A 144,179-nucleotide genomic window follows, 5' to 3' on the forward strand; every position below is an offset into this window, starting at 1 on the left:
CTCCAAACATAACAATGTACATTATGGCCAAACAATTCTATTTTTGTTTCATCAGACCAGAGGACATTTCACCAAAAAGTACGATCTTTGTCCCCATGTGCAGTTGCAAACCATTGTCTGGCTATTTTTATGGTGGTTTTGGAGCAGTGGCTTCTTCCTTGCTGAGCGGCCTTTCAGGTTGTCGATATAGGACTCGTTTTACTGTGGATGTAGATACCTTTGTACCCGTTTCCTCCAGCATCTACACAAGGTCCTTTGCTGTTGTTCTGGGATTGATTTGCACTTTTCGCACCAAAGTACGTTCATCACTAGGAGACAGAACACGTCTCCTTCCTGAGCTGTATGCCGGCTGCGTGGTCCCATGGTGTTTATACTTGCGTACTATTGTTTGTACAGATGAACGTGGTACCTTCAGGCGTTTGGAAATTGCTCCCAAGGATGAACCAGACTTGTGGAAGTCTACAATTTTTTTTCAGAGGTCTTGGCTGATTTCTTTTGATGTTCCCATGATGTCAAGCAAAGACGCACTGAGTTTGAAGGTAGACCTTGAAATACATCCACAGGTACATCTCCAATTTACTCAAATTATGTAAATGTACTTATGTAAATTAGCCTATCATAAGCTTCTAAAGCCATGATACAATGAATTATAAGTGAAATAATCTGTCTGTAAACAATTATTGGAAAAATTACTTGTGTCATGCATAAAGTAGATGTCCTAACCGACTTGCCAAAACTATAGTTTGTTAACAAGAAATTTGTGGAGTGGTTGAAAAACAAGTTTTAATGACTCCAACATATGTGTATGTAAACTTCAGACTTCAACTGTACATTCAGTATGAAGTGTGTAAAACATATAAACATTAAAGTGACCAGTGTTCAATGAATACATAATGGCCCCGGAGAAGAAGGCAGACATTTTACGTGTCCCGATTGTATTTTTTGTTTGTTTATTTGCAACTTATTTTTTAACTTGTTTTGTACATAATGTTGCTGCTACCACCTCTTATGACCAAAAATAACTTCTGGACATCAGGACTGTGATTACTCACCATGGACTGTGATTACTCACCATGGACTGTGATTACTCACCATGGACTGGCAGAATCCTTTTTTCCCCTTTAACGAGTCTGACACAAAGAATATACTGCTTTCTCAGGAACATGCCCAGGTCCCCGTGAGGAGGCGGAGAAAATGGGTCCAGGGGGCGAGCTGCCTTGTGAGAATTCATAGGCGATCGAATAAACCCCAACTTCCTTCCATTCTGCTAGCAAATGTGCAATCTTTGGACAATAAAATGTATGACCTATGCGCAAGATTAAACTACCAACAGGACATTCAAAAGTGTAATATCTTATGCTTCACAGAGACGTGGCTGAACGAGGACACTATCAACATACAGCTGGCTGGTTATACACTGTACCAGCAGGATAGAACAGCGGCGTCTGGTAAGACAAGGTAAGACAGGATAGAACAGCGGCGTCTGGTAGGACGAGGTAAGACAGGATAGAACAGCGGCGTCTGGTAAGACAAGGTAAGACAGGATAGAACAGCGGCGTCTGGTAGGACGAGGTAAGACAGGATAGAACAGCGGCGTTTGGTAAGACGAGGTAAGACTGGATAGAACAGCGGCGTTTGGTAAGACGAGGTAAGACAGGATAGAACAGCGGCATCTGGTAAGACGAGGTAGGACAGGATAGAACAGCGGCGTCTGGTAAGACGAGGTAAGACTGGATAGAACAGCGGCGTTTGGTAAGACGAGGTAAGACAGGATAGAACAGCGGCATCTGGTAAGACAAGGTAAGACGAGGTAAGACAGGATAGAACAGCGGCGTCTGGTAAGACGAGGTAAGACAGGATAGAACAGCTGCATCTGGTAAGACGAGGTAAGACAGGATAGAACAGCGGCGCCTGGTAAGACGAGGTAAAACAGGATAGAACAGTGGCGTCTGGTAAGAGGAGGTAAGACAGGATAGAACAGCGGCGTCTGGTAAGTCGAGGTAAGACAGGATAGAACAGCGGCATCTGGTAACACGAGGTAAGACAGGATAGAACATCGGTGTCTGGTAAGACGAGGTAAGACAGGATAGAACAGCGGCGTCTGGTAAGACGAGGTAAGACAGGATAGAACAGCGGCGTCTGGTAAGACGAGGTAAGACAGGATAGAACAGCGGCGTCTGGTAAGACAAGGTACAGTGGGGCAAAAAAGTATTTAGTCAGCCACCAATTGTGCAAGTTCTCCCACTTAAAAAGATGAGAGGCCTGTAATTTTCATCATAGGTACACTTCAACTATGACAGACAAAATGAGGAAAAAAATCCAGAAAATAACATTGTAGGATTTTTTATGAATTTATTTGCAAATTATGATGGAAAATAAGTATTTGGTCACCTACAAACAAGCAAGATTTCTGGCTCTCACAGACCTCTGTCCTCCACTCGTTACCTGTATTAATAGCACCTGTTTGAACTTGTTATCAGTATAAAAGACACCTGTCCACAACCTCAAACAGTCACACTCCAAACTCCACTATGGCCAAGACCAAAGAGCTGTCAAAGGACACCAGAAACAAAATTGTAGGCCTGCACCAGGCTGGGAAGACTGAATCTGCAATAGGTAAGCAGCTTGGTTTGAAGAAATCAACTGTGGGAGCAATTATTAGGAAATGGAAGACATACAAGACCACTGATAATCTCCCTCGATCTGGGGCTCCACGCAAGATCTCACCCCGTGGGGTCAAAATGGGGGGAGCTAGTGAATGACATGCAGAGAGCTGGGACCAAAGTAACAAAGCCTACCATCAGTAACACACTACGCCGCCAGGGACTCAAATCCTGCAGTGCCAGACGTGTCCCCCTGCTTAAGCCAGTACATGTCCTGGCCCGTCTGAAGTTTGCTAGAGAGCATTTGGATGATCCAGAAGAAGATTGGGAGAATGTCATATGGTCAGATGAAACCAAAATAGAACTTTTTGGTAAAAACTCAACTCGTCGTGTTTGGAGGACAAAGAATGCTGAGTTGCATCCAAAGAACACCGTACCTACTGTGAAGCATAGGGGTGGAAACATCATGCTTTGGGGCTGTTTTTCTGCAAAGGGACCAGGACGACTGATCCGTGTAAAGGAAAGAATGAATGGGGCCATGTATCATGAGATTTTGAGTGAAAACCTCCTTCAATCAGCAAGGGCATTGAAGATGAAACGTGGCTGGTTCTTTCAGCATGACAATGATCCCAAACACACCGCCCGGGCAACGAAGGAGTGGTTTCGTAAGAATCATTTCAAGGTCCTGGAGTGGCCTAGCCAGTCTCCAGATCTCAACCCCATAGAAAATCTTTGGAGGGAGTTGAAAGTCCGTGTTGCCCAGCAACAGCCCCAAAACATCACTGCTCTAGAGGAGATCTGCATGGAGGAATGGGCCAAAATACCAGCAACAGTGTGTGAAAACCTTGTGAAGACTTACAGAAAACATTTGACCTCTGTCATTGCCAACAAAGGGTATGTAACAAATTATTGAGATAAACTTTTGCTATTGACCAAATACTTATTTTCCACCATAATTTGCAAATAAATTCATAAAAAATTCTACAATGTGATTTTCTGGAATTTTTTGTCTCATTTTGTCTGTCATAGTTGAAGTGTACCTATGATGAAAATTACAGGCCTCTCTCATCTTTTTAAGTGGGAGAACTTGCACAATTGGTGGCTGACTAAATACTTTCTTGCCCTACTGTAAGACAAGGTAAGACAAGGTAAGACAAGGTAAGACGAGGTAAGACAAGGTAAGACGAGGTAAGACAAGGTAAGACGAGGTAAGACGAGGTAAGACAAGGTAAGACGAGGTAAGACAAGGGGCGGCGGACCATAATTCCTCTTGATTCCTGCTTACAATCAAAAATTAAAACAGGAATCACCAGGGATCAATAAAAAAGTGGCCAGATGAAGCAGATGCTAAGCTACAGGACTGTTTTGCTAGCACAGACTGGAATATATTCTGGGACACCTCCGATGACATTGAGGAATACACCACCTCAGCCATTGCCTTCATCAATAAGTGCATCGATGACGTCGTCCCCACAGTAACCGTACGTACGTACCCCAACCAGAAGCCATGGATTACAAGCAACTTCCGCACTGAGCTAAAGGCTAGAGCTGCCGCTTTCAAGGAGCGGGACTCTAACCCGGAAGTTTATAAGAAATCCTGCTATGCCCTCCGACAAACCATCAAACAGGCAAAGCACCAACACAGGGCTAAGATCGAATCGTACTACACCGACACTGACACTCGTCAGATGTGGCAGGGCTTGCAAACCATTACAGACTACAAAGGGAAGCAGAGCCAAGAGCAGCCCAGTGACACGAGCCTACCAGACGAGCTAAATGACTTCTATGCTTGCTTTGTGGCAAATAACACTGAAACATGCATGACAGCACAAGCTGTCCCGGAAGACATTGTGATCAAGCTCTCCGCAGCCGATGTGAGTAAGACCTTTAAACAGGTCAACATTCACAAGTACACAGGGCCAGACAAATTACCAGGACGTGTACTGTGAGCATGTGCTGACCAACTACCAAGTGTCTTCACTGACATTTTCAACCTCTCCCTGTCCGAGTCTGTAATACCAACATGTTTAAAGCAAACCGGCATAGTGCCATGCCTGTGCCCAAGAACACTAAGGTAACCTGCCTAATTGACTACTGACCCGTATCATTCACATCTGTTGCCATGAAGTGCTTTGAAAGCATGGTCATGGCTCACATCAACACCATTATCCCAGAAACCCTAGGCCCACTCCAATTTGCATACCGCCCCAACAGATCCACAGATGATGGAATCTATTTTGCATTCCACACTGCCCTTTCACACCTGGACAAAAGGAACACCTATGTGAGAATATTATTAATTGACTACAGCTCAGCGTTCAACACCATAGTACCCTCAAAGCTCATCAATAAGCTGGGACTTAACACATCCCTCTGCAACTGGATCCTGGACTTCCTGACGGGTCACCCCCAGGTGGTAAGGGTAGGTGACAACACATCAACCACGCTGATCCTCAACACAGGGGCCCCTTAGGGGTGCATGCTCAGTCCCCTCCTGTACTCCCTGTTCACTCATGACTGCATGGCCAGGCACGACTCCAACACCATCATTAAGTTTGCCAATAACACAACAGTGGTAGGCCTGATCACCGACAACGACAAGACAGCCTATATGGAGGAGGTCAAAGACCTGGCTGTGTGGTGCCAGGACAACAACCTCTCCCTCAACGTAATCAAGACAAAGGATATGATTGTGGACTACAGGAAAAAGATGACCGAGCACGCCCCCATTCTCGACAGGCTGTAGTGGAGCGGGTTGAGATCTTCAAGTTCCTTGGTGTCCACATCACCAACAAACTAACATGGTCCAAGCACCACAAGACAGTCGTGAAGAGGGTACGACAAAACCTATTCCCCCTCAGGAGACTGAAAAGATTTGGCATGGGTCCTCAGATCCTCAAAAGGTTTTACATCTGCCCCATCGAGAGTTTCCTGACCGGTTGCATCACTGCCTGGTATGGCAACTGCTCGGCCTCCGAACGCAAGGCACTACAGAGGGTATTGCAAATGGGCCAGTATATCACTGGGGCCAAGCTTCCTGCTATCCAGGACCTCTATACCAGGCGGTGTCAGACAAAGACCCATAAAATTGTCAGACTCCAGCCACCCCAGTCATAGACTGTTCTCTCTGCTACCGCACGGCAAGCGGTACCGGCGCGCCCAAACTATTTGCATTGCACCTCCATCTCCCTCCCTTTTACGCCGCGGCTACTCTCTGTTGTTATCATCTATGCATAGTGTTGGGGAATAATCAGAATTGGTTGGTAACGTAGGTAAGATGTTTTATATTCATCATATGTTTGTAAGTTACTTCTCATCAGAATGTTATTTTTGTATAATACTGTGGCGGGGTTGCAGTATCTGTTCTATGTCAAGACTAAGTTGCTTGGGCCGGAGAGAGGGGAGAGGTCAAGTGTTTATCTCTTGGCTCCACAATGTCTGTGTGCCAGTCAGTGTGTCTCTGTGATCTTGTCAAGATAGGATGGATTTGATATATGCCTGTTGATATGGAGGATTGGTTTATGGTTCTGAGTTTGAGAAAAGAACATAGTTTAGGAGACAAAGCTGAACGATAAATTATGCCTATGCTGTCTGGATATGTGTGTCTTTGCTATAAAGAATCTCAGTAACAATGTGTGAGGGACTCTCAGAGAATTCATTGATAGACACTGAATTGATCTGAGAGTCACAGGGTTGTGATAGAGCTCATATAATTAAAGATGGACTTTGTGATAACCAACTCTGACTTGTGTGTGTGGTTTGCTCTCATGATTTGGTAAATAGAGGAAATTTCCATGACAATAGTCACTTTAATAACTCTACCTACATGTACATATTACCTCAACAGGTGCCCCCGCACATTGACTCTGTACCGGTACCTCCTGTATATAGTCTAGCTATTGTTACTTTACTGCTGCTCTTTAATCACTTGTTACTTTTATTTCTGATTGTTATGCATATTTTTTTAACCTGCATTGTTGGTTAGGGGCTCTTTAAGTAAGCATTTCACTGTAAGGTCTACTACACCTGTTGTATTCAGCACATGTGACTAATGCAATTTGATTTGATTATATACATAGGGCAAAGCATCCCGAGTCTCTGAGGTGCAGGGTTGAGTACCGGGTGGTAGCTGGCTGGTAGCAGGGTCCTGGGATGAGGCAGGCTAGTGGTGACTGTTGAGTCCAGAGAGGGTTTTCAGGCTCTTCCAGGCATCCCTCAGAATAGTGTGTCCTGGTTTATAACATACTTTTTGTAGGCCTACCCGAGGGGACAGGCTCTGAGTGGGGAATATGTAGGCCTACCTGAGGGGACAGGACAGGCTCTGAGTGGGGAAGACGTAGGCCTACCTGAGGGGACAGGCTCTGAGTGGGGAAGACGTAGGCCTACTTGAGGGGACAGGCCAGGCTCTGAGTGGAGAAGACGTAGGCGTACCTGAGGGGCCAGGCTCTGAGTGGGGAAGACGTAGGCCTACCTGAGGGGCCAGGCTCTGAGTGGGGAAGACGTAGGCCTACCTGAGGGGCCAGGCTCTGAGTGGGGAAGACGTAGGCCTACCTGAGGGGCCAGGCTCTGAGGGGGGAATATGTAGGCCTACCTGAGGGGACAGGCTCTGAGTGGGGAAGACGTAGGCCTACTTGAGGGGACAGGCCAGGCTCTGAGTGGAGAAGACGTAGGCGTACCTGAGGGGACAGGCCAGGCTCTGAGTGGGGAAGACGTAGGCCTACCTGAGGGGCCAGGCTCTGAGGGGGAATACGTAGGCCTACCTGAGGGGACAGGCTCTGAGTGGGGAATATGTAGGCCTACCTGAGGGGACAGGCTCTGAGGGGGGAATATGTAGACCTACCTGAGGGGCCAGGCTCTGAGTGGGGAAGACGTAGGCCTACCTGAGGGGACAGGCTCTGAGGGGGGAATATGTAGGCCTACCTGAGGGGACAGGCTCTGAGGGGGGAATATGTAGGCCTACCTGAGGGGCCAGGCTCTGAGTGGGGAAGACGTAGGCCTACCTGAGGGGACAGGCTCTGAGTGGGGAATATGTAGGCCTACCTGAGGGGCCAGGCTCTGAGTGGGGAATATGTAGGCCTACCTGAGGGGCCAGGCTCTGAGTGGGGAAGACGTAGGCCTACCTGAGGGGACAGGCTCTGAGGGGGGAATATGTAGGCCTACCTGAGGGGACAGGCTCTGAGTGGGGAAGACGTAGGCCTACCTGAGGGGACAGGCTCTGAGGGGGGAATATGTAGGCCTACCTGAGGGGACAGGCTCTGAGGGGGGAATATGTAGGCCTACCTGAGGGGACAGGCCAGGCTCTGAGTGGGGAAGACGTAGGCCTACCTGAGGGGACAGGCTCTGAGTGGGGAAGACGTAGGCCTACCTGAGGGGACAGGCCAGGCTCTGAGTGGGGAAGACGTAGGCGTACCTGAGGGGACAGGCTCTGAGTGGGGAATATGTAGGCCTACCTGAGGGGCCAGGCTCTGAGTGGGGAATATGTAGGCCTACCTGAGGGGACAGGCTCTGAGTGGGGAATATGTAGGCCTACCTGAGGGGACAGGCTCTGAGTGGGGAAGACGTAGGCCTACCTGAGGGGACAGGCTCTGAGGGGGGAGTATGTAGGCCTACCTGAGGGGACAGGCCAGGCTCTGAGTGGGGAATATGTAGGCCTACCTGAGGGGACAGGCTCTGAGGGGGGAATATGTAGGCCTACCTGAGGGGACAGGCTCTGAGGGGGGAATATGTAGGCCTACCTGAGGGGACAGGCTCTGAGGGGGGAATATGTAGGCCTACCTGAGGGGACAGGCTCTGAGTGGGGAAGACGTAGGCCTACCTGAGGGGACAGGCTCTGAGTGGGGAAGACGTAGGCCTACCCGAGGGGCCAGGCTCTGAGTGGGGAATATGTAGGCCTACCTGAGGGGACAGGCTCTGAGTGGGGAATATGTAGGCCTACCTGAGGGGACAGGCTCTGAGGGGGGAATACGTAGGCCTACCTGAGGGGACAGGCTCTGAGGGGGGAAGACGTAGGCCTACCTGAGGGGACAGGCTCTGAGTGGGGAATATGTAGGCCTACCTGAGGGGCCAGGCTCTGAGGGGGGAAGACGTAGGCCTACCTGAGGGGACAGGCTCTGAGTGGGGAATATGTAGGCCTACCTGAGGGGACAGGCCAGGCTCTGAGTGGGGAAGACGTAGGCCTACCTGAGGGGCCAGGCTCTGAGTGGGGAAGACGTAGGCCTACCTGAGGGGACAGGCTCTGAGTGGGGCATATGTAGGCCTACCTGAGGGAACAGGCCAGGCTCTGAGTGGGGAAGACGTAGGCCTACCTGAGGGGCCAGGCTCTGAGTGGGGAAGACGTAGGCCTACCTGAGGGGACAGGCTCTGAGGGGGGAATATGTAGGCCTACCTGAGGGGCCAGGCTCTGAGGGGGGAATATGTAGGCCTACCTGAGGGGCCAGGCTCTGAGGGGGGAATATGTAGGCCTACCTGAGGGGACAGGCCAGGCTCTGAGGGGGGAAGACGTAGGCCTACCTGAGGGGACAGGCTCTGAGTGGGGAAGACGTAGGCCTACCTGAGGGGACAGGCTCTGAGGGGGGAATATGTAGGCCTACCTGAGGGGACAGGCCAGGCTCTGAGTGGGGAATATGTAGGCCTACCTGAGGGGACAGGCTCTGAGGGGGGAATATGTAGGCCTACCTGAGGGGACAGGCTCTGAGGGGGGAATATGTAGGCCTACCTGAGGGGCCAGGCTCTGAGTGGGGAAGACGTAGGCCTACCTGAGGGGACAGGCTCTGAGTGGGGAAGACGTAGGCCTACCTGAGGGGACAGGCTCTGAGTGGGGAAGACGTAGGCCTACCTGAGGGGACAGGCTCTGAGTGGGGAATATGTAGGCCTACCTGAGGGGCCAGGCTCTGAGTGGAGAATATGTAGGCCTACCTGAGGGGCCAGGCTCTGAGTGGGGAAGACGTAGGCCTACCTGAGGGGACAGGCCAGGCTCTGAGTGGGGAAGACTAACTGTCATCGTTGCATGAAGAAGGTGATGACAAAAGCACAGCGTGGTACGTGGTCATGTTTGTTTATTGACACTATTTACAAAAACAAGCGCCGGACAGACTCTGGCAGTGCCGGACAGGCGGGGGAGACTCTGGCAGTGCCGGACAGGCGGGGGAGACTCTGGCAGTGCCGGACAGGCGGGGGAGACTCTGGCAGTGCCGGACAGGCGGGGGACACTCTGGCAGTGCCGGACAGGCGGGGGACACTCTGGCAGTGCCGGACAGGCGGGGGACACTCTGGCAGTGCCGGACAGGCGGGGGACACTCTGGCAGTGCCGGACAGGCGGGGGACACTCTGGCAGTGCCGGACAGGCGGGGGACACTCTGGCAGTGCCGGACAGGCGGGGGACACTCTGGCAGTGCCGGACAGGCGGGGGACACTCTGGCAGTGCCGGACAGGCGGGGGACACTCTGGCAGTGCCGGACAGGCGGGGGACACTCTGGCAGTGCCGGACACACTGGGCCGTGGAGGCGTACTGGCGGTCTCGAGCGCAGAGCTGGCCCCACCTGTTCTGGCTGGATGCCAGCTTCCACCCGGCAAATGCGGGACGCTGGCACCGAGCACACCAACCTATGAATGCTCGGCCGAGACAGTGCGCATCACCCCATAGCACGAGGCCTGACCAATCCCATGCTCGCCACGGTAAGCACGGGGATTGGGCTCAGGTCTCCAACCTGACTGCCACCCCCAAATCTTTTGGGGCTGCCTCTCGGGCTTCCTTCCCAGCCGTGTTCGTGTTGCAAATTCCAGTCGCCGGTATCCCTCCTCACACTGTTCCAGAGACTCCCAGGCGGGCTCCGGCACTCTCCCTGGGTCGACCAACCACCTTTCTACCTCCTCCCAGGTTGTCTCATAGTCCAAATAGCGCTGCTCACCTGTCCAGGAGTCCCTTTCACCACGCTGCTTGGTCCTTTGGTGGTGGCTAGTTCTGTACCGGCTGTTAGTGGAAGAAGGTGAGGACCAAAGCACAGCGTGTATGTGTTCATGTTTGTTTATTGACACTGACCACTAAAGACGAAAATAACAACGGTCATAACCAAAACAGTCCTGAAAGGTGAAAAACACTAAACCGAAATCAACTACCCACAAAACCCATGTGGGAAAAAGCTACCTAAGTATGGTTCTCAATCAGAGACAACGATAGACAGCTGCCTCTGATTGAGAACCACACCCGCCAAACAACAAAGAAATACAAAACATAGAAAATGAACATAGAATGCCCACCCTAGTCACACCCTGGCCTAACCAAAATAGAGAATAAAAGCTTCTCTATGGCCAGGGCGTGACAAAGACGTAGGCCTACCTGTCGGGTAGGCTCTGAGTGGGGAAGACGTAGGCCTACCCGAGGGGACAGGCCAGGCTCTGAGTGTGGAATAAGTTTGGCAGCACAATAGACTAGAGTCAACTTTAGAAAGCAATAGAGTTTAGAATCTAGCACAATATAGTTTAGAAAGCAATGGAGTTTAGAATCTAGTACAATCGAGTTTAGAATCTAGTACAATATAGTGTAGAAAGCAATGGTTTAGAATCTAGTACAATAGAGTTTAGAATCTAGTACAATATAGTGTAGAAAGCAATGGAGTTTAGAATCTAGTACAATAGAGTTTAGAAAGCAATGGAGTTTAGAATCTAGTACAATATAGTGTAGAAAGCAATAGAGTTTAGAATCTAGCACAATATAGTTTAGAAAGCAATGGAGTTTAGAATCAAGTACAATATAGAGTAGAAAGCAATATAGTTTAGAATCTAGTACAATAGTTTAGAATCTAGTACAATATAGTTTAGAAAGCAATATAGTTTAGAATCTAGTACACTATAGTTTAGAATCTAGTACAATATAGTTTAGAAAGCAATATAGTTTAGAATCTAGTACAAGAGAGTTTAGAATCTAGTACAATATAGTTTATAATTCAGTACTATATAGTTTAGAATCTAGTACATATAGTTTAGAATCTAGTACAATATAGTGTAGAATTCAAGACTGAGACCAGAATGCAGCCTGCATCTACGGGAGGCTCAGAATATCAGAGCAAAATAGTGTGTACCGGGTATGCATGTGGCATTTCCATTGTAGAATGTGTACAGTGTGGTGCCTGCCTCTGTGTGTATTATTCATGAATGAATAACAAATAAAACCAGATCAAAGAGGTGGGACACACACAAAAAATCGCCAGTAGATATTAAGAGATTTCTGTACGCACTATATTCTAAGCCTATGGGAACGCTCAAAAGGTTTTGGCCAATCGGAAAGCCAGAATTTCCTGACTCATCAACCAATAGGATAGCAGATACGATTTGCGCTTGATGCGCCATTTTAGCGCGTCTCCAGCCATCCGGTATGATGGCGACTTTGCTTTGTCTCCAGTGAACAGGGTTGCATCAATAGTCGATATATATTTTTCTTCTCTCTAAAATTAACAGTGTTTTTATCTCCGGGACGACGTGCCAAGAACTACACGTGTCTCAGTCGTTCAAGAAATGACTACAGAGTACAGAAGGTATGCGTAATATTCGGCTTTTTTTCCTAAAAAGCAGTTCCTGATGTTGGCGGCTTTGCATTGAAACACTGTGCTAGGCTAGTTAGCTGTCTAGCTATGTAACGGTGTTACGCAGCGGAGCCGGTACGTTTTCTCCAACGCAGCAATGTAGTTAGCTTACAGTATGAAAAACTCTGAGGTATTTTATAAGCTATATATCTATATATCGAACTATCCACTATTAGTGAGTATTTTCGAAATGGTAAATGTTGCATCACAAAACAATTGTGCGCGTACAATTCCACCTGTGTTGTCTTGAAATGCATCAGCTAGTCGCAGTTGACTTGCTAACTAGCATGCTAACTAATGTGAGATGTTACATTTCATTCTAGGGGGGAGGGGGATAAACGGATGCATGCATTTCGGTGCATGCCTCTGAATGCACTGGACCATGCCTGCACTGGGATTGCAGGGTTGCCCGGGGAACATATTCTCTGAAATCTTGACTTGCTGCAGTGATGTCTGTTTTGTTTGATCTCATAACTTTGTCTGGTTGACTTAGCTATTTAGCCATCTTGTATGTGCACTAACCCGTTTTCTAGTTAGTTAGCCTTTGATGGGATGAGGCCCGCGTTTTTGTAGACCGTTTCTCTCCCAGTTGGCCTTCATGTACATGCCAGAGAGCCTCCCTGGAAGCGCACACGGCAGACAGGAAACCGATACATTAGAGAGATGAGCAACAGAACCGCTTCACGCCTATAACGACGCAAAATGGCAATGAATTATCCGAGTTAGCTAAATGCTAACTAGAGCTAGCGCTCTGGTCTTTTTTTCTCTTTACAACGAGCTGTTGTAAATGAATTTTACTAAGTTAAGTAGCGATCTAGCAAGCTAACGTTTGTTAGGTTATATATATAATATGAATAGTAAAAAAACGGACCGTAATGTTTGGTTGCTAGCTAACCATGTAACTAGCCTCTTCCTTCCGCGGGAGGCTGAAATGATTTGGCATGGGCCCTCAGATCCTCAAGTTATACAGCTGCACCATCTTGACTGGCTGCATCACTGCTTGGTATGGAAACTGTTTGGGAAGACGCTACAGAGTGTGGTGCTTCACTGGGGCTGTGCTCCCTGCCATCTAAGACCTGTATACCAGGCAGTGTCAGAGGAAGGCCCTAAAAAGGGCCAGACTCCGGCCACCCTAGTAATAGACTGTCCTCTCTGCTACCGCACGGCAAACCGTTACCGATGCACCAAGTCTGGAACCAACAGGAACCTGAACAGCTTCAACCCCCAAAAGCCATAAAACTGCTAAATAGTTAAACAAATAGCTACCCAGACTATCTGCATTGACCCTTTTTGTACTAACGTTTTACTCATCACAAATGCTACTTTTACTGTTTGTCACTTTAATCCTAGTTATTTGTACATGCAGCGCTTTCCGAAAGCATTCAGACCCCTCCACTGTTTCCACATTGTTACGTTACAGCCTTATTCTAAAATGGATTCAATTGTTTTTTTCTTCATCAATCTACACACAATACCCCATAATGACATCACAATACCCAATGACATCACAATACCCTATGACATCACAATACCCCATAATGACATCACAATACCCTATGACATCACAATACCCCATAATGATAAAGGAAAAACAGGTTTTTAGAGATGTTAGCAAATGTATTAAAAAAAACAACTGACATTTACATAATTATTCAGACCCTTTACTCAGTACTTTGTAATAGCACCTTTGGCAGCGATTACAGCCTCAAGTCTTCTTGGGTATGACACTACAAGCTTGGCTCATCTGTATTTGCGGAGTTTCTCCCGTTCCTCTCAAGCTCTGTCAGGATGGATGGGGAGCGTCACTGCACAGCTATTTTCAGGTCTCCAGAGATGTTAGACCAGGTTCAAGCCCGGGCTCTGACTGGGTCACTCAAGGACATTCGGAGACTTGTCCCAAAGCCACTCCTGCGTTGTCTTGGCTGTGTGTTTAGGGTCATTGTCCTATTGGAAGGTGAACCTTCGCCCCAGTCTGAGGTCCTGAGTGCTCTGGAGCAGGTTTTCATCAAGGATCGCTCTTTACTTTGTTCTGTTCATAATTTCCTCGGTCCTGACTAGTCTCCCAGTCCCTGCTGCTGAAAAACATCCCCACGACATGATGCTGCTACCACCATGCTTCACCGTGGTGATGGTGCCAGGTTTCCTCCAGAAGTGACACTTGGCATTCAGGCCAAAGGGTTCAATCTTGGTTTCATCAGACCAGAGTGTCATGTTTCTCATGGTCTGAGAGTCCTTTAGGTGCCTTTTTGGCAAACTCGAAGAGGGCTGCCATGTGCCTTTGTCTGAGGAGTTGGTTCCTTCTGGCCATTCTACCATGAAGGCTTGATTGGTGGTGGTGCTGCAGAGATGGTTGTCCTTCGGGCAGATTCTCCCATCTCCACAGAGAATCTCTGGAGCTCTGTCAGTTACCATTGGGTTCTTGGTCGCCTCCCTGACCAAGGCACATCTCCTCCGATTGATCAGTTTGGCCGGGTGTCCAGCTCTAGGAAGAGTCTTGGTGATTCCATTTATTGACGGAGGCCACTGTGTTCTTGGGACCTTAAATGCTACAGAAATGTTTTGGTACCCTTCCCCAGATTTGTACCTCAACGCAATCCTGTCTCTGAGCTTCGACCTTTTGGCTTGGATTTAGACAGGTGTGTGTGTGCCTTTTCCAAATCATGTCCAATCAATGGAATTTATCACAGGTGGACTCCAATCAAGTTGTAGAAACATCTCAAGGATGATCAATGGAAACAGGATGCACCTGAGCTCAATTTCAAGTCTCATAGCAAAGGGACTGAATAATTAAGCAAAGGTATTTCAGTTTTTTTAATATCTGAACCTGTTTTTGCTTTGTCATTATGGGGTATTCTGTGTAGATGAGGGGGGGAAAGCATGCTTGTTCAATGAACCATAAACAATTAATGAACGTGCACACGTGGAACGGTCGTTACGGTAGGCAATTAAGGTCACAGTTATGAAAACTTAGGACACTGAAGAGGCCTTTCTACTGACTCTGAAAAACACCAAAAGAAAGATGCCCAGGGTCCCTGCTCATCTGTGTGAACCTGCCTTAGGCATGCTGCAAGGAGGCATGAAGACTGCAGATGGGGCCAGGGCAATAACTTGCAATGTCCGTACTGTGAGACGCCTAAGACAGTGCTAAAGGGAGACAGGATGGACAGCTGATTGTCCTCGCAGTGACAGACCACGTGTACCGCTCCTGTGCAGGTGTTGTCACATCAGAACATCAAACCTGTGGGACAGGTACAGAATGGCAACAACAACTGCCCGAGTTACACCAGGAACGCACAAATCCCTCCATCAGTGCTCAGACTGTCCTCAATATGCTGAGAGAGGCTGGACTAAGGGCTTGTAGGCCTGTTGTAAGGCAGGTCCTCACCAGACATCACCGGCAACAACGTCGCCTATGGGCACAAACCCACCGTTGCTGGAACAGACAGGACTGGCGAAAAGTGCTCTTCCTTGACGAGTCACTATTTTGTCTCACCAGGGGTGATGGTCGGATTCGCATTTATCGTCGAAGGAATGAGCGTTACACCGAGGCCTGTACTATGGAGCGGGATTGATTTGGAGGTGGAGGGTCTGTCATGGTCTGGGGCGGTGTGTCACGGCATCATCGGACTGAGCTTGTTGTCATTGCAGGTAATCTCAATACGGTGTGTTACAGGGAAGACATCCTCCTCCCTCATGTGGTACCCTTCCTGCAGGCTCATCCTGACATGACCCTCCACCAGCCATACTGCTCGTTCTGTGTGTGATTTCCTGCAAGACAGGAATGTCAGTGTTCTGCCATGGCCAGTGAAGAGCCTTGGTCTCAATCCCATTGAACACGTCTGGGACCTGTTGGATCGGAGGGTGAGGGCTAGGAACGGTGGGTTAACTGACTTGTTCAGGAGCAGAGCAACAGATTTTCACCGTGTCAGCTCGGGGAATCCAATCTTGCAACCTTACAGTTAACTAGTCCTTGTGCACTCCACAAGGAGACTGCCTGTTACGCGAATACAGCACTTTTACTTTCTTCTCCAACACTGTTTTTGCATTATTTAAATCAAACTGAACATTTTTCATTATTTATTTGAGGCTAAATTTATTTTATTGATGTATTATATTAAGTGTTCATTCATTATTGTTGTAATTGTCATTATTACAAATACATTTATTTTTAAATTGGCTTCTTTGGTCCTTCAATAATTGGTATCGGTGCTGAACAATCATAATCGGTCGACCTCTATTCTAGACACCCATTCCAAATGGGAACTACAAATGTGGCTCATGCGCACAGGGCAATAGCACTATTAAACAGCCTTCAGATGCCCACATACAGGTTGAAAAGTCCCTGTTAGATTACTACCTTGGTCTTCGTGATAACTCTATCTCATCACCTGTTCATGTGGAAAAGCCAACGTAGGACAAACGAAAAGACAACTAAAACAACGCATAGCGGAACACCGCAGCTCAATCAGGTGTAAGAACATTGACTATCCAATAGCAGCCCACTTCGTTGAATCTAACCATCCTATCACCTCCCTCAAACACACCGGCATGTTGCTCCACCAAGTAGAGGAGGTGACATCGAGATCCTACAACTACAAAGGGAGTCTTACTGGATATCCTGTCTAAAAAAACATTGACCCCTAGTGGTCTGAATATTGACTGATCTCAGGCCCTTCTTATGAACAAGTAAATAAATAAATATAAATGGATATTCTTTCTACAGTTGATCAGCGTACAGCAAATATGTTTCCCCTGTTGATGATGCTTCTTATGGTTTAACCAAAGGATGTAATGAAATGGGAAACAGTGAAAGTCAAAGAATGTATGTTGATGCTAATATTATGTACAATTATTAAATGATGTTTCCATATGACAACAATAGTCTAATATATTTAATATGCCATAAACTTATTTTTCAATCCATTCTAATTAACTTAATCATTATGACACACCCCTCGCTATTGTCATTGGTTTCACTAATTGGACTGTTTGTCGACATGTCATGAATACTTGAACCAGGTTATCACCCTGAAGAAGGCACAGTGATGCCGAAACGGTGGTGATTTACCCAATAAATGACTGGGAGCTAATATGTATAATTTCAGACCTGATAATGGCTTGTTGTTGGCAGGTAAAATGAGTAAGGCCTCAGCTGAATCTACAGACCAAGTGATGGAGGAGGAAGTAGGTCAGCTTCCGATTACAGACCAGATGGAGGAGGACGAGGAGGAGGAGGTAGGTCAACATCAGATGATCTTTCTATGTCCCCTGCTTACTTTTTCAAATGTATCCACCTGGGCACAAACATTGTTTTACCAAAAACAGTAGTGCACTAGATGGGGAATTGGGTGCCATTTGGTGAACAGCCAGACTGTAGCTTCTGTGGCAGACAACAGGACACTACGATCACTCTGGGGCTATTCTCATGCTTTTTCCTCTTGGATGTTTTTTAATAGACTGTCATGACTGTTTATTCCTCAGGCTGGGAGCTCAACAGAGACTGAGAGACCCTCCTCTTCTCACACCAAGAGGAAGCCTTCTGTTGCAGCCAAGCAAGTTGGAGGGAATGAGTCAGACACCTCGGACGAGAGTGGACAGGACGATGGCGCCTCAGATGGTAAGGTCTACCACTAGATCTGGGGCCAGCACGGGTTTTAGTGCTTCTTAATATCATTGTGGAGCCAAAAGGTGCATTTCCACACTTTGTGGATAATTATGTGTTTGTTGGTCTGTTCTGAGTTGATGTTCAAGGGTAAGTAGTTTAGTATAGGGAATAGGGCACCATAGGGCTCTGGCTCTGGTCTAAAGTAGTGCACTATATAGGTCTGTACCACCCAGCCACCTGTTGTTTCTGTTTGTTAGACTTTCATTTCTGTCTTCCTATAGAAAGGGGGGGGTGTTTCTCTGGTTGTGGGAGGAGCATAATGTCTACTTCCACCATTTATCTCATCTGACCCTCATTCAGTGCCCTTCCCTTTTTCCACATTTTTACGTTACAGCCTTATTCTAAAACGGATTAAATTGTTTTCCCCCTCATCAATCTACACACACTACCCCACAATGACATCACAATACCCCACAATGACATCACAATACCCCACAATGACATCACAATACCCCACAATGACATCACAATGACATCACACTACCCCAGTATGACATCACAATACCCCATAATGACAAAGCAAAAACGTTTATTTAGATCTGTTTTCAAATGTCTTATGTTTTTTATTTATCTTATCTCTGTATTCAGACCCTTTGCTATGAGACTCGAAATTGAGCTCAGGTGGATCCTGTTTCCATTGATCATCCTTGAGATGTTTCTACAACTTGATTGGAGTCCACCTTTTGGTAAATTCAATTGATTGGATATGATATGGAAAGGCAACACACCTGTCTATATGGTCCCACAGTTGACAGTGTATGTCAGAGCAAAAACGAAACCACGAGGTCAAAGGAATTGTCCGTATGGCTCCGAGTTCCAGAGTTCCTCTGTGGAGATGGGAGAACCTTCCAGAAGGACAACCATCTCTGCAGCACTCCACCAATCAGGCCTTTATGGTAGAGTGGCCAGACGGAAGCCACTCCTCAGTAAAGGTACATGACAGCCCGCTTGGAGTTTGCCAAAAGGCACCTAAAGGACTCAGACCATGAGAAATAAGAATCTCTTGTCTAATGAAACCAAGATTGGCATTCAGGTCAAAGAGTTCAATCTTCATGTCTGGAGGAAACCTGACCTCATTCCTATGGTGAAGCATGTTGGTGGCAGCATCATGCTCTGGGACTGGGAAACTAGTCAGGATCGAGGGAAAGATGAATAGAGCAAGGTACAGAGCGATCCTTAATAAAAATCTGCTCCAGAGCGCTCAGGACCCCCGAGTGGTGCGAAGGTTGACCTTTCAACAGGACAATGACCCTAAGCACACAGCCAAGACAACGCAGGAGTGGCTTCAGGACAAGTCTCTGAATGTCCTTGAGTGGCCCAGTCAGAGCCCGGGCTTGAACCTGATCTCTGGAGAGACCTGAAAATAGCTGTGCAGCAACACTCCCCATCCAACCTGACAGAGCTTGAGAGGATCTGCAGAGAAGAATGGGAGAAACTCCCCAAATACAGGTGTGATTAGCTTGTAGCGTCATACCCAAGAAGACTGGAGGCTGTAATCGCTGCCAAAGGTGCTTCAACATAGTGCTGCGTAACGAGTCTGAATACTTATGGAAATGTGACATTTCAGGTTTTAATCTTAAATACGTTTGCAATAATGTCTAATCTGCTTTGTAATTATGGGGTAGTGTGTGTAGATTGAGGAGGGAAAAACAATGTAATCCATTTTAGAATAAGGCTGTAACGTAACAATGTGGAAAAAGTCACGGGGTCTGAATACCTCCCGAAATGCACTGTATATTATGAGGACATTTAGTACGTTTTTTTTTTTTCTGGGAGTATGAAGCTCCCTCGTTAGGTTCCCCTAGACCAGATTACTGTTCTCCAGCCGAACTAAAGCATGCTGACACCCTACTTTCCTGTCCTCTCCTTCAGGGATGTTGGTTGTGCGGCCTCCTGCTGGGACTGACAAGGAGGACAAGAGCAGAGGAGCCATGAAGCTCCGAGTGGACCTCTCACGGAGAAAGACAGGTTAGTCTCCTCACTATATACCACACTGCTACCAACCAGGGGATAGTCGGAGAAGCCCCCAAGGTTTTGACCAGAGGGTGTTCCTACAGCCTAATAATCACAACTACTGCCAGTTTAATGAAATCAAACCTTTTGGGATTGATATTTGTGTCTATTAGGGATCCCCATTAACTGCTCTTCCTGGGGTCCAAACACATTAAGGCAGTTAGATCACCTAAAACAGCAGACTCGCGCGTCACCTAAAACAGCAGACTCGCGCGTCACCTAAAACAGCAGACTCGCGCGTCACCTAAAACAGCAGACTCGCGCGTCACCTAAAACAGCAGACTCGCGCGTCACCTAAAACAGCAGACTCGCGCGTCACCTAAAACAGCATATGTCACCTAAAGCGACAGAAATAACAGTACATGGTTGCATCACTGCCTGGTATGGCAACTGCTCGGCTTCCAACCACAGAGCACTACAGAGCTACACTAGCTCCCCAGACTACTTGCAGTGCCTTGTTGGTAAGGGCTCATTAGCATTTCATTGTTTGTCTAAACCTTTTTATGACGCATGTGACAAATACTATTTTATTTGAAGTTTCTAGCTAGTGTCCAGGGTTACTAGTTTCCCAAGTTAAATTTATTTTTAAAGTAAAAAAAAAAAAAAACAGTTGGAAGCCCCATTTTTGTTAAACCGTTGGCCTACCGGCTACCTAATCCGGCTAATTTTAGGTCCCTTGTCCAAATGTAATTTTTTAAGTTCCACTCAAACTGATGGGCTGTGTCATTGCTGAGTAACGTTGCCAGTCTCCTTATTGGGGAGTACACTACTGAATACAGTTAATTTATATTCTAGCCTGGCTGTTAGTGAGTTTCGTTTCTAACAGTGAGGGTTTTTATCTAGATTTCGATCCCAAATGGCACCATTTTCCCTTTACAGTGCACTACATTTGACTCCTTAATTAAAGGTTAAAAAATAATACATGCAGAATAGGGTGGCATTTGGTACAGATCTTCAGAATGAAACGGACTCCTCATGTTAATCTGTAATGTTCTTACATGATGTCATCCTGTACAACGTGAATGAAACACACGTATGTTAAAGGTAATTATGATGCAACTAGAGGTCGACCGATTCATCGAAATGGCCGAATTAATCAGGGCCGATTTCAAGTTCTCATAACAAATCGGAAATCGGTATTTTTGCACACCGATTTGGCCGAATAATTAAAAATATATATTTTATTTAACTAGGCAAGTCAGTTAAGAACACATTCTTATTTTCAATTACTTCCTAGGAACGGTGGGTTAACTGCCTTGTTCAGGGGCAGAACGACAGATTTTTTACCTTGTCAGCTCAGGGATTCCATCTTGCAACCTTACAGTTAACTCTAACCACCTGCCTCTTGTTGCACTCCACAAGGAGACTGCCTGTTACGCGAATGCAGTTAAAATGCCTAATTTGCCAGAATTTTACGTAATTATGACATAACATTGAAGGTTGTGCAACACAGGAATATTTAGACTGAAAGTATTTCACTGAAAGAATAAACGTCTTGTTTTCGAGATGATAGTTTCAGGATTCGACCATATTAATGACCTAAGGCTCGTATTTCTGTGTGTTATTATGTTATAATTAAGTCTATTATTTGATAGAGCAGTCTGACTGAGCGATGGTAGGCACCAGCAGGCCCATAAGCATTCATTCAAACACCACTTTGCTTCAAGCATTGCGCTGTTTAGGACTTCAAGCCTATCAACTCCCGAGATTAGGCTGGTGTAACGGCTAGCTAGTTAGCGGGGTGCGTGCTAATAGCCTTTCAAACGTCACTCGCTCTGAGCCTTGGGGTAGTTGTTCCCCTTGCTCTGCATGGGTAACGCTGCTTCGAGGGTGGCTGTTGTCGTTGTGTTCCTGGTTCGAGCCCAGGTAGGAGCGAGGAGAGGGACGGAAGCTACACTGTTACACTGGCAATACTGAAGTGCGTATAAGAACCATAGTCAAAGGTTAATGAAATACGAAGGAAACTCACTCTACATCCTTAGATGAAGTTGTTTACAGGAAACTCACTCTACAACCTTAGATGAAGCTGTTTACAGGAAACTCACTCTACATCCGTAGATGAAGTTGCGTGGAAAAAGGAATTGGGTGGTGAAATAATTTTCTGTCATGGACAAGGGAACTCAAAGGGTGTGATGATATTAATTAACAGAAATGTTGATCTGAATATGCAAATAGTCAGGAATTATATAATATAATAGTGTAGAATGATAGAATATAATAGTGTAGAATGATATAATATAATAGTGTAGAATGATAGAATATAATAGTGTAGAATGATATAATATAATAGTGTAGAATGATATAATATAATAGTGTAGAATGATATAATATAATAGTGTAGAATGATATAATATTATAGTGTAGAATGATATAATATAATAGTGTAAAATGATATGATATAATAGTGTAGAATGATATAATATTATAGTGTAGAATGATATAATATAATAGTGTAAAATGATATGATATAATAGTGTAGAATGATATAATATAATAGTGTAGAATGATATAATATAATAGTGTAGAATGATATAATATAATAGTGTAGAATGATATAGTATAATAGTGTAGAATGATATAATATAATAGTGTAGAATGATATAGTATAATAGTGTAGAATGATATAATATAATAGTGTAAAATGATATGATATAATAGTCTAGAATGATATAATATAATAGTGTAGAATGATATAATATAATAGTGTAGAATGATATAATATAATAGTGTAGAATGATATAATATAATAGTGTAGAATGATATAATATAATAGTCTAGAATGATATAATATAATAGTCTAGAATGATATAATATAATAGTGGAGAATGATATAATATAATAGTGTAGAATGATATAATATAATAGTGTAGAATGATATAATATTATAGTGTAGAATGATATAATGTAATAGTGTAGAATGATATAATATAATAGTGTAGAATGATATAATATTATAGTGTAGAATGATATAATATAATAGTGTAGAATGATATAATATAATAGTGTAGAATGATATAATATAATAGTTTAGAATGATATAATGTAATAGTGGAGAATGATATAATATAATAGTTTAGAATGATATAATATAATAGTGTAGAATGATATAATATTATAGTGTAGAATGATATAATATAATAGTGTAGAATGATATAATATAATAGTCTAGAATGATATAATATAATAGTGTAGAATGATATAATATTATAGTGTAGAATGATATAATATAATAGTGTAGAATGATATAATATAATAGTGTAGAATGATATAATATAATAGTGTAGAATGATATAATATTATAGTGTAGAATGATATAATATAATAGTGTAGAATGATATAATATAATAGTGTAGAATGATATAATATTATAGTGTAGAATGATATAATATAATAGTGTAGAATGATATAATATAATAGTGTAGAATGATATAATATAATAGTCTAGAATGATATGATATAATAGTCTAGAATGATATAATATTATAGTGGAGAATGATATAATATAATAGTCTAGAATGATATAATATAATAGTCTAGAATGATATAGTATAATAGTGTAGAATGATATAATATAATAGTGTAGAATGATATAATATAATAGTGTAGAATGATATAATATAATAGTGTAGAATGATATAATATAATAGTGTAGAATGATATAATATAATAGTGTAGAATGATATAATATAATAGTGTAGAATTATATAATAGTGTAGAATGATATAATATAATAGTCTAGAATGATATAATATAATAGTGTAGAATGATAGAATATAATAGTGTAGAATGATATAATATAATAGTGTAGAATGATATAATATAATAGTGTAGAATTATATAATAGTGTAGAATGATATAATATAATAGTCTAGAATGATATGATATAATAGTCTAGAATGATATAATATTATAGTGGAGAATGATAGAATATAATAGTCTAGAATGATATAATATAATAGTCTAGAATGATATAATATAATAGTGTAGAATGATATAATATTATAGTCTAGAATGATATAATATAATAGTGTAGAATGATATAATATAATAGTGTAGAATTATATAATAGTGTAGAATGATATAATATAATAGTCTAGAATGATATAATATAATAGTGTAGAATGATATAATATAATAGTGTAGAATGATATAATATAATAGTGTAGAATGATATAATATAATAGTGTAGAATGATATAATATAATAGTGTAGAATGATATAATATAATAGTGTAGAATGATTCACCAGGAAGGTGGATCCTTTTGAAGATGAAAGTGGATGAAAAAGAGATGTGGCTCATTAATCTATATGGTCCAAATCAGGATGATCCACACTTCTTCGAAAATATTTATACATTTAATCAAAGTTTGCTGGAGGACAACTTAGTTAAAAATAAGACAAAATAATTTATAACTGAATTCTTCCAGTATAATATAGGTTCAGCAAATCCCCTTATTGTTTGGTATACCTTTTAAATGTACCTTCAGGGGTCATTCAATTCAATATTCATCAGTTTCAGCAGTTTCTGGCTAAAGAGACAAGACTAACAAGGGAAATCCATGAACTAATAGTACAGGTAGATAGTAATAAAAACAATACTACAGAGATACAAAATAAGTTAGAGGAAAAACACAAAGAACTTGAGGAACTTATTCAAGAACGATCTAATGTAATCTCTTACAAAAATAAAGCAAACTGGATGGAATATGGAGAAAAATGCAAAATTCTTCCTGAATCTCCAATTCTACAATACAGGAACGCTAACAAAAATAATTTGCAGAAACTCGTTACTGAATAGGGAGTCATCTATGATTCTCTGATATTTTAAGAGGAAGCTAATTATTTTAGGCAGATGTTCTCTCTTCCGTCTCATCCTTTCCCACTGACTGAAGATTACGTTAAGAAATTCTTTCCAAATAATATAAAAATGGAATATGAACAAATGTACAGAAAGATCAGTGTGAAGGCCAAATTACAGAGGAATAACTTTTTGAGGGTCTTAAATCCTTTCAGTCTGGAAAAACCCCAGGGCTTGATGGCATACCTGTAGAGGTATATCAAGTCATTTTTGATATACTTAAAGCTCTATTGTTAGATTAGTCAAGATGGCGTAGCAGTCAGATATTCTAAAAGCTCCGGTTGATTACAAGATGGCGTAGCAGTCAGACCTCTGTCTTCGTCTTGTCGTGTCCCGTGTATATCTTCTTTCTTTGTATTTATTTAAACAATTTCATTTTTAACCTCTGTTTCAACATACTCTCCTGCAACCCGCCTCACCCAATGTGGTATGGATCTGGCATTTTCTATACTTTAGACCCGGAACCCCCAACAGAAACTAGCCCGCTAACTAGCTGCTAGCTAGTAACCAGTTAGACACTGCTAGCGGTCATCAGTGAATGCCCACCTGCTAGCCGTGGCCCGCTAGCTGTCTAGAACATATCGGACTGTTAGCTGAAGAGGCCCATCGGACAAATTCTTTAGACACTATACCTAGCTAGTAGTCAGCTAGAGGCCATCAGCTAACCTTTAGCCCAGACAACCCTTGCCTGTCTACACGATGCAAATCGGACTCATTTTTCTCCATATCCGGATTCCTACCCCAAGCTCTGAACCTTTTCACCTGGATCATCGTAGCTAGCTAGCTGCTATCTGAGTGGCCACTCCTGGCTAACGTACGTCTCTGTCCCGACGCAAGAACCAATTAGCATGGAACTAGCCTTTGCTAGGCCCATCTCCCGGCTAGCCGAAAAAGTCCATCAGCCACTCCTTGGGCTACAATACCTATTTTGCCAATTGGCCTGGACCCCTTTTACTGCCGACACGGAGCCTCGCAGGTCCATCACGACTGGACTACCGACGTAATCTGCCCGAGGGTTTTTTTCCCAACGGACTCCTCCGTCGCGGCGACCCCTGAATGCTCGCCATGGCCTGCTTGCTGTCTAGAGCATATCGGACTGTTAGCTGAAGAGGCCCATCGGACAAATTCTTTGGCAACTATACCTATTTTGCCAATTGGCCTGGACCCTTTTACCACACAGAGCTCTGCTGATCCACGATGACTGGTCTGCCGGCGTAACGGCACGAGGGGGCTACAACAGATTTCTTCCGTCGCGACATCCCTCTAAGGCCCTTCTGCTAGCATGCTAGCCCCGGCCCGCTAGCTGCCGGAATTGCCGTGTCTCCAGCCCGCCAAGCCACTCACTGGACCCCTATGATCACTCGGCTACCCATGTCTCTCCCTATTGTCAATATGCCTTATCCATTGCTGTTTTGGTTAGTGATTGTCTTATTTCACTGTAGAGCCTCCGTCCCTGCTCAACATGCATTAGCTAACCCTTTAGTTCCACCTCCCACACGTGCGGTGACCTCACTTGGTCTAAATGATGTTTCTAGAGACACAACCTCTCTCATCGTCACTCAATGCCTAGGTTTACCTCCACTGTATTCACATCCTACCATACCCTTGTCTGTACATTATGCCTCAAATCTATTCTACCGTGCCCAGAAACCTGCTCCTTTTACTCTCTGTTCCGAACGCACTAGACATCCAGTTCTTTTAGCCTTTAGCCGTACCCTTATCCTACTCCTCCTCCTGTTCCTCTGGCGCTGTAGAGGTTAATCCAGATCCTGCAGCCCCTAGCTCCACTTCTATTCCTCAGGTGCTCTTATTTGTTGACTTCTGTAACTGTAAAAGCCTTGGTTTCATGCATTTTAACATTAGAAGCCTCCTCCCTAAGTTTGATTTATTCTCTGCTCTAGCACACTCTGCCAACCCGGATGTCCTAGCTGTGTCTGAATCCTGGTTTAAGGAAGACCACCAAAAACCCTCAAATTTCCATCCCTAACTACAACATTTTCCAATAAGATAGCACTGCCAAAGGGGACAGAGTTAGCCTGCAGAGTTTTGTCTTACTCTCCAGGTCTGTGCCCAAACAATTTGAGCTTCTACTTGTAAAAACCCACCTTTCCAAAAACAAGTCTCTCACTGTTGCTGCTTGCTATAGACAACCTTCTGACCCCAGCTGTGCCCTGGACAACATATGTGAATTGATTGCCCCCGATCTGTCCTCAGAACTTGCGCTGTCAGGTGACCTAAACTGGGACATGCTTAAATCCCAGGCCATCCTGCAATCCTAGCTTGATGCCCTCAATCTCACACAAACTATCAATGAACCTACCAAGTACAACCCCAAATCTGTAAACACAGGCACCCTCATAGATATCATCCTGACCAACCTGCACTCTAAATACACCTCTGCTGACTTCAACCAGGATCTCAGCGATCACTGCCTCATTTCCTGTGTCCGTAATTGGTCTGCAATCAAATTACCACCCCTCACCACTGTCAAACGCTCCCTAAAACACTAAAGCGAGCAGGCCTTTCTAATCGACCTGGCCCGGGTATCCTGGAAGGATATTGACCTCATTCCGTCAGTAGAGGATGCCTGGTTATTCTTTTAAAAGTGCCTTCCTCTTTGGGATAGCCGTGCCACTAGCGCCTCGACAACATCCGGTGAAATTGCAAAGCACGATATTCAAATTACAGAAATTGAAATCTTAACATTGAACATTCATGAAAATACAAGTGTCATCATTTTAAAAGCGTAACTTCTTAAACGCTTTGTCAGGTTTCAAAGGCTTTCTGGCGAAGGCACATTATCCGAGGACAGCGCCTCGCACACACAAGCATTACATACATTTTCCAACCAAGCAGACTCAGTAATCCACCGGTTTCCCTCGTTCAAAATGCATACAAATGAATCCCGTAAATTACCAATAAACTTCTTCCAAACATATCAAACAACGTTCCTAATCAATCCTCAGGTACCCTATTATGTAAATGCACAATACAATTTAAGATGGAGAATACCGGAGACGCTTACCGGAGATAATTAACGAAGTACGCACTCTCACCGCAACAAACATTACAGCCAAAATGGGAGCCACTTGCTAAAACTACAAATTCTAAGTCATCTTTCAAAAGACAAGCCTGAAACTCTTTCTAATGACTGTTGACATCTAGTGGAAGCCCTATGAACTGCTATCTGGGAGGTATTCCTTTTATATTCCCATTGACAGCCATAGTAATCCAGGGTGAGCTGGAAAAAAATTCTGTCTGGATTGTCCTCCGGTTGATGATTTGACTGGGAGCTAATATGTATAATTTCAGACCTAATAATGGCTTGTTGTTGGCAGGTAAAATGAGTAAGGCCTCAGCTGAATCTACAGACCAAGTGATGGAGGAGGAAGTAGGTCAGCTTCCGATTACAGACCAGATGGAGGACGAGGAGGAGGAGGAGGAGGTAGGTCAACATCAGATGATCTTTCTATGTCCCCTGCTTACTTTTTCAAATGTATCCACCTGGGCACAAACATTGTTTTACCAAAAACAGTAGTGCACTAGATGGGGAATTGGGTGCCATTTGGTGAACAGCCAGACTGTAGCTTCTGTGGCAGACAACAGGACACTACGATCACTCTGGGGCTATTCTCATGCTTTTTCCTCTTGGATGTTTTTTAATAGACTGTCATGACTGTTTATTCCTCAGGCTGGGAGCTCAACAGAGACTGAGAGACCCTCCTCTTCTCACACCAAGAGGAAGCCTTCTGTTGCAGCCAAGCAAGTTGGAGGGAATGAGTCAGACACCTCGGACGAGAGTGGACAGGACGATGGCGCCTCAGATGGTAAGGTCTACCACTAGATCTGGGGCCAGCACGGGTTTTAGTGCTTCTTAAATCTTTTGGCTGGGATCCCGTTAACTTCTCTAGGGTAGGGGGCAGCATTTGGAATTTTGGATGAAAAGCATGCCCAAATTAAACGACCTGCTACTCGGGCCCAGAAGATATGATATGCATATAACTGGTAGATTTGGATAGAAAACACTCTAAAGTTTCCAAAACAGTTACAATTGTGTCTGAGTATAACAGAACGGATTTGGCAGGTGAAAACCTGAGAGAAATCCATTCAGGAAGTAGTTTTTTTTGTAGTTTTCTATTCAATGCCATTACAGTATCCATTGACTAAGGACTCAATTTGCAGTTCCTTCTTGTTTACCTTTTATATTGATGACGTTATTGTCCGGTTGAAATATTATAGATAATTTAGGCTAAAAACAACCTGAGGATTGAATATAAACATCGTTTGACATGTTTTTATTAACTTCTACGGATACAATTTGTCTGCCTGTTTCGACTGCATTTGAGCCTGTGGATTACTGAAGAAAACGTGCAAACAAAACGGAGGTTTTTGGATATAAAGAGGGACTTTATTGAACAAAAGGAACATTTATTGAGTAAATGAATATCTTCTGAGTGCCACCATATGACGATCATCAAAGGTAAGTGATTTAATTGTATCTCTATTTCTGAGTTCTGTAACTCTTCTACTTGGCTGGTTACTGTTTGTAATGATTTGTATGCTGGGCTGTGTTCTCAAATAATTGTAAGGTATGCTTTTGCCGTAAAGCATTTTTTAAATCTGACACCGTGGTTGGAGTCACAAGAAGTTAATCTTTAAACCTATGTAAAATGTTTTGTTTTCTGAATTTTTATGAGTATTTCTGTATTTGAATTTGGCGCTCTGCAATCTCACTGGATGTTGGCCAGGTGGGACGCTAACGCCCCACATACCCTAGAGGTTAAAACCTCTTGAGGATATGGAGACGCTAGCGTCTCAACTGGCCAATTGCCTAGGGAAATTCAGAGCGCCAGATTCAAATTAAATTCTATAAAATTCAAACTTTCATTAAATCACACATGTAAGATACTCAATTAAAGCTACACTCGTTGTGAATCCAGCCAACATGTCAGATTTTAAAAATGCTTTTTGGCGAAAGCATGAGAAGCTATTATCTGATAGCATGCACCCAGCTGAACCAGCTGTAAACAAAATAACTAGTGTAGCAGGCGCTACACAAAACGCTGAAATAAAATACAAAACATGCATTACCTTTGACGAGCTTCTTTGTTGGCACTCCAATATGTCCCATAAACATCACAATTGGTCCTTTTTTTCCGATTAATTCCGTCCATATATACCCAAAATGTCCATTTATAAAGCAGGTTTGATCTGGAAAAAAACAGCTTTCCAAAACACAACGTCACTACAAAACATTTCAAAAGTTGCCTATAAACTTTGCCAAAATATTTCAAACTACTTTTGTAATACAACTTTAGGTATTTTTAAACGTTAACAATCGATCAAATTGTAGACGGGGCAATCTATTCAACAGTGCAAGTAAACAAACCGTGCACCTTTTTTCATCTTGCGTAACTCTCAGTGTAACGTTGTTCCAGGATGTGCTTCTTCTTCGTTTGCCGTAAAGCATTTTTTAAAATCTGACACCGTGGTTGGAGTCACAAGAAGTTAATCTTTAAACCTATGTAGAATATATGTTTTGTTTTCTGAATTTTTATAATGAGTTTCTGTATTTGAGTTTGGCGCTCTGCAATCTCACTGCACCAATGATTAACTTCAACCCAATTCCAAAGACTGGTGACATCCTGTGGAAGTCGTAGGGAACTGTAAAATGGTCGCTATCAAATATCCCTTGGAAAAGACAACTGAGGGAACGGTCAGAGGCAAAATAAATAATCTGAACAGTTATTCCTCGGGGTTTTGCCTGCTACATAAGTTCTGTTATAGTCACAGAAATGATTGAAAAGGTTTTAGAAACTTCAGTGTGTTTTCTATCCACACCTACTAATCAAATGCAAATAATATATTCCTGGCATGAGTAGCAGGAAGTTGAAATTGTGCACGCTATTTATCCAAAAGTGAAAATGCTGCCCCCCATCCCTAAGAAGTTAACGGGATCGATATGACAACAGCCAGTGAAATTGCATTTTAAAGATAAACTTGTTAGTCCCACCACAGTGTCCAATTTTAAAAAGGCTTTACGACGAATGCACGACATATCATTGTTAGGTCAGCACCTATTCACAGAAAAAGACTGCCATTTTCCAGCCAAAGAGAGGAGTCACAAAAAGCAGAAATAGAGATCAAATTAATCACTAACCATTGATGGTCTTCATCAGATGGCACTCATTGGACTTCATGTTACACAATACATGTATGTTTTGTTCGATGAAGTTAATATTTATATCCAAAAATCTGTTTACATTGGCGTGTTATGTTTTGCCTCCTAAACATCCGGTGATTTTACCGAGAGCCACATCAATTTACAGAAATACTCATAATAAACATTGATAAGAGATACAAGTATTATACATGGAACTTTAGATAAACCTCCCCTTAATGCAACCGCTGTGTCAGATAAAAATAAAACTTTACAGCGAAAGCAAACCATGCAATCTGAGTACAGCGCTCAGAGCCCAAACAAGCCATAAAGATATCCGCCATGTTGTGGAATCAACAGATGTCAGAAATAGCATTATAAATATTCACTTACCTTTGATCTTCATCAGAATGCACTCCCAGGAATCCCAGTTACACAAATGTTTGATTTGTTCGATGAAGTCCATAATTTATGTCCAAATACCTCCTTTTTGTTCGCGTTTAGTACACAATCCAAACTCACGACGCGTGGGCGAGTCCATGCGAAAGTTCAGACAGTCATATTATAGTTCGTAGAAGCATGTCATACGAAGTATAGAATCAATCTTTAGGATGTTTTTATTATAAATCTTCAATAATGTTCCAACCGGAGAATTCCTTTGTCTGTAGAAATGCGATGGAACGCAAACTAACTCTCACGTGAACGCACGTGGTTAGCTCATGGCACTCTGCCAGACCCCTGACTCGAAGAGCCCTCATTCACAGTAGAAGCATCAAACACGGTTCTAAAGACGGTTGACATCTAGTGGAAGACTTAGGAAGTGCAATATGACCAATATCCCACTGGATATTCAATAGGCGATGAGTTGAAAACCTTCAAACCTCAGATTTCCCACTTCCTGGTTGGATTTTTTTCTCAGGTTTTTGCCTGCCATATGAGTTATTTTATACTCAGACATCATTCAAACTGTTTTAGAAACTTCAGGGTGTTTTCTATCCAAATCTACTACTACTAGTAATAATAATCAACTGGGCCTGAGCAGCAGGCAGTTTACTTTGGGCACCTTATTCATCCAAGCTACTCAATACTGCCCCAGCCATAACAAGTTAATTAATATCATTGTGGAGCCAACTGGTGCATTTCCACACTTTGTGGATATTTATGTGTTTGCTGGTCTGTTCTGAGTTGAAATTCAAGGTTCATGTGGTGTTGATGAAGCAGTTGTTGAGGGTTCTGGGCTCTGGTCTAAAGTAGTGCACTATATAGGGAATAGGGCTCTGGTCTAAAGTAGTGCACTATATAGGGATCTGGTCTAAAGTAGTGCACTATATAAGGATCTGGTCTAAAGTAGTGCACTATATAGGGATCTGGTCTAAAGTAGTGCACTATATAAGGATCTGGTCTAAAGTAGTGCACTATATAGGGATCTGGTCTAAAGTAGTGCAATATATATGGTGTCATTTGGGACACTGTTAAAGCTTCCATATGCTTCCAAGCCAAAACAGTTTGGTTGAGTTTGTGCATACAGAACATGTCAAATAAAGGTTGAATATTATTGTTTTTTCTTATGAAATCAAATCTACCTCACTCGTAACCATTTATCTAATCTGACCCTGCCATTATCTGCTTTTACCACTAGGGGGTAACCCTGCACCCTACTCTGTTGCAGTACCTGCTTTTACCACTAGGGGGTAACCCTGCACCGTACTGTGTTGCAGTACCTGCTTTTACCACTAGGGGGTAGCCCTGCACCGTGATATGTTGCAGTACCTGCTTTTACCACTAGGGGGTAGCCCTGCACTGTACTCTGTTGCAGTCCCTGCCTTTACCACTAGGGGGTAACCTTCCACAGTTCTCTGTTGCAGTGTGCCATGTTCTACTTCACCCTTTGTCTCTGTACAGTGCATTTGGAAAGTATTCAGACCCCTTGACTTATTCCACATTTTGTTACCTTACAGCCTTTTCAAAAAATGTATTATATTGTCTCCCCCCCTCATCAATCTACACCCAATACCCCATAATCTACACACACTACCCCATAATCTACACACACTAACCCATAATCTACACACACTACCCCATAATGACAATGCAAAAACAGGTTTTTAGATCTGTTTTCAATTGTATTAAAAATGAAAAACATATCTTATCTACCTCTGTATTCAAATCCTTTGCTATGTGACTCAAAATTGAGCTCCGGTGCATCCTGTTTCCATTGATCATCCTTGAGATGTTTCTACAACTTGATTGGAGTCCACCTTTTGGTAAATTCAATTGATTGGACATGATTTGGAAAGGCAACACACCTGTCTATATAAGATCCCACAGTTGACAGTGCATGTCAGAGCAAAAACCAAGCCATGAGGTCAAAGGAATTGTCCGTGGAGCTCCGAGACGGGATTTTGTCAAGGTACAGATCTGGGGAAGGGCACCAAAACATTTCTGCAGCATTGAAGGTCCCCAAGAACACAGTGACCTCCGTCATTCTTAAATGGAAGAAGTTTGGAACCACCAAGACTCTTCCTAAAGATGGCCGCCTGGCCAAACAGAGCAAACGGGGGAGAAGGGCCTTGCTCAGGGAGGTGACCAAGAACCCGATGGTCACTCTGACCGAGCTCCAGAGTTCCTCTGTGAACATGGGAGAACCTCCCAGAAGGACCACCATCTCTGCAGCACTCCACCAATCAGGACTTTATGGTAGAGTGGCCAGAAAGAAGCCACTCCTCAGTAAGAGACTTCAGAGTTTACCAAAAGACACCCGAAGACTCTGACCATGAGAAACAATATTATCTGGTGTGACGAAACCAAGATTGTACTCTTTGAACTGAATTTCAAGCATGGCGTCTGGAGGAAACCTGACACCATTCCTATGATGAAGCATGATGGTGGTGGCAGCATCATACTGTGGGGATGTTTTTCAGTAGCAGGGACTGGGAGACTAGTCAGGACCAAGGAAATGATGACCAGAGAGTAAAGAGCGATCCTTGATGAAAACCTGCTCCAGAGCACTCAGTACCTCAGACTGGGGTGAAGTTTCACCTTCCAACAGGACAATGACCACAGCCAAGACAACGTAGGAGTGGCTTTGGGACAAGTATCTGAATGTCCTTGAGTTGCCCAGCCGGAGCTTGAACCCGATCTCACGTCTCTGGAGTTACCTGAGAATAGCTGTGCAGCGATGCTCCCCATCCAACTTGACAGAGCTTGAGAGGATCTGCAGGGAAGAATGGGAGAAACTCCCCAAATACAGGTGTGCCAAGCTTGTAGAATCATTCCCAAGAAGACTTGAGGCTGTAATCGCTGCCGAAGGTGCTTCAACAAAGTACTGAGTAAAGAGTCTGAATACTTATGTAATGATTCAGTTTTAAATTTGCACAACTGTATAATCTTCTTTTGCGTTGTAATTATGGGGTATTGTGATGTCATAGGGTATTGTGATGTCATTATGGGGTAGTGTGTGTAGATTGAGGAGGAAAAAACAATGTAATCCATTTTAGAATAAGGCTGTAACGTAACAAAATGTGGAAAAAGTCACAGGGTCTGAATACTTTCTGAATGCACTGTATATTATGAGGACATTTAGTAAGGTTTAAGTCTATGCCCTTGATCTGTCAAGAGTAGGAATTCTTCAGTAAATTCTTTGTTGTCATTCAACAAGAGGCGACTCGTTTTCATGTACATTTTTTCTTCTGAAAATACTGCACCATATCTCAGATGGAAAAGTGTGTGTGGTCAAGATCTCTTTGGCAAAAACGTCAGTTACAGATTTCTTGTTGTCTTAGTCAGAATGAATCTATTTTGAGGAAGTGTATACTGGCTACGGCATCACAAAATGGACAAACGGTACCTTTGCAGTTTTTTCTGTTTTTCCAAGGAAGGTTTTTTCTGGGAGTATGAAGCTCCCTCGTTAGGTTCCCCTAGACCACATTACTGTTCTCCAGCCGAAAGCATGCTGACACCCTACTTTCCTGTCCTCTCCTTCAGGGATGTTGGTTGTGCGGCCTCCTGCTGGGACTGACAACAAGGAGGACAAGAGCAGAGGAGCCATGAAGCTCCGAGTGGACCTCTCACGGAGAAAGACAGGTTAGTCTCCTCACTATATACCACACTGCTACCAACCAGGGGATAGTCGGAGAAGCCCCCAAGGTTTTGACCAGAGGGTGTTCCTACAGCCTAATAATCACAACTACTGCCAGTTTAATGAAATCAAACCTTTTGGGATTGATATTTGTGTTTATTAAGGATCCCCATTAACTGCTCTTCCTGGGGTCCAAACACATTAAGGCAGTTAGATCACCTAAAACAGCGGGCTCACGCGTCACCTAAAACAGCGGGCTCACGCATCACCTAAAACAGCGGGCTCACGCATCACCTAAAACAGCGGGCTCACGCGTCACCTAAAACAGCGGGCTCACGCGTCACCTAAAACAGCGGGCTCACGCGTCACCTAAAACAGCGGGCTCACGCGTCACCTAAAACAGCGGGCTCACGCGTCACCTAAAACAGCGGGCTCACGCATCACCTAAAACAGCGGGCTCACGCATCACCTAAAACAGCGGGCTCACGCACCACCTAAAACAGCGGGCTCACGCACCACCTAAAACAGCGGGCTCACGCACCACCTAAAACAGCGGGCTCACGCACCACCTAAAACAGCGGGCTCACGCACCACCTAAAACAGCGGGCTCACGCACCACCTAAAACAGCGGGCTCACGCACCACCTAAAACAGCGGGCTCACGCACCACCTAAAACAGCGGGCTCACGCACCACCTAAAACAGCGGGCTCACGCACCACCTAAAACAGCGGGCTCACGCATCACCTAAAACAGCGGGCTCACGCATCACCTAAAGCAACTCTATATTCTGTTCATTAGCGTGCTTGACTCATTAATCCAATATTTTCCCTCGTTCAAAATGCATACAAATGAATCCCGTAAGTTACCAATAAACTTCTTCCAAACAAATCAAACAACATTCCTAATCAATCCTCAGGTACCCTAATATGTAAATAAACGAAATTTAAGACGGAGAATACCAGAGCGCAACAAACATTACAGCCAAAATGGGAGCCACTTGCTAAAACTACAAATTCTAAGTCATCTTTCAAAAGACAAGCCTGAAACTCTTTCTAATGACTGTTGACATCTAGTGGAAGCCCTATGAACTGCTATCTGGGAGGTATTCCTTTTATATTCCCATTGACAGCCATAGTAATCCAGGGTGAGCTGGGAAAAAAATTCTGTCTGGATTGTCCTCCGGTTGATGATTTGACTGGGAGCTAATATGTATAATTTCAGACCTAATAATGGGATTTCTTGTTGTTGGCAGGTAAAATGAGTAAGGCCTCAGCTGAATCTACAGACCAAGTGATGGAGGAGGAAGTAGGTCAGCTTCCGATTACAGACCAGATGGAGGAGGCGGAGGACGAGGAGGAGGAGGTAGGTCAACATCAGATGATCTTTCTATGTCCCCTGCTTACTTTTTCAAATGTATCCACCTGGGCACAAACATTGTTTTACCAAAAACAGTAGTACACTAGATGGGGAATTGGGTGCCATTTGGTGAACAGCCGGACTGTAGCTTCTGTGGCAGACAACAGGACACTACGATCACTCTGGGGCTATTCTCATGCTTTTTCCTCTTGGATGTTTTTTAATAGACTGTCATGACTGTTTATTCCTCAGGCTGGGAGCTCAACAGAGACTGTGAGACCCTCCTCTTCTCACACCAAGAGGAAGCCTTCTGTTGCAGCCAAGCAAGTTGGAGGGAATGAGTCAGACACCTCGGACGAGAGTGGACAGGACGATGGCGCCTCAGATGGTAAGGTCTACCACTAGATCTGGGGCCAGCACGGGTTTTAGTGCTTCTTAAATCTTTTGGCTGGGATCCCGTTAACTTCTCTAGGGTAGAGGGCAGCATTTGGAATTTTGGATGAAAAGCCCAAATTAAACCACCTGCTACTCGGGCCCAGAAGATATGATATGCATATACCTGGTAGATTTGGATAGAAAACACTAAAGTTTCCAAAACTGTTACAATAGTGTCTGAGTATAACAGAACTGATTTGGCAGGTGAAAACCTGAGAGAAATCCATTCAGGAAGTAGTTTATTTTTTGGTTTTGTAGTTTTCTATTCAATGCCATTACAGAATCCATTGACTTAGGACTCAAATTGCAGTTCCAATGCCTTCCACTAGATGTAGAAATTTTAGAAATTGTTTCAGGCTCGTATTCTGATAAATGAGGGAGTAAGACCAGTCTGAATGAGTGGACCCTTACGTGTCAGAGCTTTGTCATGCGCGCGACCGAGAGAGTGCCTTTCTTGTTTACCCTTTATATTGACGACGTTATTGTCCGGTTGAAATATTATAGATAATTTAGGCTAAAAACAACCTGATGATTGAATATAAACATCGTTTGACATGTTTTTATGAACTTTACGGATACAATTTGGATTTTTTGTCTGCCTGTTTTGACTGGATTTGAGCCTGTGGATTACTGAAGAAAACGCGCAAACAAAATGGAGGTTTTTGGATATAAAGAGGGACTTTAATGAACAAAAGGAACATTTATTGAGTAAATGAATATCTTTTGAGTGCCACCATATGAAGATCATCAAAGGTAAGTGATTTAATTGTATCTCTATTTCTGAGTTCTGTAACTCTTCTACTTGGCTGGTTACTGTTTGTAATGATTTGTCTGCTGGGCTGTGTTCTCAAATAATTGTAAGGTATGCTTTTGCCGTAAAGCATTTTTTAAATCTGACACCCTGGTTGGAGTCACAAGAAGTTCATCTTTAAACCTATGTAAAATATGTTTTGTTTTCTGAATTTTTATAATGAGTATTTCTGTAATTGCGTTTGACGCTCTGCAATCTCACTGGATGTTGGCCAGGTGGGACGCTAACGCCCCACATACCCTAGAGGTTAACGGGATCGATATGACAACAGCCAGTGAAATTGCAGGGCGCCAAATTCAAAACAGGAATCTCATAATTAAAATTCCTCGAACATACAAGTATTTTACACCATTTTAAAGATAAACTTGTTAGTCCCACCACAGTGTCCGATTTCAAAAAGGCTTTACGACGAAAGCACGGCATATCATTGTTAGGTCAGCACCTATTCACAGAAAAAGACTGCCATTTTCCAGCCAAAGAGAGGAGTCACAAAAAGCAGAAATAGAGATCAAATTAATCACTAACCATTGATGATCTTCATCAGATGGCACTCATAGGACTTCATGTTACTATGTATGTTTTGTTCGATGTTCATATTTATATCCAAAAATCTGTTTACAATTGGCACGTTATGTTTTGCCTCCAAAACATCCAGTGATTTTACCGAGAGCCACATCAATTTACAGAAATACTCATAATAAACATTGATAAGAGATACAAGTATTATACATGGAACTTTAGATAAACCTCCCCTTAATGCAACCGCTGTGTCAGATTTCAAAACAACTTTACGGAGAAAGCACACCATGCAATAATCGGAGTACAGCACTCAGAGCCCAAACAAGCCATAAGGATATCCGCCATGTTGTGGAGTCAACAGATGTCAGAAATAGCATTATAAATATTCACTTACCTTTGATCTTCATCAGAATGCACTCCCAGGAATCCCAGTTACACAAATGTTTGATTTGTTCGATGAAGTCCATAATTTATGTCCAAATACCTCCTTTTTGTTCGCGTTTAGTACACAATCCAAACTCACGACGCGTGGGCGAGTCCATGCGAAAGTTCAGACAGTCATATTATAGTTCGTAGAAGCATGTCATACGAAGTATAGAATCAATCTTTAGGATGTTTTTATTATAAATCTTCAATAATGTTCCAACCGGAGAATTCCTTTGTCTGTAGAAATGTGATGGAACGCAAACTAACTCTCACGTGAACGCACGTGGTTAGCTCATGGCACTCTGCCAGACCCCTGACTCGAAGAGCCCTCATTCCCCCCTCATTCACAGTAGAAGCATCAAACACGGTTCTAAAGACGGTTGACATCTAGTGGAAGTCTTAGGAAGTGCAGTATGACCCCACAGACACTGTATATTGGAATGACAAAGAGTTGAAAAACTACAAACCTCAGATTTCCCACTTCCTGGTTGGATTTTTCTCTGGTTTTCACCTGACATGAGTTCTGTTATAGTCAGACATCATTCAAACTGTTTTATAAACTTCAGAGTGTTTTCTATCCAAATCTACTAATAATAGGCAACTGGTCCTGAGTAGTTGCAGTGTGACACGTTCTTCTTCACCATCTCTCTGTACAGTGCATTTGGAAAGTATTCAGACCCCTTTACTTTTTCCACATTTTGTTACCTTACATCCTTTTTAAAAAAAATGATTAAATTGTCTCCCCCCTTATCAATCTACACACACTACCCCATGATGTCAAAGCAAAAAACTGGTTTTTAGATCTGTTTTCAAATGTATAAAAAATGAAAAACATATCTTATCTACCTCTGTATTCAAATCCTTTGCTATGTGACTCGAAATTGAGCTCAGGTGCATCCTGTTTCCATTGATCATCCTTGAGATGTTTCTACAACTTGATTAGAGTCCACCTTTTGGTGAATTCAATTGATTGGACATGATTTGGAAAGGCAACACACCTGTCTATATAAGATCCCACAGTTGACAGTGCATGTCAGAGCAAAAACCAAGCCATGAGGTCAAAGGAATTGTCCGTAGAGCTCCGAGACGGGATTTTGTCAAGGTACAGATCTGGGGAAGGGTACCAAAACATTTCTGTATCATTGAAGGTCCCCAAGAACACAGTGGCCTCCATCATTCTTAAATGGAAGAAGTTTGGAACCACCAAGACTCTTCCTAAAGATGGCCGCCTGGCCAAACGGGGGAGAAGGGCCTTGGTCAGGGAGGTGACCAAGAACCCGATGGTCACTCTGACCGAGCTCCAGAGTTCCTCTGTGAACATGGGGGAACCTCCCAGAAGGACCACCATCTCTGCAGCACTCCACCAATCAGGACTTTATGGTAGAGTGGCCAGAAAGAAGCCACTCCTCAGTAAGAGACTTCAGAGTTTACCAAAAGACACCCGAAGACTCTGACCATGAGAAACAATATTATCTGGTGTGACGAAACCAAGATTGTACTCTTTGAACTGAATTTCAAGCATGGCGTCTGGAGGAAACCTGACACCTATGATGAAGCATGGTGGTGGTGGCAGCATCATACTCTTGGGATGTTTTTCAGTAGCAGGGACTGGGAGACTAGTCAGGACCAAGGAAATGATGACCAGAGAGTAAAGAACGATCCCCCAATTTCGTGGTATCCAATTGTGTAGTAGCTACTATCTTGTCTCATCGCTACAACTCCCGTACGGGCTCGGGAGAGACGAAGGTTGAAAGTCATGCGTCCTCCGATACACAACCAACCAAGCCGCTGCTTCTTTAACACAGCGCACATCCAACCCGGAAGCCAGCCGCACCAATGCGCCGGAGGAAACAACGTGCACCTGGCCACCTTGGCTAGCGTACACTGCGCCCAGCCCGCCACAGGAGTCGCTGGTGCGCGATGAGACACCCCTACCGACCAAGCCCTCCCTAACCCGGGCGACGCTAGGCCAATTGTGCGTCGCCCCACGGACCTCCCGGTCGCGGCCGGTTACGACAGAGCCTGGGCGCGAACCCAGGACTCTGATGGCACAGCTGGCGCTGCAGTACAGCGCCCTTAACCACTGCGCCACCCGGGAGGCTTGAACCCGATCTAACATCTCTGGAGAGCTGAGAATAGCTGTGCAGCGACGCTCCCCATCCAACTTGACAGAGCTTGAGAGGATCTGCAGAGAAGAATGGGAGAAACTCCCCAAATACAGGTGTGCCAATCTTGTAGCGTCATACCCAAGAAGACTTGAGGCTGTAATCGCTGCCAAAAGTGCTTTAACAAAAGTACTGAGTAAAGAGTCTGAATAATTATGGAAATGATATTTCAGTTTTTTTTAAATTTGCTAAACTGTATAATCTTATTTTGCTTTGTAATTATGGGGTAGTGTGTGTAGATTGAGGAGGAAAAAACAATGTAATCCATTTTAGAATAAGGCTGTAACGTAACAGAATGTGGAAAAAGTCACAGGGTCTGAATACTTTCTGAATGCACTGTATATTATGAGGACATTTAGTAAGGTTTAAGTCTATGCCCTTGATCTGTCAAGAGTAGGAATTCTTCAGTAAATTCTTTGTTGTCATTCAACAAGAGGCGACTCGTTTTCATGTACATTTTTTCTTCTGAAAATACTGCTCCATATCTCAGATGGAAAAGTGTGTGTGGTCAAGATCTCTTTGGCAAAAACGTCAGTTACAGATTTCTTGTTGTCTTAGTCAGAATGAATCTATTTTGAGGAAGTGTATACTGGCTACGGCATCACAAAATGGACAAACGGTACCTTTGCAGTTTTTTCTGTTTTTCCAAGGAAGGTTTTTTCTGGGAGTATGAAGCTCCCTCGTTAGGTTCCCCTAGACCACATTACTGTTCTCCAGCCGAACTAAAGCATGCTGACACCCTACTTTCCTGTCCTCTCCTTCAGGGATGTTGGTTGTGCGGCCTCCTGCTGGGACTGACAACAAGGAGGACAAGAGCAGAGGAGCCATGAAGCTCCGAGTGGACCTCTCACGGAGAAAGACAGGTTAGTCTCCTCACTATATACCACACTGCTACCAACCAGGGGATAGTCGGAGAAGCCCCCAAGGTTTTGACCAGAGGGTGTTCCTACAGCCTAATAATCACAACTACTGCCAGTTTAATGAAATCAAACCTTTTGGGATTGATATTTGTGTTTATTAAGGATCCCCATTAACTGCTCTTCCTGGGGTCCAAACACATTAAGGCAGTTAGATCACCTCAAACAGCGGACTCGCGCGTCACCTCAAACAGCGGACTCGCGCGTCACCTAAAACAGCGGAATCACGCGTCACCTAAAACAACAGACTCACGCGTCACCTAAAACAACAGACTCACGCGTCACCTAAAACAGCGGACTCACGCGTCACCTAAAACAACGGACTCACGCGTCACCTAAAACAACGGACTCACGCGTCACCTAAAACAACGGACTCACGCGTCACCTAAAACAACGGACTCACGCGTCACCTAAAACAGCGGACTCACGCGTCACCTAAAACAGCGGACTCACGCGTCACCTAAAACAACGGACTCACGCGTCACCTAAAACAACGGACTCACGCGTCACCTAAAACAGCGGACTCACGCGTCACCTAAAACAGCAGACTCACGCGTCACCTAAAACAGTCTGTTAACTGTCTTGTTCAGGAGCAGAACGACAGATTTGTACCTTATCAGCTCGGGGATTCGATCCAGCAACCTTTCAGTTACTCGTCCAACACTCTAACCACTAGGCTACCTGCCGCCCCATATCTACTTACAGTACCTTAGGAAAGTATTCATACCCCTTGACTTTTTCCACATTCTGTTACTTTACAGCCTTATTCTAAATTGGTTAAAATGTTTTTTTTCCCATCGATTTACACACTACCCCATAATTAGCAAAAACAGGTTTTTATTACAAATGTAAAAACTGAAACCTGACGTGAGTATTCAGTGAGTATCCCGTATTCCCTACTTGACGTGCGTATTCCCTACTTGACGTGCGTATTCCCTACTTGACGTGCGTATTCCCTACTTGACGTGCGTATTCCCTACTTGACGTGCGTATTCCCCTACTTGACGTGCGTATTCCCCTACTTGTCGTGCGTATTCCCCTACTTGTCGTGCGTATTCCCCTACTTGACGTGCGTATTCCCCTACTTGACGTGCGTATTCCCGTACTTGACGTGCGTATTCCCCTACTTGACGTGCGTATTCCCCTACTTGACGTGCGTATTCCCCTACTTGACGTGCGTATTCCCCTACTTGACGTGCGTATTCCCCTACTTGACGTGCGTATTCCCTACTTGACCAGTGAAACAAGATGCACCTGAGCTCAATTTCAAGTCGGAATACTCGCGTCATCCTTGATGTTGCTACAACTTGATTGGAGTCCACCTGTGGTACATTAATTTGATTGGACATGATTTTGAAAGAAACACACCTGTATATATATATATAAGGTCTGACAGTTGACAGAGCAAAAAACAAGATTCTCTGGTCTGATGAAACCACGATTGAACTCTTTGTCCTGAATGCCAAGTGTCACGGTGACACATGTACAGTGCCTTGCGAAAGTATTCGGCCCCCTTGAACTTTGCGACCTTTTGCCACATTTCAGGCTTCAAACATAAAGATATAAAACTGTATTTTTTTGTGAAGAATCAACAACAAGTGGGACACAATCATGAAGTGGAATGACATTTATTGGATATTTCAAACTTTTTAACAAATCAAAAACTGAAAAATTGGGCGTGCAAAATTATTCAGCCCCCTTAAGTTAATACTTTGTAGCGCCACCTTTTGCTACGATTACAGCTGTAAGTCGCTTGGGGTATGTCTCTATCAGTTTTGCACATCGAGAGACTGAAATTCCTCCTTGCAAAACAGCTCGAGCTCAGTGAGGTTGGATGGAGAGCATTTGTGAACAGCAGTTTTCAGTTCTTTCCACAGATTCTCGATTGGATTCAGGTCTGGACTTTGACTTGGCCATTCTAACACCTGGATATGTTTATTTTTGAACCATTCCATTGTAGATTTTGCTTTATGTTTTGGATCATTGTCTTGTTGGAAGACAAATCTCCGTCCCAGTCTCAGGTCTTTTGCAGACTCCATCAGGTTTTCTTCCAGAATGGTCCTGTATTTGGCTCCATCCATCTTCCCATCAATTTTAACCATCTTCCCTGTCCCTGCTGAAGAAAAGCAGGCCCAAACCATGATGCTGCCACCACCATGTTTGACAGTGGGGATGGTGTGTTCAGCTGTGTTGCTTTTACGCCAAACATAACGTCTTGCATTGTTGCCAAAAAGTTCAATTTTGGTTTCATCTGACCAGAGCACCTTCTTCCACATGTTTGGTGCGTCTCCCAGGTGGCTTGTGGCAAACTTTAAACGACACTTTTTATAGATATCTTTAAGAAATGGCTTTCTTCTTGCCACTCTTCCATAAAGGCCAGATTTGTGCAATATACCATAGGATTGTTGTCCTATGGACAGAGTCTCCCACCTCAGCTGTAGATCTCTGCAGTTCATCCAGAGTGATCATGGGCCTCTTGGCTGCATCTCTGATCAGTCTTCTCCTTGTATGAGCTGAAAGTTTAGAGGGACGGCCAGGTCTTGGTAGATTTGCAGTGGTCTGATCCTCCTTCCATTTCAATATTATCGCTTGCACAGTGCTCCTTGGGATGTTTAAAGCTTGGGAAATCTTTTTGTATCCAAATCCGGCTTTAAACTTCTTCACAACAGTATCTCGGACCTGCCTGGTGTGTTCCTTGTTCTTCATGATGCTCTCTGCGCTTTTAACGGACCTCTGAGACTATCACAGTGCAGGTGCATTTATACGGAGACTTGATTACACACAGGTGGATTGTATTTATCATCATTAGTCATTTAGGTCAACATTGGATCATTCAGAGATCCTCACTGAACTTCTGGAGAGAGTTTGCTGCACTGAAAGTAAAGGGGCTGAATAATTTTGCACGCCCAATTTTTCAGTTTTTGATTTGTTAAAAAAGTTTGAAATATCCAATAAATGTCGTTCCACTTCATGATTGTGTCCCACTTGTTGTTTATTCTTCACAAAAAAATACAGTTTTATATCTTTATGTTTGAAGTCTGAAATGTGGCAAAAGGTCGCAAAGTTCAAGGGGGCCGAATACTTTCGCAAGGCACTGTACATTAAATATTTTTCCACTTCAGTTACTTGATGTGGAATAGAGTTCCATGTAGTCATGGCTCTATGTAGTACTGTGGAATAGAGTTCCATGTAGTCATGGCTCTATGTAGTACTGTGGAATAGAGTTCCATGTAGTCATGTCTCTATGTGGTACTGTGGAATAGAGTTCCATGTAGTCATGTCTCTATGTAGTACTGTGGAATAGAGTTCCATGTAGTCATGTCTCTATGTAGTACTGTGGAATAGAGTTCCATGTAGTCATGGCTCTATGTAGTACTGTGGAATAGAGTTCCATGTAGTCATGGCTCTATGTAGTACTGTGGAATAGAGTTCCATGTAGTCATGTCTCTATGTGGTACTGTGGAATAGAGTTCCATGTAGTCATGTCTCTATGTAGTACTGTGGAATAGAGTTCCATGTAGTCATGTCTCTATGTAGTACTGTGGAATAGAGTTCCATGTAGTCATGGCTCTATGTAGTACTGTGGAATAGAGTTCCATGTAGTCATGGCTCTATGTAGTACTGTGGAATAGAGTTCCATGTAGTCATGGCTCTATGTAGTACTGTGGAATAGAGTTCCATGTAGTCATGTCTCTATGTAGTACTGTGGAATAGAGTTCCATGTAGTCATGGCTCTATGTAGTACTGTGGAATAGAGTTCCATGTAGTCATGGCTCTATGTAGTACTGTGGAATAGAGTTCCATGTAGTCATGGCTCTATGTAGTACTGTGGAATAGAGTTCCATGTAGTCATGGCTCTATGTAGTACTGTGGAATAGAGTTCCGTGTAGTCGTGGCTCTATGTAGTACTGTGGAATAGAGTTCCATGTAGTCATGGCTCTATGTAGTACTGTGGAATAGAGTTCCATGTAGTCATGGCTCTATGTAGTACTGTGGAATAGAGTTCCATGTAGTCATGGCTCTATGTAGTACTGTGGAATAGAGTTCCATGTAGTCATGGCTCTATGTAGTACTGTGGAATAGAGTTCCATGTAGTCATGGCTCTATGTAGTACTGTGGAATAGAGTTCCATGTAGTCATGGCTCTATGTAGTACTGTGGAATAGAGTTCCGTGTAGTCGTGGCTCTATGTAGTACTGTGGAATAGAGTTCCATGTAGTCATGGCTCTATGTAGTACTGTGGAATAGAGTTCCATGTAGTCATGGCTCTATGTTGTACTGTGGAATAGAGTTCCATGTAGTCATGGCTCTATGTTGTACTGTGGAATAGAGTTCCATGTAGTCATGGCTCTATGTAGTACTGTGGAATAGAGTTCCATGTAGTCATGGCTCTATGTAGTACTGTGGAATAGAGTTCCATGTAGTCATGGCTCTATGTAGTACTGTGGAATAGAGTTCCATGTAGTCATGGCTCTATGTAGTACTGTGGAATAGAGTTCCGTGTAGTCATGGCTCTATGTAGTACTGTGGAATAGAGTTCCATGTAGTCATGTCTCTATGTAGTAGTGTGGAATAGAGTTCCATGTAGTCATGGCTCTATGTAGTACTGTGGAATAGAGTTCCATGTAGTCATGGCTCTATGTAGTACTGTGGAATAGAGTTCCATGTTGTCATGGCTCTATGTAGTACTGTGGAATAGAGTTCCATGTAGTCATGGCTCTATGTTTTACTGTGGAATAGAGTTCCATGTAGTCATGGCTCTATGTAGTACTGTGGAATAGAGTTCCATGTAGTTATGACTCTATGTGGTACTGTGGAATAGAGTTCCATGTAGTCATGGCTCTATGTAGTACTGTGGAATAGAGTTCCATGTAGTTATGACTCTATGTGGTACTGTGGAATAGAGTTCCGTGTAGTCATGGCTCTATGTAGTACTGTGGAATAGAGTTCCGTGTAGTCATGGCTCTATGTGGTACTGTGCACCTCCCATAGTCTGTTCTGGACTTGGGGATTGTGAAGAGACCTCTGGTGGCATGTCTTGTGGGGTATGCATGGCTGTCCGAGCTGTACGCCAGCAGCTCAAACAAACAGCTCGGTGCATTCAACATGTCAATACCTCGTATATATCAAAGCAGTGATGAAGTCAATCTCTCCTCCACTTTGAGCCAGGAGAGATTGACATGTATGTCATTATAGTTGGAGAGGCGTCCATCCACAATATAGCAGGAAGTCTTTCCAGCAGCAGACTATGATCAATAATGTCAAAAGCCACACTGAAGTCTAACAAAACAGTCCCCCCCCCACTCTTTTGATCATACTTCTCTCTCAACCAATCATCGTGGATGTAAACAAAACATGTTTGTCTCTCGGTCTTCCGCTGTGTTTATCCAGATACCACTTTGCAGGAGAGGATAGACTGCACCGCCTGTGGACAGCAGGTCAACCACTTCCAGCGCCACTCAGTGTTTGAGCACCCGATGCTCCATGTGCTCCTCTGCAAGGTAGATAGACCTGCAACACGTTCATTTGTCCTTTCTGTCTGCCCCCCCCTGTCTCTGTCTGCCCCCCCCTGTCTCTGTCTGCCCCCCCCTGTCTCTGTCTGCCCCCCCCCCGTCTCTGTCTGCCCCCCCCCGTCTCTGTCTGCCCCCCCCCGTCTCTGTCTGCCCCCCCCCGTCTCTGTCTGCCCCCCCCCCGTCTCTGTCTGCCCCCCCCTGGTCTCTGTCTGCCCCCCCCTGGTCTCTGTCTGCCCCCCCCCTGTCTCTGTCTGCCCCCCCCGTCTCTGTCTGCCCCCCCCTGTCTCTGTCTGCCCCCCCCGTCTCTGTCTGCCCCCCCCGTCTCTGTCTGCCCCCCCCCCGTCTCTGTCTGCCCCCCCCCTGTCTCTGTCTGCCCCCCCCGTCTCTGTCTGCCCCCCCCTGTCTCTGTCTGCCCCCCCCGTCTCTGTCTGCCCCCCCCGTCTCTGTCTGCCCCCCCCCCCGTCTCTGTCTGCCCCCCCCCCCGTCTCTGTCTGCCCCCCCCGTCTCTGTCTGCCCCCCCCTGTCTCTGTCTGCCCCCCCTGTCTCTGTCTGCCCCCCCCTGTCTCTGTCTGCCCCCCCCCTGTCTCTGTCTGCCCCCCCCTGTCTCTGTCTGCCCCCCCTTGTCTCTGTCTGCCCCCCCTTGTCTCTGTCTGCCCCCCCTGTCTCTGTCTGCCCCCCCCCCCGTCTCTGTCTGCCCCCCCCCCCGTCTCTGTCTGCCCCCCCCTGTCTCTGTCTGCCCCCCCCCCCGTCTCTGTCTGCCCCCCCTGTCTCTGTCTGCCCCCCCTGTCTCTGTCTGCCCCCCCCTGTCTCTGTCTGCCCCCCCCTGTCTCTGTCTGCCCCCCCCCCCCCCCCGTCTCTGTCTGCCCCCCCCCCCCCCCCCCCGTCTCTGTCTGCCCCCCCCCGTCTCTGTCTGCCCCCCCCTGTCTCTGTCTGCCCCCCCCTGGTCTCTGTCTGCCCCCCCCTGGTCTCTGTCTGCCCCCCCCTGGTCTCTGTCTGCCCCCCCCCTGTGGCAGGTTTTGAGCTGTTTGTCTTCTGAACAGAAATGCGACATATGGAAAGTTTTCTATTTTCTAATGTTCCTCCCTTGTTGTTTTCTCTTCCTCTAGTCGTGTTATAAGTATTACACCAGCGATGACATCAATAAAGACGAGGACGGCATGGACGAACAGTGCAGGTAGGTCCCCTCACAGAACACAGAAACATCAAATCAAATCAAATGTATTTATATAGCCCTTCGTACATCAGCTGATATCTCAAAGTGCTGTACAGAAACCCAGCCTAAAACCCCAAACAGCAAGCAATGCAGGTGTAGAAGCACGGTGGCTAGGAAAAACTCCCTAGAAAGGCCAAAACCTAGGAAGAAACCTAGAGAGGAACCAGGCTATGAGGGGTGGCCAGTCCTCTTCTGGCTGTGCCGGGTGGAGATTATAACAGAACATGGTCAAGATGTTCAAATGTTCATAAATGACCAGCAGGGTCCAATAATAATAAGGCAGAACAGTTGAAACTGGAGCAGCAGCACGGCCAGGTGGACTGGGGACAGCAAGGAGTCATCATGTCAGGTATTCCTGGGGCATGGTCCTAGGGCTCAGGTCCTCCGAGAGAGAGAAAGAAAGAGAGAATTAGAGAGAGCATATGTGGGATGGCCAGTCCTCTTCTGGCTGTGCCGGGTGGAGATTATAACAGAACATGGCCAAGATGTTCAAATGTTCATAAATGACCAGCATGGTCCAATAATAATAAGGCAGAACAGTTGAAACTGGAGCAGCAGCACAGCCAGGTGGACTGGGGACAGCAAGGAGTCATCATGTCAGGTAGTCCTGAGGCATGGTCCTAGGGCTCAGGTCCTCCGAGAGAGAGAGAGCAAGAAAGAGAGAAGGAGAGAAACATGGATGAATGGTCTAGGCAGGTCACCTCACAGAACACAAACATGGACGAATGGTCTAGGCAGGTCACCTCACAGAACACAGAAACATGGATGAATGGTCTAGGCAGGTCACCTCACAGAACATAGAAACATGGACGAATGGTCTAGGCAGGTCATCCTGTTGTTTTGGCTGAGTATCGACACCTCTCGTAGAATATTGGCAAAGATGCAACGACTCCTCTTTCTATTCTTGTTAGGGCCAGTTTGTGCTGTTCTGTGAAGAGAGTAGTACACAGCGTTGTACGAGATCTTCAGTTTCTTGTGAATTTCTTGCATGGAACAGCCTTAATTTCTCAGAACAAGAATAGACTGAGTTTCAGAAGAAAGTTATTAGTTTCTGGCCAGTTTGAGCCTGTAATCGAACCCACAAATGCTGATGCTCCAGATTCTTCTTTAATCAGGACAACAGTTTTCAGCTGTGCTAACATAATTACAAAAGGGTTTTCTAATGATCAATTAGCCTTTTAAAATGATCAACTTGGATTAGCTAACACAACGTGCCATTGGAACACAGGAGTGATGGTTGCTGATAATGGGACTGTACGCCTATGTAGATATTTCGTTAAAAATCAGCCGTTTCCAGCTACAATAGTCATTTACAACATTAACAATGTCTACGCTGTATTTCTGATCAATTTGATGTTATTTTAATGGACAAAAAATTGTGCTTTTCTTTCAAAACCAAGGACATTTCTAAGTGACCCCACACTTTTAAACGGTAGTGTACATAACTATATACCAACACAAAGAGGAAGTCACTTGAACCCAGTCTGTCACAAAGAGAAGATTGATATGGGAGACGAGCCGACACACATTCCATTTAACACATGTAAGATAAATGTTTTTGGAATTTAATTATAGGTAGCCTATAATATAGCCTATAATAATATTTAGCCTTTTAGTAAATATTCCGCAAACGGAAATACACAATGAACAAAAAAACGTTTACATTTCTCCTCATCACTCAGCCACATAATACCAGGGGATATCTGGTCTCTCCTCATCACTCAGCCACATAATACTAGGGTATATCTGGTCTCTCCTCATCACTCAGCCACATAATACCAGGGTATATCTGGTCTCTCCTCATCACTCAGCCACATAATACTAGGGTATATCTGGTCTCTCCTCATCACTCAGCCACATAATACCAGGGTATATCTGGTCTCTCCTCATCACTCAGCCACATAATACCAGGGTATATCTGGTCTCTCCTCATCACTCAGCCACATAATACCAGGGTATATCTGGTCTCTCCTCATCACTCAGCCACATAATACCAGGGTATATCTGGTCTCTCCTCATCACTCAGCCACATAATACCAGGGGATATCTGGTCTCTCCTCATCACTCAGCCACATAATACTAGGGTATATCTGGTCTCTCCTCATCACTCAGCCACATAATACCAGGGTATATCTGGTCTCTCCTCATCACTCAGCCACATAATACTAGGGTATATCTGGTCTCTCCTCATCACTCAGCCACATAATACCAGGGTATATCTGGTCTCTCCTCATCACTCAGCCACATAATACCAGGGTATATCTGGTCTCTCCTCATCACTCAGCCACATAATACCAGGGTATATCTGGTCTCTCCTCATCACTCAGCCACATAATACCAGGGTATATCTGGTCTCTCCTCATCACTCAGCCACATAATACCAGGGTATATCTGGTCTCTCCTCATCACTCAGCCACATAATACCAGGGTATATCTGGTCTCTCCTCATCACTCAGCCACATAATACTAGGGTATATCTGGTCTCTCCTCATCACTCAGCCACATAATACCAGGGTATATCTGGTCTGTCTCCTCATCACTCAGCCACATAATACCAGGGTATATCTGGTCTGTCTCCTCATCACTCAGCCACATAATACCAGGGTATATCTGGTCTCTCCTCATCACTCAGCCACATAATACCAGGGTATATCTGGTCTGTCTCCTCATCACTCAGCCACATAATACCAGGGTATATCTGGTGGTCTGTCTCCTCATCACTCAGCCACATAATACCAGGGTATATCTGGTGGTCTGTCTCCTCATCACTCAGCCACATAATACCAGGGTATATCTGGTCTCTCCTCATCACTCAGCCACATAATACCAGGGTATATCTGGTCTCTCCTCATCACTCAGCCACATAATACCAGGGTATATCTGGTCTCTCCTCATCACTCAGCCACATAATACCAGGGTATATCTGGTCTCTCCTCATCACTCAGCCACATAATACCAGGGTATATCTGGTGGTCTGTCTCCATAATACCAGGGTATATCTGGTCTCTCCTCATCACTCAGCCACATAATACCAGGGGATATCTGGTCTCTCCTCATCACTCAGCCACATAATACCAGGGTATATCTGGTCTCTCCTCATCACTCAGCCACATAATACCAGGGTATATCTGGTCTCTCCTCATCACTCAGCCACATAATACCAGGGTATATCTGGTCTCTCCTCATCACTCAGCCACATAATACCAGGGTATATCTGGTCTCTCCTCATCACTCAGCCACATAATACCAGGGTATATCTGGTCTCTCCTCATCACTCAGCCACATAATACTAGGGTATATCTGGTCTCTCCTCATCACTCAGCCACATAATACCAGGGTATATCTGGTCTCTCCTCATCACTCAGCCACATAATACTAGGGTATATCTGGTCTCTCCTCATCACTCAGCCACATAATACCAGGGTATATCTGGTCTGTCTCCTCATCACTCAGCCACATAATATCAGGGTATATTTGGTCTCTCCTCATCACTCAGCCACATAATACCAGGGTATATCTGGTCTCTCCTCATCACTCAGCCACATAATACCAGGGTATATCTGGTCTCTCCTCATCACTCAGCCACATAATACCAGGGTATATCTGGTCTCTCCTCATCACTCAGCCACATAATACCAGGGTATATCTGGTCTCTCCTCATCACTCAGCCACATAATACCAGGGTATTTCTGGTCTCTCCTCATCACTCAGCCACATAATACCAGGGTATATCTGGTCTTTCCTCATCACTCAGCCACATAATACCAGGGTATATCTGGTCTCTCCTCATCACTCAGCCACATAATACCAGGGTATATCTGGTCTCTCCTCATCACTCAGCCACATAATACCAGGGTATATCTGGTCTGTCTCCTCATCACTCAGCCACATAATACCAGGGTATATCTGGTCTCTCCTCATCACTCAGCCACATAATACCAGGGTATATCTGGTCTCTCCTCATCACTCAGCCACATAATACCAGGGTATATCTGGTGGTCTGTCTCCTCATCACTCAGCCACATAATACCAGGGTATATCTGGTGGTCTGTCTCCTCATCACTCAGCCACATAATACCAGGGTATATCTGGTGGTCTGTCTCCTCATCACTCAGCCACATAATACCAGGGTATATCTGGTGGTCTGTCTCCTCATCACTCAGCCACATAATACCAGGGTATATCTGGTGGTCTGTCTCCTCATCACTCAGCCACATAATACCAGGGTATATCTGGTGGTCTGTCTCCTCATCACTCAGCCACATAATACCAGGGTATATCTGGTCTGTTGCCTCATCACTCAGCCACATAATACCAGGGTATATCTGGTGGTCTGTCTCCTCATGACTACATAATACCAGGGTATATCTGGTGGTCTGTCTCCCCAGCCACATAATGTCAGGGTATTTCTGGTGGGCTTTGTGAAATAAGGACAAGCGTATATTGTGGTAGAAATTGAAATGGAGGATAATCCCAATTAAGCTACATGAGATTTTGAAGTTGACTTTGTCTTGCTATCTTAACTACGCCCCAAGGTGGTGTGCTGAAGGTGGCAACCTGATCTGCTGTGACTACTGCCACAACGCCTTCTGTAAGAAGTGCATCCTGCGTAACCTGGGGCGCAAGGAGCTGTCCATGATCACCGACGAGGACAGTAAATGGTCTTGCTATATCTGCAGCCCTCAGCCTCTCTCAGACATCGCCTCCAACTGCTCCAACATCTTGACCAAGCTGGAGAGCTTCTGGCGCACTGGGCGCAAGAAAGAGAGGGAAGAGAAAGAGAGGAAGGAGGTGAAAGGGCACAGTAAGGGTAAAGGTCACCACCACCATGGTAAAGCTGTGGTGAACGGTAAGGAACATTCAGACGGGTCAGGGACCCTCACCTTCTCCTATAAGACTCTGAAGGTCCCCAAGGAGCTGGTGAAGAGGACCAAGAAGCTGATTGAGACGACCACAGGGCTCAACAGCACGTTCATCCATTTCATCCAGCAGGCTGAGGAGGAGCAGGGAGCAGGAGAAGGTGGCAGCGGGACCAGACACAGACACCTCAAGGCCTTCAGGTATCATAACACATGTTGGTATTATGACTGCTACAAAGGATCTGAGACAGTCCAATTCTCATCTTTTGCTTAATTGCTATCTCGCTCTCTCTCTCTCTTTAGGTCTGTTCTGGCTGATCTGAAGAAGGCCCATGCTGCTCTAGAGAAAGACTTGGAGTCACAGTTCACTTCCCAGGACCAGGGGATGCAGAATGGGGATGCTGTTTCCAACACCGACGGCCATGACGGCCACGATCAGATAGACAATGGGCAAGAGGCAGAAGAGGACAAAATGGCCGACACTGAGGATGGGGAGGAGGATGGGGGTGTGTCAGAGGACACAGAGATGGAGGGGAGCCCCACCCCCACGCCTCAGGACCACTCAGAGACAGGCAGCCAGGCTAAAGACCAGACAGTGGTGAAAATGGAGGAGGAGGATGGAACAGAGGAGGAAGCTGACCGGGATAAAGACATCGTGTCCGTCGGGCCGTCCGTCCCTGACGAGCTCTTCCAGATGGTCAAGAGTTTAGCGGACTCCACCGGGTTAACGCCCGGTAACGACGCCACGGAACTCACAGCGGCTAGCCAATCGGAGAACCCCGCTGCTGGCTCAACCAGGAAGTCGCATGACACCCAGAAGGAGAAGGCCATGCCCAAGGTTAAGAACCTCATCTTGAAGCTGACGCCTGTTCCTGTGGTTACCACACGCGCCTCCAGGTCTAAGAGTAAGGATGGAGAGAAGGAGAGGAGTAAGGATGGAGGGAAGGAGAGGAGTAAGGATGAAGGGAAGGAAAGGAGTAAGGATGGAGGGAAGGAGAAGGAGAGGAGTAAGGATGGAGGGAAGGAGAGGAGTAAGGATGGAGGGAAGGAGAGGAGTAAGGATGGAGGGAAGGAGAGGAGTAAGGATGGAGGGAAGGAGAGGAGTAAGGATGGAGGGAAGGAGAGGAGTAAGGATGGAGGGAAGGAGAGGAGTAAGGATGGAGGGAAGGAGAGGAGTAAGGATGGAGGGAAGGAGAGGAGTAAGGATGGAGGGAAGGAGGGGAAGGAGAGGAGTAAGGATGGAGGGAAGGAGAGGAGTAAGGATGGAGGGAAGGAGAGGAGTAAGGATGGAGGGAAGGAGAGGAGTAAGGGTGTTGGGAAGGAGAAAGAGAGGAGTAAGGATGGAGGGAAGGAGGTGGAGGGAGATGGGGCCTCCGAGGAGGACAGCCGATGCTCCAGTCGCACAAAGACCACACCCCTCAGGAAGTCACCGGAGGGGAAAAACAAGATGTCCACCTCTCAGGAGAACATCGACTCAGAAGGCGAGGAGAAGAGCCCAAGCAAGCTGAAGAGGAGAACCAAGGGCAGCTCCGAGAAAGAACGGGGGAACACGGAGGAGAGGAAAGAGAGCAAGGCCTCCTCCATGGTAACCTCTGACCCTTCGAAACAGGACGTGGACTCAGATTCTGACGAGGTTCCAGACATCCTGGTCCAGACTGCAGCGGCGGAACACAGCTCGGACGAGGATGTGCAGCAGGACGCCGACAGTAACCAGGGCAACAAGCGCGCCAGGAAGTGCCTGTTCAAACTGAGCAAGAAAGAGCAGGTGGGAGAGGAGGAGGAGGAGCAGGTGGGAGAGGAGGAGGAGGAGGAGCAGGTGGGAGAGGAGGAGGAGGGGGAGGAGCAGCAGGTGGGAGAGGAGGAGGAGCAGCAGGTGGGAGAGGAGGAGGAGCAGCAGGTGGGAGAGGAGGAGGAGCAGGTGGGAGAGGAGGAGGGAGAGAATGACAAGGAGAAGACGGACAAGAAGCCGGCGGCCAAACGCAAACTGAAAGCCGACGACTCCGACAACTCAGAGTCTGACTCCGATGAAGACGCAAAGAAGAAAAAGAAGTCCTCCACGGCTTCTGACAAGAAGACATCCAAGAAGAAGCAGAAGGTCTCGGACGGCTCCTCCAACTCGGACCTGGAGAAGGAGATGAAGGGACTCAGCAAACTGACGACGGGGAAACGGAGGAGCAGCCGTGTGAAGAAGGAAAGAGAGGAGAAGGAGAACAAGAGCGGAGATCGGAGGCGGTCGTACGAACTGAAACGCAAAGCCAGAAGTAGAGGAGCCAAGCAGCAAGATTCATCGTCTGATGATGACGACGAGGAGGAGGAGGGAGGAGGGTCTGGAGAGGAGAGTGGAGACCAGCAGAAGATTAAACCCATCGTGGAGGAGACGGTGGTAGCAGGGAGGGAAACCTTCCACCAGTCCTCAGGTCAGTAGATGCTGTTTGGGTTAGGATTAGTCAGGTCAGTAGATGCTGTTTTGGTCAGGATTAGTCAGGTCAGTAGATGTTGTTTGGGTTAGGATTAGTCAGGTCAGTAGATGTTGTTTGGGTTAGGATTAGTCAGGTCAGTAGATGTTGTTTGGGTTAGGATTAGTCAGGTCAGTAGATGCTGTTTGGGTTAGGATTAGTCAGGTCAGGAGATGCTGTTTGGGTTAGGATTAGTCAGGTCAGTAGATGTTGTTTGGGTTAGGATTAGTCAGGTCAGTAGATGCTGTTTGGGTTAGGATTAGTCAGGTCAGTAGATGTTGTTTGGGTTAGGATTAGTCAGGTCAGTAGATGTTGTTTGGGTTAGGATTAGTCAGGTCAGTAGATGCTGTTTGGGTTAGGATTAGTCAGGTCAGGAGATGCTGTTTGGGTTAGGATTAGTCAGGTCAGTAGATGTTGTTTGGGTTAGGATTAGTCAGGTCAGTAGATGTTGTTTGGGTTAGGATTAGTCAGGTCAGTAGATGTTGTTTGGGTTAGGATTAGTCAGGTCAGTAGATGTTGTTTGGGTTAGGATTAGTCAGGTCAGATGTTGTTTGGGTTAGGATTAGTCAGGTCAGTAGATGTTGTTTGGGTTAGGATTAGTCAGGTCAGTAGATGTTGTTTGGGTTAGGATTAGTCAGGTCAGTAGATGCTGTTTGGGTTAGGATTAGTCAGGTCAGGAGATGCTGTTTGGGTTAGGATTAGTCAGGTCAGTAGATGTTGTTTGGGTTAGGATTAGTCAGGTCAGTAGATGTTGTTTGGGTTAGGATTAGTCAGGTCAGTAGATGTTGTTTGGGTTAGGATTAGTCAGGTCAGTAGATGTTGTTTGGGTTAGGATTAGTCAGGTCAGGAGATGCTGTTTGGGTTAGGATTAGTCAGGTCAGTAGATGCTGTTTGGGTTAGGATTAGTCAGGTCAGTAGATGCTGTTTGGGTTAGGATTAGTCAGGTCAGGAGATGCTGTTTGGGTTAGGATTAGTCAGGTCAGGTCAGGAGATGCTGTTTGGGTTAGTCGGGTCAGGAGAGATGCTGTTTGGGTTAGTCGGGTCAGTAGAGATGCTGTTTGGATTAGTCAGGTCAGGAGATGCTGTTTGGGTTAGTCGGGTCAGGAGAGATGCTGTTTGGGTTAGTCGGGTCAGTAGAGATGCTGTTTGGGTTATTCGGGTCAGTAGAGATGCTGTTAGGATTAGTCAGGTCAGTAGATGTTGTTTGGGTTAGGATTAGTCAGGTCAGGAGATGCTGTTTGGGTTAGGATTAGTCAGGTCAGTAGATGCTGTTTGGGTTAGGATTAGTCAGGTCAGTAGATGCTGTTTGGGTTAGGATTAGTCAGGTCAGTAGATGCTGTTTGGGTTAGGATTAGTCAGGTCAGTAGATGCTGTTTGGGTTAGGATTAGTCAGGTCAGGAGATGCTGTTTGGGTTAGGATTAGTCAGGTCAGGTCAGGAGATGCTGTTTGGGTTAGTCGGGTCAGGAGAGATGCTGTTTGGGTTAGTCGGGTCAGTAGAGATGCTGTTTGGATTAGTCAGGTCAGGAGATGCTGTTTGGGTTAGGATTAGTCAGGTCAGGTCAGGAGATGCTGTTTGGGTTAGTCGGGTCAGGAGAGATGCTGTTTGGGTTAGTCGGGTCAGTAGAGATGCTGTTTGGGTTAGTCGGGTCAGTAGAGATGCTGTTTGGGTTAGTCGGGTCAGTAGAGATGCTGTTTGGCTTAGTCGGGTCAGTAGAGATGCTGTTTGGCTTAGTCGGGTCAGTAGAGATGCTGTTTGGGTTAGTCGGGTCAGTAGAGATGCTGTTTGGCTTAGTCGGGTCAGTAGAGATGCTGTTTGGCTTAGTCGGGTCAGTAGAGATGCTGTTCCTGAAAGTGGTATTCTGGGCTGTCTGTTTCAACAAGGCAGACGGTTCACTCTATTGTAAACACAACTTCACATAAACGCCACTGATGTAACCCCTGACCTCTACACTGTCTTCCTCAAGTATATAGAGTAGCCAGCCAGGCTATTTTTTAGCAGAAGGAGCTCTGTTGGTGTCCTCTGGTAGTTTCTAATGCCTTGGTTCCATCTGAATACACAGCGAAATGATGGAATAATTCTAGAGAAAAGCCCTCCTGTAGGTTAACTCCAACCCTGTTCCTGGAGAGACCCTCCTGTAGGGTTTATACTCCAACCCTGTTCCTAGAGTGTAAACCTACAGGAGGGTATCTCTCCAGGAACAGGTTTGGATTATAAAACCTACAGGAGGGTATCTCTCCAGGAACAGGTTTGGATTATAAAACCTACAGGAGGGTATCTCTCCAGGAACAGGGTTGGAGTTAAAACCTACAGGAGGGCATCTCTCCAGGAACAGGGTTGGAGTTAAAACCTACAGGAGGGTATCTCTCCAGGAACAGGTTTGGAGTATAAAACCTACAGGAGGGTATCTCTCCAGGAACAGGGTTGGAGTTAAAACCTACAGGAGGGTCTCTCTCCAGGAACAGGGTTGGAGTTAAAACCTACAGGAGGGTATCTCTCCAGGAACAGGGTTGGAGTTAAAACCTACAGGAGGGTATCTCTCCAGGAACAGGGTTGGAGTTAAAACCTACAGGAGGGTCTCTCTCCAGGAACAGGGTTGGAGTATAAAACCTACAGGAGGGTATCTCTCCAGGAACAGGGTTGGAGTTAAAACCTACAGGAGGGTATCTCTCCAGGAACAGGGTTGGAGTATAAAACCTACAGGAGGGTATCTCTCCAGGAACAGGGTTGGAGTATAAAACCTACAGGAGGGTATCTCTCCAGGAACAGGGTTGGAGTTAAAACCTACAGGAGGGTATCTCTCTAAGAACAGGGTTGGAGTATAAAACCTACAGGAGGGTATCTCTCTAAGAACAGGGTTGGAGTTAAAACCTACAGGAGGGTATCTCTCCAGGAACAGGGTTGGAGTATAAAACCTACAGGAGGGTATCTCTCCAGGAACAGGGTTGGAGTTAAAACCTACAGGAGGGTATCTCTCCAGGAACAGGGTTGGAGTTAAAACCTACAGGACAGTACCTCTCCAGGATAGTAACTCTCTAGAACAGGGTTTAGAAAGACAAGACTTTACAATTTAAATGACTGAAAATGTCTGAATTCAGGGTATTGTTAGTTGTTTTGGATAATTTATAGGTTTTGGGACTATATGAATCAAATGTATTTATATAGCCCTTTTTACATCAGCTCATATCAAAGTGCCTAAAACCCCAAACAGCAAGTAATGCAGGTGTAGAAGGACTATTTTCAAAGTAATTCTTTGTTATTTAACCTTTATTGAACTAGGCAAGTCTCTTAAGAATAAATTCTTATTTACAATGATGGCCTCCCAAAAGGCAAAAGGCCTCCTGTGGGGACGGGGGCCTGGGTTTGAAATAAATACAATAAAAATATAGGACAAAACACACATCACAACAAGAGAGACAACACAGCACTACATAAAGAGAGACCACACAACACTACATAGAGACAGCACAACACTACATAGAGACACCACAACACTACATAAAGAGAGACAGCACAACACTACATAAAGAGAGACACCACAACACTACATAAAGAGAGACAACACAACACTACATAAAGAGAGACAGCACAACACTACATAGAGACACCACAACACTACATAAAGAGAGACACCACAACACTACATAAAGAGAGACCACACAACACTACATAAAGAGAGACCACACAACACTACATAAAGAGAGACCACACAACACTACATAGAGACACCACAACACTACATAGAGACACCACAACACTACATAGAGACACCACAACACTACATAAAGAGAGACCACACAACACTACATAAAGAGAGACCACACAACACTACATAAAGAGAGACCACACAACACTACATAAAGAGAGACCACACAACACTACATAAAGAGAGACCACACAACACTACATAAAGAGAGACACCACAACACTACATAAAGAGAGACCACATAACACTACATAAAGAGAGACCACACAACACTACATAAAGAGAGACACCACAACACTACATAAAGAGAGACCACACAACACTACATAAAGAGAGACCACACAACACTACATAAAGAGAGACACTACAACACTACATAAAGAGAGACACTACAACACTACATAAAGAGAGACCACACAACACTAGAGAGACCTAAGACAACACTACATAAAGAGAGACCTAAGACAACACTACATAAAGAGAGACACCACAACACTACATAAAGAGAGACACCACAACACTACATAAAGAGAGACACCACAACACTACATAGAGACACCACAACACTACATAAAGAGAGACACCACAACACTACATAAAGAGAGACACCACAACACTACATGAAGAGAGACACCACAACACTACATAAAGAGAGACCACACAACACTACATAAAGAGAGACACCACAACACTACATAAAGAGAGACACCACAACACTACATAAAGAGAGACACCACAACCCTACATAAAGAGACACCACAACACTACATAAAGAGAGACCACACAACACTACATAAAGAGAGACACCACAACACTACATAAAGAGAGACACCACAACACTACATAAAGAGAGACACCACAACACTACATAAAGAGATACACCACAACACTACATAAAGAGAGACTACACAACACTACATAAAGAGAGACACCACAACACTACATAGAGACACCACAACACTACATAAAGAGAGACAACACATCACTACATAAAGAGAGACTACACAACACTACATAAAGAGAGACACCACAACACTACATAAAGAGATACACCACAACACTACATAAAGAGATACACCACAACACTACATAAAGAGAGACACCACAACCCTACATAAAGAGATACACCACAACACTACATAAAGAGAGACAGCACAACACTACATAAAGAGAGACACCACAACCCTACATAAAGAGACACCACAACACTACATAAAGAGAGACCACACAACACTACATAAAGAGAGACACCACAACACTACATAAAGAGAGACACCACAACACTACATAAAGAGATACACCACAACACTACATAAAGAGAGACAGCACAACACTACATAAAGAGAGACCACACAACACTACATAAAGAGAGACAGCACAACACTACATAAAGAGAGACAGCACAACACTACATAAAGAGAGACACCACAACACTACATAGAGACAGCACAACACTACATAGAGACAGCACAACACTACATAAAGAGAGACAGCACAACACTACATAAAGAGAGACACCACAACACTACATAAAGAGAGACCACACAACACTACATAAAGAGAGACAGCACAACACTACATAAAGAGAGACCACACAACACTACATAAAGAGAGACCACACAACACTACATAAAGAGAGACCACACAACACTACATAAAGAGAGACCTAAGACAACACAACACTACATAAAGAGAGACCTAAGACAACAACATACCAAGGCAGCAACACATGACAACACAGCATGGCAACAGCACATGGTAGCAACACAACATGGTAGCAGCACAACATGGTACAAACATTATTGAGCACAGACAACAGCACAAAGGGTAAGAAGGTAGAAGAGACCTTTGTGGACCTTTAACAGAATGTGGCTTGTAGAACGAGTGTTGTATGTGGAGGATGAGGGCTGCAGTAGATATCTCAGATAGAGGGGAGTGAATGGGTGTTGTATGTGGAGGATGAGGGCTGCAGTAGATATCTCAGATAGGGAGGAGTGAAGGGGTGTTGTATGTGGAGGATGAGGGCTGCAGTAGATATCTCAGATAGAGGGGAGTGAAGGGGTGTTGTATATGGAGGATGAGGGCTGCAGTAGATATCTCAGATAGGGGCGAGTGAAGGGGTGTTGTATATGGAGGATGAGGGCTGCAGTAGATATCTCAGATAGGGGGGAGTGAAGGGGTGTTGTATGTGGAGGATGAGGGCTGCAGTAGATATCTCAGATAGAGGGGAGTGAAGGGGTGTTGTATGTGGAGGATGAGGGCTGCAGTAGATATCTCAGATAGAGGGGAGTGAAGGGGTGTTGTATGTGGAGGATGAGGGCTGCAGTAGATATCTCAGATAGAGGGGAGTGAAGGGGTGTTGTATGTGGAGGATGAGGGCTGCAGTAGATATCTCAGATAGAGGGGAGTGAATGGGTGTTGTATGTGGAGGATGAGGGCTGCAGTAGATATCTCAGATAGGGAGGAGTGAAGGGGTGTTGTATATGGAGGATGAGGGCTGCAGTAGATATCTCAGATAGGGGGGAGTGAAGGGGTGTTGTATGTGGAGGATGAGGGCTGCAGTAGATATCTCAGATAGGGGGGAGTGAAGGGGTGTTGTATGTGGAGGATGAGGGCTGCAGTAGATATCTCAGATAGGGAGGAGTGAATGGGTGTTGTATGTGGAGGATGAGGGCTGCAGTAGATATCTCAGATAGGGAGGAGTGAAGGGGTGTTGTATATGGAGGATGAGGGCTGCAGTAGATATCTCAGATAGGGGGAGTGAAGGGGTGTTGTATGTGGAGGATGAGGGCTGCAGTAGATATCTCAGATAGGGAGGAGTGAAGGGGTGTTGTATGTGGAGGATGAGGGCTGCAGTAGATATCTCAGATAGGGAGGAGTGAAGGGGTGTTGTATATGGAGGATGAGGGCTGCAGTAGATATCTCAGATAGAGGGGAGTGAAGGGGTGTTGTATGTGGAGGATGAGGGCTGCAGTAGATATCTCAGATAGGGGGCAGTGCGGCCTAAGAGGGTTTTATAAATAAGCATCAACCAGTGGGTCTTGTGACGGGTATACAGAGATGACCAGTTTACAGAGGAGTACAGAATGCAGTGATGTGTCCTATAAGGAGCATTGGTGGCAAATCTGATGGTCGAATGGTAGAGAACATCTAGTTTCTAGAGAGCACCTTTACCTGCCAATCTATAAAGTATGTCTCCGTAATCTAGCATGGGTAGGATGGTCATCTGAATCAGGGTTAGTTTGGCAGCTGGGGTGAAAGAGGAGCGATTACGATAGAGGAAACCAAGTCTAGATTTAACTTTAGCCTGCAGCTTTGATATGTGCTGAGAGAAGGACAATGTACCGTCTAGCCATACTCCCAAGTACTTGTATGAGGCTCCAAACCCTCAGAGGTAGTAATCACACCTGTGGGGAGAGGGGCATTCTTCTTAACCAAACCACATGACCTTTGTTTTGGAGGCGTTCAGAACAGGGTTAAGGGAAGAGAGCTTGTTGGACACGAAGAAAGTTTTGTTGTAAAGTAAGAGAACATTAAGCCTTTTCTCCTGAAATGGAAGTCTAATTTACAGTTTTACTGCAAGGCAGTGCTGGTGGTTCTTCAAATTGTTTATTTTCTTAAAACTGGAATATTTGGTAAATAGCCCACACTATCTTGAAAAATAACGGTTAAATAAAAAGAAGAAAGTCTTCAGTGTTTATATTGTTCTGATTTGACATAACCTACATTTTAATGTGAAATTATCATTAGGTAGGATCCTATGAAATGTCATTTTGTCTGATTCCGTTTTGTTCTTTCGCAAATTCCGTATGTTTAGTTATTCCAGGTTTCAGTTTTTTGCTCTGAAAATCACGTTGTTAATAGAACAGGTGTTTAAGTCCACAGCTTTACACCACTTCTGGAGACCACAGTTGAGATCTGGGAAACATCTGATGTTTAAGTGTAGTTACCCTTTTAATTCCACCTAGCGAGATGCTGCCGTCTAGCGGCCGGCGAGAGGCTGAGATGCTGCCGTCTAGCGGCCGGCGAGAGGCTGAGAGGCTGCTGTCTAGCGGCCAGCGAGAGGCTGAGAGGCTGTTGTCTAGCGGCCAGCGAGAGGCTGAGAGGCTGTTGTCTAGCGGCCAGCGAGAAGCTGAGAGGCTGTTGTCTAGCGGCCAGCGAGAGGCTGAGAGGCTGCTGTCTAGCGGCCAGCAAGAGGCTGAGAGGCTGCCGTCTAGCGGCCGGCGAGAGGCTGAGAGGCTGTCGTCTAGCGGCCGGCGAGAGGCTGAGAGGCTGTCGTCTAGCGGCCGGCGAGAGGCTGAGAGGCTGTCGTCTAGCGGCCGGCGAGAGGCTGAGAGGCTGTCGTCTAGCGGCCGGCGAGAGGCTGAGAGGCTGTCGTCTAGCGGCCGGCGAGAGGCTGAGAGGCTGTCGTCTAGCGGCCGGCGAGAGGCTGAGAGGCTGTCGTCTAGCGGCCGGCGAGAGGCTGAGAGGCTGTCGTCTAGCGGCCGGCGAGAGGCTGAGAGGCTGTCGTCTAGCGGCCGGCGAGAGGCTGAGAGGCTGTCGTCTAGCGGCCGGCGAGAGGCTGAGAGGCTGTCGTCTAGCGGCCGGCGAGAGGCTGAGAGGCTGTCGTCTAGCGGCCGGCGAGAGGCTGTCGTCTAGCGGCCGGCGAGAGGCTGTCGTCTAGCGGCCGGCGAGAGGCTGTCGTCTAGCGGCCGGCGAGAGGCTGCTGTCTAGCGGCCGTCGAGAGGCTGCTGTCTAGCGGCCGTCGAGAGGCTACTGTCTAGCGGCCGGCGAGAGGCTGCTGTCTAGCGGCCGGCGAGAGGCTGCTGTCTAGCGGCCGGCGAGAGGCTGCTGTCTAGCGGCCGGCGAGAGGCTGCTGTCTAGCGGCCGGCTACGCTGACTGACGAGACCAGAGTCACTCTCTTTAGTGTCACAGTCCTTTGGTTGTCCGTCCTGATGTGATACCATGGACATGAGTTACGAAGGGCTTTAGGAGATCAACTTCAGTTAGTTCTAGTCAACACTTGTTGTAAAAGCACAGTAAATTAATAGCCTACCAGGCGCCATGGTTGGCTATGGGAAACATAATACATTAATTAATAGCCTACCAGGCTCCATGGTTAATTAATAGCCTACCAGGCTCCATGGCTAATTAATAGCCTACCAGGCTCCATGGCTAATTAATAGCCTACCAGGCTCCATGGTTAATTAATAGCCTCCCAGGCTCCATGGTTAATTAATAGCCTACCAGGCTCCATGGTTAATTAATAGCCTACCAGGCTCCATGGTTAATTAATAGCCTACCAGGCTCCATGGTTAATTAATAGCCTACCAGGCTCCATGGTTAATTAATAGCCTACCAGGCTCCATTAATAGCCTACCAGGCTCCATGGTTAATTAATAGCCTACCAGGCTCAATTAATAGCCTACCAGGCTCCATTAATAGCCTACCAGGCTCCTTATATTTACATTATATTTATATTACATATTTATATTACATTATATTTACATTATATTTATATTACATTATATTTACATTATATTTATATTACATTATATTTACATTATATTTATATGACATATTTATATTACATTATATTTATATTACATTATATTTATATTACATTATATTTACATTACATATTTATATCACATTGTTACCATTTATATTACATTGTTACCATTATATTGCATGGGGTGTGAATTCACCAGCATGCTTGCTCCCGCACGCTCTCTCCCTGCTCTGTGTCAAGAAATTCAACTGCAACCAACCACAGCCCACATAAATTGTACCGGGAGGCAGGATAGATGTCAGACTGCGTTTCCCGCTCGCTTTATGCCTGACAGGAGCCTTTCCTATCAACAGATGGCTTGGAAGATGCGTATCGTTCATTCTCGCGGGAGAGGGACTAGCCAACTGAAGTGTTTAAATAAAGTATCCAGCAGAAATGGAGTCTAACGGGCTGATTAGCTGACGGCCTTGTGGAAAACACAGCCTCTAACCCTGGTCTCTGTGGAAAACACAGCCTCTAACCCTGGTCTCTGTGGAAAACACAGCCTCTAACCCTGGTCTCTGTGGAAAACACAGCCTCTAACCCTGGTCTTTGTGGAAAACACAGCCTCTAACCCTGGTCTCTGTGGAAAACACAGCCTCTAACCCTGGTCTCTGTGGAAAACACAGCCTCTAACCCTGGTCTCTATGGAAAACACAGCCTCTAACCCTGGTCTCTGTGGAAAACACAGCCTCTAACCCTGGTCTTTGTGGAAAACACAGCCTCTAACCCTGGTCTCTGTGGAAAACACAGCCTCTAACCCTGGTCTCTGTGGAAAACACAGCCTCTAACCCTGGTCTCTGTGGAAAACACAGCCTCTAACCCTGGTCTTTGTGGAAAACACAGTCTCTAACCCTGGTCTCTGTGGAAAACACAGCCTCTAACCCTGGTCTTTGTGGAAAACACAGCCTCTAACCCCTGGTCTCTGTGGAAAACACAGCCTCTAACCCTGGTCTCTGTGGAAAACACAGCCTCTAACCCTGGTCTCTGTGGAAAACACAGCCTCTAACCCTGGTCTTTGTGGAAAACACAGCCTCTAACCCTGGTCTCTGTGGAAAACACAGCCTCTAACCCTGGTCTTTGTGGAAAACACAGCCTCTAACCCCTGGTTTTCTCTGTGTCTGTAGGAGAGGAAGGTAACCATGACGCTTCTCAGATGGCTGTTGATGATGACGATGATGATCCAGAAAACAGGTCTAAAAAATATTTTCATAAACACAAACCGAATATGTCCTCAAACCGCATGCTCTCAACCAGCTGACTGTGACATTCCTTTTCTTATTTCCTTTCCTTGTGTCCTTTCCTTGTGTCCTTTCCTTCCTCAATAGGATTGCCAAGAAGATGCTGCTGGCCCAGATCAAGGCCAACTACTCTTCAGGAGCAGAGGAGAGCTCTGACGAGGATGGAGAAGAGAAGGAACAGAGGAAGGGAGGAGAGGAGGAGGAGGAGGAGGAGGAGGAGGGTGGGTTACGTTCAAGTTGTTGATACGTTAGTGATTCTGCAGTGCTTCATTCCACCACTAGTGTTTTACATCACCAGATGTAGAAACCATAAATAACTGCTTGTGTTCCATAAGCAGATGATGGTGAGGAAGAGGAGGAGGAGGAGGAAGGGGACTCTGGCTCTGACATGGATGTGAAGAAGAGTGGGGGGCGTCGCCACCGGCTGCTCCGCCACAAACTGACGCTGAGCGAGGGAGAGTCAGGAGAGGAGAAAGAGAAACCAGCCAGCAAGGGGAAGAAGGAGACCAAGAGGACCAGACGGAAAGGTATGGGGGTTGGCAGTGTGGCTGTCTGGCGCTCTGTCTGGCGCTCTGTCTGGCCGACTGTCTAAGCTTGTGTCAACACCTATGGAACAGAATGAATGTCGTACTCTGCAAACTGCTATGACTGTTTTCACTCAGCTTTACCTCCCTCCCACCCCGTCTCTCTCGCCATTTTCTCTCTCGCTCGCCCCTCTCTCTCGCCCCTCTCTCTCTCTCTCTCTCTCGCCCCCCTCTCTCTCTCTCGCCCCCCTCTCTCTCTCTCTCGCCCCTCTCCCTCCCCAGTGGGCAGTGATGACTCAGCAGACTTAGACTCTGAGGAGTCGGCTAGCAGCAGTGAGTCAGGAGTTAGTGAGGAGATCAGTGAGGAGGAGGAGGAGGAGTCAGAGGAGGAGTCAGAGGAGGGCAGCAGTCGCAGGAGGACCACGCGCTCCTCCAAGAAGAAGAAGAAGAAGAAGGAGGAGAGGAGCTACGCCCAGAAGAAGAAACGCCGTCGCATCAAGGTTCAGGACTCTTCATCTGACGAGAAGGTATGGGGGAGGGGGGAAAGGAAGGGAGAAGGTATGGGGGAGGGGGGGAAAGGAAAGGAGAAGGGAGGGGGGAAAGGAGAAGGGAGGGGGGAAAGGAAAGGAGAAGGGAGGGGGGAAAGGAGAAGGGAGGGGGGAAAGGAAAGGAGAAGGGAGGGGGGAAAGGAATGGAGAAGGTATGGGGGAGGGGGGAAAGGAAGGGAGAAGGTATGGGGGAAAGGAATGGAGAAGGTATGGGGAAAGGAATGGAGAAGGTATGGGGGAAAGGAATGGAGAAGGTATGGGGGAGGGGGGAAAGGAAGGGAGAAGGTATGGGGGAGGGGGGAAAGGAAGGGAGAAGGTATGGGGGAGGGGGAAAGGAAGGGAGAAGGTATGGGGGAGGGGGGAAAGGAGAAGGTATGGGGGAGGGGGGAAAGGAAGGGAGAAGGTATGGGGGAAAGGAAGGGAGAAGGTATGGGGGAAAGGAATGGAGAAGGTATGGGGGAAAGGAATGGAGAAGGTATGGGGGAAAGGAATGGAGAAGGTATGGGGGAAAGGAATGGAGAAGGTATGGGGGAAAGGAATGGAGAAGGTATGGGGGAGGGGGGAAAGGAATGGAGAAGGTATGGGGGAGGGGGGAAAGGAAGGGAGAAGGTATGGGGGAGGGGGAAAGGAAGGGAGAAGGTATGGGGGAGGGGGGAAAGGAGAAGGTATGGGGGAGGGGGGAAAGGAAGGGAGAAGGTATGGGGGAAAGGAAGGGAGAAGGTATGGGGGAAAGGAATGGAGAAGGTATGGGGGAAAGGAATGGAGAAGGTATGGGGAAAGGAATGGAGAAGGTATGGGGGAAAGGAATGGAGAAGGTATGGGGGAGGGCGGAAAGGAAGGGAGAAGGTATGGGGGAAAGGAATGGAGAGGGGAGGGGGGAAAGGAAGGGAGAAGGTATGGGGGAGGGGGGAAAGGAAGGGAGAAGGTATGGGGGAGGGGGGAGGGGGGAAGGAATGGAGAAGGTATGGGGGAGGGGGAATGGAGAAGGTATGGGGGAAAGGTATGGGGGAGGGGGGAAAGGAAGGGAGAAGGTATGGGGGAGGGGGGAAAGGAAGGGAGAAGGTATGGGGGAGGGGGGAAAGGAAGGGAGAAGGTATGGGGGAGGGGGGAAAGGAGAAGGTATGGGGGAGGGGGGAAAGGAAGGGAGAAGGTATGGGGGAGGGGGGAAAGGAGAAGGTATGGGGGAGGGGGGAAAGGAAGGGAGAAGGTATGGGGGAGGGGGAAAGGAAGGGAGAAGGTATGGGGGAAAGGAAGGGAGAAGGTATGGGGGAAAGGAATGGAGAAGGTATGGGGGAAAGGAATGGAGAAGGTATGGGGGAAAGGAATGGAGAAGGTATGGGGGAAAGGAATGGAGAAGGTATGGGGGAGGGCGGAAAGGGAGGGAGAAGGTATGGGGGAAAGGAATGGAGAAGGTATGGGGGAGGGGGGAAAGGAAGGGAGAAGGTATGGGGGAGGGGGAATGGAGAAGGTATGGGGGAAAGGAATGGAGAAGGTATGGGGGAGGGGGGAAAGGAAGGGAGAAGGTATGGGGGAGGGGGAAAGGAGAAGGTATGGGGGAAAGGAATGGAGAAGGTATGGGGGAGGGGGGAAGGAAGGGAGAAGGTTTGGGGGATGGGGGAAAGGAAGGGAGAAGGTATGGGGGAGGGGGAAAAGAGAAGGTATGGGGGAAAGGAATGGAGAAGGTATGGGGGAGGGGGGAAAGGAAGGGAGAAGGTATGGGGGAGGGGGAAGGGAGAAGGTATGGGGGAAAGGAATGGAGAAGGTATGGGGGAGGGGGGAAAGGAAGGGAGAAGGTATGGGGGAAAGGAATGGAGAAGGTATGGGGGAGGGGGGAAAGGAAGGGAGAAGGTATGGAGGAGGGGGGAAAGGAAGGGAGAAGGTATGGGGGAGGGGGAAAGGAGAAGGTATGGGGGAAAGGAATGGAGAAGGTATGGGGGAAAGGAATGGAGAAGGTATGGGGGAGGGGGGAAAGGAAGGGAGAAGGTATGGGGGAGGGGGGAAAGGAAGGGAGAAGGTATGGGGGAGGGGGAAAGGAGAAGGTATGGGGGAAAGGAATGGAGAAGGTATGGGGGAGGGGGGAAAGGAATGGAGAAGGTATGGGGGAGGGGGGAAAGGAATGGAGAAGGTATGGGGGAGGGGGGAAAGGAATGGAGAAGGTATGGGGGAGGGGGGAAAGGAAGGGAGAAGGTATGGGGGAGGGGGAAAGGAGAAGGTATAGGGGAGGGGGAAAGGAGAAGGGGAGGGGGAAAGGAGAAGGTATAGGGGAGGGGGAAAGGAGAAGGTATGGGGGAGGGGGAAAGGAGAAGGTATGGGGGAGGGGGAAAGGAGAAGGTATGGGGGAAAGGAATGGAGAAGGTATGGGGGAAAGGAATGGAGAAGGTATGGGGGAGGGGGAAAGGAGAAGGTATGGGGGAAAGGAATGGAGAAGGTATGGGGGAGGGGGAAAGGAGAAGGTATGGGGGAAAGAAATGGAGAAGGTATGGGGGAGGGGGGAAAGGAAGGGAGAAGATATTCACCTTACAAATATAGAATTTGGTCTGGAATTCAAATTGATTGGTTACCACGTTCACGATGTGTGATTGGTTAGTTGACCCCTGGGGGTTGATGTTGAAAGGTCAGAGGTTAACCGTCATTCCCTCTCCTCCAGAGCGGGTCAGGAGAGGACGGCTCGGGGAAGGAGGATGGAGACACTCCTAAAGGACAGAGGAAGAAGATCAGAAAAATCCTCAAGGACGACAAGCTGAGGACGGAAACGAGGGATGCCCTGAAGGAGGAGGAGGAGAGGAGGAGACGCATCGCTGAGAGGGAGCAGCTCAGGGAGAAACTCAGAGAGGTAAAAAGTCAACTGTGTGTGTGGACCCCAGGAAGACTAGCTGTTGTCATGGCATCTGCTAATGGGATGGAAATGAAGATAATGATTGACTGAGTCAATCAATGAGTGGACTCCAAACGGAGGAGTCAGATGGATGTATGGGCCTTTGTGGCTCAGATAAGAGCATGGTGCCGGCTATGATCAGTTATCACAGGGATCACACAGAGTATAAATGTACTTTAAACACTTTTTGAATAGAGTTGAAGTCGCTTAGTGTGACTTTGTCTGTCTGTAAAGGTTTAAATGCTTGTAGACGAGAAGATCAGCTGCCCTATACTCCTAGGAACATAACCTGTCCCAACCAGCTGCCCTATACTCCTAGGAACATAACCTGTCCCAACCAGCTGCCCTATACTCCTAGGAACATAACCTGTCCCAACCAGCTGACCTATACTCCTAGGAACATAACCTGTCCCAACCAGCTGCCCTATACTCCTAGGAACATAACCTGTCCCAACCAGCAGAACAGTCTCCCAGCTGCCCTATACTCCTAGGAACATAACCTGTCCCAACCAGCAGAACAGTCTCCCAGCTGCCCTATACTCCTAGGAACACAACCTGTCCCAACCAGCTGCCCTATACTCCTAGGAACATAACCTGTCCCAACCAGCTGCCCTATACTCCTCGGAACATAACCTGTCCCAACCAGCTGCCCTATACTCCTAGGAACATAACCTGTCCCAACCAGCTGACCTATACTCCTAGGAACATAACCTGTCCCAACCAGCAGAACAGTCTCCCAGCTGACCTATACTCCTAAGAACATAACCTGTCCCAACCAGCAGAACAGTCTCCCAGCTGCCCTATACTCCTAGGAACACAACCTGTCCCAACCAGCTGCCCTATACTCTTAGGAACATAACCTGTCCCAACCAGCTGCCCTATACTCCTAGGAACATAACCTGTCCCAACCAGCTGCCCTATACTCCTAGGAACATAACCTGTCCCAACCAGCTGCCCTATACTCCTAGGAACATAACCTGTCCCAACCAGCTGACCTATACTCCTAGGAACATAACCTGTCCCAACCAGCAGAACAGTCTCCCAGCTGCCCTAAATTCCTAGGAACATAACCTGTCCCAACCAGCAGAACAGTCTCTCAGCTGCCCTATACGCCTAAGAACATAACCTGTCCCAAACAGCAGAACAGTCTCTCAGCTGCCCTATACTCCTAGGAACACAACCTGTCCCAACCGGCAGAACAGTCTCCCAGCTGCCCTATACTCCTAGGAACACAACCTGTCCCAACCGGCAGAACAGTCTCCCAGCTGCCCTATACTCCTAGGAACACAACCTGTCCCAACCAGCTGACCTATACTCCTAAGAACATAACCTATCCCAACCAGCAGAACAGTCTCTCAGCTGCCCTATACTCCTAGGAACACAACCTGTCCCAACCGGCAGAACAGTCTCCCAGCTGCCCTATACTCCTAGGAACACAACCTGTCCCAACCAGCTGACCTATACTCCTAAGAACATAACCTGTCCCAACCAGCAGAACAGTCTCTCAGCTGCCCTATACTCCTAGGAACACAACCTGTCCCAACCGGCAGAACAGTCTCCCAGCTGCCCTATACTCCTAGGAACACAACCTGTCCCAACCAGCTGACCTATACTCCTAAGAACATAACCTGTCCCAACCAGCAGAATAAATGTATGTATTTGTATGTGCAGACTGTAATGCTTTTAGACTAGACTCTACATGTCCCTCCCGACCAGGTACTCGTGGTGGAGGAGGCGTCCGCCGTGGCTTGTCCAATCACAACCAAGCTGGTGCTGGATGAAGACGAGGAGACCAAGGAGCCCATGGTGCAGGTTCACCGCAATCTGGTCACTAAGCTCAAACCACACCAGGTCGACGGTGAGAGACATGTAGTAGTAGTGGAGCCCATGGTGAAGGTGGAATAGTAGGAGTAGTAGTAGGAGTAGTAGTAGTAACAGTAGTAGTAGTAGTAGTAGTAGCAGCATTAGTAGTAGTAGTAGCAGCATTAGTAGTAGCAGCATTAGTAGTAGTAGCAGCATTAGCATTAGTAGCAGCATTAGTAGTAGTAGTAGTAGTAGTAGTAGTAGTAGCAGCATTAGTAGCAGCATTAGTAGCAGCATTAGTAGTAGTAGTAGTAGTAGTAGTAGTAGCATTAGTAGCAGCATTAGTAGTAGTAGCAGCATTAGTAGTAGCAGCATTAGTAGTAGTAGTAGCAGTAGCATTAGTAGCAGCATTAGTAGTAGTAGTAGTAGTAGTAGCAGCATTAGTAGTAGTAGCAGCATTAGTAGTAGTAGCAGCATTAGTAGTAGTAGTAGCATTAGTAGTAGTAGCAGCATTAGTAGTAGTAGTAGCAGCATTAGTAGTAGTAGCAGCATTAGTAGTAGTAGTAGTAGCAGCATTAGTAGTAGTAGCAGCATTAGTAGTAGTAGTAGCAGCATTAGTAGTAGTAGTAGTAGCAGCATTAGTAGTAGTAGCAGCATTAGTAGTAGTAGTAGTAGCAGCATTAGTAGTAGTAGTAGTAGCAGCATTAGTAGTAGTAGTAGCAGCATTAGTAGTAGTAGTAGCAGCATTAGTAGTAGTAGCAGCATTAGTAGTAGTAGTAGTAGTAGTAGCAGCATTAGTAGTAGTAGTAGCAGCATTAGTAGTAGCAGCATTAGTAGTAGTAGTAGTAGTAGCAGTAGTAGTAGTAGTAGTAGTAGTAGTAGTAGTAGCAGCATTAGTAGTAGTAGCAGCATTAGTAGTAGTAGTAGTAGTAGTAGCAGCAGTAGTAGTAGTAGTAGTAGCAGCATTAGTAGTAGTAGTAGTAGTAGTAGCAGCATTAGTAGTAGTAGTAGTAGTAGTAGTAGCAGCATTAGTAGTAGTAGCAGCATTAGTAGTAGTAGCAGCATTAGTAGTAGTAGTAGTAGCAGCATTAGTAGTAGTAGCAGCATTAGTAGTAGTAGTAGTAGTAGCAGCATTAATAGTAGTAGCAGCAGTAGTAGTAGTAGCAGCAGTAGCAGCAGTAGTAGTAGCAGCAGCAGTAGCAGTAGTAGCAGTAGTAGTAGTAGTAGTAGTAGTAGTAGTAGTAGTAGTAGTAGCAGCAGCAGCAGCAGCGGTAGTGGTAGTAGTAGCAGCAGCAGCAGCAGCGGTAGTGGTAGTAGTAGCAGCAGCAGCAGTGGTAGTAGTAGTAGCAGTAGCAGCAGCAGTAGTAGTAGTAGCGGTAGTGGTAGAACCAGCAGTAGTAGAACCAGCTCTAGTAGAACCAGTGGTACCGGTAGTAGAACCAGTGGTAGTAGAACCAGTGGCAGCGGTAGTAGAACCAGCGGTAGTAGAACCAGCGGTAGTAGAACCAGTGGTAGCGGTAGTAGAACCAGCGGTAGCGGTAGTAGAACCAGTGGTAGTAGAACCAGCGGCAGCGGTAGTAGAACCAGCGGTAGTAGAACCAGCGGTAGTAGAACCAGTGGCAGCGGTAGTAGAACCAGCGGCACCGGTAGTAGAACCAGTGGCAGCGGTAGTAGAACCAGCGGTAGTAGAACCAGCGGCAGCGGTAGTAGAACCAGCGGTAGTAGAACCAGCGGTAGTAGAACCAGCGGTAGTAGAACCAGCGGTAGCAGAACCAGCAGTAGTTGTAACAACCAAACCAACAGGTAGAGAACGTCTTTCATCATAATGTTGATGGTATAGTGAATGGAGCGCTGCTATTACTTGTTTACTCATCAAGTCATTACCTCATCAAGTCATTACCTCATCAAGTCATTACCTCATCAAGTTATTACCTCATCAAGTCATTACCTCATCAAGTCATTACCTCATCAAGTCATTACCATGCTTCACAGCAGTCTGCGTCAACGCCAAACAGACATGTCTTCAGAAATGCTTTGGGTGTTGAGTGAGGTCTCTGTGTCTGTCTCTCTAGGGGTCCAGTTCATGTGGGACTGCTGTTGTGAGTCGGTGAAGAAAACCAACAAGAACTCTGGTTCTGGATGTATCCTGGCTCACTGTATGGGTCTGGGAAAAACACTGCAGGTCTGTACCACCCAGCCACCTGTTGTTTCTGTTTGTTAGACTTTCATTTCTGTCTTCCTATAGAAAGGGGGGTGTTTCTCTGGTTGTGGGAGGAGCATAATATCTACTTCCACCATTTATCTCATCTGACCCTGTAATTACCTGCTTTTACCACTAGGGGGTAACCCTGCACTGTACTCTGTTGCAGTCCCTGCTTTTACCACTAGGGGGTAACCCTGCACACGGTCTACTTCACCCTTTGTCTCTGTACAGTGCATTCAGAAAGTATTCAGACCCCTTGACTTTTTCCACATTTTGTTACGTTACAGCCTTATTCTAAAATGGATTAAATAGACCCCCCCCCCCCCCCCCTCATCAATCTACACACACTACCCCACAATGACATCACAATACCCCACAATGACATCACAATACCCCACAATGACATCACAATACCCCACAATGACATCACAATGACATCACACTACCCCAGTATGACATCACAATACCCCACAATGACATCACAATACCCCACAATGACATCACAATGACATCACACTACCCCAGTATGACATCACAATACCCCATAATGACAAAGCAAAAACGTTTATTTAGATCTGTTTTCAAATGTCTTATGTTTTTTATTTATCTTATCTCTGTATTCAGACCCTTTGCTATGAGACTCGAAATTGAGCTCAGGTGGATCCTGTTTCCATTGATCATCCTTGAGATGTTTCTACAACTTGATTGGAGTCCACCTGTGGTAAATTCAATTGATTGGACATGATTTGGAAAGAAATACACCTGTCTATATAAGGTCCCACAGTTGACAGTGCATGTCAGAGTAAAAACCAAACCATGAGGTCAAAGGAATTGTCTGTATGGCTCCGAGACATGATTGTGTAGAGGAACAGATCTGGGGAAGGGCACCAAAACGTTTCTGCAGCATTGAAGGTCCCCAAGAACACAGTGACCTCCATCATTCTGAAATGGAAGAAGTTTGGAACCACCAAGACTCTTCCTAGAGCTGGCTGCCCGGCCAAACTGAGCAATCAGGGTAGAAGGGCCTTGGTCAGGGAGGCGACCAAGAATCCAATAGTCTCTCTGACAGAGCTCCAGAGTTCCTCTTTGTAGATGGGAGAAACTTCCAGAAGGACAACCATCTCTGCAGCACTCCACCAATCAGGTCTTTATGGTAGAATGGCCAGACAGAAGCCACTCCTCAGTAAAGGCACATGACAGCCCGCTTGGAGTTTGCCAAAAGGCACCTAGAGGATTCTGACTGTGAGAAACAGGATTCTCTGGTCTGATGAAACCAAGATTGAACTCGTTGGCCTGAATGCCAAGCTTCACATCTGGATAAAACCTGGCACCATCCCTACGGTGAAGCATGGTGGTGGCAGCATCCCTACGGTGAAGCGTGGTGGTGGCAGCATCCCTACGGTGAAGCGTGGTGGTGGCAGCATCCCTACGGTGAAGCATGGTGGTGGCAGCACCCCTACGGTGAAGCATGGGGGTGGCAGCACCCCTACGGTGAAGCATGGTGGTGGCAGCACCCCTACGGTGAAGCATGGTGGTGGCAGCACCCCTACGGTGAAGCATGGTGGTGGCAGCACCCCTACGGTGAAGCATGGTGGTGGCAGCACCCCTACGGTGAAGCATGGTGGTGGCACCACCCCTACGGTGAAGCATGGTGGTGGCACCACCCCTACGGTGAAGCATGGTGGTGGCATCCACCCCTACGGTGAAGCATGGTGGTGGCAGCATCCCTACGGTGAAGCATGGTGGTGGCAGCATCATGCTGTGGGGATATTTTCCAGCGGCAGGGACTTGGAAAACTTGTCAGAATAGATGAACGGAGCAAAGGACAGAGATCCTTGATGAAAACCTGCTCCAGAGCGCTCAGGACCTCCGACTGGGGCGAAGGTTCACCTTCCAACAGGACAACGACCCTATTGATTTATCGTTATGGGACAGTGTGTCGCGTCGTTATGGGACAGTGTGTCGCGTCGTTATGGGACAGTGTGTCGCGTCGTTATGGGACAGTGTGTCTATGGGGTATTGAGTCATGAGGTTTTGAGACGTTATGGGAGGGGATTGAGTCGTTATGGGGTATTGTCAGTAGTGTGTCATTTATGGGGGTATTGTGTCTTGGGGTATTGTCTTTATCTGGTAGTGTGTCGTCTTGGGGTATTGAGTCATGAGGTATTGTGTCATTATGGGGTAGTGTGTCATTATTGGGTAGTGTGCCATTATGGGGTAGTGTGCCATTATGTGGGTATTGTGCGTAGATTTATGAGGGGGAAAAAATAATTGTATCCATTGTATAATAAGGTTGTAACGGAACAAAATGTATCTAACCCTGTTTATATCACTAGGTGGTAACCCTACTCCACACTACTGCTGTGTGACAAGTTAGACTACTCTCTCTATGTGTATATATCTATACTGTATCTAACCCTGTTTATATCACTAGGTGGTAACCCTACTCCACACTACTGCTGTGTGACAAGTTAGACTTCTCTCTCTATGTGTATATATCTATACTGTATCTAACCCTGTTTATATCACTAGGTGGTAACCCTACTCCACACTACTGCTGTGTGACAAGTTAGACTACTCTCTCTATGTGTATATATCTATACTGTATCTAACCCTGTTTATATCACTAGGTGGTAACCCTACTCCACACACTACTGCTGTGTGAAAAGTTAGACTTCTCTCTCTATGTGTATATATCTATACTGTATCTAACCCTGTTTATATCACTAGGTGGTAACCCTACTCCACACTACTGCTGTGTGACAAGTTAGACTACTCTCTCTATGTGTATATATCTATACTGTATCTAACCCTGTTTATATCACTAGGTGGTAACCTTACTCCACACACTACTGATGTGTGAAAAGTTAGACTTCTCTCTCTATGTGTATATATCTATACTGTATCTAACCCTGTTTATATCACTAGGTGGTAACCCTACTCCACACTACTGCTGTGTGACAAGTTAGACTTCTCTCTCTATGTGTATATATCTATACTGTATCTAACCCTGTCTATATCACTAGGTGGTAACCCTACTCCACACACTACTGCTGTGTGAAAAGTTAGACTTCTCCACGGCTCTGATCGTCTGTCCTCTCAACACGGTTCTCAACTGGCTCAATGAGTTTGAGAAGTGGCAGTACGGCTTCAAGGACGAGGAGAGTTTAGAGGTACACACACACACACACACACACACACACACACATATTCACACAGTTGAAGTCAGAAGTTTACATACACTTAGGTTGGAGTCATTAAAACTCGTTTTTCAACCACTCCACAAATGTCTTGTTAACAAACTATAGTTTTGGCAAGTCGGTTAGGACATCTACTTTGTGCATGACACAAGTCATTTCATCATCAATTGTTTACAGACAGATTATTCCACTTATAATTCACTGGATCACAATTTCAGTTGTCGTTTTCTGTAAAGAAATGCTCTAAATGGCACTGTGTTTATTTGGGAGAAATGTTGTCAGTAGTTTATAGAATAAAAACAAACATTTTAATTTGACCCAAACACATACCTATAAATAGTAAAACCACAGAAAGAGATCATTATGCAGTGGTCTCTAGTTTTTTCCAGAGCTGTGTGTGTGTTTACGCTGTGTGTCGGTGTTGCCGCTCTGTGTCTGTCACTAGGTGACGGAGCTGGCCACGGTGAAGCGTCCTCAGGAGAGAGCTTCTGCTCTGCAGCAGTGGCAGGAGGATGGAGGAATCATGATCATTGGCTATGAGATGTACCGTAACCTCACACAGGGTAGAAACATCAAGAGCAAGAAACTCAAAGAGACCTTCCAGAAGACCCTGGTTGACCCAGGTAGGTAGAGGACACACACACGGTTATTTCTTGTATCCAGTTTCTTCTCAACTCTCTCTGCTCTGTGTTGTCTCTCTCCCCAGGCCCAGACTTTGTGATCTGTGATGAGGGCCACATCTTGAAGAACGAGGCGTCGGCCATCTCTAAAGCCATGAACTCCATCAAGACCCGACGGAGAGTGGTGCTCACTGGCACACCGCTGCAGAACAACCTCATAGAGTGTATGTCCGTTACTTCCTGTTATATCCACACTGCTGCAGAACAACCTCATAGAGTGTATGTCCGTTACTTCCTGTTATATCCACACCGCTGCAGAACAACCTCATAGAGTGTATGTCCGTTACTTCCTGTTATATACAGTTAGCCAAAATCAAACAGAACTTCCCATAGGGCAGGAGTCCCTCTCCTCTTTCTGTAGAGTGAACCAGAACGGCCCGTGGGGCAGGAGTCCATCTCCTGTTTCTGTAGAGTGAACCAGAACGGCCCGTGGGGCAGGAGTCCATCTCCTGTTTCTGTAGAGTGAACCAGAACGGCCCGTGGGGCAGGAGTCCATCTCCTGTTTCTGTAGAGTGAACCAGAACGGCCCATAGGGCAGGAGTCCCTCTCCTGTTTCTGTAGAGTGAACCAGAAAGGCCCGTGGGGCAGGAGTCCATCTCCTGTTTCTGTAGAGTGAACCAGAACGGCCCGTGGGGCAGGAGTCCATCTCCTGTTTCTGTAGAGTGAACCAGAACGGCCCGTAGGGCAGGAGTCCATCTCCTGTTTCTGTAGAGTGAACCAGAACGGCCCGTGGGGCAGGAGTCCATCTCCTGTTTCTGTAGATTGAACCAGAACAGCCCGTAGGGCAGGTGTACATCTCCTGTTTCTGTAGAGTGAACCAGAACGGCCCATAGGGCAGGAGTCCATCTTCTGTTTCTATAGAGTGAACCAGAACGGCCCGTGGGGCAGGAGTCCATCTCCTGTTTATGTAGAGTGAACCAGAACGGCCCGTGGGGCAGGAGTCCATCTCCTGTTTCTGTAGAGTGAACCAGAACGGCCCGTGGGGCAGGAGTCCATCTCCTGTTTCTGTAGAGTGAACCAGAACGGCCCGTGGGGCAGGAGTCCATCTCCTGTTTCTGTAGAGTGAACCAGAACGGCCCATAGGGCAGGAGTCCCTCTCCTGTTTCTGTAGAGTGAACCAGAAAGGCCCGTGGGGCAGGAGTCCATCTCCTGTTTCTGTAGAGTGAACCAGAACGGCCCGTGGGGCAGGAGTCCATCTCCTGTTTCTGTAGAGTGAACCAGAACGGCCCGTAGGGCAGGAGTCCATCTCCTGTTTCTGTAGAGTGAACCAGAACGGCCCGTGGGGCAGGAGTCCATCTCCTGTTTCTGTAGATTGAACCAGAACAGCCCGTAGGGCAGGTGTACATCTCCTGTTTCTGTAGAGTGAACCAGAACGGCCCGTAGGGCAGGAGTCCATCTCCTGTTTCTGTAGAGTGAACCAGAATGGCCCGTAGGGCAGGAGTCCATCTCCTGTTTCTGTAGAGTGAACCAGAACGGCCCGTAGGGCAGGAGTCCATCTCCTGTTTCTGTAGAGTGAGCCAGAACGGCCCATAGGGCAGGAGTCCATCTCCTGTTTCTGTAGAGTGAGCCAGAACGGCCCATAGGGCAGGAGTCCATCTCCTGTTTCTGTAGAGTGAACCAGAACGGCCCATAGGGCAGGAGTCCATCTCCTGTTTCTGTAGAGTGAGCCAGAACGGCCCGTAGGGCAGGAGTCCATCTCCTGTTTCTGTAGAGTGAACCAGAACGGCCCGTGGGGCAGGAGTCCATCTCCTGTTTCTGTAGAGTGAACCAGAACGGCCCGTAGTGCAGGAGTCCATCTCCCGTTTCTGTAGAGTGAGCCAGAACGGCCCGTAGGGCAGGAGTCCATCTCCTGTTTCTGTAGAGTGAACCAGAACGGCCCGTGGGGCAGGAGTCCATCTCCTGTTTCTGTAGAGCGAACCAGAACGGCCCGTAGGGCAGGAGTCCATCTCCTGTTTCTGTAGAGTGAACCAGAAAGGTCCGTGGGGCAGGAGTCCATCTCCTGTTTCTGTAGAGTGAACCAGAAAGGCCCGTGGGGCAGGAGTCCATCTCCTGTTTCTGTAGAGTGAACCAGAACGGCCCGTAGGGCAGGAGTCCATCTCCTGTTTCTGTAGAGTGAGCCAGAACGGCCCATAGGGCAGGAGTCCATCTCCTGTTTCTGTAGAGTGAGCCAGAACGGCCCGTAGGGCAGGAGTCCATCTCCTGTTTCTGTAGAGTGAGCCAGAACGGCCCGTAGGGCAGGAGTCCATCTCCTGTTTCTGTAGAGTGAACCAGAACGGCCCGTGGGGCAGGAGTCCATCTCCTGTTTCTGGAGAGTGAACCAGAACGGCCCGTGGGGCAGGAGTCCATCTCCTGTTTCTGTAGAGTGAGCCAGAACGGCCCGTGGGGCAGGAGTCCATCTCCTGTTTCTGTAGAGTGAGCCAGAACGGCCCATGGGGCAGGAGTCCATCTCCTGTTTCTGTAGAGTGAGCCAGAACGGCCCATAGGGCAGGAGTCCATCTCCTGTTTCTGTAGAGTGAACCAGAACGGCCCATAGGGCAGGAGTCCATCTCCTGTTTCTGTAGAGTGAGCCAGAACGGCCCGTAGGGCAGGAGTCCATCTCCTGTTTCTGTAGAGTGAACCAGAACGGCCCGTGGGGCAGGAGTCCATCTCCTGTTTCTGTAGAGTGAACCAGAACGGCCCGTGGGGCAGGAGTCCATCTCCTGTTTCTGTAGAGTGAACCAGAACGGCCCGTGGGGCAGGAGTCCATCTCCTGTTTCTGTAGAGTGAACCAGAACGGCCCGTAGGGCAGGAGTCCATCTCCTGTTTCTGTAGAGTGAACCAGAACGGCCCGTAGGGCAGGAGTCCATCTCCTGTTTCTGTAGAGTGAACCAGAACGGCCCGTGGGGCAGGAGTCCATCTCCTGTTTCTGTAGTGAGACAGCTCGATGTTCAGGACGCTCCATGACATACTAGCGTCCTGTCTATATTCAGGGTTTTTAGTGGGTATCTTAAGTATTCATACCCGAGAATATTTTTCACATTTTGTTCCTTTTCAGAGAGGGATTCACAGAGGGTCTTCTATCTACACAATACTTCATAATTTCAAAGAGAGAAGCAAATTCTGCAAATGAAATTAGGCGAACTATTCGAATTTTAGCTACCAGGAAATGGCAGAGCGATTTCTGCATATTGCTTCTTTAAATCTTGACTGAGCTTGAATAATTTTGAAACTATTTAATGGGAAAATATTGCACAATACAGGTGTGCAAAGCTCTTATGAGACTCACCTCAGAAGACTGACAGCTGTTATCACTGCCAAAGGTGTTTCAAACATGTATTGACACACGGGGTGAATACTTACCTAATCAAGCTATATTCGTTTATTTCTCTTTTTTGATTTAATTTTTTACATTTCAGGATTTTGTTTAGATGGACGACAACAAAATGACAATGAAATCCTTTTTAAATCTTGCGTTATAACACAACAAAATGTGACGAAATCCGTGAGGGCTGAATATTTATGATACCACTGTGTATTTGAAAGTGTACCAATGTGTGTGTGCCCTGTCCAGACCACTGCATGGTGAACTTCATCAAGGAGAACCTGCTGGGGTCAGTGAAGGAGTTCAGGAACCGCTTCGTCAACCCCATCCAGAACGGGCAGGCAGCAGACTCCACAGACCAGGATGTACGGATCATGAAGAAGAGGGCTCACATCCTCTACGAGATGCTCAATGGATGTGTTCAGGTAACACTGTGGGTAACGGGCGGCTCACATCCTCTACGAGATGCTCAATGGATGTGTTCAGGTAACACTGTGGGTAACGGGCGGCTCACATCCTCTACGAGATGCTCAATGGATGTGTTCAGGTAACACTGTGGGTAACGGGTGGCCCACAGCCTCCCTTTTGTAGGCCCGCGGATCCATTTCCAAAAACTCAGTCAGGTTTTCAATTTACTGTTGCTAGGCAGAATAGAGGAATTCACAAGGTGACATTTCTAATTGCGGTTGAGCATCAGCAGTTTCTGTCTTATGTCAATCACTGTCAATCACTCAATTAGTCATGTCAGCTAGCAATGTTTTAGATTGGTAAATTAGTCAGCCGGTTGTCTAAACTTGTAGTAATATTTGCCGAATATAGACCGGGCACACAGGACATGTGCCCAGGGGGCCCTGCTGACCTCGAGGGGGGCCCCCATTCATTTTGTGAGTCACTCTCACTCAGATATCATATTATTAAGATTACAGGAAATTTGCTGTAAAACTGCCCATTTTTCCCCCCTGATGCCAAAAGGTGGAGAATTGCAGGAAATGTCCTTTAAAGTGATACCTTGGGATTTTGGAAATCAGTCCCTTAATCTACTTGCCCAGAGTCAGATGAACTTGTGGATACCACTTTACCACGTAAATCTCCGTTTTGGATGAGACAGACTTTATGACTTAATTGTCCTCCACTTTGTATACTGTTTTGACACTAGAATAAGTATTTCTGACTGATATCGACAACCTCAGGCTGTTTCCAATGACAGGCTGTTTCCAATGACAGGCTGTTTCCAATGACAGGCTGTTTCCAATGACAGACTGTTTCCAATGACAGGCTGTTTCAAATGACAGACTGTTTTTTTATTGTCTCTCTTTGACTGTGTCCCTCCCTTCTCAGAGAAGAGACTACCGTGTGTTTACTGGTCTCTGCTCTCTCTCCAGAGAAGAGACTACCGTGTGTTTACTGGTCTCTGCTCTCTCTCCAGAGAAGAGACTACTCTGCCCTGACCAAGTTCCTGCCTCCTAAACATGAGTACGTTGTGTCCGTCAGAGTCACGCCCATCCAGTGTACTCTATACCGACACTACCTGGAGCACTTAACAGGTACACACTAACCCCTATCCCATCTAGTGTACTCTATACCGACACTACCTGGAGCACTTAACAGGTACACACTAACCCCTATCCCATCTAGTGTACTCTATACCGACACTACCTGGAGCACTTAACAGGTACACACTAACCCCTATCCCATCTAGTGTACTCTATACCGACACTACCTGGAGCACTTAACAGGTACACATTAGGGCCTGGGGTAGCCCTGCTATTGGGGGTGGGGGCCCGGGGTAGCCCTGCTATTGGGGGTGGGGGCCCGGGGTAGCCCTGCTATTAGGGGGGGTGGGGGCCCGGGGTAGCCCTGCTATTAGGGGGGGTGGGGGCCCGGGGTAGCCCTGCTATTGGGGGTGGGGGCCCGGGGTAGCCCTGCTATTGGGGGCGGGGCCCCGGGGTAGCCCTGCTATTAGGGGGGGTGGGGGCCCGGGGTAGCACTGCTAATATGGGGGGTGGGGGCCCGGGGTAGCCCTGCTATTGGGGGTGGGGGCCCGGGGTAGCCCTGCTATTGGGGGTGGGGGCCCAGGGTAGCCCTGCTATTAGGGGGGGTGGGGGCCCGGGGTAGCCCTGCTATTGGGGGTGGGGACCCGGGGTAGCCCTGCTATTAGAGGGGGTGGGGGCCCGGGGTAGCCCTGCTATTAGGGGGGGTGGGGGCCCGGGGTAGCCCTGCTATCAGGGGGGTGGGGGCCCGGGGTAGCCCTGCTATCAGGGGGGTGGGGGCCCGGGGTAGCCCTGCTATTAGGGGGGGTGGGGGCCCGGGGTAGCCCTGCTATTAGGGGGGGTGGGGGCCCGGGGTAGCCCTGCTATCAGGGGGGTGGGGGCCTGGGGTAGCCCTGCTATAGGAGGGGGAGGCTGGACTACATAAATGGCTCTGAGCCTCTCATGCTAATGCTACTTTCTGTCCCTAAATTATATACAAAATAAATATTAATATTTATTCATAAAAACTAGCAACTGAACTGAATTTCAAGTAAAAATCTAAAAACCGAATAGAAAAGGAACAGAAAATCCCAAAACAACCGTGATTATAGCAATATATTTGTTCCGTCTCTCTGATTGTTCTGGTGTTATGAGTGTGAGGGAGTGGTACCTTATTCAGCTACATCTGTGGTGGGTATGAAATACATAATTCTCCCTCTCTCACGCACCTCTCTGTCTCGCTCTGTCTCTGTGGGCAGGTGCGGGGAACGTGGTGGAGGGGGGTCGGGGCCGAGCCGGGACCAAACTGTTCCAGGACTTCCAGATGCTCAGCAGAATCTGGACCCATCCCTGGTGCCTGCAGCTGGACTACATCAGCAAGGAAAACAAGGTACACACACTTTTCCTGTATTTCCCCTCGCCCGGCTGTCTGTCTCTCCCCTCGCCCGGCTGTCTGTCTGTCTCCCTCCTCGCCCGGCTGTCTGTCTGTCTCCCTCCTCGCCCGGCTGTCTGTCTGTCTCCCTCCTCGCCCGGCTCTCTGTCTGTCTCCCTCCTCGCCCGGCTGTCTGTCTGTCTCCCCCCTCGCCCGGCTGTCTGTCTGTCTCCCCCCTCGCCCGGCTGTCTGTCTGCCTCCCCCCCTCGCCTGGCTGTCTGTCTGTCTCTCCCCCCTCGCCCGGCTGTCTGTCTCCTCCCCCTCGCCCGGCTGTCTGTCTGTCTCTCCCCCCTCGCCCGGCTGTCTGTCTGTCTCTCCCCCCTCGCCCGGCTGTCTGTCTCTCCCCCCTCGCCCGGCTGTCTGTCTGTCTCTACCCCCTCGCCCGGCTGTCTGTCTGTGTCTCTCTCCCCTCGCCCGGCTGCCTGCCTGTCTATCCCCCCTCGCCCGGCTGCCTGCCTGTCTCTCTCTCTCCCCTCGCCCGGCTGCCTGTCTGTCTCTCTCTCTCCCCTCGCCCGGCTGCCTGTCTGTCTCTCTCTCTCCCCTCGCCCGGCTGCCTGTCTGTCTCTCTCTCCCCTCGCCCGGCTGCCTGTCTGTCTCTCTCTCCCCTCGCCCGGCTGCCTGTCTGTCTCTCTCTCCCCTCGCCCGGCTGCCTGTCTGTCTCTCTATCCCCTCGCCCGGCTGCCTGTCTGTCTCTCTCCCCCCTCGCCCTGCTGCCTGCCTGTCTCTTCCCCCTCGCCCGGCTGCCTGCCTGTCTCTCTCCCCCCTCGCCCGGCTGCCTGTCTGTCTCTCTCTCTCTCTCCCCTCGCCCGGCTGCCTGTCTGTCTCTCTCTCCCCTCGCCCGGCTGCCTGTCTGTCTCTCTCTCCCCTCGCCCGGCTGCCTGTCTGTCTCTCTCTCCCCTCGCCCGGCTGCCTGTCTGTCTCTCTCTCCCCTCGCCCGGCTGCCTGTCTGTCTCTCTCTCCCCTCGCCCGGCTGCCTGTCTGTCTCTCTCTCCCCTCGCCCGGCTGCCTGTCTGTCTCTCTCTCCCCTCGCCCGGCTGCCTGTCTGTCTCTCTCTCCCCTCGCCCGGCTGCCTGTCTGTCTCTCTATCCCCTCGCCCGGCTGCCTGTCTGTCTCTCTCTCCCCCCTCGCCCTGCTGCCTGCCTGTCTCTTCCCCCTCGCCCGGCTGCCTGCCTGTCTCTCTCCCCCCTCGCCCGGCTGCCTGTCTGTCTCTCTCTCTCTCCCCTAGCCCGGCTGCCTGTCTGTCTCTCTCTCCCCTCGCCCGGCTGCCTGTCTGTCTCTCTCTCCCCTCGCCCGGCTGCCTGTCTGTCTCTCTCTCCCCTCGCCCGGCTGCCTGTCTGTCTCTCTCTCCCCTCGCCCGGCTGCCTGTCTGTCTCTCTCTCCCCTCGCCCGGCTGCCTGTCTGTCTCTCTCTCCCCTCGCCCGGCTGCCTGTCTGTCTCTCTCTCCCCTCGCCCGGCTGCCTGTCTGTCTCTCTTTCCCCTCGCCCGGCTGCCTGTCTGTCTCTCTCTCCCCTCGCCCGGCTGCCTGTCTGTCTCTCTCTCTCCTCGCCCGGCTGTCTGTTTGAACATTTTGGGCCTGCTTGTAGCTTTGAGGTCTTTGTACTTGTCTTGGAAAATAATCTAAGAAGAAACTCTTTATTATCCCATGTTCCCGCTCTTAGTTGACTCTGTCTCAGGGGTCTGACATCAGGGCTTCTGACGGTGTCTCAGGGCTTCTGACGGTGTCTCAGGGCTTCTGACGGTGTCTCAGGGCTTCTGACGGTGTCTCAGGGGTTCTGACGGTGTCTCAGGGGTTCTGACTGTGTCTTGTGTTTTAGGGGTACTTTGACGAGGACAGCATGGACGAGTTCATCGCCTCGGAGACCGAGGAGTCTTCCATGAGCATGACCTCTGAAGACGAGAAACAGAAAAAGTAACCACATATTATTTACAGGGATGTGAACTCGTCACTTTTCTGCGTAATTCACCATCCTGTAATTCACCATCCTGTAATTCACCATCCTGTAATTCACCATCCTGTAATTCACCATCCTGTAATTCACCATCCTGTATTTCACCATCCTGTATTTCACCATCCTGTAATTCACCATCCTGTAGATCCACGAAAGAAAAAAAACATCCCAACACATCTACTATATCAGTGGTGTCAGATGTATTCCCAACACATCTACTATATCAGAGTGGTGTCAGATGTATTCCCAACACGTGTACTATATCAGAGTGGTGTCAGATGTATTCCCAACACATCTACTATATCAGAGTGATGTCAATGTATTCCCAACACATCTACTATATCAGAGAGATGTCAGATGTATTCCCAACACATCTACTATATCAGAGTGGTGTCAGATGTATTCCCAACACATCTACTATATCAGAGTGATGTCAGATGTATTCCCAACACATCTACTATATCAGAGTGGTGTCAGATGTATTCCCAACACATCTACTATATCAGAGTGGTGTCAGATGTATTCCCAACACATCTACTATATCAGAGTGGTGTCAGATATAATCCCAACACATCTACTATATCAGAGTGGTGTCAGATGTATTCCCAACACATCTACTATATAAGAGTGGTGTCAGATGTATTCCCAACACATCTACTATATCAGAGTGGTGTCAGATATAATCCCAACACATCTACTATATCAGAGTGATGTCAGATATATTCCCAACACATCTACTATATCAGAGTGGTGTCAGATGTATTCCCAACACATCTACTATATCAGAGTGGTGTCAGATGTATTCCCAACACGTGTACTATATCAGAGTGGTGTCAGATATAATCCCAACACATCTACTATATAAGAGTGGTGTCAGATGTATTCCCAACACATCTACTATATCAGAGTGGTGTCAGATATAATCCCAACACATCTACTATATCAGAGTGATGTCAGATATATTCCCAACACATCTACTATATCAGAGTGGTGTCAGATGTATTCCCAACACATCTACTATATCAGAGTGGTGTCAGATATAATCCCAACACATCTACTATATCAGAGTGGTGTCAGATGTATTCCCAACACATCTACTATATAAGAGTGGTGTCAGATGTATTCCCAACACATCTACTATATCAGAGTGGTGTCAGATATAATCCCAACACATCTACTATATCAGAGTGATGTCAGATATATTCCCAACACATCTACTATATCAGAGTGGTGTCAGATGTATTCCCAACACATCTACTATATCAGAGTGGTGTCAGATGTATTCCCAACACGTGTACTATATCAGAGTGGTGTCAGATATAATCCCAACACATCTACTATATCAGAGTGGTGTCAGATATAATCCCAACACATCTACTATATCAGAGTGGTGTCAGATATAATCCCAACACATCTACTATATCAGAGAGATGTCAGATGTATTCCCAACACATCTACTATATCAGAGTGATGTCAGATGTATTCCCAACACATCTACTATATCAGAGTGGTGTCAGATGTATTCCCAACACATCTACTATATCAGAGTGATGTCAGATGTATTCCCAACACGTGTACTATATCAGAGTGGTGTCAGATATAATCCCAACACGTGTACTATATCAGAGTGGTGTCAGATATAATCCCAACACATCTACTATATCAGTGATGTCAGATGTATTCCCAACACATCTACTATGTCAGAGTGATGTCAGATGTATTCCCAACACGTGTACTATATCAGAGTGGTGTCAGATATAATCCCAACACATCTACTATATCAGAGAGATGTCAGATATAATCCCAACACATCTACTATATCAGAGTGGTGTCAGATATAATCCCAACACATCTACTATATCAGAGTTATGTCAGATATAATCCCAACACATCTACTATATCAGAGAGATGTCAGATGTATTCCCAACACATCTACTATATCAGAGTGGTGTCAGATGTATTCCCAACACATCTACTATATCAGAGTGATGTCAGATATAATCCCAACACATCTACTATATCAGAGTGATGTCAGATGTATTCCCAACACATCTACTATATCAGAGTGATGTCAGATATAATCCCAACACATCTACTATATCAGAGTGATGTCAGATGTATTCCCAACACATCTACTATATCAGAGTGATGTCAGATGTATTCCCAACACATCTACTATATCAGAGTGGTGTCAGATGTATTCCCAACACATCTACTATATAAGAGTGGTGTCAGATGTATTCCTGTAATGTACAACCTGACTGTCTTATCATACTGTAATGTACAACCTGACTGTCTTATCATACTGTAGTATACAACCTTGTACTGCTGACTGTCTTATCATACTGTAATATACAACCTTGTACTGCTGACTGTCTTATCATACTGTAATGTACAACCTGACTGTCTTATCGTACTGTAATGTACAACCTGACTGTCTTATCATACTGTAATATACAACCTTGTACTGCTGACTGTCTTATCATACTGTAATGTACAACCTGACTGTCTTATCGTACTGTAGTATACAACCGGACTGTCTTATCATACTGTAATATACAACCTTGTACTGCTGACTGTCTTATCATACTGTAATGTACAACCTGACTGTCTTATCATACTGTAATGTACAGCCTGACTGTCTTATCGTACTGTAGTATACAACCGGACTGTCTTATCATACTGTAATATACAACCTGACTGTCTTATCGTACTGTAATGTACAACCTGACTGTCTTATCATACTGTAATGTACAGCCTGACTGTCTTATCGTACTGTAGTATACAACCGGACTGTCTTATCATACTGTAATATACAACCTGACTGTCTTATCGTACTGTAGTGTACAACCTGACTGTCTTATCATACTGTAATGTACAACCTGACTGTCTTATCATACTGTAGTATACAACCTTGCTCTGCTCTCCCCCCTGTAGGAAGAAGAAGCGAGGGAAGGCCAGGAAGAAGGACAGTGACTCAGACAGTGATGCTCTCGAGGTGATAAAGGAGTGGAACACCAGCTCCCGAGGGGGAGACCCTTCCAGCCGCAACCGGGCGGAGCCAGAGGAGGAAGGTATAGAAATACAATTATATAGAGCCTGTAGATGGTTACCTCACTAGAAATGTGATGTTATGGTGTCAGGAAGGGAGTGTTGAAGTAAGGTTTGCTCTGTTAGAACAAAGAGTATGAAATAATTATTATTCCACTTTGACAAAGTATTTTGTGTAGATTGTTGACAACAACAAAAAACAGACAATTAAATCCATTTTAATCCCACTTTGTAACACAATACAATGTGAATAAATCTAAGGGGTCTGAATACTTTTGAAAGGCACTGTACATAACATGAACCATCTGAGCTCACTGCTCCAGCTCTGACCTCTAACCCTCGCCCTCTGCTCTCCCCCAGTGCGGCCAGCTTCCAGCCCTGGCACCAGGAGTCCTGACTGGCACAAGGAGTTTGTTACGGAGGCCGACTCTGAGATCCTGGAGCATTCTGGGAAGATGGTGCTGCTGTTTGAGATCCTCCGTATGGCCGAGGAGGTGGAGGACAAAGTGTAAGGAGCCGAGCTCTGGAGACATGGAACACATTGTGCTGAATTGATCAATGCTAAGTGCTTGAATGAAATGCTTGAAAATTGCTCGGTGGGACTGTTTCCCTGTTTTAAATGTCCTGTTAACATGACAGTCCAGTGATGTTGACGCGTCTTCTGTCCCCTCATCAGTCTGGTGTTCAGTCAGTCTCTGATCTCTCTGGACCTGATTGAAGACTTCCTGGAGCTGTCTGGCCGAGCCAAAGAGGAGGAGAAACAGTCTCCCTACAAAGGTACTATACTGCCCTGACCTCTACCCCCTGACCTCTGACCTCTACCACCCTAACCTCTATTACCTCTCTCTCTGTATTGTGATGTTGCAGACTTGGTTCTGCCTCCTTCTCATTGAGTATTGAAGACTGACTTGGTACTGCAGGTTGCCATTAGCTACTAAATTATGCTTGTAACTTATTGTTTGATATCAATTCATTTCGTTATAGTGCAGGATCCTGTTTTCTGCTAACAGTAGTACCTGCAGCACTGTGGTCATCCTTACACTTAATGGCTTCAACGAGGGGCTTCACTCCTGGCCCAGAGTCTAGTGATGTGTTTTGAAACTAGGCCTGTTGAAGGATTGGTTTGGGAGAAGGCTTGCCTATTGACTACCTAAACTGAAGCTGACAGGAAAGGTCAAACTGTATGATGACTGTAGTCTCTGAAAACTGTTGTCTGATGACACTGTGTTTACCTGTGCAGGTGAGGGGAAGTGGTTCCGGAACATAGACTACTACCGCTTGGACGGCTCCACCAACGCCCTGAACCGGAAGAAGTGGGCAGAAGAGTTCAATGACACCAGCAACGTCCGGTAAACTACACCCGGCTCGCCACTAAATGGCACCCGGCTCGCCACTAAACGGCACCCGGCTCGCCACTAAACGGCACCCGGCTCGCCACCAAACGGCACCCGGCTCGCCACCAAACGGCACCCGGCTCGCCACCAAACGGCACCCGGCTCGCCACCAAACGGCACCCGGCTCGCCACCAAACGGCACCCGGCTCGCCACTAAACATCAAATCAAATGTATTTATAAAGCCCTTCTTACATCAGCTGATGTCACAAAGTGCTGTACAGAAACCCAGCCTAAAACCCCAAACAGCAAGCAATGCAGGTGTAGAAGCATGGTGGCTAGGAAAAAGGCCAAAACCTAGGGAGGAACCAGGCTATGTGGGGTGGCCAGTCCTCTTCTGGCTGTGCCGGGTGGAGATTATAACAGAACATGGCCAAGATGTTCAAATGTTCATAGGTGACCAGCAGGGTCAAATAATAATTATCACAGTAGTTGTCGAGGGTGCAGCAAGTCAGCAGCTCAGGAGTAAATGTCTGTTGGCTTTTCATAGCCGAGCATTCAGAGTATCTCTACCGCTCCTGCTGTCTCTAGAGAGTTGAAAACAGCAGGTCTGGGACAGGAAGCACATCCGGTGAACAGGTCAGGGTTCCATAGCCGCAGGCAGAACAGTTGAAACTGGAGCAGCAGCACGTCCAGGTGGACTGGGGACAGCAAGGAGTCATCATGCCAGGTAGTCCTGAGGCATGGTCCTAGGGCTCAGGTCCTCCGAGAGGGGAGGGACAGAGACAGGGAGAATACTTACCCTCCCACCTGGCCAACATCCAGATTGCAGAACACCAAATTCAAATACAGAAATACTCATTATAAAAATTCAGAAAACAAAACATATTTAACATAGGTTTAAAGATGAACTTCTTGTGACTCCAACCACGGTGTCAGATTTTAAAAAATGCTTTACGGCAAAAGCATACCTTGCGATTATTTGAGAACATAGCCCAGCAGACAAATCATTACAAACAGTAACCAGCCAAGTAGAAGAGTTACAGAACTCAGAAATAGAGAGAAAATGAATCCCTTTGATGATCTTCATATGGTTGCACTCAGAAGACATTAATTTACTCAATAACTGTTCCTTTTGTTCGATAGTTAGTCTCTTTCTAGCCAAAAACCTCAGTTTTGTTTGTGTTTTCTTCAGTAATCCACAGGCTCAAATGTAGTCAGACGAAAAAAATCCAAATTGTATCCGTAAAGTTCATTAAAAACATGTCAAACGATGTTTATATTCAATCATCAGGTTGTTTTTAGCCTAAATTATCTATAATATTTCAACCGGACAATAACGTCGTCAATATAAAGGGTAAACAAAGGCACTCTCTCGGTCGCGCGCATGACAAAGCTCTGACACGTAAGGGTCCACTCATTCAGACTGGTCTTACTCCCTCATTTATCAGAATACGAGCCTGAAACAATTTCTAAAGACTTGACATCTAGTGGAAGGCATAGGAACTGCAAATGTAGTCCTAAATCAATGGATACTGTAATGGCATTGAATAGAAAACTACAAAACCAAAAAATAAACTACTTCCTGAATGGATTTTTCTCAGGTTTTCGCCTGCCAAATCAGTTCTGTTATACTCAGACACTATTGTAACAGTTTTGGAAACTTTAGTGTTTTCTATCCAAATTTACCAGTTATATGCATGCATATTATATCATACAGTGCCTTGCGACCTTTTGCCACATTTCAGGTTTCAAACATAAAGATATAAAACTGTATTTTTTTGTGAAGAATCAACAAGTGGGACACAATCATGAAGTGGAACGACATTTATTGGATATTTCAAACTTTTTTAACAAATCAAAAACTGAAAAATTGGGCGTGCAAAATTATTCAGCCCCTTTACTTTCAGTGCAGCAAACTCTCTCCAGAAGTTCAGTGAGGATCTCTGAATGATCCAATGTTGACCTAAATGACTAATGATGATAAATACAATCCACCTGTGTGTAATCAAGTCTCCGTATAAATGCACCTGCACTGTGATAGTCTCAGAGGTCCCTTAAAAGCGCAGAGAGCATCATGAAGAACAAGGAACACACCAGGCAGGTCCGAGATACTGTTGTGAAGAAGTTTAAAGCCGGATTTGGATACAAAAAGATTTCCCAAGCTTTAAACATCCCAAGGAGCACTGTGCAAGCGATAATATTGAAATGGAAGGAGTATCAGACCACTGCAAATCTACCAAGACCTGGCCGTCCCTCTAAACTTTCAGCTCATACAAGGAGAAGACTGATCAGAGATGCAGCCAAGAGGCCCATGATCACTCTGGATGAACTGCAGAGATCTACAGCTGAGGTGGGAGACTCTGTCCATAGGACAACAATCAGTCGTATATTGCACAAATCTGGCCTTTATGGAAGAGTGGCAAGAAGAAAGACATTTCTTAAAGATATCCATAAAAAGTGTTGTTTAAAGTTTGCCACAAGCCACCTGGAGACACACCAAACATGTGGAAGAAGGTGCTCTGGTCAGATGAAACCAAAATTGAACTTTTTGGCAACAATGCAAAACGTTATGTTTGGCGTAAAAGCAACACAGCTGAACACACCATCCCCACTGTCAAACATGGTGGTGGCAGCATCATGGTTTGGGCCTGCTTTTCTTCAGCAGGGACAGGGAAGATGGTTAAAATTGATGGGAAGATGGATGGAGCCAAATACAGGACCATTCTGGAAGAAAACCTGATGGAGTCTGCAAAAGACCTGAGACTGGGACGGAGATTTGTCTTCCAACAAGACAATGATCCAAAACATAAAGCAAAATCTACAATGGAATGGTTCAAAAATAAACATATCCAGGTGTTAGAATGGCCAGGTCAAAGTCCAGACCTGAATCCAATCGAGAATCTGTGGAAAGAAGTGATAACTGCTGTTCACAAATGCTCTCCATCCAACCTCACTGAGCTCGAGCTGTTTTGCAAGGAGGAATGGGAAAAAATTTCAGTCTCTCGATGTGCAAAACTGATAGAGACATACCCCAAGTGACTTACAGCTGTAATCGTAGCAAAAGGTGGCGCTACAAAGTATTAACTTAAGGGGGCTGAATAATTTTGCACGCCCAATTTTTCAGTTTTTGATTTGTTAAAAAGTTTGAAATATCCAATAAATGTCGTTCCACTTCATGATTGTGTCCCACTTGTTGTTGATTCTTCACAAAAAAATACAGTTTTATATCTTTATGTTTGAAGCCTAAAATGTGGCAAAAGGTCGCAAAGTTCAAGGGGGCCAAATACTTTCGCAAGGCACTGTATCTTCTGGGCCCGAGTAGCAGGTCATTTAATTTGGGCATGCTTTTCATCCAAAATTCCGAATGCTGCCCCCTACCCTAGAGAGGTTAAATTCACACAGGACACCTGATAAGACAGGATAATTACATCAGATGTAACAGACTGACCCTAGCCCCCCGACACAGACTATTGCAGCATAGATTCGGGGGGTCAGGGGACACTGTGGCCCCGTCCAAAGATACCCCTGGAAAGTGCCAACCATGTTGGCTCCGAAAGCCTTTTGGAGTGGGTCTGTGGACTTTTCCATGTGAATATTAATATTCTAATTTTTGGTGATTTTATCTGCCATGTGAGGAGCAAACGCTCCCCCCCTAAATGTGAGGAGAAAACGCCTCCCCCCTAAATGGGGGTGACCAGAGACAATTTCTGAATTACCATCACATCTTTATAGGGACGTTAGAAGCTGAAGCTATGTTGTTGACCTCTGACTGTTTCATCCTAACATCACTGGTGCTGACGTGGATAACAGTATTTTACCTTTATTTAACTAGGCAAGTCAGTTAAGAACAAATTCTTATTTTCAATGACGGCCTAGGGACAGTGGGTTAACGGCCTGTTCAGGGGCAGAACGACAGATTTGTACCTTGTCAGCACAGGGATTTGAACTTGCAACCTTCGGTTACTAGTCCAACACTCTAACCACTAGGATACCCTGCCGCCCCAATATCTCTATACTCTCTACAAACGACACCCGGTACCCTGGTAGTACAAACATGTTTTTGATAGTCCTGTCCCTTCATAGTTGATATTGTAATGTAGGCATCTTCAATAAGAGGAAGTTGGTTCTATCATTGCTCCCTTCTTACTTTCTCCCCCATCTCTCCTCTCTACCTCTCCTCTCCCCCATCTCTCCTCTCTACCTCTCCTCTCCCCCATCTCTCCTCTCTACCTCTCCTCTCCCCCATCTCTCCTCTCTACCTCTCCTCTCCCCCATCTCTCCTCTCTACCTCTCCTCTCCCCCATCTCTCCTCTCTACCTCTCCTCTCTACCTCTCCTCTCCCCATCTCTCCTCTCTACCTCTCCTCTCCCCCATCTCTCCCTCTGTAGAGGTCGGTTGTTCCTGATCTCGACCAGGGCTGGTTCTCTGGGCATCAACCTGATAGGAGCTAACAGGGTCATCATCTTCGACGCGTCCTGGAACCCGTCGTACGACATCCAGAGTATCTTCAGGCTCTACCGCTTCGGACAGCTCAAGACCTGCTACGTCTACCGATTCCTGGCTCAGGTAACCAGCCAGTCAGCCAGTCAGTCAGCCAGCCAGTCAGCCAGCCAGTCAAGTCAGCCAGCCAGTCAAGTCAGCCAGCCAGCCAGTCAGCCAGCCAGCCAGTCAGCCAGTCAACCAGCCAGTCAGTCAGCCAGCCAGTCAGCCAGCCAGTCAGTCAGTCAGCCAGCCAGTCAGCCAGCCAGCCAGCCAACCAACCAGTCAGTTAGCCAGTCAACCAGCCAGTCAAGTCAACCAGCCAGTCAGCCAGCCAGTCAGTCAGTCAGTCAAGTCAGCCAGTCAACCAACCAGTCAACCAACCAGCCAGTCAGCCAGCCAGCCAACCAACCAGTCAGTTAGCCAGTCAACCAGCCAGTCAAGTCAGCCAGCCAGCCAGCCAATCAGCCAGTCAAGTCAGCCAGTCAACCAACCAGTCAGCCAACCAACCAGCCAACCAACCAGCCAGTCAGCCAGCCAGCCAACCAACCAGTCAGTTAGCCAGTCAACCAGCCAGTCAAGTCAACCAGCCAGCCAGCCAATCAGCCAGTCAAGTCAGCCAGTCAACCAACCAGTCAGCCAACCAACCAGCCAACCAACCAGTCAGTTAGCCAGTCAACCAGCCAGTTAAGTCAGCCAGCCAACCAGCCAGTCAGCCAACAAGCCAGCCAGCCAGTCAGTCGATCACATAATACTCAGCAGAGTTCAGACTAAAATCAGGACAACGAAGGTGTATTGTAGTGGCATATTTAGCAAAACAGAAGCTGACGTGTTTGAGTGATCTGAGGGGAATGTGTGTCTAATATGGTCATACATTGGACAGCAGGTTAGGAAGTGCAGCTCAGTTTCCACCTCATTTTGTGGACAGTGAGCACATAGCCTGTCTTCTCTTGAGAGCCATGTCTGCCTAGGGCGGCCTTTCTCAATAGCAAGGCTATGCTCACTGAGTCGAAGCTTTCCTTAAGTTTGGGTCAGTCACCGTGGTCAGGTATTCTGCCACTGTATTCTCTGTGTAGGGCCAAATAGCATTCTAGTTTGCTCAGTTTTTTTGTAATACTTTCCAATGTGTCAAGTAATTATCTTTTTGTTTTCTCATGATTTGGTTGGGTCTAGTCGAAAGTTTACATACACTTAGTTTACTTACACTTGGTGTCATTAACTCGTTTTTCAACCACTCCACAAATATCTTGTTAACAAACTATATCGTTTTGGCAAGTCGGTTAGGACATCTACTTTGTGCATGACACAAGTCATGTTTACAGACATATTATTTCACTTATAATTCACTATCACAATTCCAGTGGGTCAGAAGTTTACATACACTAAGTTGACTGTGCCTTTAAACAGCTCGGAAAATTCCAGAAAATGAATTCATGGCTTTAAAAACTTCTGATAAGCTAATTGACATAATCTGAGTCAATTGGAGGTGTACCTGTGGATGTATTGCAAGGCCTACCTTCAAACTCAGTGCCTCTTTGTTTGACATCATGTGAAAATCAAAAGAAATCAGCCAAGCCAATTGTGGACCTCCAAGTCTGGTTCATCCTCGGGAGCAATTTCCAAACGCACCACGTGTACTATTGTTTGTACAGATGAACAAGTATAAACACCATGGAACCACTCAGCCGGCATACAGCTCAGGAAGGAGACGGATTCTGTCTCCTAGAGATGAACGTACTTTGGTGTTAAAAGTGCAAATCAATCCCAGAACAACAGCGAAGGACCTTGTGAAGATGCTGGAGGAAACGGGTACATAAGTATCTATATCCACAGTAAAACCAGTCCTATATCGACATAACCTGAAAGGCCGCTCAGCAAGGAAGAAGCCACTGCTCCAAAACCGCCATAAAAAAGCCAGACTATGGTTTGCAACTGCACATGGGAACAAAGATCATACTTTTAGGAGAAATGTCCTCTGGTCTGATGAAACAAAAATAGAACTGTTTGGCCATAATGACCATTGTTATGTTTGGAGGGAAAAAGGAGAGGCTTGCAAGCCGAAGAACACCATCCCAACTGTGAAGCATGGGGGTGGCAGCATCATGTTGTGGGGGTGCTTTGCTGCAGGAGGGACTGGTGCACTTCACAAAATAGATGGCATCATGAGGATTGAAAATTATGTGGATATATTGAAGCAACATCTGAAGACATCAGTCAGGAAGTTAAAGCTTGGTCGCAAAATGGTCTTCCAAATGAACAATGACCCCAAGCATACTTCCAAAGTTGTGGCAAAATGGCTTAAAGACAACAAAGTCAAGGTATTGGAGTGGCCATCACAAAGTCCTGACCTCAATCCTATAGAAAATGTGTGGGCATAACTGAAAAAGCGTGTGATAGCAAGGAGGCCTACAAACCTGACTCCGTTACACCAGCTCTGTCAGGAGGAATGGGCCAAAAAACGTATTGTGGGAAGCTTGTGGAAGGCTACGAAAAGTTTGACCCAAGTTAAACAAAGACATGAAGACTTTGCCTCTGTTTTGATGTTTTTCTCAGATAGGGTGTACAGGGTGAATACGTACGTAATTTGGTAAAAAGCCTTTTTGACATGCGCTCAGTACATTGAAATTTACGAGTCTGCTGTTAACCTCTCTGGGATATGTGGGACGGTAGCGTCCCACCCTGCCAACAGCCAGGTGCAGGGCGCCAAATTCAAAACAACAAAAATCTCATAATTAAAATTCCACCAAGCCACAGAAAAAGACTGCCATTTTTCCAGCCAATGAGAAGAGTCACAAAAAGCACAAATAGAGAAAATGAATCACTAACCATTGATGATCTTCATCAGATGACACTCGTAAGACTTCATGTTACACAATACATGTATGTTTTGTTTTATAAAGTTCATATTTATATACAAAAATCAGAGTTTACATTGACGCATTACGTTCAGTAGTTCTAAAACACGCGGTGATATTGCAGAGAGCCACATCAATTTACAGAAATACTCATAATAAACATTGATAAAGACACGACTATTATACATGGAACTTTAGATACACTTCTCCTTAATGCAACTGCTGTCAGATTTTTTTAGATGGAAAAAGCACACCATGCAATAATCTGAGTATGGCGCTCGGAGACCAAACCAGCCAAAGAGATATCCGCCATGTTGCGCAGTCAACATTAGTCAGAAATAGCATTATAAATATTCACTTACCTTCAGAATGCACTCCCAGGAATCCACAATAAATGTTTGATAAAGTTCATCATTCATGTCCAAATACCTCCTTTTTGTTAGGGTGTTTGGTAAACAAATCCAAACGCACATGCAAGTCCAGCCGAAAGGTCGGACGAAAAGTCAAAAAAGTTATATTACAGTTCGTAGAAGCATGTCAAACGAAGTATGGAATCAATCTTTAGGATGTTTTTATCATAAATCTTCAATAATGTTCCAACCGGAGAATTCCTTTGTCTTCAGAAAAGCAATGGAACGCAAACTAACTCTCATGTGACCACGTGTCACGAGCTCGTGGCACTCTGCCAGATACCTGGCTCAATCCCCTCTCATTCAGTCACACATCACAGTAGAAGCATCAAACACGGTTCTAAAGACGGTTGACATCTAGTGGAAGCCTTAGGAAGTGCAGTATGACCCCACAGACACTGTATATTGGAATGGCAAAGAGTTGAAAAACTACAAACCTCAGATTTCCCACTTCCTGGTTGGATTTTTGTCAGGTTTTCGCCTGCCATATGAGTTCTGTAATAGTCATTATTCAAACATTTTTAGAAACTTCAGTGTTTTCTATCCAAATATACTAATTTTCATATTCTAGCTTTTATGAGTAGCAGGCAGTTTACTCACCTTATTCATCCAAGCGTTTTCCCAGAAGTCGTTCGAGTCTTTGGATTCCTCAATAACATTGAGCTGATATCTGACGTGCTGTTCCCTCTTTTTCTGTAGTGTTTTAGTGAAGGTTTTCTGAGAAAACCCAGGTTTTCTGAGGCTCTGTTTTTGGCTGGATAGATTTCTCTATTTCTTTCTTAGGTTTTTGCATTCTTCATCAACCCATTTGGTAATTGTTAATTTTCTTCGCTTTTTTGGTTGACATTTTTAAATTTGAAAGGGTTAGAGGTCAAATATACTGTTTTAGGTTAGGTTAGGTTATTGCCAAGTTTACACCTTCACTATTACAGTGGAACGTTTTGTCCAGGAAGTTAAAAGGGATTGAATGTGTTGTTGCCTAATTGTTTTTTTATAGGTTTCCAATAATAATAGTTTTAGTATAATAGTTTTTGGGTAGTTTTCCGCACTACTTTCCTTCCATCTATAGTATTTCTTAATATTATTCAGTTCCTTTGGCGTTGATGCCTCATGATTCAGTATTGCTCTGTTCAAGTAGACTGTGATTTTGCTGTGATCTGATAGGCAATGGGCTCACTGTGAACTCTGAGAGACTGAGAGACTGGGTTGAGGCCTGTGATAAAGTAGTCTACAGTACTACAGCCAAGAGATGAGCTATAGGTGTGCCTACCATAGGAGTCCCCTCGAAGCCTACCATTGACTATGTACATACCCAGCGTGCAACAGAGCTGCAGGAGTTGTGACCCATTTTTGTTGGTTATGTTGTCGTAGTTGTGTCTAGGGGGGCATATGGGGGAGGGAATGCTGTCACCTCCAGGTAGGTGTTTGTCCCCCTGAGTGCTGAGGGTGTCAGGTTCTTGTCCAGTTCTGGCATTTAGGTCGCCACAGACTAGTACATGTCCCTGTGCCTGGAAATGATTGATTTCCCCCTCCAGGATGGAAAGCTGTCTTCATTAAAGTGTGGGGATTCTAGTGGGGGGATATAGGTAGCACACAGGAGGACATTTTTCTCTGTTAGGATAATTTCCTTTTGAATTTCTAGCCAAATGTAAAATGTTCCTGTTTAGATTAATTTAATAGAGTGTTAGGTCTGTTCTATACCAAATTAGCGTGTGGTGTGGTGAATGGGACTACCAGCTCTCTGTAACCTAGAGGGCAACCAGTGGGTCCATCTCCTCTATACCACCCACCTGGTAGTGTGGTGGATGGGACTACCACCTCTCTGTAACCTAGAGGGCAACCAGTGGGTCCATCTCCTCTATACCACCCACCTGGTAGTGTGGTGGATGGGACTACCAGCTCTCTGTAACCTAGAGGACAACCAGTGGGTCCATCTCCTCTATACCACCCACCTGGTAGTGTGGTGGATGGGACTACCAGCTCTCTGTAACCTAGAGGGCAACCAGTGGGTCCATCTCCTCTATACCACCCACCTGGTAGTGTGGTGGATGGGACTACCAGCTCTCTTTAACCTAGAGGGCAACCAGTGGGTCCATCTCTGTACCATGTTTCTTGTAGGATGACAACGTCTGGATTTCTGATTAATTTGGTGAAGTCCAGATTCCTGCTCTTCAGGCCAAAGGCAGATGACCTCAGGCCTTGGATATTCCAGGATGAGATAGTGAAGGCTTTTTGTTCCATAAAGTGTCCAATGTTGTTAGTCGTGTGGTTTGGCCTCAGGCCAGTAAGTGTGAGCAGAGCCTGCTGAGCATCTGGTACTTGCCATTGGCTTGTGCTAGTGTAAGAGTGGGGGTTGGGCCCGTTTGCCTGCTCACGGCCTGGGCGGATGTGTGAATTTCATGTTGAGACCCTCTTTGCGGGGGTGGGGGACATGGGGTGGGCAGTAATGGCATAGGTCTGATCTGAGGGGTCCTATATGTGGGCATGGTTAGTTGGGGTGGGGTCGTGGGTCCTGCTACCTGTAGAGGTGGACCTGGTTGTTAAGTTCAAGTCCAGGGTGGAGTGGTGGACCAGGAAAATGTTTGGTTTTGAGGCACAGGAAACACTTTCGTTTACCCAGTATTCTTTTCAAATTTATTTAACTAGGCAAGTCAGTTAAGAACAAATTCTTATTTACAATGACTGCCTAGGAACGGTGGGTTAATTGCCTGTTCAGGGGAAGAACCTGTCCTCCTGTCCTCTTCTCAGGGTACTATAGATGTAAACCTGTCTTCTTCCCCTCTCAGGGTACTATGGATGTAAACCTGTCCTCTTCCCCTCTCAGGGTACTATAGATGTAAACCTGTCCTCTGACCTGTCCTCTTCCCCTCTCAGGGTACTATAGATGTAAACCTGTCCTCTTCCCCTCTCAGGGTACTATGGATGTAAACCTGTCCTCTTCCCCTCTCAGGGTACTATGGATGTAAACCTGTCCTCTTCCCCTCTCAGGGTACTATGGATGTAAACCTGTCCTCTTCCCCTCTCAGGGTACTATAGATGTAAACCTGTCCTCTGACCTGTCCTCTTCCCCTCTCAGGGTACTATAGATGTAAACCTGTCCTCTTCCCCTCTTAGGGTACTATGGTTGTAAACCTGTCCTCTTCCTCTCTCAGGGTACTATAGATGTAAACCTGTCCTCTGACCTGTCCTCTTCCCCTCTCAGGGTACTATAGATGTAAACCTGTCCTCTTCCCAGCTCAGGGTACTATGGATGTAAACCTGTCCTCTGACCTGTCCTATTCTCCTCTCAGGGTACTATGGAAGAGAAGATCTATGACCGCCAGGTGGCTAAACAGTCTCTGTCCTTCCGAGTGGTGGATCAACAGCAGATAGAGAGACATTTCACCATGAATGAGCTGACGGAGCTCTACGCCTTTGAACCTGACCTTCTGGATGATCCCACTGGCAAGAAGAGCAAGAGGACCACGCCTATGCTGCCAAAGGTACCGGGGCTGGATGGGATGGCTGGGGGGGGGGGTTTATAATCTCTCTAGGACAGGCGTCGGTAACATAGATCTATGTAACTTCTGTCCCAGGACTATGGGATGTGACTAATAACGAGGAACAATTATGTCACTGGTTGTTTGGAGAAATCACGGTTTTGTGTGTGTGTGCACGTTCTCATAAATCTGTGTAGTGGAGGGAACTTGCGGCCCATCTGGCCCCCTGCTCACCGAGCCCCTGCAGAGGAACAGGTCCAACCCTCGTTACTGTGTTTAAACCCTCTCATTATAGACACACCGCAATATTCTTCACTGGAACAACGATGAACCAAATAACCTTTAAATGCCAAGATGCTCTCTGTTAACCTGCTCCCTCTGTGCATATGTACCCTGGAATGTGTGTGTGTGTATAACAGGTTAGTGTGCAGCCAGCTGCCTTTGATCTTTAGAGATGTCATAAACCCTGTTGTTTATCCCTCCCTCGGTCTGTCCGGCCTGCGTCCACCCTCCAGCTCTCTCTGTCTCGTTCCATTGTTTCCTCTCTTCATGGGTGCAGGTGCTGTGTGACAGGCTGGTTTGGCCCCCGAGGCCCCCACCATGCCGTTTAATGATCTCAGCACAGCCTTTAGAGAGGCTGTCTAACAGCACAACACAGCTGCTCCGACAATCTGTTTACTGCCTTTTACCAAATACATGGATGAATCAGTTGGAGAGAAGAGAGATGGATGAATCAGTTGGAGAGAAGAGATGGATGAATCCGTTGGAGAGAAGAGAGATGGATGAATCAGTTGGAGAGAAGAGAGATGGATGAATCCGTTGGAGAGAAGAGAGATGGATGAATCCGTTGGAGAGAAGAGAGATGGATGAATCAGTTGGAGAGAAGAGAGATGGATGAATCCGTTGGAGAGAAGAGAGATGGATGAATCCGTTGGAGAGAAGAGAGATGGATGAATCCGTTGGAGAGAAGAGAGATGGATGAATCCGTTGGAGAGAAGAGAGATGGATGAATCCGTTGGAGAGAAGAGAGATGGATGAATCAGTTGGAGAGAAGAGAGATGGATGAATCAGTTGGAGAGAAGAGAGATGGATGAATCAGTTGGAGAGAAGAGAGATGGATGAATCAGTTGGAGAGAAGAGAGATGGATGAATCAGTTGGAGAGAAGAGAGATGGATGAATCAGTTGGAGAGAAGAGAGATGGATGAATCAGTTGGAGAGAAGAGAGATGGATGAATCCGTTGGAGAGAAGAGAGATGGATGAATCAGTTGGAAGAAGAGGTGGATGAATCAGTTGGAAGAAGAGGTGGATGAATCAGTTGGAAGAAGAGGTGGATGAATCAGTTGGAAGAAGAGGTGGATGAATCAGTTGGAAGAAGAGGTGGATGAATCAGTTGGAAGAAGAGGTGGATGAATCAGTTGGAAGAAGAGGTGGATGAATCAGTTGGAAGAAGAGGTGGATGAATCAGTTGGAAGAAGAGGTGGATAAATCAGTTGGAAGAAGAGGTGGATGAATCAGTTGGAAGAAGAGGTGGATGAATCAGTTGGAAGAAGAGGTGGATGAATCAGTTGGAAGAAGAGGTGGATGAATCAGTTGGAAGAAGAGGTGGATGAATCAGTTGGAAGAAGTGGTGGATGAATCAGTTGGAAGAAGAGGTGGATGAATCAGTTGGAAGGAGAGGGTAGGTGAATCAGTTGGAAGGAGAGGGTAGGTGAATCAGTTGGAAGGAGAGGGTAGGTGAATCAGTTGGAAGGAGAGGGTAGGTGAATCAGTTGGAAGAAGAGGTGGATGAATCAGTTGGAAGAAGAGGTGGATGAATCGGTTGGAAGAAGAGGTGGATGAATCAGTTGGAAGGAGAGGGTAGGTGAATCAGTTGGAAGGAGAGGGTAGGTGAATCAGTTGGAAGGAGAGGGTAGGTGAATCAGTTGGAAGGAGAGCGATCCTTCAGTCCACAGCGATCCTTTAAGTATCTCTGTGGTTTTGTCAGTATCTTTGATCCTGGATTACAACTGAGCTACCTCTCACCCTCTCTTCTCCTCACCCGAGTAGTTTTTCTTCTCTCTCTCCATCAGTCTACCTGATGGTGTGTCATTAGTCCATCCCTCTCTTTAAGACACTTCCTGTGTGCATCCCAACTCCAAATGGCTCCCTATGCCCTAAAGAGTGCCCTAAAGGGTTAAAGTAGTGCATTAAATAGGGAGCCATTTGGGACACAGCCTTCCTGTCTTCCTGCTCTAGAATAGTGAACACTAATTGCAGACCAAGGAAGTAGCTTGTTTCCTCCTAATGACAGAGAAGGGAGCAACCAGGGGCCCCACTAACCCCAGACACTGGAGAAGTCCACACACACACACACACACACACAGATACATAAGGGGCCCTGCAGGTGTGTTCCCAGCTCTCAGCAGGTGATATAATAGTATTTAGCTGCTGTATAGGACTGACAGGCTCCCAGTAGTCTACTGTCTGTAGTGGTGAAATGGCTCCCAGTAGTCTACTGTCTGTAGTGGTGAAATGGCTCCCAGTAGTCTACTGTCTGTAGTGGTGAAATGGCTCCCAGTAGTCTACTGTCTGTAGTGGTGAAATGGCTCCCAGTAGTCTACTGTCTGTAGTGGTGAAATGGCTCCCAGTAGTCTACTGTTTCAGATGTTTCTGCCGAACTCTCCGTAAGCCTGTAGTATTCAGTCGGCTTCCACAGGTCCACGTCCTCAGCTGTGGGGCTTCCACAGGTCCACGTCCTCAGCTGTGGGGCTTCCACAGGTCCACGTCCTCAGCTGTGGGGCTTCCACAAGTCCACTTACTCAGCTGTGGGGCTTCCACAAGTCCACTTACTCAGCTGTGGGGCTTCCACAGATCCACGTCCTCAGCTGTGGGGCTTCCACAAGTCCACGTCCTCAGCTGTGGGGCTTCCACAGGTCCACGTCCTCAGCTGTGGGGCTTCCACAGGTCCACGTCCTCAGCTGTGGGGCTTCCACAAGTCCACGTACTCAGCTGTGGGGCTTCCACAGGTCCACATACTCAGCTGTGGGGCTTCCACAGGTCCACGTCCTCAGCTGTGGGGCTTCCACAGGTCCACGTCCTCAGCTGTGGGGCTTCCACAGGTCCACGTCCTCAGCTGTGGGGCTTCCACAGGTCCACGTCCTCAGCTGTGGGGCTTCCACAGGGTCCACGTCCTCAGCTGTGGGGCTTCCACAGATCCACGTCCTCAGCTCAGGGCTTCCACAGATCCACGTCCTCAGCTGTGGGGCTTCCACAGATCCACGTCCTCAGCTCAGGGCTTCCACAGGTCCACATACTCAGTAGTGATGAATAAATATACTATATACATCATAACTGTAGTAGTGATGAATAAATATACTATATACATCATAACTATTCAGTGGAAACTATTGGCCAGGGTTCCACTTTGCCATGATGTGTGGTTGAGGTCCCTGGTGATCTTCTAGGCCTTCCTGCAAGACCTGGTGGTGTAGATGTCCTGGACGGCAGGCAATGTGCACTCAATGGTGCGTTCAGCTGCACGTATCACCCTCTGAAGAGCCCCACGGTCCGCGCAGGATGCTCTCGATGGTGCTCCTGTAGAACACTGGGATGCAGCCCGACAGGATGCTCTCGATGGTGCTCCTGTAGAACACTGTGATGCAGCCCGACAGGATGCTCTCGATGGTGCTCCTGTAGAACACTGTGATGCAACCTGACAGGATGCTCTCGATGGTGCTCCTGTAGAACACTGTGATTCAGCCCGACAGGATGCTCTCGATGGTGCTCCTGTAGAACACTGTGATGCAACCCGACAGGATGCTCTCGATGGTGCTCCTGTAGAACACTGTGATTCAGCCCGACAGGATGCTCTCGATGGTGCTCCTGTAGAACACTGAGGGCCCATCGTGGACAGGCCAAATTTCTTCAGCACCCTGAGGTTGAATAGTTGCTGTCATGCCTTCACTTCGGTGTCGGTGTGGTTACACTATTTCAGCTTTTCCGAGATGTGTACGCTGAGGAATGTGAAGTTGACCATCTCCACGGAGGAATGGCGCCTGGTTCCTCCTGAAGTCCACAATCTGCTCCTTTGTTTAGCTAACGTTCAGGGAGAGGTGGTTTACCCAGCACCACGCCTTCAGAGTACCTACCTCCTCTCTGTAGGCCATCTTGTCACCCCCTCCCTCCCTCTCTCCTCCCGTTTCTCTCTCCTCCCCCTGTCCCTCAATCCCCCCCCTGTCTCTCTCTCCTCTCCTCCTGTTTCTCTCTCCCCCCGTTTCTCTCTCCTCCCCCTGTCCCTCAATCTCCCCCCCGTCTCTCTCTCCTCTCCACCCGTTTCTCTCTCCTCTCCTCCCGTTTCTCTCTCCTCTCCTCCTGTTTCTCTCTCCTCCCGTTTCTCTCTCCTCCCGTTTCTCTCTCCTCCTGTCTCTCTCTCCTCCCTCCTCCAGCTGCCTGGTGTTCCACTCTGTAGTAGAACACTCAAACCAGCTGTTGGACTTTGTCATCTCTGATCAGATTAACAGAATGTATTTTTTTTCCACTTTTAGGGTTTTGATTAGTTAAAAAAGAACTGGTGCTGTCGGTTTGTGGTTTCATGGTGTGTGTCCTAGCTGACTGCTCCATCTCTCCTGTAGGACCACAGCAATAAGGGACAGATTGTGGGCTATCATGAACTTGACTCCCTGACCTTAACCTAACCTTAACCTGACCTAAACCTGACCTTAACCTAACCGTGCTGTAACTTCTCTCCTGTAGGACCCCTTCCTAGCTGAGCTGCTCCACAGCAATAAGGAGCAGATTGTGGGCTATCATGAACATGACTCCCTGCTGGATCACAAGGAAGAGGAGGCTCTCAGCGAGGAGGACCGCAAAGCAGCCTGGGCCGAGTACGAGGCGGAGAAGAAGGTACAGTCAGTCAGACAGACTCTGAAAAGCTTCTACCCCCAAGCCATGAAACTGCTAAACAGTTAGTCCGGGTAGAGATTTGGTTAACTATGTAACTGTCTGCATTGACCCTTTAAGCTTGGCCCTTCGGCGCGGCTGGATTTTAGAGACTGCCATCTTGGCCGTGTAGAGCCAATTTTAGAGAATGCCATCTTGGCCGTGTAGAGCCCATTTTAGAGGCCCCCATCTTGGCCGTATAGAGTCCATTTTAGAGGCTGCCATATTGGCCATGTAGAGCCCATTTTAGAGGCTGCCATCTTGGTCGTGTAGAGCCCCCCAACTTGGCCGTGTAGAACCCATTTTAGAGGCCCCCATCTTGGCTGTGTAGAGCCCCCCAACTTGGCCGTGTAGAGCCCATTTTAGAGGCCCCCACCTTAGCCGTGTGGAGCCCATTTTAGAGCCTGCCATCTTGGCCGTGTAGAGGCCATTTTAGAGGCCGCCATCTTGGCCGTGTAGAGGCCATTTTAGAGGCCGCCATCTTGGCCGTGTAGAGGCCATTTTAGAGGCCGCCATCTTGGCCGTGTAGAGGCCATTTTAGAGGCCGCCATCTTGGCCGTGTAGAGGCCATTTTAGAGGCCCCCACCGTGGCCGTGTAGAGCCCATTTTAGAGGCTGCCATCTTGAATTGTTTAACATTTAAGGCAATTTCCTGCAATTCTACAAATGGAGCTGAGAGAATGTTGCCCTTTTAAAGCGAATTTATTTTGCTCAAACACAAAATCAATACTGCTAAATTATTTGTTTTTGGAATTTAAATTCTCCCTGACAGTCTAGCTTTTATTTTGGTGATTGTTAGTTCTCAAACATGATCTCATTGTATATACAGTTGAAGTCAGAAGTTTACATACACCTCAGCCAAATACATTAAACTCAGTTTTTCACAATTCCTGACATTTAATCCTAGTAAAAACTCCCTGTCTTAGGTCAGTTAGGATCACCACTTTATTTTAAGAATGTGAAATGTCAGAATAATAGTAGAGAGAATGATTTATTTCAGCTTTTATTTCTTTCATCACATTCCCAGTGGGTCAGAAGTTAACATACACTCAATTAGTATTTGGTAGCATTGCCTTTAACTTGTTTAACTTGGGTCAAACGTTTCGGGTAGCCTTCCACAAGCTTCCCACAATAAGTCGGGTGAATTTTGGCCCATTTCTCCTGACAGAGCTGGTGTAACTGAGTCAGGTTTGTAGGCCTCCTTGCTCGCACACGCTTTTTCAGTTCTGCCAACAAACTTTATATCGGATTGAGGTCAGGGTTTGTGATGGCCACTCCAATACCTCGACTTTGTTGTCCTTAAGCCATTTTGCCACAACTTTGGAAGTATACTTGGGGTCATTGTCCATTTGGAAGACCCATTTGCGACCAAGTTTTAACTTCCTGACTGATGTCTTGAGATGTTGGTTCAATATATCCACATAATGTTCCTACCTCATGATGCCATCTATTTTGTGAAGTGCACCAGTCCCTCCTGCAGCAAAGCACCCCCACAACATGATGCTGCCACCCCTGTGCTTCACAGTTGGGATGGTGTTCTTCGGCTTGCAAGCCTCCCCCTTTTTCCTCCAAAAATAATGATGGTCATTATGGCCAAACAGTTCTATTTTTGTTTCATCAGACCAGAGGACATTTCTCTAAAAAGTACGATCTTTGTCCCCCATGTGCAGTTGCAAACCGTAGTCTGGCTTTTTAATGGCGGGTTTGGAGCAGTAGCTTCATCTTTGCTGAGCGGCCTTTCAGGTTATGTCGATACAGGACCAATTGTGCAAGTTCTCCCACTTAAAAAGATGAGAGAGGCCTGTAATTTTCATCATAGGTACACTTCAACTATGACAGACAAAACGAGAAAAAACATCCAGAAAATCACATTGTAGGATTTTTAATGAATTTATTTGTCTCTATAACCCTCTCTGTCTCTATAACCCTCTCTGTCTCTATAACCCTCTCTGTCTTTATAACCCTCTCTGTCCCAGGGTCTGTCTCTGTCCCAGGGTCTGTTTCTGTGTGTCTCTATAACCCTCTGTCTCTGTCCCAGGGTCTGTCTCTGTGTGTCTATAACCCTCTCTGTCCCAGGGTCTGTCTCTGTCTGTCTCTATAACCCTCTCTGTCTCTGTCCCAGGGTCTGTCTCTGTAACCCTCTCTGTCTCTGTCCCAGGGTCTGTCTCTGTCTGTCTCTGTAACCCTCTCTGTCTCTGTCCCAGGGTCTGTCTCTGCGTGTGAACCATGGAGCGTACGGAGGACAGATGGACATGGGAGGAGCTAACAGCTACTTCCCCTTCAACGTTGCCGCACTGGCCTCTATGTCCAACCCTCAGCTGGAGGTACCGGTCACACACACTGCCTGTCACACACACACACGCGCACACACACATACTGCCCTGTCACAGACGCACTCGCCCAGCCCCGTGTCCTGCATTTCAGACCCTGCTGCGAATTGACCAAATTATATGTTACTCACACACACCGGTTGGTGGCCCTCCCATGACCCAGTACGTTAAGTTGGGGTTCTAGATTTAACCCAGTACTCTAAATTTGGGTTCTAGATTTATTTTTTAACTTTTGCATCTTTTTTCTACGATTGTAGGAGTTGATCAACCAGGGCCGTCAGAAGGTGATGGAGGCCACCAACGCTCTCAAGTTCCTCCCCAGAGAATCTCTAGAGGACACCATCGGGAGAGTGGTGAGTGGAGGGGTGGAGGGACAACCTAATATAATCTAACTAGATCATCTCTAGGAGACACCATCAGGAGGGGTGGAGGGACAACCTAATATAATCTCTAGAAGACACCATCAGGAGGGGTGGAGGGACAACCTAAAAAACTAACTAGATCATCTCTAGAAGACCCCATCTGGAGGGGGAGGGATGGACTGAATGGGTGCTGGAGTCTATCCTCCTAAGAACCTGTGTTGAAGACTTGAGGTGTGAGGAAGTTTTGGTTATATGGTCTGTCAGAACAGTGTGTGACCAGTCTCCTCCTCTCCCCCCCAGTGGAAGGAGAACCCAGCACTAACGGAGTCCCAGGTCCAGGCCATGGCTCTGGGGAGACAGGCCAGTGTAGAGATGGAACTCAAACGAAGAGAAGCTGTCTACAGAGACGTCCTCAATAAGCAACAGACTGTAAGATCACAACCTCTAGCCTGACACGACCTAACACAACATAATACAAGCTAGCACGACCTAGCAGGACCTAACACGACATGATACAAGCTAGCACGACCTAGCAGGACCTAACACGACATGATACAAGCTAGCACGACCTAGCAGGACCTAACACGACATGATACAAGCTAGCAGGACCTAACACGACATGATACAAGCTAGCACGACCTAACACGACATGATACAAGCTAGCACGACCTAGCAGGACCTAACACGACATGATACAAGCTAGCATGACCTAGCAGGACCTAACACGACATGATACAAGCTAGCACGACCTAGCAGGACCTAACACGACATGATACAAGCTAGCACGACCTAGCAGGACCTAACACGACATGATACAAGCTAGCAGGACCTAACACGACATGATACAAGCTAGCACGACCTAACACGACATGATACAAGCTAGCACGACCTAGCAGGACCTAACACGACATGATACAAGCTAGCATGACCTAGCAGGACCTAACACGACATGATACAAGCTAGCACGACCTAGCAGGACCTAACACGACATGATACAAGCTAGCACGACCTAGCAGGACCTAACACGACATGATACAAGCTAGCACGACCTAGCAGGACCTAACACGACATGATACAAGCTAGCAGGACCTAACACGACATGATACAAGCTAGCACGACCTAACACGACATGATACAAGCTAGCACGACCTAGCAGGACCTAACACAACATGATACAAGCTAGCACGACCTAGCAGGACCTAACACGACATGATACAAGCTAGCACGACCTAGCAGGACCTAACACGACATGATACAAGCTAGCACGACCTAGCAGGACCTAACACGACATGATACAAGCTAGCACGACCTAGCAGGACCTAACACATGATACAAGCTAGCACGACCTAGCAGGACCTAACACGACATGATACAAGCTAGCACGACCTAGCAGGACCTAACACGACATGATACAAGCTAGCAGGACCTAACACGACATGATACAAGCTAGCAGGACCTAACACGACATGATACAAGCTAGCACGACCTAGCAGGACCTAACACGACATGATACAAGCTAGCACGACCTAGCAGGACCTAACACGACATGATACAAGCTAGCAGGACCTAACACAACATGATACAAGCTAGCATGACCCGACCTAGCACGACATGATACAAGCTTGCACGACACGACCTAGCACGACATGATACAAGCTAGCACGACACAACCTAGCACGACATGATACAAGCTAGCACGACATGATACAAGCTAGCATGACCCAACCTAGCACAACATGATACAAGCTAGCATGACCCGACCTAGCACGACATGATACAAGCTTGCACGACACGACCTAGCACGACATGATACAACCTAGCACGACATGTTACAAGCTAGCACATGATACAAGCTAGCACAACCTAGCACGACCTAACACGACATGATACAAGCTAGCATGACCCGACCTAGCACAACATGATACAAGCTTGCACGACACGACCTAGCACGACATGATACAAGCTAGCACGACACGATCTAGCACGACATGATACAACCTAGCACGACCTAACATGACATGATACAAGCTAGCACGACCTAACATGACACAAGCTAGCACGACCTAGCATGACATAATACAAGCTAGCACGACACGACCTAGCACAACATGATACAAGCTAGCACGACACAACCTAGCACGACATGATACAAGCTAGCACGACCTAGAACAACCTAACATGACACAACCTAGCACGACCTAACATGACATGATACAAGCTAGCACGACCTAGCACGACCTAGCACGACACGATACAAGCTAGCACGACACGACCTAGCATGACATAATACAAGCTTGCACGACCTTACATGACACAAGCTAGCACGACCTAGCATGACATAATACAAGCTAGCACGACCTAGCATGACATAATACAAGCTAGCACGACACGACCTAACACATGATACAAGCTAGCACAACAGAACCTAGCCCGACATCCGCTAGCACATCCTAACACGATATGAAACAAGCTAGCACGACAAGACCTGACACGACACCACTACCTTAAACGTTTCCTTTCCACCTGCTATCTAAACCTCTCCTGTTTCTCTTTCTAGTGTTCAGGCTGATGACCACCTAGTCTCTCTAACCTCCATCTGTCTCTCTCTGATGGAACCTGAGAAGTCCTAACCTCTCTCTCCATCTGTCTCTCTCTGATGGAACCTGAGAAGTCCTAACCTCTCTCTCCATCTGTCTCTCTCTGATGGAACCTGAGAAGTCCTAACCTCTCTCTCCATCTGTCTCTCTCTGATGGAACCTGATAAGTCCTAACCTCTCTCTCCATCTGTCTCTCTCTGATGGAACCTGAGAAGTCCTAACCTCTCTCTCCATCTGTCTCTCTCTGATGGAACCTGAGAAGTCCTAACCTCTCTCTCCATCTGTCTCTCTCTGATGGAACCTGAGAAGTCCTAACCTCTCTCTCCATCTGTCTCTCTCTGATGGAACCTGAGAAGTCCTAACCTCTTCCTCCATCTCTCTGATGGAACCTGAGAAGTCCTAACCTCTCTCTCCATCTGTCTCTCTCTGATGGAACCTGAGAAGTCCTAACCTCTCCCTGCCTCCCCTCCACAGCTAATGATGTACGTTCAGAAGGTGATCACCAACAGGAAGGTGAGAGAGCAGCAGATGGCCATGGCCAACCAGGCCCAGCTGATGAGCCAGATGAACGGCATGCTGGGAGCTGGAGGGATGAGCCAGATGGAACTCTTGGGGTTGTACCAACAGCTGGGGGCGCTACAGGGTCATCCCACCCACCCCTCCATGGGCGGCAAGAACCCCGGCCCCTCCAAGGGCAACCTGTAAGGGGAGGGGGACCCAGGGCTTGCTCCACATAGTCCCCTATCTATTCTCTACATAGTGCACTATCCACTTCATATTGGCTCTGGTCAAAAGTAGTGCACTATTTAGGCAATAGGGTATCATTTGGGACTCAGACCCACTCACTGCCCCCTCACTGTCTCACTCAGTAGGTTGCTCCTTAATGCTGCCCCGTCTCCTATGTAGTGCACTAGATGGAGCGCAGATCCCTAGGGTTTTGGTTAGAAGTAGTGCACTATGTAGGGGATAGGGGTGGGATCTGGGACGTTACCCGCTGTCTTACAACCCTCCTTCACTGGGGAGGTGAGATGACACAGAGAGAAGGGTCTCGGAGCCCCTCACCACTCCCTCCAGCTCTCCCGTCTCCTGAAGCAGGGAATGACATGACTTGTATAGGGACTATATGAAGGCGTTTTAGAAATGTCATTTGAAATTCTGTATATACCGCCTTAATGTTATTCAACTTCTCTTCTGTCTGCAGTTTTCATGTATTTAAAATAACGTAAGGAAAGGGAAATGTTTTTGTCCCAATGCTTTTAAGCATTACGTTATTCTTTCCCCTGAAAGAAGGGGTTGTTTAATGAATTGATTATTCTGTAAGTTGTGTTTTGATACAGTTTTAATGAATGCCTGTCTATCTAAAGAACCCCCAGAGGGAGACCATAGTGCTGACAGGACTGTTTTAGGATATTAAACATCTAGATTATTAGATCCCCTGTAGAACCCTCCCTCCACCAAGACAGACACACGCAGACAGACACACGCAGACAGACACACGCAGACCAAGACACACGCAGACCAAGACACACGCAGACCAAGACACACGCAGACCAAGACACACGCAGACAGACACACGCAGACCAAGACACACGCAGACCAAGACACACGCAGACAGACACACGCAGACAGACACACGCAGACAGACACACGCAGACAGACACACGCAGACAGACACACGCAGACAGACACACGCAGACAGACACACGCAGACAGACACACGCAGACAGACACACGCAGACAGACACACGCAGACAGACACACGCAGACCAAGACACACGCAGACCAAGACACACGCAGACAGACACACGCAGACAGACACACGCAGACAGACACACGCAGACAGACACACGCAGACCAAGACACACGCAGACCAAGACACACGCAGACCAAGACACACGCAGACAGACACACGCAGACCAAGACACACGCAGACCAAGACACACGCAGACAGACACACGCAGACAGACACACGCAGACAGACACACGCAGACAGACACACGCAGACAGACACACGCAGACAGACACACGCAGACAGACACACGCAGACAGACACACGCAGACAGACACACGCAGACAGACACACGCAGACAGACACACGCAGACAGACACACGCAGACCAAGACACACGCAGACCAAGACACACGCAGACAGACACACGCAGACAGACACACGCAGACAGACACACGCAGACAGACACACGCAGACAGACACGCGCAGACAGACACACGCAGACAGACACACGCAGACAGAGACACACGCAGACCAAGACACACGCAGACCAAGACACACGCAGACCGACACACGCAGACCGACACACGCAGACAGACACACGCAGACAGACACACGCAGACAGACACACGCAGACAGACACACGCAGACAGACACACGCAGACAGACACACGCAGACAGAGACACACGCAGACCAAGACACACGCAGACCAAGACACACGCAGACAGACACACGCAGACCGACACACGCAGACCGACACACGCAGACAGACACACGCAGACAGACACACGCAGACAGACACACGCAGACAGACACACGCAGACCAAGACACACGCAGACCAAGACACACGCAGACCAAGACACACGCAGACCAAGACACACGCAGACCGACACACGCAGACCAAGACACACGCAGACCAAGACACACGCAGACCAAGACACACGCAGACCAAGACACACGCAGACCAAGACACACGCAGACCAAGACACACGCAGACCAAGACACACGCAGACCAAGACACACGCAGACCAAGACACACGCAGACCAAGACACACGCAGACCAAGACACACGCAGACCAAGACACACGCAGACCAAGACACACGCAGACCAAGACACACGCAGACCAAGACACACGCAGACAGACAGACCGACCAAGACACACGCAGACCAAGACACACGCAGACCAAGACACACGCAGACAGACAGACAGACCGACCAAGACACACACGCACGCAGACACGCTGACAGACCAAGACACACGCAGACCAAGACACACGCAGACCAAGACACACGCAGACAGACAGACCGACCAAGACACACACGCACGCAGACACGCTGACAGACCAAGACACATGCAGACAGACAGACAGACCAAGACACACGCAAGCAGACACACCAAGACACACGCAGACAGACAGACAGACAGACAAGACACACGCAGACAGACAGACAGACAGACCAAGACACACGCAGGCAGACAGACAGACAGACAGACAGACAGACCAAGACACACGCAGACAGACAGACAGACAGACCAAGACACAGGCAGGCATCCAGGCAGGCATCCAGAAAGACGGACACACAGGCAGGCAGAAAGACGGACACGCAGGCAGGCAGAAAGACAGAAAGACGGACACGCAGGCAGACAGAAAGACGGACACGCAGGCAGAAAGACAAAGACGGACACGCAGACAGGCAGAAAGACAGAAAGACGGACACGCAGGCAGGCAGAAAGACAGACACGCAGGCAGGCAGAAAGACAGACACGCAGGCACGCAGAAAGACAGACACGCATGCAGGCAGAAAGACAGACACGCAGGCAGGCAGAAAGACAGACACGCAGGCAGGCAGAAAGACAGACACGCAGGCAGGCAGAAAGACAGACACGCAGGCAGGCAGAAAGACCGACACGCAGGCAGGCAGAAAGACAGACACGCAGGCAGGCAGGCAGAAAGATGTGCTGGTGTTGTAAAACTCTTTGGGAGATTCTGATGCATAGCCATGACAAAACAAAATGAGGGCATTAATTCCATTTCCTAAAGTTTTGTGTAAATTACATTTGAGAATGATTTTTCTAGCTTGTAGCCCTTAATATTTCCACTATTTGTCTCATGGTTATTATAATGGTAATATGGAATGCTCTCGTGACGTTTTAAACAAACTGTCCCCCTCCCTCGCCCCTCACTCACTTCCCCGGGACTCTCTCTCTTTGTAAAGCTCATGCTCTTGTTGTCAAGTTGTTGCCTAGCGTAGCTCCATATCCCAGGGTGCTGTTCATCCTTCTCTTTCTGTTCCACTTGTTGCATCCTAATCCCGCCCTGGTACAGGACGGGGTGGACAGGTCGACAGGAGGTTGTCTGACCTGGTCGACAGGAGGCAGGGTTCCTCCGTTTGCACAATAAGGTGTATTTCTGAGATGTTGCCTGTCGCCCTCCCAAGAATGTCCTTCTCATGTTTAGCAAATACACCAACTAGGTTTTTTGTTGCCATTCATTGATTGATCTGAACTGCTACTATCTTGATAAGTATTTAATATAACATTTAATAAAGTGACCAAAAGGGTGACCACCTTTAAGTTTTTGTGGAGTTTCTTTCACTGACTACACCACAGGGAATACTGACTACACCACAGGGCATACTGACTACACCACAGGGAATACTGACTACACCACGGGGCATACTGACTACACCACAGGGAATACTGACTACACCACGGGGCATACTGACTACACCACAGGGAATACTGACTACACCACAGGGCATACTGACTACACCACGGGGCATACTGACTACACCACGGGGCATACTGACTACACCACGGGAAATACTGACTACACCACGGGAAATACTGACTACACCACAGGGCATACTGACTACACCACGGGGCATACTGACTACACCACGGGGCATACTGACTACACCACAGGGCATACTGACTACACCACAGGGAGTACTGACTACACCACAGGGCGTACTGACTACACCACAGGGCATACTGACTACACCACGGGGAATACTGACTACATCACAGGGAATACTGACTACACCACGGGGCATGCTGACTACACCACGGGGCATGCTGACTACATCACGGGGAATACTGACTACACCACGGGAAATACTGACTACACCACAGGGCATACTGACTACACCACGGGGCATACTGACTACACCACGGGGCATACTGACTACACCACAGGGAGTACTGACTACACCACAGGGCGTACTGACTACACCACAGGGCATACTGACTACACCACGGGGAATACTGACTACATCACAGGGAATACTGACTACACCACGGGGCATGCTGACTACACCACGGGGCATGCTGACTACATCACGGGGAATACTGACTACACCACGGGGCATGCTGACTACACCACGGGGCATGCTGACTACATCACGGGGAATACTGACTACACCACGGGGCATGCTGACTACATCACGGGGAATACTGACTACACCACGGGGCATACTGACTACACCACGGGGCATGCTGACTACATCACGGGGCATACTGACTACACCACGGGGAATACTGACTACACCACAGGGCATAAAAAATTACATGGGATTTCTGCCACGTTCAAAACAACTGGAAACTCTGTGATCAGGTGGGAAAGTCGGAGCTCTTGGAAAAGGCCAGAGTTTCCAGGTTGGATGACCGTTCAAATCCATTTTTCCCCGTCGAGGAGCTCTTGGAAAAGGCCAGAGTTTCCAGGTTGGATGACCGTTCAAATCCATTTTTCCCCGTCGAGGAGCTCTTGGAAAAGGCCAGAGTTTCCAGGTTGGATGACCGTTCAAATCCATTTTTCCCCGTCGAGGAGCTCTTGGAAAAGGCCAGAGTTTCCAGGTTGGATGACCATTCAAATCCATTTTTCCCAGTCGAGGAGCTCTTGGAAAAGGCCAGAGTTTCCAGGTTGGATGACCATTCAAATCCATTTTTCCCCGTCGAGGAGCTCTTGGAAAAGGCCAGAGTTTCCAGGTTGGATGACCATTCAAATCCATTTTTCTCAGTCGCGGAGCTCTTGGAAAAGGCCAGAGTTTCCAGGTTGGATGACCATTCAAATCCATTTTTCTCAGTCGCGGAGCTCTTTTATTTCCGAGTTCCCCGTTGTTCTGCAACAGACACACTGGACGCCGACATAACCCAAGAAAGGGAAATATGAACAAATGAAACCATAAATTGAATTAAAACGATCAGAACTTCTACCTCATGAGTCTTGCGAAGGTTCATGTGCACTATAAGCATCGCGCCCCCCTCAGAGCAGGGTAGGAAATGGTTGGACTGCAGCATGGGCCGATCACACATGAAACAGAAATGTGCACTATAAGCATCGCGCCCCCCTCAGAGCAGGGTAAGAAATGGTTGGACTGCAGCATGGGCCGATCACACATGAAACAGAAATGTGCACTATAAGCATCGCGCCCCCCTCAGAGCAGGGTAAGAAATGGTTGGACTGCAGCATGGGCCGATCACACATGAAACAGAAATGTGCACTATAAGCATCGCGCCCCCCTCAGAGCAGGGTAAGAAATGGTTGGACTGCAGCATGGGCCGATCACACATGAAACAGAAATGTGCACTATAAGCATCGCGCCCCCCTCAGAGCAGGGTAGGAAATGGTTGGACTGCAGCATGGGCCGATCACACATGAAACAGAAATGTGCACTATAAGCATCGCGCCCCCCTCAGAGCAGGGTAGGAAATGGTTGGACTGCAGCATGGGCCGATCACACATGAAACAGAAATGTGCACTATAAGCATCGCGCCCCCCTCAGAGCAGGGTAAGAAATGGTTGGACTGCAGCATGGGCCGATCACACATGAAACAGAAATGTGCACTATAAGCATCGCGCCCCCCTCAGAGCAGGGTAGGAAATGGTTGGACTGCAGCATGGGCCGATCACACATGAAACAGAAATGTGCACTATAAGCATCGCGCCCCCCTCAGAGCAGGGTAGGAAATGGTTGGACTGCAGCATGGGCCGATCACACATGAAACAGAAATGTGCACTATAAGCATCGCGCCCCCCTCAGAGCAGGGTAGGAAATGGTTGGACTGCAGCATGGGCCGATCACACATGAAACAGAAATGTGCACTATAAGCATCGCGCCCCCCTCAGAGCAGGGTAAGAAATGGTTGGACTGCAGCATGGGCCGATCACACATGAAACAGAAATGTCTACGTGCTGCAATATGATGAAACGTAAGTATTATTGTATTAGATGGAATATACTGCAGATTTACCACACCGGGCCTATGCATTTCAAACGTGTGAAAGCAACAACAAACATTTCAACAAGATTTTTTTTTAAGAAAGCACTCTCCACTGTTATGGTGCATCTTTCGACACAGTGATCATTTATTTTAACAACAAATTCTAAATGATCAATTTGAAGCCATTGTTAGGCTTCATACCAAAAGACCGGTAAGCTAGTACGTTTTGCCCCAATGCTGGTGAGCAAAGTAAACAGTTCATGGTCTTGATCAACACACTTTGGAGCTGCATATTTATTTATTATGGCAATCGTCTCTCCCTACAAACTGCCGTTTACGCTGCACTCGATCCGATTGGCTGTACAGCAAATCAGGAAATGTCCTCCTTCAAGTTATTTTATATTCTATCAAGTCGAGTCTCAAGTCATCAAATTTGGGACAGGAAACAGACTCGTCTAAGTCAGGTGACTCGAGTCCACAACCCTGCTATTTATGTAAATGATATTGGTCTATCTGTAAAAACCTGTAACATTCATCTGTATCCAGATGCCCCTGTTATGTACATTCTTGACCCTATCGCTGACCAGGCTATACCAGAGCTTCAGTCTGATTTTGTTGCCTTGCGGAAAGCCCTTGTTGATTTCAAATTTGGTACTTAATGCGGGAAAAAATAAATGAATGGTGTTTTCTAATTCTCCTGTAAATATTTCAGATGGTTTATGTAACCGGTGTGAAATGGCTAGCCAATGCTAATGGTGTTTCAATCTTGGACGTCAATTGCTCTGAGACCTTGAAGTAGTAGTTCCCCTTGCTCTGAGACCTTGAAGTAGTTGTTCCCCTTGCTCTGAGACCTTGAAGTAGTAGTTCCCCTTGCTCTGAGACCTTGAAGTAGTAGTTCCCCTTGCTCTGAGACCTTGAAGTAGTTGTTCCCCTTGCTCTGAGACCTTGAAGTAGTAGTTCCCCTTGCTTTGCAAAGGCCACGGCTTTTATGGCTCGATGAGTAACGATGCTTCGTGGGTGTCAGTTGTCAATGTGTGCAGAGGGTCCCTGGTTTGAGTCCAGGGAGGGCGAGGAGAGGGACGGAAGCTGTTACACATTTATGCATTGGATGGTTATTTTATTGAGCAGGTTCCCACCTATAAATATCTGGGCTTTTGGATTGACAATAATTTGATGTTTAAAAAACTACACTATTTTTTATTTTTTAAATTTCACCTTTATTGACAACAAGTTCTCATTTACAACTGCGACCTGGCCAAGATAAAGCATAGCAATTCCACACATACAACAACACATGGAATAAACAAAACATACAGTCAATAACACAGTAGAACTAAACAAAACAAAAAAATCTATATACAGTGAGTGCAAATGAGGTCAAATAAGGGAGTTAAGGCAATAAATAGGCCATGGTGGCGAAGTAATTACAATATAGCAATTAACACTGAAATGGAGATATGCAGAAGATGAATGTGCAAGTAGAGATACTGGGGTGCAAAGGAGCAAGATAAATAAATAAATACAGTATGGTGATGAGGAAGGCAGATGGGCTGTTTACAAACAACAGCTCAAACAGGAAGTACCAGTGATGTGCTCAATACGGAATTGGTCGGATGAAGCAGACATGAAGCTAGACAGCTGTTCTGCTAGTACAGATGGGATTCTGGAATTCATCCGATAACAGTGAAGAGTTTAACCACAACAGTCATGGGCTTCATCAATAAGTGTATAGACAATGTCTTCCCCACAGTGACTATAAGAATGTATCCAAACCAAAAAATCATGGATTACAGGCAATATCTGTGCTGGGATAAAAAGTCTAGAGCTACCGCTTACAAGGAACGGGACGTGGACATGGACACATGCAAGAAAGCTACGACCTCCGACCGGGGTCCACACCTTTGGGGGGGGTGCTGTCACGTTCTGACCTTTATTTCCTTTGTTTTGTATTTATTTAGTATGGTCAGGGCGTGAGTTGGGGTGGGCAGTCTATGTGTGTTTTTCTATGATTTTGGGATTTCTATGTTTCGGCCTAGTATGGTTCTCAATCAGAGGCAGGTGTCATTAGTTGTCTATTAGATTGTCTATGTTAGTTGCTTGTGTCAGCACAGTTCTCATTATAGCTTCACGGTCGTTATTCGTTTATTGCTTTGTATAGTTTGTATTCAGTGTTCAGTGCTTTCTTTAATTAAAAAATCATCATGAACACATACCACGCTGCATTTTGGTCCTCTCCTTACGACGATCGTGACACCGACGAGACATCAAACATGCAAAATATCAGATGAAGGAGGAATCCTATTGGTCTGATGCTCGTCGGGCTCGCAGACTATAACGGGCCATTAAGGGAACCCCAGCCGTGAGATGCCCAGTGATGCAGAACTCACAAACTAGTAAAATGCTTCGAGGAATATAACACTGTGCATGAAAGACCCTGTTTTTTTGTGGATGACTGTGTATTGTTGCTAGGCTACAGGACTGTTTTACTAGCACAGACTGGAACATGTTCCGGGATTCATCCAATGGCATTGAGGAGTACACCTCCTCAGTCACCGTCTTCATCAATAAGTGCATCGACGACGTCGTCCCCACAGTGACCGTACGTACATATCCCAACCAGAAGCCATGGATTACAGGCAACATCCGCACTGAGCTAAAGGCTAGAGATGTCGCTTTCAAGGAGCGGGACACTAAACCATACGCTTATAAGAAATCCAGCACTGCCCTCAGACGAACCATCAAACAGGCAAAGCGTCAGGATTAAGATTGGATCCTACTACATTGGCTCTGACGCTCGTCGGATGTGGCAGGGCTTGAAAACTATTACGGACTACAAAGGGAAACCCAGACGTGAGCTGCCCAGTGACGCGAGCCTACCAGACTAGGTAAATGCCTTTTATGCACGTGTCGAGGCAAGCAACACTGAAGCATGCACGAGAGCACCAGCTGTTCTGGATGACTGTGTGATAACGCTCTGAGTAGCCGATGTGAGCAAGACCTTTAAACAAGTCAACATTCACAAGGCCGCAGGGCCAGACGAATTACCAGGATGTGTACTCTGAGCATGCTCTGACCAACTGTCAAGTGTCGTCACTGACATTTTCATCCTCTCCCTGACTGAGTCTTTAATATCTACATGTTTCAAGCAGACCACCATAGGTCCTGTGCCCAAGGAAGCGAAGGTAACCTGCCTAAATGACGACAGCCCCGTAGCACTCACATCGGTAGCCATGAAGTGCTTTGAAAGGCTGGTCATGGCTCACATCAGTTTGAACCCCTGATGACAAACTGAGGTGTGAAATTGTTTTGATTGAATAACTTTAATAATTTGTTGATTATGGCTGTGAAGTTCTATGTAATGTACTTGTTGTTGTATCTTGTTATTGTATTTTGCTATTTTACCCCGCCGCCTGCCGTATCTTGTTATTGTATTTTGCTATTTTACCCCGCCGCCTGCCGTATCTTGTTATTGTATTTTGCTATTTTACCCCGCCGCCTGCCGTATCTTGTTATTGTATTTTGCTATTTTACCCCGCCGCCTGCCGTATCTTGTTATTGTATTTTGTTATTGTATCATCTTATTGTATTTTGTTATTGTATCTTGCTATTGTATCTTGTTATTGTATTTTGTTAGTGTATCTTATTGTATTTTGTTATTGTATCATCTTATTGTATCTTGTTATTGTATCTTGCTATTGTATCTTATTGTATTTTGTTGTTGTATCTTGCTATTATTGTATGTTGTATGGTGTAGTTTTTGCACCATTGGAAATGAGACCCTGATCTTCATCCAGAGTAAATACAAAGAGGCTGGACTGCCAGATGGGTGGGGTTTACAGTTTTGTGACTCTTCGGTTGGTTCATTAAGCGAAGAAAGCTCAATCATTCCCAGATAACGTATGTCAAATGATTTCTAATAGTGTTTGAACCCAGCTGTGTATATGATTAGGCTGCCAGGCCAACAGAACAGCCCATCACAGACACTTAATTCTCGCTGACGTCTTAAGCCAATTAGGAGTTGGGATCCAGTTGCAGTAAGAATCTGATTTACTGCGTCGGATGGGAGGGAAGAAGGGATAGAATACTGAAGGGAGGGAGGCCTGACTTAGATCCTATGGAGAATGGAGGGAGGCCTGACTTAGACCCTATGGAGAATGGAGAGAGGCCTGACTTAGACCCGATGGAGAATGGAGGGAGGCCTGACTTAGACCCTATGGAGAATGGAGGGAGGCCTGACTTAGACCCTATGGAGAATGGAGGGAGGCCTGACTTAGACCCTATGGAGAATGGAGGGAGGCCTGACTTAGACCCTATGGAGAATGGAGGGAGGCCTGACTTAGACCCTATGGAGAATGGAGGGAGGCCTGACTTAGATCCTATGGAGAATGGAGGGAGGCCTGACTTAGACCCTATGGAGAATGGCGGGAGGCCTGACTTAGATCCTATGGAGAATGGAGGGAGGCCTGACTTAGACCCTATGGAGAATGGAGGGAGGCCTGAATTAGACCCTATGGAGAATGGAGGGAGGCCTGACTTAGACCCTATGGAGAATGGAGGGAGGCCTGATTTAGACCCTATGGAGAATGGTGGGAGGCCTGACTTAGACCCTATGGAGAATGGTGGGAGGCCTGACTTAGACCCTATGGAGAATGGAGGGAGGCCTGACTTAGACCCTATGGAGAATGGAGGGAGGCCTGACTTAGATCCTATGGAGGCAGGCGTCCCAAGAGGCACCCCTTTATAGTGCACTAATTTTGGTCAAAAGGGAAGGCCTACATCCACTATATAGGGTTTAGGAGGGCTAAGTACCAGGAGATTCTAGTGAGAAAATATTCCCTCCCTGAGTTGTTTTCCCTGGTTCTAATGGTTGCCTTTGAGAAATAGACCCAAGGTCCCTTGAGAAGTAGACCAAACATCCCTTGAGAAGTAGACCAATCCTTCTTTGAGAAGTAGACCAAACATCCCTTGAGAAGTAGACCAATCCTTCTTTGAGAAGTAGACCAAACGTCCCTTGAGAAGTAGACCAAACGTCCCTTGAGAAGTAGACCAAACCTTCTTTGAGAAGTAGACCAAACGTCCCTTGAGAAGTAGACCAAACGTCCAGGGGACTGAACTGGGAAGGGCTGTTGTGGTCCTCTGGAATCTCAAATCAAACATCGGAGTAGACACACCTCACAGGAGAAGAGACGCACCTCACAGGAGTAGAGACACAACCCACAGGAGTAGAGACATACAGACTCTGAGACATGCATACTGATACATACAGACTGATACATACAGACTGATACATACAGATTGATACATACAGACTCTGAGACATACAGACTGATACATACAGACTCTGAGACATACAGACTCTGAGACATACAGACTATAATACATACAGACTGATACATACAGACTGATACCTACAGACATACAGACTGATACATACAGACATACGGACTAATACATACAGACATACGGATTGATACATACAGACTCTGAGACATACAGACTCTGAGACATACAGACTATAATACATACAGACTGATACATACAGACTGATACATACAGACATACAGACTAATACATACAGACTCTGAGACATACAGACTGATACATACAGACTGATACATACAGACTCTGAGACATACAGACTCTGAGACATACAGACTCTAATACATACAGACTCTGAGACATACAGACTGATACATACAGACATACAGACTGATACATACAGACTCTGAGACATACAGACTGATACATACAGACATACAGACTGATACATACCGACTCTGAGACATACAGACTGAGACATACAGACATACAGACTCTGAGACATACAGACTGATTCATACAGACATACAGACTGATACATACAGACTATGAGACATACAGACTGAGACATACAGACTCTGAGACATACAGACTGAGACATACAGACTGAGACATACAGACTCTGATACATACAGACTCTGATACATACAGACTCTGAGACATACAGACTGAGACATACAGACTTAGACATACAGACTGAGACATACAGACTCTGAGAGATACAGACTCTAAGAGATACAGACTCTGATACATACAGACTGAGACATACAGACTGAGACATACAGACTGAGACATACAGACTCTGAGACATACAGACTCTGAGACATACAGACGGAGACATACAGACTGAGACATACAGACTCTGATACATACAGACTCTGATACATACAGACTCTGAGACATATAGACTGAGACATACAGACTCTGAGAGATACAGACTCTGAGAGATACAGACTCTGATACATACAGACTGAGACATACAGACTGAGACATTCAGACTGAGACATACAGACTCTGATACATACAGACTCTGATACATACAGACTCTGAGACATATAGACTGAGACATACAGACTCTGAGAGATACAGACTCTGAGACATACAGACTGATACATTACAGACTCTGAGACATACAGACTCTGAGACATACAGACTCTGAGACATACAGACTGAGACATACAGACTGAGACATTCAGACTGAGACATACAGACTCTGAGACATGCAGACTCTGATACATACAGGCTCTGAGACATACAGACTGAGACATACAGACTGAGACATACAGACTGAGACATACAGACTCTGAGACATACAGACTCTGAGACATACAGACTGATACATTACAGACTCTGAGACATACAGACTCTGAGACATACAGACTCTGAGACATACAGACTCTGAGACATACAGACTGATACATACAGACTCTGAGACGTACAGACTCTGAGACATACAGACTCTGAGACATACAGACTGATACATATAGATTCTAATACATACAGACATACAGACTCTGAGACATACAGACTCTGAGACATACAGACTCTGAGACATGCAGGCTCTGAGACATACAGACTGAGACATACAGACTGAGACATACAGACTCTGAGACATACAGACTGATACATACAGACATACAGACTGATACATACAGACTCTGAGACATACAGACTGAGACATACAGACTGATACATACAGACATACAGACAGATACATACAGACTCTGAGACATACAGACTGAGACATACAGACTGATACATACAGACATACAGACTGATACATACAGACTCTGAGACATACAGACTGATACATACAGACATACAGACTGATACATACAGACTCTGAGACATACAGACTGAGACATACAGACTGATACATACAGACATACAGACTGATACATACAGACTCTGAGGCATACAGACTGAGACATACAGACTGATACATACAGACATACAGACTGATACATACAGACTCTGAGACATACAGACTGAGACATACAGACTGATACATACAGACATACAGACTGATACATACAGACTCTGAGACATACAGACACTAATGGATTATACATATCTGATTTGAATCAGTACACTAGATCCTAATCCAAGTTCTCACAGTGAACACTCAACAGCAAGACAATTTTATTGCCAAATTTATTTATTTTCAGGTATTTCATTTTACGTGTCAGCATTTTTGTCTATAATTTCAGTAGAATTTACAGTTGTGATAACTTCAAGTTCATTACAAAATAGAGCCTTTGCAATAAATAAATATAATATAGATTTATACTTATACTTTATATGTAATAAAATAAATATATAGTACATCTCATAAATAGGATCATTCCTATGTACACCTCAGCTGGTTGTATTTTAATAATGTTCCTCTGTACAGGCTGAACATTACAAGTCCCTTTCTCTCTCCCGTCTGTCTGTTCTACAGCTCTCCCTCTGTTCGACAGCTCTCCCTCTGTTCTCCCTCTGTTCTACAGTTCTCCCTCTGTTCTCCCTCTGTTCTACAGTTCTCCCTCTGTTCTACAGTTCTCCCTCTGTTCTCCCTCTGTTCTACAGTTCTCCCTCTGTTCGACAGCTCTCCCTCTGTTCTCCCTCTGTTCTACAGTTCTCCCTCTGTTCTCCCTCTGTTCTACAGTTCTCCCTCTGTTCTACAGTTCTCCCTCTGTTCTCACTCTGTTCTACAGTTCTCCCTCTGCTCTACAGTTCTCCCTCTGTTCTACAGTTCTCCCTCTGTTCTACAGTTCTCCCTCTGTTCTCCCTCTGTTCTACAGTTCTCCCTCTGTTCTCCCTCTGTTCTACAGTTATCCCTCTGTTCTACAGTTCTCCCTCTGTTCTCCCTCTGTTCTACAGTTCTCCCTCTGTTCTACAGTTCTCCCTCTGTTCTACAGTTCTCCCTCTGTTCTACAGTTCTCCCTCTGTTCTACAGTTCTCCCTCTGTTCTCACTCTGTTCTACAGTTCTCCCTCTGCTCTACAGTTCTCCCTCTGTTCTACAGTTCTCCCTCTGTTCTACAGTTCTCCCTCTGTTCTCCCTCTGTTCTACAGTTCTCCCTCTGTTCTCCCTCTGTTCTACAGTTCTCCCTCTGTTCTACAGTTCTCCCTCTGTTCTCCCTCTGTTCTACAGTTCTCCCTCTGTTCTACAGTTCTCCCTCTGTTCTACAGTTCTCCCTCTGTTCTCCCTCTGTTCTACAGTTCTCCCTCTGTTCTCCCTCTGTTTTACAGTTCTCCCTCTGTTCTACCTCTGTTCTACAGTTCTCCCTCTGTTCTCCCTCTGTTCTACAATTCTCCCTCTGTTCTACAGTTCTCCCTCTGTTCTCCCTCTGTTCTACAGTTCTCCCTCTGTTCTACAGTTCTCCCTCTGTTCTCCCTCTGTTCTACAGTTCTCACTCTGTTCTACAGTTCTCCCTCTGTTCTCCCTCTGTTTTACAGTTCTCCCTCTGTTCTCCCTCTGTTCTACAGTTCTCCCTCTGTTCTCCCTCTGTTCTACAGTTCTCCCTCTGTTCTACAGTTCTCCCTCTGTTCTCCCTCTGTTCTACAGTTCTCCCTCTGTTCTCCCTCTGTTCTACAGTTCTCCCTCTGTTCTACAGTTCTCCCTCTGTACTCCCTCTGTTCTACAGTTCTCCCTCTGTTCTACAGTTCTCCCTCTGTTCTCCCTCTGTTTTACAGTTCTCCCTCTGTTCTCCCTCTGTTCTACAGTTCTCCCTCTGTACTCCCTCTGTTCTACAGTTCTCCCTCTGTTCTACAGTTCTCCCTCTGTACTCCCTCTGTTCTACAGTTCTCCCTCTGTTCTACAGTTCTCCCTCTGTTCTCCCTCTGTTTTACAGTTCTCCCTCTGTTCTCCCTCTGTTCTACAGTTCTCCCTCTGTTCTACAGTTCTCCCTCTGTTCTCCCTCTGTTCTACAGTTCTCCCTCTGTTCTCCCTCTGTTCTACAGTTCTCCCTCTGTTCAAAAGTCAAAACACAGACACATAAAGAACCCTCCTACAGACACACACCACAGCTTTACTCTGGCCAGGGAAGTGCTTTCATTTTCAAGGTTACTGTGGCCTAGTATTGTAACCTCACTGTAGCCTAGTAGTGTAACCTCGATGTAGTCTAGTAGTGTAATCTCACTGTAGTCTAGTAGTGTAACCTCACTGTAGACTAGTGGTGTAACCTCACTGTAGTCTGGTAGTGTAACCTCACTGTAGTCTAGTAGTGTAACCCCACTGTAGTCTGGTAGTGTAACCTCGCTGTAGTCTAGTAGTGTAACCTCACTGTAGTCTAGTAGTGTAACCTCACTGTAGTCTGGTAGTGTATCCTCACTGTAGTCTGGTAGTGTAACCTTACTGTAGTCTAGTAGTGTAACCTCACTGTAGTCTGGTAGTGTAACCTCACTGTAGTCTAGTAGTGTAAACTCACTGTAGTCTAGTAGTGTAACCTCACTGTAGTCTAGTAGTGTAACCTCACTGTAGTCTGGTAGTGTAACCTCACTGTAGTCTGGTAGTGTAACCTCACTGTAGTCTAGTAGTATAACCTCACTGTAGTCTGGTAGTGTAACCTCACTGTAGTGTAAACTCACTGTAGTCTAGTAGTGTAAACTCACTGTAGTATAACCTCACTGTAGTCTGGTAGTGTAACCTCACTGTAGTGTAACCTCACTGTAGTCTAGTAGTGTAACCTCACTGTAGTGTAACCTCACTGTAGTCTAGGAGTGTAACCTCACTGTAGTCTAGTGGTGTAACCTCACTGTAGTCTGGCAGTGTAACCTCACTGTAGTCTAGTGGTGTAACCTCACTGTAGCCTGGTAGTGTAACCTCACTGTAGTCTAGTGGTGTAACCTCACTGTAGTCTAGTGATGTAACCTCACTGTAGTGTGACCTCACTGTAGTCTAGTAGTGTAACCTCACTTTAGTCTGGTAGTGTAACCTCACTGTAGTCTAGTAGTGTAACCTCACTGTAGTCTGGTAGTGTTACCTCACTGTAGTCTCGTAGTGTAACCTCACGGTAGTCTAGTAGTGTAACCTCACTGTAGTCTGGTAGTGTATCCTCACTGTAGTCTGGTAGTGTAACCTCACTGTAGTCTGGTAGTGTAATCTCACTGTAGTCTAGTAGTGTAACCCCACAGTAGTGTAACCTCACTGTAGTCTGGTAGTGTAACCTCACTGTAGTCTAGTAGTATAACCTCACTGTAGTCTAATAGTGTAACCTCACTGTAGTCTAGTGGTGTAACCTCACTGTAGTCTAGTGGTGTAACCTCACTGTAGTCTGGTAGTGTAACCTCACTGTAGTCTAGTGGTGTAACCTCACTGTAGTCTGGCAGTGTAACCTCACTGTAGTCTAGTGGTGTAACCTCACTGTAGTCTAGTAGTGTTACCTCACTGTAGTCTAGTGGTGTAACATCACTGTAGTATGGTAGTGTAACCTAACTGCAGTCTAGTAGTGGAACCTCACTGTAGTCTGGTAGTGTAACCTCACTGTAGTCTAGTAGTGTAATCTCACGGTAGTCTAGTAATGTAACCTCACTGTAGTCTAGTAGTGTAACCTCACTGTAGTATGGTAGTGTAACCTAACTGCAGTCTAGTAGTGTAACATCACTGTAGTATGGTAGTGTAACCTAACTGCAGTCTAGTAGTGGAACCTCACTGTAGTCTGGTAGTGTAACCTCACTGTAGTCTAGTAGTGTAATCTCACGGTAGTCTAGTAATGTAACCTCACTGTAGTCTAGTAGTGTAACCTCACTGTAGTCTAGTGGTGTAGCCTGGTAGTGTATTCTCACTGTAGTCTAGTAGTGTAACCTCACTGTAGTTTGGTAGTGAAACCTCACTGTAGTCTGGTAGTGTAATCTCACTGTAGTCTAGTAGTGTAACCCCACTGTAGTGTGACCTCACTGTAGTCTAGTAGTGTAACCTCACTGTAGTCTGGTAGTGTAACTTCACTGTAGTCTGGTAGTATAACCTCACTGTAGTCTAGTAGTATAACCTCACTGTAGTCTAGTAGTGTAACCTCACTGTAGTCTAGTAGTGTAAACTCACTGTAGTGTAACCTCACTGTAGTCTAGTGGTGTAACCTCACTGTAGTCTAGTGGTGTAACCTCACTGTAGTCTGGTAGTGTAACCTCACTGTAGTCTAGTACTGTAAGCTCACTGTAGTCTAGTGGTGTAACCTCACTGTAGTCTGGTAGTGTAACCTCACTGTATTCTCGTAGTTTAACCTCACTGTAGTCTCGTAGTGTAATCTCACGGTAGTCTAGTAATGTAACCTCACTGTAGTCTAGTAGTGTAACCTCACTATAGTCTAGTAGTGTAACCTCACTGTAGTCTAGTGGTGTAGCCTGGTAGTGTATTCTCACTGTAGTCTGGTAGTGTAACCTCACTGTAGTCTAGTAGTGTAACCTTAATGTAGTCTAGTAATGTAACCTCACTGTAGTGTGACCTCACTGTAGTCTAGTAGTGTAACCTCACTTTAGTCTGGTAGTGTAACCTCACTGTAGTCTAGTAGTGTAACCTCACTGTAGTCTGGTAGTGTAACCTCACTGTAGTCTCGTAGTGTAACCTCACGGTAGTCTAGTAGTGTAACCTCACTGTAGTCTAGTGGTGTAGCCTGGTAGTGTATTCTCACTGTAGTCTGGTAGTGTAACCTCACTGTAGTCTGGTAGTGTAATCTCACTGTAGTCTAGTAGTGTAACCCCACTGTAGTGTGACCTCACTGTAGTCTAGTAGTGTAACCTCACTGTTGTCTGGTAGTGTAACCTCACTGTAGTCTGGTAGTGTAACCTCACTGTAGTCTAGTAGTATAACCTCACTGTAGTCTAATAGTGTAACCTCACTGTAGTCTAGTGGTGTAACCTCACTGTAGTCTAGTGGTGTAACCTCACTGTAGTCTGGTAGTGTAACCTCACTGTAGTCTAGTGGTGTAACCTCACTGTAGTCTGGCAGTGTAACCTCACTGTAGTCTAGTGGTGTAACCTCACTGTAGTCTAGTGATGTAACCTCACTGTAGTGTGACCTCACTGTAGTCTAGTAGTGTAACCTCACTTTAGTCTGGTAGTGTAACCTCACTGTAGTCTAGTAGTGTAACCTCACTGTAGTCTGGTAGTGTAACCTCACTGTAGTCTCGTAGTGTAACCTCACGGTAGTCTAGTAGTGTAACCTCACTGTAGTCTAGTGGTGTAGCCTGGTAGTGTATTCTCACTGTAGTCTGGTAGTGTAACCTCACTGTAGTCTGGTAGTGTAATCTCACTGTAGTCTAGTAGTGTAACCCCACTGTAGTGTGACCTCACTGTAGTCTAGTAGTGTAACCTCACTGTTGTCTGGTAGTGTAACCTCACTGTAGTCTGGTAGTGTAACCTCACTGTATTCTAGTAGTGTAACCTCACTGTAGTCTGGTAGTGTAATCTCACTGTAGTGTAACCTCACTGTAGTCTAGTGGTGTAACCTCACTGTAGTCTGGCAGTGTAACCTCACTGTAGTCTAGTGGTGTAACCTCACTGTAGCCTGGTAGTGTAACCTCACTGTAGTCTAGTAGTGTTACCTCACTGTAGTCTAGTGGTGTAACCTGACTGTAGTCTAGTGATGTAACCATACTGTAGTGTGACCTCACTGTAGTCTAGTAGTGTAACATCACTGTAGTCTGGTAGTGTAACCTAACTGCAGTCTAGTAGTGGAACCTCACTGTAGTCTGGTAGTGTAACCTCACTGTAGTCTAGTAGTGTAATCTCACGGTAGTCTAGTAATGTAACCTCACTGTAGTCTAGTAGTGTAACCTAACTGTAGTCTAGTGGTGTAGCCTGGTAGTGTATTCTCACTGTAGTCTAGTAGTGTAACCTCACTGTAGTTTGGTAGTGAAACCTCACTGTAGTCTGGTAGTGTAATCTCACTGTAGTCTAGTAGTGTAACCCCACTGTAGTGTAACCTCACTGTAGTCTGGTAGTGTAACTTCACTGTAGTCTGGTAGTATAACCTCACTGTAGTCTAGTAGTATAACATCACTGTAGTCTAGTAGTGTAATCTCACTGTAGTCTAGTAGTGTAAACTCACTGTAGTGTAACCTCACTGTAGTCTAGTGGTGTAACCTCACTGTAGTCTAGTGGTGTAACCTCACTGTAGTCTGGTAGTGTAACCTCACTGTATTCTCGTAGTTTAACCTCACTGTAGTCTCGTAGTGTAATCTCACGGTAGTCTAGTAATGTAACCTCACTGTAGTCTAGTAGTGTAACCTCACTATAGTCTAGTAGTGTAACCTCACTGTAGTCTAGTGGTGTAGCCTGGTAGTGTATTCTCACTGTAGTCTGGTAGTGTAACCTCACTGTAGTCTAGTAGTGTAACCTTAATGTAGTCTAGTAATGTAACCTCACTGTAGTGTGACCTCACTGTAGTCTAGTAGTGTGACCTCATTGTAGTCTGGTAGTGTAACCTTACTGTAGTCTAGTGGTGTAACGTCACTGTAGTCTGGTATTGTAACCTCACTGTAGTCTAGTAATGTAACCTCACTGTAGTGTGACCTCACTGTAGTCTAGTAGTGTAACCTCACTGTAGTCTGGTAATGTAACTTCACTGTAGTGTGGTAGTGTAACCTCACTGTAGTCTGGTAGTGTAACCTCACTGTAGTCTAGTAGTGTAACCTCACTGTAGTGTGACCTCACTGTAGTCTAGTAGTGTAACCTCACTGTAGTCTGGTAGTGTAACTTCACTGTAGTGTGGTAGTGTAACCTCACTGTAGTCTGGTAGTGTAATCTCACTGTAGTCTAGTAGTGTAACCTCACTGTAGTCTGGTAATGTAACCTCACGGTAGTGTGACCTCACTGTAGTCTAGTAGTGTAACCTCACTGTAGTCTGGTAGTGTAACCTCACTGTAGTCTAGTGGTGTAACCTCACTGTAGTGTGACCTCACTGTAGTCTAGTAGTGTAACCTCACTGTAGTCTGGTAGTGTAACCTCACTGTAGTCTAGTGGTGTAACCTCACTGTAGTCTAGTAGTGTAACCTCACTGTAGTCTAGTGATGTAACCTTACTGTAGTGTGACCTCACTGTAGTCTAGTAGTGTAACCTCACTGTAGTCTGGTAGTGTAACCTAACTGTAGTCTAGTAGTGTAACCTCACTGTAGTCTGGAAGTGTAACCTCACTGTAGTCTCGTAGTGTAATCTCACGGTAGTCTAGTAATGTAACCTCACTTTAGTCTAGTAGTGTAACCTCACTGTAGTCTAGTAGTGTAACCTCACTGTAGTCTAGTGGTGTAGCCTGGTAGTTTATTCTCACTGTAGTCTAGTAGTGTAACCTCACTGTAGTCTGGTAGTGTAACCTCACTGTAGTCTGGTAGTGTAATCGCACTGTAGTCTAGTAGTGTAACCCCACTGTAGTGTGACCTCACTGTAGTCTAGTAGTGTAACCTCACTGTAGTCTGGTAGTGTAACTTCACTGTAGTGTGGTAGTGTAACCTCACTGTAGTCTGGTAGTGTAACCTCACTGTAGTCTAGTAGTGTAATCTCACTGTAGTGTAACCTCACTGTAGTCTAGTGGTGTAACCTCACTGTAGTCTGGCAGTGTAACCTCACTGTAGTCTAGTGGTGTAACCTCACTGTAGCCTGGTAGTGTAACCTCACTGTAGTCTAGTAGTGTTACCTCACTGTAGTCTAGTGGTGTAACCTGACTGTAGTCTAGTGATGTAACCATACTGTAGTGTGACCTCACTGTAGTCTAGTAGTGTAACATCACTGTAGTCTGGTAGTGTAACCTAACTGCAGTCTAGTAGTGGAACCTCACTGTAGTCTGGTAGTGTAACCTCACTGTAGTCTAGTAGTGTAATCTCACGGTAGTCTAGTAATGTAACCTCACTGTAGTCTAGTAGTGTAACCTAACTGTAGTCTAGTGGTGTAGCCTGGTAGTGTATTCTCACTGTAGTCTAGTAGTGTAACCTCACTGTAGTTTGGTAGTGAAACCTCACTGTAGTCTGGTAGTGTAATCTCACTGTAGTCTAGTAGTGTAACCCCACTGTAGTGTAACCTCACTGTAGTCTGGTAGTGTAACTTCACTGTAGTCTGGTAGTATAACCTCACTGTAGTCTAGTAGTATAACATCACTGTAGTCTAGTAGTGTAACCTCACTGTAGTCTAGTAGTGTAAACTCACTGTAGTGTAACCTCACTGTAGTCTAGTGGTGTAACCTCACTGTAGTCTAGTGGTGTAACCTCACTGTAGTCTGGTAGTGTAACCTCACTGTATTCTCGTAGTTTAACCTCACTGTAGTCTCGTAGTGTAATCTCACGGTAGTCTAGTAATGTAACCTCACTGTAGTCTAGTAGTGTAACCTCACTATAGTCTAGTAGTGTAACCTCACTGTAGTCTAGTGGTGTAGCCTGGTAGTGTATTCTCACTGTAGTCTGGTAGTGTAACCTCACTGTAGTCTAGTAGTGTAACCTTAATGTAGTCTAGTAATGTAACCTCACTGTAGTGTGACCTCACTGTAGTCTAGTAGTGTGACCTCATTGTAGTCTGGTAGTGTAACCTTACTGTAGTCTAGTGGTGTAACGTCACTGTAGTCTGGTATTGTAACCTCACTGTAGTCTAGTAATGTAACCTCACTGTAGTGTGACCTCACTGTAGTCTAGTAGTGTAACCTCACTGTAGTCTGGTAATGTAACTTCACTGTAGTGTGGTAGTGTAACCTCACTGTAGTCTGGTAGTGTAACCTCACTGTAGTCTAGTAGTGTAACCTCACTGTAGTGTGACCTCACTGTAGTCTAGTAGTGTAACCTCACTGTAGTCTGGTAGTGTAACTTCACTGTAGTGTGGTAGTGTAACCTCACTGTAGTCTGGTAGTGTAATCTCACTGTAGTCTAGTAGTGTAACCTCACTGTAGTCTGGTAATGTAACCTCACTGTAGTGTGACCTCACTGTAGTCTGGTAGTGTAACCTCACTGTAGTCTGGTAGTGTAACCTCACTGTAGTCTAGTGGTGTAACCTCACTGTAGTGTGACCTCACTGTAGTCTAGTAGTGTAACCTCACTGTAGTCTGGTAGTGTAACCTCACTGTAGTCTAGTGGTGTAACCTCACTGTAGTCTAGTAGTGTAACCTCACTGTAGTCTAGTGATGTAACCTTACTGTAGTGTGACCTCACTGTAGTCTAGTAGTGTAACCTCACTGTAGTCTGGTAGTGTAACATAACTGTAGTCTAGTAGTGTAACCTCACTGTAGTCTGGAAGTGTAACCTCACTGTAGTCTCGTAGTGTAATCTCACGGTAGTCTAGTAATGTAACCTCACTTTAGTCTAGTAGTGTAACCTCACTGTAGTCTAGTAGTGTAACCTCACTGTAGTCTAGTGGTGTAGCCTGGTAGTTTATTCTCACTGTAGTCTAGTAGTGTAACCTCACTGTAGTCTGGTAGTGTAACCTCACTGTAGTCTGGTAGTGTAATCGCACTGTAGTCTAGTAGTGTAACCCCACTGTAGTGTGACCTCACTGTAGTCTAGTAGTGTAACCTCACTGTAGTCTGGTAGTGTAACTTCACTGTAGTGTGGTAGTGTAACCTCACTGTAGTCTGGTAGTGTAACCTCACTGTAGTCTAGTAGTGTAACCTCACTGTAGTGTGACCTCACTGTAGTCTAGTAGTGTAACCTCACTGTAGTCTAGTGGTGTAACCTCACTGTAGTCTGGTAGTGTAACCTCACTGTAGTCTAGTAATGTAAGCTCACTGTAGTCTAGTGGTGTAACCTCACTGTAGTCTGGTAGTGTAACCTCACTGTATTCTCGTAGTTTAACCTCACTGTAGTCTCGTAGTGTAATCTCACGGTAGTCTAGTAATGTAACCTCACTGTAGTCTAGTAGTGTAACCTCACTATAGTCTAGTAGTGTAACCTCACTGTAGTCTAGTGGTGTAGCCTGGTAGTGTATTCTCACTGTAGTCTGGTAGTGTAACCTCACTGTAGTCTAGTAGTGTAACCTTAATGTAGTCTAGTAATGTAACCTCACTGTAGTGTGACCTCACTGTAGTCTAGTAGTGTGACCTCATTGTAGTCTGGTAGTGTAACCTTACTGTAGTCTAGTGGTGTAACGTCACTGTAGTCTGGTATTGTAACCTCACTGTAGTCTAGTAATGTAACCTCACTGTAGTCTGGAAGTGTAACCTCACTGTAGTCTCGTAGTGTAATCTCACGGTAGTCTAGTAATGTAACCTCACTTTAGTCTAGTAGTGTAACCTCACTGTAGTCTAGTAGTGTAACCTCACTGTAGTCTAGTGGTGTAGTCTGGTAGTTTATTCTCACTGTAGTCTGGTAGTGTAACTTCACTGTAGTGTGGTAGTGTAACCTCACTGTAGTCTGGTAGTGTAACCTCACTGTAGTCTAGTAGTGTAACCTCACTGTAGTGTGACCTCACTGTAGTCTAGTAGTGTAACCTCACTGTAGTCTGGTAATGTAACTTCACTGTAGTGTGGTAGTGTAACCTCACTGTAGTCTGGTAGTGTAACCTCACTGTAGTCTAGTAGTGTAACCTCACTGTAGTCTGGTAATGTAACCTCATTGTAGTGTGACCTCACTGTAGTCTAGTAGTGTAACCTCATTGTAGTCTGGTAGTGTAACCTCACTGTAGTCTAGTGGTGTAACCTCACTGTAGTCTAGTAGTGTAACCTCACTGTAGTCTAGTGATGTAACCTTACTGTAGTGTGACCTCACTGTAGTCTAGTAGTGTAACCTCACTGTAGTCTGGTAGTGTAACCTAACTGTAGTCTAGTAGTGTAACCTCACTGTAGTCTGGAAGTGTAACCTCACTGTAGTCTCGTAGTGTAATCTCACGGTAGTCTAGTAATGTCACCTCACTTTAGTCTAGTAGTGTAACCTCACTGTAGTCTAGTAGTGTAACCTCACTGTAGTCTAGTGGTGTATCCTGGTAGTTTATTCTCACTGTAGTCTAGTAGTGTAACCTCACTGTAGTCTGGTAGTGTAATCGCACTGTAGTCTAGTAGTGTAACCCCACTGTAGTGTGACCTCACTGTAGTCTAGTAGTGTAACCTCACTGAAGTCTAGTGGTGTAACCTCACTGTAGTCTGGCAGTGTAAACTCACTGTAGTCTAGTGGTGTAACCTCACTGTAGCCCTAGTAGTGTAACCTCACTGTAGTCTAGTAGTGTTACCTAACTGTAGTCTAGTGGTGTAACCTGACTGTAGTCTAGTGATGTGACCTTACTGTAGTGTGACCTCACTGTAGTCTAGTAGTGGATAACCTCACTGTAGTCTGGTAGTGTAACCTAACTGTAGTCTAGTGGTGTAACCTCACTGTAGTCTGGTAGTGTAACCTCACTGTAGTCTCGTAGTGTAACCTCAATGTAGTCTCGTAGTGTAATCTCACGGTAGTCTAGTAATGTAACCTCACTGTAGTCTAGTAGTGTAACCTCACTATAGTCTAGTAGTGTAACCTCACTGTAGTCTAGTGGTGTAGCCTGGTAGTGTATTATCACTGTAGTCTGGTAGTGTAACCTCACTGTAGTCTGGTAGTGTAACCTTAATGTAGTCTAGTAATGTAACCTCACAGTAGTGTGACCTCACTGTAGTCTAGTAGTGTAACCTCACTGTAGTCTGGTAGTGTAATCTCACTGTACTGTGACGTCATTGTAGTCTAGTGGTGTAACGTCACTGTAGTCTGGTATTGTAACCTCACTGTAGTCTAGTAATGTAACCTCACTGTAGTGTGACCTCACTGTAGTTTAGTAGTGTAACCTCACTGTAGTCTGGTAGTGTAACTTCACTGTAGCCCGGTAGTGTAACCTCACTGTAGTCTGGTAGTGTAACCTCACTGTAGTCTAGTAGTGTAACCTCACTGTAGTCTAATAATGTAATCTCACTGTAGTCTAGTGGTGTAACCTCACTGTAGTCTAGTAGTGTAACCTCACTGTAGTCTGGTAGTGTAACCTCATTGTAGTCTAGATGTTTGGCCTGGTAGTGTATTCTCACTGTAGTCTAGTAGTGTAACCTCACTGTAGTCTAGTAGGGTAACCCCACTGTAGTGTGACCTCACTGTAGTCTAGTAGTGTAACCTCACTGTAGTCTGGTAGTGTAACCTCACTGTAGTCTAGTAGTATAACCTCACTGTAGTCTAGTAGTGTAACCTCACTGTAGTCTAGTAGTGTAAACTCACTGTAGTGTACCCTCACTGTAGTCTAATGGTGTAACCTCACTGTAGTCTAGTGGTGTAACCTCACTGTAGTCTGGTAGTGTAACCTCACTGTAGTCTAGTGGTGTAACCTCACTGTAGCATGGTAGTGTAACCTCACTGTAGTCTAGTAGTGTAACCTCACTGTAGTCTAGTGGTGTAACCTCACTGTAGCATGGTAGTGTAACCTCACTGTAGTCTAGTAGTGTTACCTAACTGTAGACTAGTGGTGTAACCTGACTGTAGTCTAGTGATGTGACCTTACTGTAGTGTGACCTTACTGTAGTCTAGTAGTGGATAACCTCAATGTAGTCTGGTAGTGTAACCTAACTGTAGTCTAGTAGTGTAATCTCACTGTAGTTTGGTAGTGTAACCTCACTGTAGTCTCGTAGTGTAACCTCACTGTAGTCTCGTAGTGTAATCTCACGGTAGTCTAGTAGTATAACCTCACTATAGTCTAGTAGTGTAACCTCACTGTAGTCTAGTGGTGTAGCCTGGTAGTGTATTCTCACTGTAGTCTGGTAGTGTAACCTCACTGTAGTCTGGTAGTGTAACCTTAATGTAGTCTAGTAATGTAATCTCACTGTAGTCTAGGAGTGTAACCTCACTGTAGTCAAGTAGTGTAAACTAACTGTTGTCTGGCAGTGTAACCTCACTGTAGTCTAGTGTTGTAACCTCACTGTAGCCTGGTAGTGTAACCTCACTGTGTCTAGTAGTGTTACCTAACTGTAGTCTAGTGGTGTAACCTGACTGTAGTCTAGTGATGTGACCTTACTGTAGTGTGACCTCACTGTAGTCTAGTAGTGGATAACCTCACTGTAGTCTGGTAGTGTAACCTAACTGTAGTCTAGTGGTGTAACCTCACTGTAGTCTGGTAGTGTAACCTCACTGTAGTCTCGTAGTGTAACCTCAATGTAGTCTCGTAGTGTAATCTCACGGTAGTCTAGTAATGTAACCTCACTGTAGTCTAGTAGTGTAACCTCACTATAGTCTAGTAGTGTAACCTCACTGTAGTCTAGTGGTGTAGCCTGGTAGTGTATTATCACTGTAGTCTGGTAGTGTAACCTCACTGTAGTCTGGTAGTGTAACCTTAATGTAGTCTAGTAATGTAACCTCACAGTAGTGTGACCTCACTGTAGTCTAGTAGTGTAACCTCACTGTAGTCTGGTAGTGTAATCTCACTGTACTGTGACGTCATTGTAGTCTAGTGGTGTAACGTCACTGTAGTCTGGTATTGTAACCTCACTGTAGTCTAGTAATGTAACCTCACTGTAGTGTGACCTCACTGTAGTTTAGTAGTGTAACCTCACTGTAGTCTGGTAGTGTAACTTCACTGTAGCCCGGTAGTGTAACCTCACTGTAGTCTGGTAGTGTAACCTCACTGTAGTCTAGTAGTGTAACCTCACTGTAGTCTAATAATGTAATCTCACTGTAGTCTAGTGGTGTAACCTCACTGTAGTCTAGTAGTGTAACCTCACTGTAGTCTGGTAGTGTAACCTCATTGTAGTCTAGATGTTTGGCCTGGTAGTGTATTCTCACTGTAGTCTAGTAGTGTAACCTCACTGTAGTCTAGTAGGGTAACCCCACTGTAGTGTGACCTCACTGTAGTCTAGTAGTGTAACCTCACTGTAGTCTGGTAGTGTAACCTCACTGTAGTCTAGTAGTATAACCTCACTGTAGTCTAGTAGTGTAACCTCACTGTAGTCTAGTAGTGTAAACTCACTGTAGTGTACCCTCACTGTAGTCTAATGGTGTAACCTCACTGTAGTCTAGTGGTGTAACCTCACTGTAGTCTGGTAGTGTAACCTCACTGTAGTCTAGTGGTGTAACCTCACTGTAGCATGGTAGTGTAACCTCACTGTAGTCTAGTAGTGTAACCTCACTGTAGTCTAGTGGTGTAACCTCACTGTAGCATGGTAGTGTAACCTCACTGTAGTCTAGTAGTGTTACCTAACTGTAGACTAGTGGTGTAACCTGACTGTAGTCTAGTGATGTGACCTTACTGTAGTGTGACCTTACTGTAGTCTAGTAGTGGATAACCTCAATGTAGTCTGGTAGTGTAACCTAACTGTAGTCTAGTAGTGTAATCTCACTGTAGTTTGGTAGTGTAACCTCACTGTAGTCTCGTAGTGTAACCTCACTGTAGTCTCGTAGTGTAATCTCACGGTAGTCTAGTAGTATAACCTCACTATAGTCTAGTAGTGTAACCTCACTGTAGTCTAGTGGTGTAGCCTGGTAGTGTATTCTCACTGTAGTCTGGTAGTGTAACCTCACTGTAGTCTGGTAGTGTAACCTTAATGTAGTCTAGTAATGTAATCTCACTGTAGTCTAGGAGTGTAACCTCACTGTAGTCAAGTAGTGTAAACTAACTGTTGTCTGGCAGTGTAACCTCACTGTAGTCTAGTGTTGTAACCTCACTGTAGCCTGGTAGTGTAACCTCACTGTGTCTAGTAGTGTTACCTAACTGTAGTCTAGTGGTGTAACCTGACTGTAGTCTAGTGATGTGACCTTACTGTAGTGTGACCTTACTGTAGTCTAGTAGTGGATAACCTCAATGTAGTCTGGTAGTGTAACCTAACTGTAGTCTAGTAGTGTAATCTCACTGTAGTTTGGTAGTGTAACCTCACTGTAGTCTCGTAGTGTAACCTCACTGTAGTCTCGTAGTGTAATCTCACGGTAGTCTAGTAGTGTAACCTCACTATAGTCTAGTAGTGTAACCTCACTGTAGTCTAGTGGTGTAGCCTGGTAGTGTATTCTCACTGTAGTCTAGTGTTGTAACCTCACTGTAGCCTGGTAGTGTAACCTCACTGTGTCTAGTAGTGTTACCTAACTGTAGTCTAGTGGTGTAACCTCACTGTAGTCTAGTGGTGTAACCTCACTGTAGTCTGGCAGTGTAACCTCACTGTAGTCTAGTGTTGTAACCTCACTGTAGCCTGGTAGTGTAACCTCACTGTGTCTAGTAGTGTTACCTAACTGTAGTCTAGTGGTGTAACCTGACTGTAGTCTAGTGATGTGACCTTACTGTAGTGTGATCTCACTGTAGTCTAGTAGTGGATAACCTAACTGTAGTCTGGTAGTGTAAGCTAACTGTAGTCTAGTAGTGTAACCTCACTGTAGTCTGGTAGTGTAACCTCACTGTAGTCTCGTAGTGTAACCTCACTGTAGTCTCGTAGTGTAATCTCACGGTAGTCTAGTAATGTAACCTCACTGTAGTCTAGTAGTGTAACCTCACTATAGTCTAGTAGTGTAACCTCACTGTAGTCTAGTGGTGTAGCCTGGTAGTTTATTCTCACTGTAGTCTGGTAGTGTAACCTCACTGTAGTCTGGTAGTGTAACCTTAATGTAGTCTAGTAATGTAACCTCACTGTAGTGTGAACTCACTGTAGTCTAGTAGTGTAACCTCACTGTAGTCTGGTATTGTATCCTCACTGTAGTCTAGTAATGTAACCTCACTGTAGTGTGACCTCACTGTAGTCTGGTAGTGTAACCTAACTGTAGTCTAGTAGTGTAACCTCACTGTAGTCTGGAAGTGTAACCTCACTGTAGTCTCGTAGTGTAATCTCACGGTAGTCTAGTAATGTCACCTCACTTTAGTCTAGTAGTGTAACCTCACTGTAGTCTAGTAGTGTAACCTCACTGTAGTCTAGTGGTGTATCCTGGTAGTTTATTCTCACTGTAGTCTAGTAGTGTAACCTCACTGTAGTCTGGTAGTGTAATCGCACTGTAGTCTAGTAGTGTAACCCCACTGTAGTGTGACCTCACTGTAGTCTAGTAGTGTAACCTCACTGAAGTCTAGTGGTGTAACCTCACTGTAGTCTGGCAGTGTAACCTCACTGTAGTCTAGTGGTGTAACCTCACTGTAGCCTGGTAGTGTAACCTCACTGTAGTCTAGTAGTGTTACCTAACTGTAGTCTAGTGGTGTAACCTGACTGTAGTCTAGTGATGTGACCTTACTGTAGTGTGACCTCACTGTAGTCTAGTAGTGGATAACCTCACTGTAGTCTGGTAGTGTAACCTAACTGTAGTCTAGTGGTGTAACCTCACTGTAGTCTGGTAGTGTAACCTCACTGTAGTCTCGTAGTGTAACCTCAATGTAGTCTCGTAGTGTAATCTCACGGCAGTCTAGTAATGTAACCTCACTGTAGTCTAGTAGTGTAACCTCACTATAGTCTAGTAGTGTAACCTCACTGTAGTCTAGTGGTGTAGCCTGGTAGTGTATTATCACTGTAGTCTGGTAGTGTAACCTCACTGTAGTCTGGTAGTGTAACCTTAATGTAGTCTAGTAATGTAACCTCACAGTAGTGTGACCTCACTGTAGTCTAGTAGTGTAACCTCACTGTAGTCTGGTAGTGTAATCTCACTGTACTGTGACCTCATTGTAGTCTAGTGGTGTAACGTCACTGTAGTCTGGTATTGTAACCTCACTGTAGTCTAGTAATGTAACCTCACTGTAGTGTGACCTCACTGTAGTTTAGTAGTGTAACCTCACTGTAGTCTGGTAGTGTAACTTCACTGTAGCCCAGTAGTGTAACCTCACTGTAGTCTGGTAGTGTAACCTCACTGTAGTCTAGTAGTGTAACCTCACTGTAGTCTAATAATGTAATCTCACTGTAGTCTAGTGGTGTAACCTCACTGTAGTCTAGTAGTGTAACCTCACTGTAGTCTGGTAGTGTAACCTCATTGTAGTCTAGTTGTTTGGCCTGGTAGTGTATTCTCACTGTAGTCTAGTAGTGTAACCTCACTGTAGTCTGGTAGTGTAACCTCACTGTAGTCTGGTAGTGTAATCTCACTGTAGTCTAGTAGTGTAACCCCACTGTAGTGTGACCTCACTGTAGTCTAGTAGTGTAACCTCACTGTAGTCTAGTAGTGTAACCTCACTGTAGTCTGGTAGTGTAACCTCACTGTAGTCTAGTAGTATAACCTCACTGTAGTCTAGTAGTGTAACCTCACTGTAGTCTAGTAGTGTAAACTCACTGTAGTGTACCCTCACTGTAGTCTAATAGTGTAACCTCACTGTAGTCTAGTGGTGTAACCTCACTGTAGTCTGGTAGTGTAACCTCACTGTAGTCTAGTGGTGTAACCTCACTGTAGCATGGTAGTGTAACCTCACTGTAGTCTAGTAGTGTTACCTAACTGTAGACTAGTGGTGTAACCTGACTGTAGTCTAGTGATGTGACCTTACTGTAGTGTGACCTTACTGTAGTCTAGTAGTGGATAACCTCAATGTAGTCTGGTAGTGTAACCCAACTGTAGTCTAGTAGTGTAATCTCACTGTAGTTTGGTAGTGTAACCTCACTGTAGTCTCGTAGTGTAACCTCACTGTAGTCTCGTAGTGTAATCTCACGGTAGTCTAGTAGTATAACCTCACTATAGTCTAGTAGTGTAACCTCACTGTAGTCTAGTGGTGTAGCCTGGTAGTGTATTCTCACTGTAGTCTGGTAGTGTAACCTCACTGTAGTCTGGTAGTGTAACCTTAATGTAGTCTAGTAATGTAATCTCACTGTAGTCTAGGAGTGTAACCTCACTGTAGTCAAGTAGTGTAAACTAACTGTTGTCTGGCAGTGTAACCTCACTGTAGTCTAGTGTTGTAACCTCACTGTAGCCTGGTAGTGTAACCTCACTGTGTCTAGTAGTGTTACCTAACTGTAGTCTAGTGGTGTAACCTGACTGTAGTCTAGTGATGTGACCTTACTGTAGTGTGACCTTACTGTAGTCTAGTAGTGGATAACCTCAATGTAGTCTGGTAGTGTAACCTAACTGTAGTCTAGTAGTGTAATCTCACTGTAGTTTGGTAGTGTAACCTCACTGTAGTCTCGTAGTGTAACCTCACTGTAGTCTCGTAGTGTAATCTCACGGTAGTCTAGTAGTGTAACCT

General features: G+C 46.1%; 1 protein-coding gene across 7 annotated transcripts; it reads left to right on the plus strand.

Moving 5' to 3' along the window:
* Window positions 1-11,918: 11,918 nt before the first annotated feature.
* Window positions 11,919-116,207, plus strand: LOC110487800 (chromatin remodeler ATRX). 7 transcript variants are annotated; one of them, XM_090198941.1, is made up of 40 exons: window positions 11,919-12,133; window positions 17,313-17,416; window positions 17,663-17,798; window positions 19,719-19,814; window positions 28,056-28,162; window positions 28,409-28,544; window positions 34,862-34,960; window positions 36,208-36,317; window positions 36,564-36,699; window positions 41,432-41,530; window positions 46,975-47,084; window positions 48,203-48,270; window positions 52,845-53,369; window positions 53,472-54,984; window positions 55,087-55,585; window positions 65,988-66,054; window positions 66,189-66,322; window positions 66,440-66,628; window positions 66,908-67,152; window positions 69,821-70,006; window positions 71,741-71,906; window positions 73,924-74,033; window positions 77,081-77,227; window positions 77,700-77,877; window positions 77,961-78,098; window positions 81,485-81,660; window positions 82,662-82,779; window positions 83,964-84,094; window positions 85,951-86,045; window positions 89,023-89,159; window positions 89,497-89,644; window positions 89,813-89,913; window positions 90,377-90,485; window positions 94,860-95,037; window positions 101,506-101,697; window positions 106,428-106,577; window positions 108,817-108,936; window positions 109,200-109,295; window positions 109,605-109,733; window positions 112,376-116,207. In XM_090198941.1, the coding sequence occupies exons 2-40, from the start codon at window positions 17,318-17,320 to the stop codon at window positions 112,604-112,606; spliced, it is 7,404 nt and encodes a 2,467-aa protein (XP_090055067.1). In that variant the 5' UTR covers window positions 11,919-12,133; window positions 17,313-17,317; the 3' UTR covers window positions 112,607-116,207. The 7 variants fall into 7 exon arrangements, with proteins under 7 accessions (XP_090055067.1, XP_090055064.1, XP_090055066.1 ...); XM_090198938.1 differs by having other exon boundaries at window positions 53,472-55,585; XM_090198940.1 differs by having other exon boundaries at window positions 53,472-55,585; window positions 71,765-71,906.
* The last annotated feature ends 27,972 nt before the right edge of the window (window positions 116,208-144,179 follow it).

The sequence above is a fragment of the Oncorhynchus mykiss genome, chromosome 14, assembly GCF_057628025.1.
Source record: "Oncorhynchus mykiss isolate SJ-2025 chromosome 14, ASM5762802v1, whole genome shotgun sequence".
NCBI lineage: Eukaryota > Metazoa > Chordata > Actinopteri > Salmoniformes > Salmonidae > Oncorhynchus > Oncorhynchus mykiss.

What these genes read in the sequence shown, in the direction of transcription:
- LOC110487800 (XM_090198938.1), top strand. Translation starts at nt 17,318, where the DNA reads ATGAGTAAGGCCTCAGCTGAATCTACAGACCAAGTGATGGAGGAGGAA. An exon ending in GGAGGAGGAGGAGGAGGAGG is followed by an intron (nt 66,323 to 66,439) that starts GTGGGTTACGTT and finishes TTCCATAAGCAG; the next exon opens with ATGATGGTGAGGAAGAGGAG. An exon ending in GAAACAGTCTCCCTACAAAG is followed by an intron (nt 89,914 to 90,376) that starts GTACTATACTGC and finishes TTACCTGTGCAG; the next exon opens with GTGAGGGGAAGTGGTTCCGG.